At 53.1% G+C, this 140,566-nt stretch overlaps 2 protein-coding genes and 1 non-coding gene across 3 annotated transcripts in view; all 3 read left to right on the top strand.

The window, feature by feature from the left end:
- The window catches only part of LOC104660547 (hemicentin-2), a gene marked incomplete at its 5' end in the record, with an annotated part of 104,775 nt that extends 61,641 nt beyond the window's left edge, over window positions 1–43,134 (top strand). Inside the window, 24 exon segments of the mRNA XM_030920133.1 lie at window positions 620–776; window positions 1,667–1,788; window positions 3,563–3,727; window positions 7,042–7,149; window positions 7,435–7,569; window positions 7,975–8,109; window positions 9,087–9,277; window positions 10,167–10,380; window positions 11,709–11,843; window positions 12,877–13,067; window positions 14,692–14,773; window positions 28,144–28,413; window positions 31,637–31,786; window positions 33,823–33,960; window positions 34,057–34,178; window positions 34,757–34,994; window positions 36,370–36,432; window positions 36,552–36,674; window positions 37,407–37,541; window positions 38,609–38,737; window positions 39,317–39,637; window positions 40,389–40,508; window positions 41,444–41,570; window positions 42,353–43,134. Coding sequence (XP_030775993.1) covers window positions 620–776; window positions 1,667–1,788; window positions 3,563–3,727; window positions 7,042–7,149; window positions 7,435–7,569; window positions 7,975–8,109; window positions 9,087–9,277; window positions 10,167–10,380; window positions 11,709–11,843; window positions 12,877–13,067; window positions 14,692–14,773; window positions 28,144–28,413; window positions 31,637–31,786; window positions 33,823–33,960; window positions 34,057–34,178; window positions 34,757–34,994; window positions 36,370–36,432; window positions 36,552–36,674; window positions 37,407–37,541; window positions 38,609–38,737; window positions 39,317–39,637; window positions 40,389–40,508; window positions 41,444–41,570; window positions 42,353–42,698 — 3,917 coding nt within the window.
- Window positions 43,135–53,287: 10,153 nt separating this feature from the next.
- ASS1 (argininosuccinate synthase 1) lies at window positions 53,288–110,522 on the top strand. The gene is made up of 16 exons (XM_010360945.2): window positions 53,288–53,577; window positions 58,774–58,835; window positions 60,704–60,813; window positions 62,760–62,828; window positions 67,422–67,610; window positions 73,078–73,134; window positions 75,697–75,771; window positions 79,788–79,858; window positions 80,452–80,482; window positions 86,017–86,107; window positions 88,852–88,936; window positions 89,514–89,578; window positions 98,776–98,907; window positions 104,177–104,333; window positions 108,799–108,864; window positions 110,221–110,522. The coding sequence occupies exons 1-16, from the start codon at window positions 53,525–53,527 to the stop codon at window positions 110,264–110,266; spliced, it is 1,359 nt and encodes a 452-aa protein (XP_010359247.2). The 5' UTR covers window positions 53,288–53,524; the 3' UTR covers window positions 110,267–110,522.
- LOC115894109 lies at window positions 58,364–58,463 on the top strand. Its single transcript, XR_004054152.1, has one exon. It is a non-coding gene; the product is annotated as a small nucleolar RNA U13 (small nucleolar RNA).
- Window positions 110,523–140,566: the final 30,044 nt, after the last annotated feature.

Below are 140,566 nucleotides of genomic sequence, written 5' to 3'. Positions count from 1 at the left end.
GGAGTTTGAGACCAACCTGGGCAACATAGTGAGACCCCATCTCTACAAAAAAAAAAAAATGTTTAAATTAGCCAAGCATGATGGCACATGCCTGTAGTCCCACCTACCTGGGAGGCTGAGGTGGGAGGATCACTTGAGCCCAGGAGTTTCAGGCTGTAGTGAGCCATGATCACGCCACTGCACTCCAGCCTGGGCAATAGAGTGAGACTCTGTCAACCAAAAAAAAAAAAAAAAAAAAAGGTAAAACATGTGAAAGGATAAAATTCAAAATCACTAGACTCAGATGTCCCAATCTCCTCCCCCTCCAACGGATCAGCTTGTGTGAGGCTGCTCTGGTGGGCCCTGGCCTCAGGTGGGGGGTTAAGGGAGTGGAGGCCAGGAGGCCTCAGTCAAGGAAAGGCAGCAAGGGGGTGCCAGGCTCAGGGATGTGGAAAGCCCAAAACACCCAGTTTTGGGAGCCTGTTGAAAGTGCTGTCTCGGGACTTTCTCCTGCCCTCTGTGCTGTCTCAGGGATGGGTGGAAGACAGTAGGCAGTGGCTTTGCCCCTGGGCACAGCCTCAGAGAGCCCCCAGCCCCTGTGCCCCCTGCACCTGTCTCCTGACCACTGCGCTCTCCCCAGAGCCTCCAGCCATCGCCCCCAGCCCCTCCAACCTGACCCTGACCGCCCACACCCCAGCCTTGCTGCCCTGCGAGGCCAGCGGCTCCCCTAAGCCCCTGGTGGTCTGGTGGAAGGACGGACAGAAGCTGGACTTCCGCCTGCAACAGGGCGCCTACCGGTAACGAGCTGGACCTTGCGGTGACTTCCTGAGACGCACGGGGTGGGGAGGCACTCTTGTCTCACGGGGGCATGGGGCAGGGATGGGGCAGGGTGTGCTCAGGTCTCACCGGAGTCAGGACCAGAACTTGTGTCTCAACTTTGGGGATCAGAGAGTCTTCACACTGAGATAGGGGTGAGGGCACTGGGGACATACAGCTAAGCAGAGACATCTGGGCTTTATTTATATCCACCAGAGTCACTCTTTGTCTAAAAGCAAAACATGAACTGGGCGTGGTAGCTCACACCTGTAATCCCAGCACTTTGGGAGGCTGAGGTGGGAGGATTACTTGAGGCCAGGAGTTCAAGACCAGACTGGGCAACATAGTGAGACCCCATCTCTACAAAAAAATTTTAAAAATTAGCAGAGTATGGTGGTGGGTGTCTGAGGCTGAGATGAGAGGATCCCCTGAGCCTGAGAGGTTGAGGCTGCAGTGAGCTGTGATTGTGCCAGTGCACTCCAGCCTGGACAACAGAACGAGACTCTGTCTCAAAAAAAAAAAAAAAAATGTCAATTTTTAAAAATTGGAAAACCAATGTAACAAACCTAGACTTAGTGAAAATGAAATCAGTAACTAAGACTCTGAGCTGCTTTAAAGTTGTGGTTCTTACAGAAGTTATCGTAGATGGTTATTGTAACAAATGGGCAGGGTTACAGAGAAACAGGGATGAAAATGAAGATCACTCACAAATCCGCCAGCTAGACCTTTGGGGTAGAAACTTCTAGAAGACGTTTCTAGAGTCAGGGCTGGAGGTCAGGTACAGGAAATGGGCATGAGACCCCCACAACCAGAAAGGCACGGCTGGTCTGTCAGCCCAGCAGCCACTTGGCCATCCGTCTGTCCGCCCCAGGCTCCTGCCCTCCAACGCCCTGCTCCTTGCGGCCCCTGGCCCCCAGGACTCAGCCCAGTTTGAGTGCGTGGTGAGCAATGAGGTGGGCGAGGCCCGCAGGCTCTACCAGGTGACCGTCCATGGTGAGTCGGCGGAGGTGGAGGGGGACACCTGGGGTGGGGGCAGTGCCTTTCCGCCCTTGGGTGCTTTCCCTGCCTGCAGGGAATTGTGTGGCTTTTTCTTGCACTGCACTGGACACCTCCTCCAGGAAGGCCTCTCAGATCCTGCTGGGTCACTGCTGACATAACCCCAGCTCCAGCACAATTCCTGGCACACAGGAACTTACAGGAGAGGCCCCTCCCAAATCTACAGTGTTCTAAATTCAAATCTGACCTTGTCATCACCCCCATTAAAAATCCCTCCCTCCGGCCGGGCGCGGTGACTCAAGCCTGTAATCCCAGCACTTTGGGAGGCCGAGACGGGTGGATCACGAGGTCAGGAGATCGAGACCATCCTGGCTAACACGGTGAAACCCCGTCTCTACTAAAAAATATAAAAATGGGCCTGGCACAGTGGCTCAAGCCTGTAATCCCAGCACTTTGGGAGGCTGAGACGGACGGATCACGAGGTCAGGAGATCGAGACCATCCTGGCTAACACGGTGAAACCCTGTCTCTACTAAAAAATACAAAAAAAAAAAAAAAAAAAAACTAGCTGGGCGAGGTGGCGGGTGCCTGTAGTCCCAGCTACTCGGGAGGCTGAGGCAGGAGAATGGTGTAAACCCGGGAGGTGGAGCTTGCTGTGAGCTGAGATCCGGCCACTGTACTCCAGCCCAGGCGACAGAGCAAGACTCCGTCTCAAAAAAAAAAAAAAAAAAAAAAAAAAATATATATATATATATATATAAAAACAAGAATGGCGTAAACCCAGGAGGCGGAGCTTGCAGTGAGCTGAGATCCGGCCACTGTACTCCAGCCTGGGCAACTCCAGAGCGAGACTGTGTCTCAGAAAAAAAAAAAATCTCTCCCTCCACAGCTGCCTGCTGCCCTCAGGACAGAATGCAAGAATTCAGCCGGGCACACCATGTCCTGTGTGGTCTGGCCCTGCCAAGCCCCCAGATTCAGTTCACGCCAGACCCGCCTCATTCCAGGGTCTAATCGAGCTGCTCAGTTTTTTGTTCCTTGCCTCAAGGGCTTTGTACACGCTGTTCCCTTTTCCAGGAACACTCTTCCCCTTACTCAGCAAACACCTGCTTTCCCTTCAGATTGCAGGTTAAATGACACTGCCCCTGGAGGTCTCCTCTGGCCTCCCCTAGTTCAAGTGGGAAACCCACGAGTAAACCCCTGTGAAGTTACTAGGCCAGGGTCTCTATAGAAAGCTGTATCCCACTGGGTGCAGTGGCACGTGCCTATAGTCCCAGCTACTCAGGAGGCTGAGGCGGGAGGATCGCTTGAGCCCAGGGAGTCCTGGACTGTAGTGCACTATGCTGATTGGGTGTTCACACTAAGTTCAGCATCAATATGGTGACCTCCCGGGAGCGGGGGACCACCAGGTTGCCTAAGGAAAGGTGAACCTGCCCAGGTTGGAAACAGAGCAGGTCAAGACAGGTTGATCAGCAGTAGGATCACACTTGGGATTAGCCACGGCATTCCAGCCCGGGCAACATATTGAGACCCCATCTCTGAATCTCTGAAAAAACACACTTTTTTTTTTTTTTTTTTTTTTAAAGAAAAAACTATAGCCCCATGCCCAGAAGGATTTGCTGAGTGGACAAATGTGACTTCTCCCTCTGTTGCCCCACCTCACTCCTTGGCCCTTTTCCACTAACGTCACCTTGTGTACTGGCTTTACCCCCGGCCCCATGCTGTGACTTCCCCATGCACGCTGGCAGGGCCTCAAGCCTTGTCTTGGGTTTCAGTGCCTCCCACCATTGCCGATGACCAGACAGACTTCACCGTGACCATGATGGCACCCGTGGTCCTCACATGTCACAGCACGGGCGTACCAGCTCCAACCGTGTCCTGGAGCAAGGCAGGTGCCCAGCTAGGAGCTCGGGGGAGCGGCTATCGTGTGTCACCATCGGGTAAGTAAGGGTAATCCACAGACAGAAGCAGCTGAGGGGAGGCTGGGAGAGCAGGCAGAGGGGGTGAAAGAAGGTCACATGGTGGAACAGGATGGAACAATCTGGCCTGGCTCTGCCTCTCCTGGCTGTGTGACCTGGGAGGACCCTCTCGCCCTTTCTGAGCTCCATATTCTCCTCCATGCTCTGTAGTGTTGAGACCCATCAGTGGTTCCCCAAGACCCTCTGGCATACAAGTGCTATTTCATGGCAAAATAAGAAAAATAGGGCCGGGCGCGGTGGCTCAAGCCTGTAATCCCAGCACTTTGGGAGGCCGAGACGGGCGGATCACGAGGTCAGGAGATCGAGACCATCCTGGCTAACACAGTGAAACCCCATCTCTACTAAAAATATAAAAAAAATTAGCCGGGCGCAGTGGCGGGCGCCTGTAGTCCCAGCTACACGGGAGGCTGAGGCAGGAGAATGGCGGGAACCCGGGAGGCGGAGCTTGCAGTGAGCTGAGATCAGGCCACTGCACTCCAGCCTGGGCGACAGAGCGAGACTCCGTCTCAAAAGAAAAAAAAAAAGAAAAAGAAAAATAACAGCTCCCTGGGAGTTTTTGTTAACCTAGTTTAATCCCATCAGAAAGATCCTCCTTTATTATGAAATTATCTTTTGGTGTTGAAACTTCCTTTTCTTGATGATATTAAGATAATAGTACATGGTGATTTTTTTTTTTTTTTTTTTTTTTTTTTTTTTTTTTTTTTTTGAGACGGAGTCTTGCTCTGTAGCCCGGGCTGGAGTGCAGTGGCCGGATCTCAGCTCACTGCAAGCTCCGCCTCCCGGGTTTACGCCATTCTCCTGCCTCAGCCTCCCGAGTAGCTGAGACTACAGGCGCCCGCCACCTCGCCCGGCTAGCTTTTTGTATTTTTCAGTAGAGACGGGGTTTCACCGTGTTAGCCAGGATGGTCTCAAACTCCTGACCTCGTGATCCGCCCGTCTCGGCCTCCCAAAGTGCTGGGATTACAGGCTTGAGCCACCGCGCCCGGCCTTTGGTGATTTTTTTTAAGATGGAGTCTTGCTCTGTCTCCCAGTCTGGAGTGCAATGGCGCTATCTCCGCTCACTGCTGCCTCCACCTCCCAGGTTCAAGGGATTCTCCTGGCTCAGCTCCCCAGGTAGCTGAGATTACAGGAACCTGCCATCATGCCTGGCTGATTTTTGTATTTTTGCAGAGATGGGGTTTCACTATGTTGGCCAGGCTGGTCTTGAACTCCTGACCTCAGGTGATCTGCCCTTCTCAGCCTCCCCAAGTGCTGGAATTACAGGTGTGAGCCACCATGCCTGGCCTAACATGATGATTTTTTTTTTTTTTTTTGAGATGGAGTCTTGCTCTATTGCCCAGGCTGGAGTGCAGTGGCGTGATCTCGGCTCACTGCAAGCTCTGCCTCCCGGATTCACACCATTCTCCTGCCTCAGCCTCACGAGTAGCTTGGACTACAGGTGCCCGCCACCACACCCGGCTAATTTTTTATATTTTTATTAGAGATGGGGTTTCACCATGTTAGCCAGGATGGTCTTGATCTCCTGACCTCGTGTTCTGCGTGCATTGGCCTCCCAAAGTGCTGGGATTACAGGCGTGAGCCACTGCGCCTGGCTTGACATGGTGATTTTTTAAATGTCTTTGCTTGTCAAAATAAAACATTGGAAGCTTTTTTTTTTTTTTTTTTTTTTTTTTTTTTTTGAGACGGAGTCTCGCTCTGTCGCCCAGGCTGGAGTGCAGTGGCCGGATCTCAGTTCACTGCAAGCTCCGCTCCTGGGTTCACGCCGTTCTCCTGCCTCAACCTCCCGAGTAGCTGGGACTACAGACGCCTGCCACCTCACCTGGCTAGTTTTTTGTATTTTTTTTTTTTTTTGAGACGGAGTCTCGCTCTGTCGCCCGGGCTGGAGTGCAGTGGCCGGATCTCAGTTCACTGCAAGCTCCGCTCCCGGGTTCACGCCGTTCTCCTGCCTCAACCTCCCGAGTAGCTGGGACTACAGGCGCCCGCCACCTCGCCCAGCTAATTATTATTATTATTTTTTTTTTTTGTATTTTCTTTTTAGTAGAGACAGGGTTTCACTGTGTTCGCCAGGATGGTCTCGATCTCCTGACCTCGTGATCCGCCCGTCTCGGCCTCCCAAAGTGCTGGGATTACAGGCTTGAGCCACCGCGCCCGGCCAAATGTTGGAAGCTTTATGGAGAGTCTCCAAATTTATTTGTTAGTTGGTTAGCGAAATCCTAAAGTCTAGGAACCACTGGCCAGACCTGTGATTTTCAAACTCTTCTGAAGCAATAGAACTTCCTTCCAGGCCGGGCACAGGGACTCGCGCCTGTAATTCCAGCACTTTGGGAGGCTCAGGCAGGAGGACTGTTTGTAGCCAGGAGTTTGAGACCAGCCTGGGCAACACAGCAAGACCCCATCTCTACAAACACATTTTAAAAAATTAGCCGGGTGTGGTGGTGCGTGCCTGTGGTCCTAGCTGCTTGGGAGGCTGAGGTGGGAGGATTGCTTGAGCGTAGGAGTTCAAGGATGCAGTGAGCTATGATTGCACCAGTGTACTGCAGCCTGGGCAACAGAGTGAGACCCTATCTCAAAACAAAATACAAAACAAAAACTTCTTTCCAATAAGTATAAGTGGTAACAACAAAGTTCAACAGGTAAAACAAACCACAGTTCTGGTTCCAGCTGGGGCTGGGGCAGGCTGCGGGTGGGCCAGAGTGCTGTGGGCCTTGCTCCCTTCCCCCACCCAGCAGGCCCCCAGGGTTTCACGGAGCACAATTTACAACCCTCGTCACTTGACTGCCCAGGTGCAGCCTGCGGTCTGGGAAGGTTAAAATGGTGTTCACTGAGTAACCAAGGCTAAGGTTGGGAGGATAAAGGGAGGAGAGGAGGCAGTAATCCTGGGAGACTTCCTAGAGGAGGTGAGTTTTTAGCAGAGCAAGGTGAGGATAGCAGGGTATGGAATTGTGAGCAGGGGATTACAGGCAGGGGAGTGGCAGATCCTGGAACTTCACAGCCAAAAGGGTCTAGAGACCATCTTGTCTGATTATTCATTGTGCACACGGGGAAACTGAGGTCCAGAGAGTGGAAGGAACTCACCCGTGTCTCTGCTTTGAGCAGGGCACAGAGGCAAACCTAGACGCCAGTTTCCCGTGTAGTCACATCCCCAAGACTGTTTTTAAATGGGCAAAGGAGGCAGGTTGAGTGACCAGAGACAGAATGGGATTGTGTAGGAGCCCTGCCACCTCCATCCCTGGGGACCTCTGTCCTGACTCCCTCACCCTGATTCCGACCCGCAGGCGCCCTGGAGATCGGGCAGGCCCTCCCCATCCATGCGGGCCGCTACACCTGCTCAGCCCGCAACTCTGCCGGCGTCGCCCACAAGCACGTCTTCCTCACCGTGCAAGGTAAGAGTCTATGGTCCAGACCCCAGAGTTCCTAGGGCCAGGGGAGCAGGTGGAGAGCCAGAGGCAGGTGGGGCTCAGGATGGAGGTGAGGTCTCAGAGGCCCAGACATGTCTCTCATGGGATTCTTTGGGAGGAAAAGAATCAGCCATGGTGTCTTTGTTGCTGTGGCCGATGTTTCTAGAACCCCTGTCTTCCTTAGAGGCCTCTCTCTCTGATGCTCTGAGGCCCCCAGGTTGGAGGAGCTGTGGACATTCTCAGGGCCCTCTGCACCCCTGTCCTTTGTAGCCTCCCCGGTGGTGAAGCCGCTGCCCAGCGTGGTTCAGGCAGTGGCAGAGGAGGAGGTGCTGCTGCCCTGCGAGGCCTCAGGCATCCCCCGGCCAACCATCACCTGGCAGAAGGAAGGGCTCAACGTCCCTGCGGGTGAGGACCCCTGGCAGCCAGCCTGGGAAGGGAAGAGAAGAGTGTGGGCCTGGGGGGTTCCTGTTTCCTGCCCTGGGAGACCCCGCAGACCTGCTGAGAGGTCCTGGAAAGCCCCTGGCCTGCCCAGACACGCCCCCACCCTTGCTCTGGCCTCCCCCTCCCCAACCCTTCTCCTGTCACCATGGCCTGAGATGCCATCCGAGCACTCGGTGGCTGAGTTGGGAGGTCGGGAGCAGGCAACTGGGTTGGGCTCCGGGTCAGGCTTCTTGGCTCCTTCTGTCCCTTGGTCACTCTGTGACCCCAGCAAGTCATTTGCTGCCTGTGAGACAGAATAGCCCAATCTACCCACCTCGGGGGTCCTCCACCCCAGCTCCCTGGCCCCCGATTTTCGTCTTCCTCATTCAGGAGTGAGTACCCAGGTCCTACCAGGCGGACAGCTGCGGATTGCCCATGCCAGCCCAGAGGATGCTGGAAACTATCTCTGCATCGCCAAGAACAGTGCAGGCAGCGCCATGGGGAAGACACGGCTGGTGGTGCAAGGTGGGTGTGAGAACGGGGCCGAGGTGGGCCCTGGCAACTGAGGGGCTTTGAGGCTCCTGCAGGCTTCTCCCTTCCCCACCTGGCAGGGCACACTGCTTATAGTTCTAGAAGAAATTAAGGGGAACATCTCTCATTGTGCACCTGAGTTCTGGATTCAGACATAAACTCCCATCCCCTCTGCCTTCTCTCTGGCCCTATGGAACATGAGTCCAGCATCCCTCATTCATTCCTGTTTCCAGTAGCTGTAGCCTCTCTGGCCCTGCTCTGGCACACACGCAATTGCATGTGCCCTTCCCTTAGTTTGATTAATCATTGGCTTCAAAGATAAGGTGGCATCACTGGCCAAAAATCTGCAAAGTCTGCTGGGAATATTCAGTATGGGCTGGTCGTGTCTTGGCCCCAGTGGCCTGCTTTGTGGTATCTCAGTGGCTGTTCCCGCCCGCAGCTGTGTAGGGCTAGAGTCGGACTCTGGCTGTGAACTCAGAGGGGCTCCTACTCCAGGCTTTCTCCACACCTCCTTGTCCAGCGTGCTCCTCTCCCCTCAGATCTGGAGCATCGCTGGTCACCAGACAGGCCAGACACCAAGCCAGTGACCCTCACTCTGCCCAGCATAGCTCCTCTGCAGGGATGCTCTGTGATGGCTACCATGCTTTTGTCCCCAGAGGTGGCCTAGTACAAGGAGTTTGTGCCCAAGGCCTCTGTCCTGTGGCTTTAGTCATCTGTGTGTGTGCATGTGTGTGTGCACGTGTGTGTGTACATGTGTGCACAGGTGCAATGGAATCACCGTCACAGCTACACCAAATTCAGGGAGTCCCCACATCATCCTGAGCATGGGCAATGGCCTATGACTAGGGAGTTGGACGGGGCAGCTGATGGCCAGGGAGGGCTGAAGGGCTGGGCCAAAGGCCAGGGGCCCTGGGATGGGGTCAGCCGCCTCCCCCAGCCCCAGTTCCGAGTGGGCCTCCCTCTGCCCACAGTCCCACCAGTGATCGAGAATGGCCTCCCAGACCTGTCTACCACCGAAGGCTCCCATGCATTCTTGCCTTGCAAGGCCAGGGGCAGTCCTGAGCCCAACATCACCTGGGACAAAGATGGCCAGCCTGTGTCAGGTGCCGAGGGGAAGTTCACCATCCAGCCTTCTGGGGAGTTGCTGGTGAAGAACTTGGAGGTGAGGCACGCCCCGAGGGGCACAGCAGGGAATAATGGCTGAGACCCCTGTTTGTCATGCTCTGCGCCGAGCACAGTGCAGCCTTTAACCCTGGGAGCCTGGGGAAGTCAGTGTTACCATGCCGGGTACAGACGGCCAGAACTAAGGCTCGAAGTGTACCTAGTTGTCCACCATTGCCAAGAGGCAGAACCCAAATTTGAACTAGACCTCAGCAGCCAGCTCCTGGGGAAGGGAGGGAACTCAGACTGGGGCTCAGGGAATTCGGACTGCCCAAAGTCTACCCAGTTGTTCTCAACCATGCATTGGCATTAACCATCCTCTGGGTTTTGGGGAGTGTTGAGCCGGGAGTATGGGTGGGACTCCCGACCCCGACCCCCTTCCCCTCAGCACTCATCAGATTCTGCAATTTTGTGATGCGACCTTCTCCAGAAGGGTTCAGTGGACACACGTAAACGGGTCGGGGCATTGGACCCAGCTACCTGGGGAGCCTGGTGGAGCAGTGGCGAGCGCACCAGCCCTGCTTGAATGCACCACAAAACTCCGCCTCTTGGAGCCCCTGCTGGGCCCTCTATCAGGGCACCAAAAGCAAGGCCTGCAGTGCAGGTCAAGTTCTGAGCACAGGGCAGCACACCGTAGGTGTTTGGTAAACAGTAGCTGTTGCGATCATGCAGTCAGCGCTGGGGTTATGAAGCAGCAGAGCGTGTGAACGCTACAGGGCAGGGCAAGGGTGCGGTGGTGATGCTGACCTGTTTGCTAGCTGTGTGACCTTGGGCAAGTCACTTCCCCTCTCTGGGCTGGATGCTTCATGAGAACCTTCAAGGGTTAGGGGCATCCTGACTTATGCCAAGGTGGGGGAAGTTCTCTGGCCAACCCCTTTCTTTGCCCACAGGGCCGGGATGCAGGCACCTATACCTGTACCGCTGAGAATGCTGTGGGCCAGGCCCGCCGCCGCGTGCACCTCACCATCCTGGCACTGCCTGTGTTCACCACCCTGCCTGGGGACCGCAGCCTGCGCCTTGGGGACAGGCTGTGGCTTCGCTGTGCAGCCCGGGGCAGCCCCACCCCTCGCATTGGCTGGACTGTCAACGACCGGCCAGTCACAGGTCTGGGTCTGCTGGGCGTGGGTGGGACAGAGAACCAGGACCCCGGGAGGTCAAAAAGGGAGGGCAGGTGGGGAGACCCAACCTAATGGAGAGGAAGAGGTTGTCAGCCAGCCCTGTTGGTTCTGGGTCTTTCAATGTGGCCCTATGTAGGCGGACAGGGCAAACCCAGCTGTGGCCATATGTGACAAGCTGTGGCCATATGTGACAAGCCATATATCAGAGCTGGCAAGAGGCCGCCTGAGAAGACTCAACCTAGACACCTCAGGGCCAGGAGGGGGAGGCCTGTGTTCTAGCCCAGAGCTACTGCTCCCATTGTGGGACCCTCAGCAATCCACTCCACTGCAAAATGATGCTTTCCTATATTAGGATATGACATCACACATTCCTAACTCTGAGTCCCCAGGTGTGGAATACCCGTGCACACCTGTGGTGAAGGCTTTGCTGGGCCCCACCACTTCCTGGGGAGGGACCTTGGGCAAGTATAATAGTTCGGCCTCTCTGAGCTCCGCTCTCCATCTGTCAAATGGACATAACCAGGGGTCCTGAGGACAGAATGACAGTGGAGGGGCCGTGCTCAGCACAGGCCTGGCCCGGAGTAGATGCCTAATTGATGGTGATGCTTGTCCATATTCCTCTCCTAGAGGCAATGGCCAACCCCAAAGGAAAAGTCCATTATTAGAATCCTTCTCTTGGCTGGGTGCGGTGGCTCACGCCTGTAATCCCAGCATTTTGGGGGGCCAAGGCGGGTGGATCACCTGAGGTCAGGAGTTCAAGACCAGCCTGGCCAACATGGTGAAACCCCATCTCTACTAAAAATACAACATTAGCTGGGCATGGTGGCGCATGCCTGTAATGCCAGCTACTCAGGAGGCTGAGGCAGGAGAATTGGTTGAACCTGGGAGGTGGAGGTTGCAGTGAGCTGAGATCGTGCCATTGCACTCCAGCCTGGGCAACAAGAGCGAAACTGTCTCAAAAAAAAAAAAAAAAAAAAAAAGGAATCAAAGGAATCCTTTTCTCTAGAAATCATAGCAGTGTTTCAGTAAGTGCCCTGTGCTAAGAGGCCCCCAAAGACCTGCCCTTGACCGTTTATCAAACACACAGTGTGTGCTGGAAAATGGTAGAAGATGGGTTCATTAACTGCAGCCTCCAATGTGGCCTGTGCCTCCCAGGAACGGGTCTGACTTGATTAGCCTTCACCCAGGACTCCCATCTGTTTCTGCATTTTTATTAAGTTCCTGCAGGTACCCACGCACCAGGGAAGTGTTTAGGGCAGGAGTCCCCTGCACCTGACTCAGAGTCCCCCTCGGGCTTCTCTTTCTCCACCACAGAAGGGGTGTCTGAGCAGGATGGAGGCAGCACGCTGCAGCGGGCCTCTGTCTCCAGAGAAGACAGCGGGACTTATGTCTGCTGGGCGGAGAACAGAGTGGGCCGCACACAGGCGGTCAGCTTCGTCCATGTGAAGGGTAGGGTGCATTCCTCAGGTGGCTTCTCTCTCAAGACCTCCAGTCTACTGGGACCCAATCTATTGGTTTCCTGAGAACCTGGCCTCCTGTCCTCTGAACTAGTGGCTCCCCACCCCGACTGCATGTTAGAATCCCTGGGGGGACTTGAAATTCTAAAGCCCAGGTTCTACCTCCAACTCTGTAAACCAGCCTCTCTGGGGTGAGGCCTATTCATCAGTATTTTTGACACTCCCAAGACGACCCTGGCTGCAGGTAGAATTGGAATCTGACCAATTGCCCTATAGCACTACCTGCAGCTGGATGGTGCCAGGGTAGGAGAGCATGGGGGCCAGGGCATCCTGGCAGAAAAATGCCAGAAGCTTGCCAGCCAGCCGGTTGTCCTCTATGACCTACTCATCTACCAAGAGTAGCACAGGAGCCCTCGGTGATGCCATGACTTAGTTTGCACAACTTCGGGAAGGGTGGGGCCGGATGGAGGGAATCAGCAGCCCCAGGCACCAAAAGAGAACTGCAGCTTTTGGTAGATCCAACCTCAGGAGACCAGGAAGGATATAAGCCAGTCCAGAGCCTCCAAGAGTGTTTTGAGATTAGCATGAATCTCATAGTGTTGCTTTGTACAACAGAGGTGTCTAGGGTTCTTGTTTTTTTATAGTTATTGATTTCCAAAGTACCTGGCAGGTACTCCGCTGCTAGTGTCATCCATCTGTGAGAGAGAGTGTATGACACGCGTAGCACTGCGTCCCTGCCTGTGCCCGTCTCAGGCATCACTAATCAATCACAGCACTGTTCTCATTCAGCTTCAAATGCTTCTCAGCACAGTTCCTGGAAACCACTGCCAGTCTTTGTGACTTGACCCATGACATGGCCACTGTTTGCTGTCCCTGATGCACTGACTACACACAACCATGCTGGGCTAGGAGGAGCCTCTGGAGGCCCCTAGAGGCAGGAGTTGGGCAGACCTTTGGGGTTTATAGGAGGTTGAGCCTGTAGGGAGCCTCTTTTCTGACAGCTTGCTCCATGTCACCCCATGCAGAGGCTCCTGTCCTACAAGGGGAGGCTTTCTCCTACCTGGTAGAACCTGTAGGAGGCAGCATTCAGCTAGACTGTGTGGCGCGTGGAGACCCAGTGCCGGCTATCCGCTGGATCAAAGATGGCCTTCTACTGCGGGGCAGCCGCCTCCGGCACCAGCTGCAGAATGGCTCACTGACCATCCGCAGGACTGAGGCAAGTCGGGGCCTGGCACCTTGGGTGGGACCACCAAGGACAACTCTATGCTTTTTCTGATTGCTCAAGAGGGTTCTTCATGTTGCCCCCCCTGCTTCTGCAGTCTACAAACCACCTCCCTGCCCATTCCCCAGACATCCTCCCACTACCACCAATATTGACCTCCGGCCACTGGGCTTTTCTGTTCCTTGGTCATCCAACCATTCAATGGAGCAAATTCGTTCTACCTCATAGGATTGTAATTAGAAGTCAGTGAGATGTCTCCTACGCATTATTTAAGAGTGATCTGTGGGTAATGCTCCCAAAATGTTGTTATTAACAATCTCAGGGGGCAGGGTAGGCAGGTAATCATGCTCCCTGTTTACAGACGAAGGCACTGAAGTTCAGAGAGGCCCACAACCAATAAGTGCAGGAGGCAGGGCCCCCACCCCCAGGTCTCCTGCCTCAGGCTTCGTGCTGTTTCCAAAGCCTTGGGCCCTGGGGCAGCCCCTTAACTTCCATTTTGTGCCTCAAGTTCTGGTGATTGTGCAGAAATCCCCAAGTCAGTCCTGACTCAAGTTCATCTTAGGGGCCTTGATCTCACCCATTTGGGAGCCTTTCTCTGGGCAGTAATAATAATAGAACTAGTAATAAGAGTAGCGGTAAGAGCAGTGGTAATAATGACTCCTGTTGCCCAAGTACTAACTGTGGGCCAGGCACGGGGCCTCGCACTTAGCAAGCATTGTTCCATTTAATGCTTATAAGATCCTAGCAGTTATCATTCCTATTTTACAGAAGGGGAAACTGAGGCTCCAGAAGCATGAAAATGTGCTAAGTAATGGGTTCAGGGCAGTAAGCAGTGGGGTTGGGACTCAGTCCCACATTGGTCTGACCTCCAAACCTACACTCTTAACTTTGTGCCATGCAGTCCCCCCGAGTCCTTTGGGTGTGGCCCACTAGATACCATCTTCTGGGAGTGGATGGTGGCCTCAGACTGCCCCAGCGCCATCTCACGGTGGTGCTGCCACTCAGAAGTGATGTGAGCCAGCGTGCCACCTGAGTTCCATCACATATCCGTGGGCCACCTGTTAGGGAAACACTGCAAACCGTCTCCCTTCTGGAAGACTCACTTTGCACACTGGCACAATAAATGCCCCGAAAGGTCCTGCCATCCTGTTTATACAACAGCGGTGTCTAATGTTCTTGTTTTCCTATAGTTATTGATTTCCAAAGTACCATAACATGTCATCTAACTCAGTGTCTCCCAAACTTACTTCACCATGGAACCCTTTTTTCCAAGGAGTCTCAAATAATGTGCCATGGGACAGTAAGATTTCAACTTACACAGTTTGGAAGAGGTGGATCTACACCATGCTTTTCCCGCAAGTTGTTCCACCTAGGGCAACAAGGACCTTAGTCACAGCCCCCCATTTTCGGGTGTGAAAAGGGGCTGGATTCTCTTTGCATGTCTGCTGACAAGTGGTCACAGAGGTCCTTCTGATGCTCCGTGGGGGATCAGGTGTCGCTGGCTGGTTCACAGCCTAAGCCCCTTGCTGGCTGGCTGGCCTCAGTCCCCTACCCAACTGTCTGAGCTGCTCGTCTTCTTCTCTGAGCACCGTGTCCCCTCTCCTGTGCCCACTTGCAGAGGGACGATGCGGGACAGTACCAGTGCCTGGCAGAGAACGAGATGGGCATGGCGAAGAAAGTGGTGATCCTCGTCCTGCAGAGTGAGTCTCGGCCTCAGCAGAGTGGGGACGTGGGGAGTGTGCTTGGGGACAGCGGTGGTGTGAGTCGCCTAGAGGGCAGACAGGCAGGGCCAAGACTTGGAATTCTTTCATTAATGCTTATTTGGAACACACATTGAATCCTATCAAATGTTTCCCAAATGTAGGGTGAGTGAGACTCAGGACTGAGCTAAAGAAAACCTGGCAACGTGGGCCCAGGGGGAGCTGGGCATTTAAAACTCAGACCAGCCGTCCAGATCACCGCAATGGCTCTCGCAGGTGCCAAGCAGCTCGTAGTTTACCAGGCGCTGTTTGAGCCTCAGAATAACACTGTGAAGTTGTCTCAATAGGGATTCTGTAGAAAATGTTTTGTTGAAGATGAATACCTGTGGAGAAGAGCGAGGATCCGAAGTGCAGAGCTCAGTGAATTTTTACAATGTGAACCCACCCAGTTAACCAGCAGCCAGATCAAAGAAATAGGACAACGCCAGCTCCCATCCTCCAGCATGCCCACCTTTGTTCACTGCCCCCTGCCCAATAATTACTGTCCTGGATTCTGCCTCTTTAAAAAAAAAAAAAGAAAGAAAGAAACTTTATTGAGTTATAATTTGCATACCATAAAATTCACCCATTCGTTCAATGCAATATTATTTAACTTTAAAAAGGAGGGAAATTCTAGGGCTGGGCTCGGTGACTCACATCTGTAATCCCAGCACTTTGGGAGGCTGAGGCAGGTGGATCACCTGGAGTCTGGAATTCGAGAACAGCCTTTCCAACATACTGAAACTCTGTCTCTACTAAAAATACAAAAATTAGCTGGACGTGGTGGCGCGCCTGTACTCTCAGTTATTCAGGAAGCTGAGGCAGGAGAATCACTTGAACCCAGGAGGCAGAGGTTGCAGTGAGCCAAGATCGTTCCACCATACTCCAGCCTGGGTGACAGGCAATACTCAGTCTCAAAAAAAAAAAAAAAAAAAAAGGAACAAAAGGAATGAAATTCTGACACAGGCTACAACATAGATGAACCTTGAGGTCGTTATGCGAAGTGGAAAAAGCCAATCACAAAAAAAGAAACACTATATGATTCTGTTTCTATGAGGGGCCTAGAGTGGTCAAAAGCATAAAGACCCAAAGTAGTATGGAGCTTGCCAGGGGCTGCGGGGAGGGGAGAAGGGGGGGTTAGTGTTTAATGAGTCCGGAGTTTCCGTTTAGCCAGAGGAAAAAGTTCTGGAGGTTGTACAACAATGTCAAATACTCAACACTACTGAACTGTACCTTACAAGTGGTTCAATGATAAATTTTATGTAATGTATTTTTTACCACAGTTATTGTTACTAATATTTTTTGAGACAGGGTCTGGCTCTGTTGCTCAGGCCAGAGTGCAATGGCACCATCTCTGCTCACTGCAACCTCCGCCTCCCGGGTTCAAGCAATTCTCCTGTCTCAGCCTCCTGAGTATCTGGGATTATAGATGCCCGCCACCACGCCTGGCTAATTTTTGTATTTTTAGTAGAAACGGGGTTTCACCATGTTGGCCAGGCTGGTCTTGAACTTCTGACCCCAGGTGATCCACCTGCCTTGGCCTCCGAACGTGCTGGGATTACAGGAGTGAGCCACTGCACCCAGTGCTTGTGCGCATTCTTAAATGGAGTTGTTTATCTTACTAGTGATTTTCTACAGTTCTTTACATACCATGTGATATAGCCCTTTATCAGATACATGATTTGCAAATATTTCTCCCAGTCTGTGGCTTGTCTTTGCATTTGCTTAATGGTGACTTTGAAGAGCAAAAGTGTTAAAATTTGGTGAAGTCCAAATTCATCCATTTCATATTTTTTGAATCAAGTATTTGGTGTTATACCTTTTAAAAATCTTTGCCTAACCTAAGGTCATCTTTTTCTTTTCTTTTCCTTTCCTTTCCCATCTTTTTCCTTTCCTTTCCTTTCCTTTTTCCTTCCTTCCTTCCTTTCTCTCGCTCTTTCTCTCTTTCTTTCTTTCTTTCTTTCTTTCTTTCTTTCTTTCTTTCTTTCTTTCTTTCTTTCTTTCTTTCTTTCTCTTTCTCTCTTTCTCTCTCTCTCTTTTTCTCTTTCTTTCTTTCTTTCTTTCGTTTTTTTCTTTTCTTTTTTTTTCTTTTTAATGTTTTTGAGACAGAGTCTCACTCTGGTACCCAGGCTGGAGTGCAGTGGCAAGATCTCAGCTCACTGCAACTTCCACCCCCAAGGTTTAAGCATTCCTTGTGCCTCAACCTCCCAAGTAGCTGAGATTACAGGCACACACCACCACACCTGGCTAATTTTTGTAATTTTAGTAGAGACGAGGTTTCATCATGTTGCCCAGGCTGGTATCAAACTCCTGGCCTCAAGCAATCCACCTGCCTCAGCCTCCTAAAGTGCTGGGATTACAGGCATGAGCCACCATGCCCACACATTTTCTTATAGAATTTTTGTAGTTTTAGTTCTCACATTTAGGTCTGTGATCCATTTTGAGTTAATTTTTGTGTGGGGTAAGGGTCTAACTTCCTTTTTTGCACATGGAGAGCTAATTGTTCTAGTACCATTTATGTTGATCTTTAGTTCCTTTCAGTGATGTTTTGTGGCTTTCAGTGTACTGCTGTTGTATTTTTGTTAAATTGATTTTAAGTCTTTTTATTATTGTTGATGCTATTTTGGGTGGAATTGTTTTCTTTGATTTTTGGATTTGTAATTGATAATATGTAGAGATACAGTTGAATCTAATATCATATCATCTATGAATAGGGACAGTTTGACTTCTTTCTATCAAATCTGTGTACCTTGAAGATTTTTGCTTTGCCTTATTGCCTTGGTTGAACCCTCTGGTACACAGTTGAAGCGGCGAGAGCAGCCATCCTTGCCTGGTTCCCTGGTTCCCTGGTTTAGGTGGAAAGCAGTCGGTCTTTCACCATGGGGTGTGATGTTAGCTGTGAGATTTTGTGGACGTCCTTTCTCAGGCTGAGGAAGTTCCCCTTTTGCACCTAGTGTGTTGAGAGTTTTGGTCATGCGTGGAATAGGTTTGTGGTTCCAGACAAGATGGTGTAGATGCACTTCTCCCTATTTGTCTTGCTAAGGACAGCTGAGCACCTTGGACTTTATCTAGAAGCAAACAGAAAGAGCCTCTGAAAAGTAGAGAAAAGAAGGAGGATAGACTCCCGATCTTGGGACCTGAGGAGCAATGTGGTGTTGAATGCCCGGGTGTTTCTTTTTGTCCCTTATATCCTGGGCTGTGTACTTGAGAAGCCAGCAACCTGGAACCACCAGTGGGCTCAGACACATGCATGTGTGCACATACACACACACACACACACACACACACACGCCTCAACAAGAGCCTGTCCTCACTCACAAAGGACTGGGAAAGGGACAACTTACTAATACTTGTAAATAACAACCCCTGGCCAGGAGTGTTGGCTCATGTCTGTAATCTCAGCATCTTGGGAGGCCAAGGCAGGCAGATTGCTTGAGCTCAGGAGTTCGAGACCAGCCTGGGTCATATAGTGAAACCCCATCTCTACCAAAAATACGAAAAAGAAAAAAAAAAAAAAAAAAAAGCTAATCATGGTGGTACACACCCATAGTCCCAGCTACTTGGGAGGCTGAGGGAGGAGGATCGCTTGAACCTGGGAGACAGAGGTTGCAGTGAGTTGAGATCGCACCACTGCATTCCAGCCTGGGGTAGCAGACACTGTCTCAAAATAATAATAATAATAATAATAATAATAATAATAATAATAATCCTCTAGCCAAACACCATGAAAAACACCCCAGCCCCATCATCAAATCAAGTGGGAGCCTGCACTTCCGCTCTCACCCCCTGTGCCGAGGCACTGCTCTCCCCCTGTGGAGCAGGATGGTGTCAGGTGACACCTAATGAAGAGACAGAATTGTCACCTATTGAGTGGGACGCTCCTCCCCCATCAGGCCAGGTGGGCAGCCAGGGTAGTGCCAGCAGTGGCCCAGTGTAGGCATGCCTCCACCCATGCCCAGCAGTAATGAGGCATCCCTCCCCGTTCCGGGATGTCCGTGGAGGCCTCATAGGGAACCTGGAATTCCACTCTGACCTGGCAGAAGTGAGTGGCACCACTTTTTCTTGACAGTGTTCCAGCTCTTCCAAAAACCGAAGATTTAAATAAGAACCCGAGTCTTACAATACTGAAACTCACTTACATACCAGGAACAAGGAAACTCTCAACTTGAAGGAGAACAGGCAATCAACAGATGCCAACTGAGATAGTACAGATGTTAAGTAATCTGATAAGGACTTTTTTTTTGAGACAGTGTCTGCCTCTGTTGCCCTGGCTGGAGTGCAGTGACGTGATCACGGCTCATTGCAGCCTTGACCTCTCAGGCTCAGGTGATTATCCCACCTCAGCCTCCCAAGTAGCCACCACGCCCAACTAATTTTTGTATTATTAGTAAAGCTGGGGTTCCGCCATGTTGGCCAGGCTAGTCTTGAACTCCTGACCTCAGGAGATCCACCTGCCTCAGCCTCCCAAAATGCTGGGATTACAAGCATGAGCCACAGCATCTGGCGTTTGTGTTCATTTTTAAATGGAGTTGTTTATCTTACTGGGCGAGTTCCAGGAGTTCTTTATATAGCATGGATATAAGCCCTTTATCAGATACATGATTTACAAATATTTCTCCCAGTCTGTGGGTTATCTTTGCATTTTCTTAATGCTGCCTTTGAAGAGCAAAAGTGTTAAAATTCGATGGAGTCCAAATTTATCCATTTTGTATTTTTCGAGTCGTGCATTTGGTGTTACATCTTTTAAGAATCTTTGCCGGCCAGGCGTGGTGACTCACGCTTGTAATCTAAGTACGCTGGGAGGCAGAGGCGGGCAGATCACGAGGTCAAGAGATCGAGACCATCCTGGCCAACATGGTGAAACTCCGTCTCTACTACAAATACAAAAATTAGCTGGGCATGGTGGCAGGCGCCTGTAGTCCCAGCTACTCGGGAGGCTGAGGCAGGAGAATCACTTGAACCTGGCAGGCAGAGGTTGCAGTGAGCCAAGATCACGCTATTGCACTCCAGCCTGGCGACAGAGGGAGACTCTGTCTCAAAAAAAAAAAAATCTTTGCTTAACCTACAGTCACATTTTTTGTTTGCTTCCTTCCTCTTTTTTTTTTTTTTTTTTTTTTTTTGAGACGGAGTCTTGCTGTGTCGCCCAGGCTAGAGTGCAGTGGCACGATCTCGGCTCACTGCAACCTCCACCTCCTGGGTTCAAGCGATCCTCGTGCCTCAGCCTCCCAAGTAGCTGGGAACACAGGTACCTGCCACCATGCCCAGCTAACTTTTGTAATTTTAGTGGAGATGAGGTTTCATCATGTTGCCCAGGATGGTCTTGAACTCCTGGCCTCAAGCAATCCACCCGCCTCAGCCTCCTAAATTTCTGGGATTACAGGCATGAGCCACCATGCCCCACATTTTCTTATTTAATTTTTTTTTTCTTTGAGAGGGAGTCTCGTTCTGTCTCCCAGCCTGGAGTGCAGTGGTGTGATCTCAACTCACTGCGGCCTCGGCCTCTGCCTCTCGGGTTTCAGTGATTCTCCTGCCTCAGCCTCCTGGGTAGCTGGGATTACAGGCACAGACCATCGCGCCCAGCTAATTTTTGAATTTTTAGTAGAGACGGGGTTTCATCATGTTGCCCAGGCTGGTGTCAAATGCCTGGCTCAAGCAATCCACCTGCCTCAGCCTCCTAATGTGCTGGGATTACAGGCATGAGCCACTGCACCCCACATTTTCTTTTCCTTTTCTTTTCTTTTCTTTTCTTTTTTTTTTTTTTTTTTTTTTTTGAGACAGAGTTTTGCTCTTTTTGCCCAGCTGGAGTGCAATGGCACGATCTCAGCTCACTGCAACATCCGCCTGGGTTCAAGCAATTCTCTTGCCTCAGCTTCCCAAGTAGCTGGGATCACAGGTGCCCGTGGTCACATCGGGCTAATTTTTGTATACTTAGTAGAGTTGGGGCTTCACCACATTGGCCAGTCTGGTCTCGAAGTGCTGACCTCAGATGATCCACTCACCTTGGCCTCCTAAAGTGCTGGGATTACAGGCATGAGCCACCATGCCCACACATTTTCTTATATAATTTTTGTAGTTTTAGTTCTCACATTTAGGTCTATGATCCATTTTGAGTTAATTTTTGTGTGGGGTAAGGGTCTAACTTCCTTTTTTGCATATGGAGAGCCAATTGTTCTAGTACCATTTATGTTGATTTTTAGTTCCTTTCAGTGATGTTTTGTGGCTTTCAGTGTACTGCTGTTGTATTTTTGTTAAATTGATTTTAAGTCTTTTTATTATTGTTGATGCTATTTTGGGTGGAATTGTTTTCTTTGATTTTTGGATTTGTAATTGATAATATGTAGAGATACAGTTGAATCTAATATCATATCATCTATGAATAGGGACAGTTTGACTTCTTTCTTTCAAATCTGTGTACCTTGAAGATTTTTGCTTTGCCTTATTGCCTTGGTTGAACCCTCTGGTACACAGTTGAAGCGGCGAGAGCAGCCATCCTTGCCTGGTTCCCTGGTTTAGGTGGAAAGCAGTCGGTCTTTCACCATGGGGTGTGATGTTAGCTGTGAGTTTTTGTGGATGCCCTTTCTCAGGCTGAGGAAGTTCCCCTTTTGTACCTAGTGTGTTGAGAGTTTGGGTCATGCGTGGAATAGGTTTGTGGTTCCAGACAAGATGGTGTAGATGCACTTCTCCCTATTTGTCTTGCTAAGGACAGCTGAGCACCTTGGACTTTATCTAGAAGCAAACAGAAAGAGCCTCTGAAAAATAGAGAAAAGGAGGAGGATAGACTACTGATCTTGGGACCTGAGGAGCAATGTGGTGTTGAATGCCCAGGTGTTGCTCTTTGTCCCTTATATCCTGGAACCACCAGTGGGCTCAGACATACAGACACACACACACACGCACGCACGCACGCGCACGGGCATGTGTGCACCTCAATAAGAGCCTGTCCTCACTTGCAAGGGACTAAGATAGGGACAGCATAGTAAGAAAGAAAACTTGTAAATAACAACCCCCAACCGGGTATGGTGGCTCATGTCTGTAGTCCCAGCACTTTGGGAGGCTGAGGTAGCCAGATCGCTTGAGCTCAGGAATTTGAGATCAGCCTGGGGAATGCAGTGAAACCCCATCTCTACCAAAAATACAAAAAAAAAAAAAAAAAAAAAAAAAATAGATGGGCATGGTGGCGCATGCCTGTAGTCCCAACTACTTGGGAGGCAAACACCATGAAAAACACCCCAGCCCCATCATCAAACTAACTGGGAGCCCACATTTCCACCCTCATCCCCTGTACTGAGGCACTGTTCTCCCCACACTGGAGCGGGATGCTGTCAGGTGACACCTAATGAAGAGGCGGAATTGTCACCACTGTCATCTGAGTGGGAAGCTCCTCCCCTATCAGGCCAGGTATGCAGCCAGGGTAGTGCCACCAGAGGCCCAGAGTGGGCATGCCTCCACCCATGCCCAGCAGTAATGAGGCACCCCTCCCTGTTCCGGGATGTCCATGGAGGCCTCGTTGGGAACCTGGGCTTCCGCTCTGACCTGGCAGAAGTGAGTGGTGCCGCTTTTTCTTGGCAGTGTTCCAGATCTACCAAAAATGGAACATTTAAATAGAAATCTGAGTCTTATAATAATGAAACTCACTTACATGCCAGGAGCAAGGAAAATCTCAATTTACATACCAGGAGCAAGGAAAATCTCAATTTACATACCAGGAACAAGGAAAATCTCAATTTACATACCAGGAACAAGGAAAATCTCAATTTACATACCAGGAACAAGGAAAATCTCAATTTACATACCAGGAACAAGGAAAATCTCAACGAAAGCAGACAACAGACATCAACTGAGGTAGTAGGGATATTTGGTAATCTGATAAGGACTATTTTTTTTCTTTTTTTTTGAGACGGAGTCTTGCTCTGTCGCCCAGGCTGGAGTGCAGTGGCCGGATCTCAGCTCACTGCAACCTCCACCTCCCGGGTTCACGTCTTTCTCCTGCCTCAGCCTCCCGAGTAGCTGGGACCACAGGCGCCCACCACCTCGCCCGGCTAATTTTTTGTATTTTTAGTAGAGACAGGGTTTCACCGTGTTAGCCAGGATGGTCTCGATCTCCTGACCTCGTGATCCACCCGTCTCGGCCTCCCAAAGTGCTGGGATTACAGGCTTGAGCCACCGCACCCGGCCCATTTTTTTTTTTTTTTAGACAAGGTCTGACTCTGTTGCCCAGGCTGGAGTGCAGTGACATGATCATGGCTCACTGCAGCCTTGGCTCAGGTGGTCATCCCACCTCAGCCTCCCAAGTAACTGGGACTGCAGGCACGTGCCACCACACCTGGCTAATTTTTATTTTTATGTATTTATTTTTTTGTAGAGACGGGGTCTCCTTATGTTGCCTAAACCAGTGTCAAACTCCTGGGCTCAAATGATCCACCTGCCTCAGCCTCCCAAAGTGGTGGGATTACAGGCATGAGCCACTGCGCCTGACCAAGACTGAACTGTCACCACTGTCACCCACTGAGTGGGAAGCCCCTCGCCTACACAGGCCGAGTGGGGAGCAATAAGCAGTACCCCTCTCCCTTCCAACCAGGGTGGTGCCAGCAGAGCCCCACTTGAAGCGCGAACTCCCTCCAATACCCAGCAATAATGAGGCACCCTCCCCGTTCCCGGGTGTCCATGGAGGCCACGTAGGGAACCCAGACTTCCACTTCCACTCTCATCTGGCAGAAGTGAGTGGCACCTCCTTTCCCTGGCAGTGTTCCAGGTCTGCTAAGATGGAAGATTTAAATAAGAACCCAAATCTTATCATACTGAAACTCACTTATCATACCGAGAACAAGGAAAAATCTCAACTTGAATGAGAACCGACACGCAACAGACACCAACTGAGATAGCACAGATGTTTGAGTCATCTGATAAGGATTTCTTTTTAATTTTTTGACGGGGTCTTGCTCTGTCACCCAGACTGGAGTGCAGTGGCACAATCACAGCTCACTGCAGCCTTGACCTCCCGGGCTCAAGCAATCCTCCCACTTCTCAGCCTCCCAAGTAGCTGGGACTGCAGGTGCACACCACCATGCCCGGCTACTTTATTTATTTTTTGTAGAGATGAGGTCTTTCTATGTTGCCCAGGCTAGCTGACAGGGATGGTTCTGTGAGCAGTTGTCAACATGCTTGAAACAATTTAAAAAAAAAAGGAAATCTCAGCAAAACATGGCTGTGGAGTAATTTGAAGTTCAGGCAGTTTTCAAGTCGGCCTCGGTTTGACTGTCCTTTGTACCCCTCAAATCTCCCTTGCACAGGTGCATATTTCCCACGTTGGCCAGGGATTGTGGGGAGCCGATCCAGCCTGTCCATGGCTCCTTCATTTCCAGGTTCTCCCCATTAAGTTGCTGGCTGGGCCCCTGTTCTTCTCAGCCGGGGCCACGCCACAGGCCAGCACAGCAGCCGTTTCTCTTTTGGTTCCTACCAGTTTTGCCCCTTTTCCTGATGATATTTCTCAGGGCATGCTTTCATCCTCTACTGCACATCAAGACAGCCCTCAGGGGTGGCAAAAGCTGCTGTTTTTTTGTTTTGTTTTGTTTTGTTTTGTTTTGAGACGGAGTGTCGCTCTGTCACCCAGGCTGGAGTCCAGTGGCGCAATCTCAGCTCGCTGCAAGCTCCACCTCCCAGGTTCACGCCATTCTCCTGCCTCAGCCTCCGGAGTAGCTGGGACTACAGGCGCCCGCCACCACACCTGGCTAATTTTTGTATTTTTAAGAGAGACGGGGTTTCACCGTGGTCTCGATCTCCTGACCTCGTGATCCGCCCACCTTGGCCTCCCAAAGTGCTGGGATTACAGGCGTGAGCCACCGCGCCCAGCCCCAAAGCTGCTGTTTTTGACAGTCATTCCTAATAAAATCACTGTGGTGGTCACAGTGGGATAAGGAAGGGCAGAGCCCTAGGCAGGAGGACCAAAGGTTTCGCTGTTCTTATCCAAAGTTCTAGAGGCTTTTTTTTTATTATTATTTTTTGAGACAGAGTCTCACTCTGTCACCCAGGCTGGAGTGCAGTGGCGCGATCTCAGCTCACTGCAACCTCCACCTCCCAGGTTCAAGAGATTCTCCTGCCTCAGCCTCCCGAATAGCTGGGATTACAGGCACCCACCACCTCGTCACAGCTAATTTTTGTAATTTTAGTTGAGATAGAGTTTCACCATGTTGGCCCAGCTGGTCTCGAACTCCTGACCACAGGCCATCCACCCACCTCAGCCTCCCAAAGGGCTGGAATTACAGGCGTGAGCCACTGTGCCCAGCCATAGAGGCTTTTTATGGATAAATGCTTCTCAAGACCTGGCACGACGGCTCACAGCTGTAATCCCAGCACTTTGGGAGGCCAAAGTGGGAGGATCGCTTGAGTTCAGGAATTTGAGACCAGCCTGGGCAACACAGTGAAATCCCATCTCTACAAAAAATAAATAAATTAGCCAGGTGTGGTGGCACACACCTGTAGTCCTAGCTACTCAGCAGGCTAAGGTGGGAGGATGGCTTGAGCCGGGAGGTCAAGGCTGCAGTGAGCTGAGATCGCATTCCAGCCTGGGCGGCAGAGCGAGACTCCGTCTCAAAAAAAACAAAAAATGTAAATGCTTCTCAATTTGTTGTGTGTCTTTGGTTGATTTTGGGAGCCCTGAAACTGTTATTTGGGACACACCTGGCTAATATTTGTATTTTTAGTAGAGACGGGGTTTCACCATGTTGAACCTAGGAATTTGAGAAGAGTCTGGCAAACATGGTGAAACCCTATTTCCACTAAAAAAAATACAAAAATTAGCCAGGTGTGGTGGTCTGTGCCTGTAATCCTAGCTACTTGAGAGGCTGATGCAGGAGAATTGCTTGAACCTGGGAAGTTGGTCTCGAACTCCTGACTTAAGGTGATCCACCCACCTTAGCCTCCCAAAGTGTTGGGCTTACAGGCATGAGTCACCGTGCCTGGCCTCGACCTTCATTTAAATGGACTCACCCCACACGTGCTTTTGCATAGACTCTTCTTTTGCACATCATTATTTGTGGCATTCGTCCATACTGTTCACATGGAATTCGTTTATCGGTTCTCATTGCTGTATGTTTTTCTGCTACATGGATGTACTACAGTTTATTCATGTATTCCACTGTAGGTTAGTTTCCAGTGATGGGCAGTTTAGAACAGGGCTGCTGTGACCTTCTTACGCACGCCCTCCGGTGAACGCACACACACACTCTTGTTGGGGTGTTTGTCCAGGAGCAGAAGCGCGAGGTCTCGTGGTACACATGTGTTCCGCTTTAGGACACGTGGGCTGTGTAGTATCTGACGAATGGCTCCCAAAGATATGTCTAGGTCCTAGTCCCCAGGGCCTGCGAATGTTTCCTTACCTGGAAAAGGAATCTTTGCAAATGTAATTAAGTTAAGGATCTTAAAGTAGGCAGATTATCTCGGTGGCCCCTAAATGCTATCACAAGTGTTTTATTTTGGGGTGTGGTTTTTTTTTTGGTTTTTTTTTTTTTTTTGAGATGGAATCTCGCTCTGTTGCTCAGGCTGGAGTGCAGTGGCGCAGTCTCGGCTACTGTAACCTCTGCCTCCCAGGTTCAAGCAATTCTCCTGCATCAGCCTCTCAAGTAGCTAGGATTACCAGCACAGACCACCACATCTGGCTAATTATTGTATTTTTTTTTTTAGTAGAAATAGGGTTTCACCATGTTTGCCAGACTCTTCTCAAATTCCTAGGTTCAAGCAGTCCACCCACCTCAGCCTCCCAAAGTGCTGGGGTTACAGGCATGAGCCACCATACCCGGCTACAAGTATTCTTATAAAAGAGAGCCCGGGCCGGACGTGGTGGCTCACGACTATAATCCTAACACTTTAGGAGGCCGAGGAGGGTGGATCACCTGAGGCTGGGAGTTTGAGACCAGTGTGATCAATATGGTAAAAGCCCGTCTCTACCAAAAGTACAAAAATTGACCGGGCGTGGTGGCACACGCCTGTAATCCCAGCTACTTGGGAGGCGGAGGCAGGAGAATCGCTTGAAGCCAGGAGGCAGAGGTTGTAATGAGCTGAGATCGTACCACTGCACTCCAGCCTGGGTGACAGAGTGAGACTCTGTCTCAAAAAAAAAAAAAAAAGAGAGAGAGAGAGCTGGGGTGGTGTGGCAGGGGAGAGAGAGAGAGGAGAAGGTAAAGTGGAGATGGAGGCAGAGGATGGATTGTTGCAGCCTCAGGCTAAGGAATGCTGGTGGGCGGAAGCTGGAAGAGGTGAGGAATGGGCTGTCCCCCAGAACCTCTGGAGGGAGCAGGGCACCTGAACTTGGGCCCAGTGAGGCTGATGTGGGTCTCCTGGCCTCCACAGTTTCTCCCGTGTTTCTGCAACTTGCTGCAGCATCCGCAGGAAGTGAACACGCAGGCACACAGCAGCCCACCTTGGCTGAACTACGTTGCATTTCCACCGCAGTGTGTGCGAGTTCTGCTTGTTCTGCAGCCTCACCAGCACTGGGCCTTTCCCATCCTTTCCATGTTAGCCTTCCAGGAGGGTCTGTAATAGTAAGTGGACAGGAAGCATCATCCCCATATTTCAGATGGGAACACTGAGGTTCAGGGAGTGACTTGGTGAGAGTCACCCACAGTAGGTGACAGAGCCCTAAAGGCAGTTCTGACAGATGGCCCTGACTTCATTGGAAGCAGCCTAACTGTCCTGTAGGAGAGGCTTGGTTTAGCCAATCCCAGTAGAGCCGGGCAATAGAAGACTATCTAGCCACTAATAACAGATATATAACTGCGTGGAAAGGTAGTTACGATCTATTGGGAAGGAAAAATAAAAGCAGATGGTCAGGCATGGTGGCTTATGCCTGTAACCCCAGCACTTTGGGAGACTGAGGCGGGTGGATCACCTGAGGTCAGGAGTTCGAGACCAACCTGGCCAACATGATGAAACCATGTCTCTACTAAAAATACAAAAATCAGTGAGGCGTGGTGGCAGGTGCCTGTAATCCCAGCTACTCAGGAGGCTGAGATGGGAGGATCACTTGAACCCAGGAGGTGGAGGTTGCAATGAGCCAAGATCGCGCCATTGCACTCCAGCCTGGGGTACAGAGCAAGACTCTGTCTCAAAAAATAAAATAAAAATAAAAGCAGATATGGCCATATGATCATATTTTCGTAAAGCAACAGTGTCTAGAGGGAAATATTCAGGAAAGATACTGGGTGGAAGAATCCTATGTAGTTCTTATTTTCTTCTTTCTGCCTCTCTGGATTTCCCAGTGTGTCTAAATGAACATATTCCATTTGAATATGCAAAAATAATTAAATGTTCCTAAAAGCCACCTGGGCCTCCCACAGGTGCTCCGGTGTTCCAGGTGGAGCCCCAGGACATGACAGTGAGATCCGGGGATGACGTGGCTCTGCGATGCCAGGCCACTGGAGAGCCCATACCCACCATTGAATGGTTGCGGGCGGGTCAACCCTTGCGGGCCAGCCGACGACTCCGGACCCTGCCTGATGGGAGCCTGTGGCTGGAGAATGTGGAGACTGGGGATGCAGGCTCCTACGACTGCGTCGCTCACAATCTCCTGGGCTCTGCCACAGCCCGGGCGTTCCTGGTCGTGAGAGGTACGGGGCAGCCCTGTCTGGACCTCTGTGGACAGAGGCAGGATCTCTTGCCTATGGGGATTGTGTGGTGCTTATGGGGGACCTGTCCCCTGCCTTGCCAGCTCCCCACCTCTTCCCTTTGCTTTGTCACAAGCCCAGAATGAACCCCTACCCTGCCCGTTTACAGTTGTGGAAACTGAGTCTTGGAGGTGCTAAGTGTTTGCCGCTCATCTTGGACAGGGAACACTGGCCTGGCTGTTCTCTCTTAACTGGCACAAATGCATGTCCTCTGTCTGGACACTGCACAGCCCCTGGAAGCAGGCAGAGGAAGCCAAGGGCATCCACGGTGCCCTCAGGGGCTGCTGCAAAAAGTCTGTGGGTCAGTGCGTGTCCCAGGTGTCACACATTGCCTGGCCATGGCAGGTGGTTGGAAAAGTGATGGCTTCCTGTTGGGATGGACCCCTGCCATCTCAGATTCCTCAATCAGCTCCCTTCTCCCTTGGGTCAGACCAACTTTAAAATTAAGAAAAGATCTATCCTGAGAAACCATAGTAAATGGATTCAGCCCTGCATAAAGGCAAGTCATAAGATATTATTTCTGTGGCCTGTGCCTCTGGAGGGAACACTCCATATGTGTGGCGATGTGTCCCCCTCCCTGTACCTGGCAGACATCACTAATCTATCACCACAAGGGAACACTCCCTGTGTGTGGCAATGTATCTCCCTCCCTGTCCCTGGCAGACATCACTAATCTATCACCACATGCGCTGGCAGAATTTTTCTCCAATGAGCCCTCCCAGGCAGCAACGCCTCTCAGCTAATTGGAATTGGGACTTGACACTTGACCCCCTGGAAATCCATGCGAAACCCACTGCCAACCAAATGTGGGACCCTTTCTGGCCCCTGCTCTCATCTCCCATAGGCCGGGACAGGGTACCAACCTATGCAGCTCTGAAAGTTCAGCAGTTCTCTGACCCCCTCAGCCGCAAATGCGGTCTCGGAGTTAGCCTTGGGTCTAAGCAGACGCCCCTCTGTTTCAGGGCTTTGTCCCACTTCTTACCCCCTCCTGTTGGCAGGCCCCAGTCCAAACCACGGAGCTATGTACGTGCCCTTTGTATTTGTTCTCTAGGGCTACGGTAAAAAAAAAAAAAACACCACAAGCTGGAGGCTTAAGGCACACTGATTGTCTCACAGTTTTGGAGGCTGGAAATCCAGGATCACACTGTCAGCAGCCCTGGTTCCTGCTGAGCACTTTGGGGAGGAAATGGTCCGACCCTCTCTTCCAGGGTCTTGCTGGTGGTCCTCGGCATTCTGTGGCTTGTCGAAACATCACCCCCACCTCTGCCTTCATCTTCCCCCTGTGTGTCTACGCTTCCCTATTTATAAGGACACAGTCATGTTGGATTAGGCCTGCCCTAATGACCTCATTCTAACTTGGCTTACTCTATAAAGACCCTGTCTTCAAATAAGGTCACATTTTCAGGTTCTGGGGGTTAGGACTTCAACGTATGAATTTTGGGTGGGGTGGTACCATTCGATCCATAATCCAGCCTCCTTATTTTTTTAATAGAAACAAGTATTCTTCTTTTATATATGTTACTTATAGAAAGGCCAGATACTGTAGAAATCTATGAAGAAGAAGGTCATTCTCTCCCATAATTCAATGACCCAAAGTAGCGTGAGCAATTATTTGGGGAGATACATGCTTCCACACTGTTTTCTCTGGATATAAGAGATACACTTCTCTTTTTACAAATGTCAAATTTACAACTTCTATAACCTGCCATTTTTACTTCCTCTATCTTGGAAGACATCCCATTATGATACACATCGGTCCATAGGTTGTTTATTGGCTTCATGTCATTCCATGGGAACGTTTTTATCTTCATTCCTGTCGGCTTTGTCAAATGAGCAACGTAGTTTATTTTTCTACTTTCCATTCCCCAAAACCACACCATGCTGTGCATCTTTGTGTGTGGCCCTGAATATTTCTATGGGGCATTGAATTTCCTTAAGGGGCATTGGTGGGTGAGGGGAGTTCAGGCTTTGGGAGTCTCTAACTGTAAACATGTTTTCCCTCCTGACTACTTTTCCTCCTTGCCCCTCAGCCTGGCAGGTCCTAATCCTGGCCTTGTAGGGAGACAAGAGGCTGCTACGTCACTCCATGTCTGAGAGAGTTGGCGGTGGCTTGCCGTGCCTGGGTTCCATTTCCTGTCCCCTTCCAAAGCTGCCCGGGTCACGCTCCAGCCTTCTTGTCTGCAGCTCCTGATTCCTTCCTCACCCCCCTATTAAAAGGCCAGGGATAGGTTCACGGCCCATCTCCTGTCCCTCCCATAGGCCCCAGAGCATCGGATACTGATGAGAAACATCCCAGATGAACTTCAAATCTCATCAAACCCCAGCTATGGGCTGCAGGAAATGACCCTGCTTCCTAGAACCCCAAATTAACCAGCCCCTTGATTCATCCACTTAGGATCCTAGCACTTGAGTGTTTTATGTTATTTTTTGACAGATCATGGGCAATTTGTTGTTAATTTCCCCTGAGAGCTGGTGAGTGGAGAGGCAGGCTAACTTCTGTCTCTCGTCCCCTAGAATGCCATCTGCCTAAACAAGACAGCTGGCCCATTAGTCAGAGGAAGCACCCCCTGGTGCCTGCACCATCCGTTTGATTAGTGCGAAGGAGCATCTGCTCACAGACGGCCTGGCGGACGGCCGCTAGGAAGCCAGCCCACCCAGCCAGGCCAGCTGCAGGGCAGCCGGAGCCAGCAGCACTGATGGAATGGGGCTGTTCAGGTGATAGCACCCGGGTCTGGCTTGGTGCCCTGGCTCCTTCAGTGTGCCAGCCGCGCCATCGTGGGCTCCTGGCGTTCCACACACCCACAGGTCTTCTGTGAGTTTGTGGCCCCACCTCCTCATTTTACAGGTGAGCCAACTCAGGTGTGGCTTGGGGGCCTGACGTGGCCAGGTTTCAAGGAATGGTAGAGCCAGAATTAGAAGCCAGCTCCATGCGCCTCCCCCCACACCCCAGCCCAGGGTTCCTCCTAACAGCCCCCCTTCCCTTTTAGAACCAAGATCCCCTGGCCGTTGAGTCCATGACCCCCTAGCTGTGTGTCCTTGGACAAGTGGAGGTGAACTCTCCAAGCCTCCATTTACTCCTTCATGAAATAGGAATGACAGCCTGCTTGTGCTGTGGGCCTCGGGGGTGGATAGTGAGTGGCACTGTCATTCTTTCCCTTCCTTACAGGGGAACCCCAGGGGAGCTGGGGCGGCATGATTGGGGTGATCAATGGCCGGAAATTTGGTGTGGCCACACTCAACACCAGCGTGATGCAGGAGGTGCACTCCGGGGTCAGCAACATCCGCAGCAGCATCCACCATGTCCCAGCAAACGTGGGTGAGTGGGAGGCAGAGCATCACCTGCGTCTGGGCCATTGTCCCAGCCCAGCAAGGATCCTCCAGAACATGCTGGACCTAGGAGGGGGCAGAGCCTGTATCCTGAGACTTGCTCAGGGCCTGATGACCAGAGCATGTCTGACCACCTCTCAAAGCTGGGTGCAAGCCAAAGTGGACTCAGGTACAGGCAACTTCCCGTCCCCCTCACAGCCCCCTCAAAACAAAGTAACTGCATTTACAGTTAGACCAAGAGTGTGTGACATGGTCAGTGCTCTGTGGGTGTGGGTGCTCAGACTGTGGTTTCCCAAGCCACCGATGGCTCCCTGAGGCTTTTCCCCATTTAAGTTAAGGCCCGGGCTGATGGAGGTGGAGGGATCTCCAGTCATGAGTGAGGGGTGCGGGCTGGAGGTGACGGGAAGCAGGAAACGTGGAGAATTGAATTGCCCAGAAAACCTAGAGGACTAAGAAGCGTCACCTGCACTCAGAGCTCTCATGCACGATGTCTGAGCGATGAATGCTCTGAGAGACTTGCAGAGCTTGTGACAGTGGATGTCACTGTCTCTCCCTTCCCAAGGAATCCCTGGCCCCTCGTGGGGGTCCAGGAGGGGCAGTGCTCATGGGGTCTTCACTAAAAGCAGCTCTTCTGAAGCTGCCCTTGACCATGGTCCTGCATAAGCAGTGTGGGGTCAGGGGATTTTGCTGGGGAAGTCACTCTGAGCTGGCTGTCAACAGACAGCAGGTGAAGTGAGACACTGCCCAGACATGGCTGCTTATTCCAGCTGCAGGAGTGCGAGGCCTGGAGAAGCACCTGGCCCCAAGCCTGCGGGCCAGGCTCTGTTGCATGAAACAGGTGCACAGAGAGGCTGAAAGGTGGTGCCCATGCACAGGGGCCTGGCCGGCTCATGTGCACCTTGCAAAGCTGGCACCGTCCCTGACTCCAAGCAAGTAGGGAGTGGATGTGTTCCCCTTGCCCAGCCCATGGCCCCGCCTGGCCCTACGTGGAGGGCAGGGCATCACATGAAGAAGATCTGAGAATCCACGTCCAGGGCCATTTTTTGGTTCTTTTTTCAAATGATTTGGAACAAGCCTGGGCTTGTCCAGAAGGGATCTGCAAGTTAGAATAGTTGGTTGACTTCAACTCAGCAAATATGTAATGACGGTCCGTGGAGTCCCTGGCTCCGTGGTGACCCAGGGGCCCTCAACTGGTATTTGTTGAACTGAGTTAAATATCAGCAAGGTACATGCATTTATTTCTTCTTTTTTTTTCTTTTTGAGACTGCTCCTCGCTTTGTTGCCCAGGCTGGAGTGCAGTGGTACAATCACAGCTCAACCTCCCAGGCTCAAGCGATCCTCCTACCTCAGCCTCCCCAGCAGCTGGGACTATAGGCATATGCCACCACACCTGGCTAATGTTCTTAATATTTTTATTTTTTTAGAGGCAGAGTCTCACTATGTTGCTAAGCATTTCCTTGTATACATTTATTAATTTCTTTTTTTTTTTTTTTTTTTCTTTGAGACGGAGTCTCACTCTGTCGCCCAGGCTGGAGTGCAGTGGCCGGGTTCTCAGCTCACTGCAAGCTCCGCCTCCCGGGTTTATGCCATTCTCCTGCCTCAGCCTCCGAGTAGCTGGGACTACAGGCGCCCGCCACCTCGCCCGGCTAGTTTTTTTTTTTTTTTTTGTATTTTTTAGTAGAGACGGGGTTTCACCGTGTTAGCCAGGATGGTCTCGATCTCCTGACCTCGTGATCCGCCCGTCTCGGCCTCCCAAAGTGCTGGGATTACAGGCTTGAGCCACCGCGCCTGGCCATATACATTTATTAATTTCACAGTTACTCCAGGAAATAGATTATTTGCCTCCACCAGGTCCCGGATTCTGGTTCAATAATTGGCATGGCAGTCACAAGGCTGAGTATGGGTGGCAAAGGAAGGGGCTGAGCTCTCCTGGGGGGAATGGGGAGCCATGACAGGACCTTGAGTGGGAGAGTGGCTGCCCTGAGGATCAGCTCTAACCTGGCCTCCACGCCCTGCCCCACCTAGGACCTCTGATGCGGGTGCTTCTGGTCACCATCACCCCCATCTACTGGGCCCTGGCCAGGGAGAGTGGTGCAGCCCTGAATGGCCACTCCCTGACCGGTGGCAGGTTCCGGCAGGAGTCACACGTGGAGTTTGCTACAGGTAAGCAGGGCCTCCCCCTAGGTGGGCCAGGTAGGACTGAAGCCTGCGCCCAGGACCTCCTGCAGTGACTCTGGGCTGGGTGGGGATGGATTGCAGGGGAGCTGCTCACAATGACCCAGGTGGCCCGGGGCCTGGATCCCAATGGCCTCCTGCTCCTCGATGTGGTGGTCAATGGCGTTGTCCCCGAGAGCCTGGCTGACGCAGATCTTCAAGTGCAGGTCAGAGGTCAAGCCCTGGGGTGTGCAGACAGGGTAGGTGAGAGAGACAGAGGCGCCCGGCTCTCAACCACCCCTGAGCAGCCAGGCCTATTGTCCCTCCTGACACCGCTGCAGGGCTAGGTCACAGTCTGGCCTTGGACTTAGGGTAGGATGAGCCGTTGTTACAGGCTCAAGTTCGAGTCCTTGAGGGGATGCTCTGAGCCCTGCGACTCCAAATCAGACTATTCTTGTTCAAAAGCAAGAGTCCTGAAGAGAGGTGAGCTGCCCAGAGCAGCCCAGCTGGTTAGAAGTGGCTCTGGGAGGCTCACCCCATCTCCTCCCAGGGCGCACCCCATCTCCTCCCATGGCTCACCCCGTCTCCTCCCATGGCTCACCCCGTCTCCTCCCAAGGCTCACCCCATCTCCTCCCATGGCTCACCCCGTCTCCTCCCAAGTCTCCCCAAGCCCCTGAGTTGAGGTGAAGGTCTCAGGCTGCTTGGGAGTTGAAATCTCAGCATTTTCCTCTTCCCCTTCCAACCCTGACCCCTTTCTCCCTCTCCCCCACCCTTCCTCCTCCTCCCCTCCTCTTCATCTTGCAGGACTTTGAGGAGCACTATGTGCAAACAGGGCCTGGCCAGCTGTTTGTAGGCTCCACACAGCACTTCTTCCAGGGCAGCCTCCCCTCATTCCTGCGCTGCAACCACAGCATCCAGTACAACGCAGCCCGGGGCCCCCAGCCCCAGCTGGTGCAACACCTGCGGGCCTCAGCTATCAGCTCGGCCTTTGACCCAGAGGCCGAGGCTCTGCGCTTCCAGCTCACTACAGCCCTGCAGGCGGGTGAGGCCCCCCTGCTTTGTCCAACCCCCACTGCCCCAGCTAAAACCTGCCAGGGGCCCAAATGCACATGGCTGGAATCCACCCCTGCCCCTAGCATCCACTGACCATGGGCCAGAGACTTCAGACTGAGATGGCCCACCTGGCCTGCTCACCTGGCCTGCCCCCACTCCCATCCATCCACCCACCCTCCTCACAGGGACACAGTTCTCTAAGCCACCCCTGCTCCAGCCTCTGGATCCTTTCCCCAGGCCCCAAGGTGAAGGTCCAGCCACCCCAGGCTGATGTTCAGGAATTGAGTCACCCCACCCTCTTCTCCCAAGGGCACCTGCACCAAGGCCCCACACAGGGAGCCAGGAACCACGGTTGGAACCCCTGGAGACCCACAGAAACATGCTTTCTATTCTTATCCAGTGAATGCTAAAGATACACACGTTCACATTACTTGAGGTTCCAAAGTGTTTTGAACATTGAATGAGAGATAGTGATAAGAGCACCGCTTTGAGGTCAGGCAGACCCCAGTTCAAATCCCAAGTGCCCCACTTTCTGGCTGTGGGACCTTAGGGGCAATGTCCTGGTCCTCTCCGAGCTTCAGTGTTCCCATCTGCACAGCAGGCATGACATCTTCTGCCTTGCAGGCTGTCGCCGTACAGATGTTGTCTCTAAAATCCTAGCCTGGCACCGCCTCATCAAGGGTAGCTGTCCCTACAATTATTTGGACCAAGCTTGTCCAGCCCGTGGCCCACAGGCCACATGACACCCGGAACAGCTTTGAATGTGCCCCAACACAAATTCGTAAACTTTCTTAAAACATTATGAGATTTTTTGCAATTTTTTTTAGCTCATCAGCTATCCCCAGTGCTGGTGTATTTTCTGTGCGGCCCAAGACAATCCTTCTTCCAGCATGGCCCACAGAAGCCGAAAGATAGGACATCCCTGATTTAGACTGTCTTGTGTCCTTCCCGCCTCCAGAACCCAGCTCACCCCTCCCCTGCCTTTGTTTTTGCTGCCCGTGCGACGCTATCCTCTGCCCCTCTGCACGCTCTCTGTGCATTGCTGCTGTGGTCTCAGGAGAGCCGTTCTGCGCGTGTTGACCTCCTGTGTTTGATTTTAATGGTTTTCCTGGGGCTGCCTGACTCACTGCCCAGCCCCACTGGGAGCCCCTCAGGACACATTTCCTTGACTGGGTGTGCCCTGCAGTCATCACCTCCAACAGGCCTGGGCAGGAAATGGGCTCGCTGACTCTCTGGCACTGATTTGGCTCTGCCTGGCTAAGCTGGCGGGGGGCGGGGTGGAGCTGCGAGCCTGGGCTACGGCCAGGGTAGCCCTGGGAGAGGACACCCTCATGTCCTTAGAGTCTATCCTCTTTGCCTTGCAGAGGAGAACGAGGTCGGCTGCCCCGAGGGCTTTGAGCTGGACTCCCAGGGAGCATTTTGTGTGGGTGAGAGCCCCCCACCCTGGCATGGACGTGGGAGGCCTCTCAGCCTGCGATGGATGGCTTCTCCCAGCCAGCTGGCAGGAGGCTGGGAGCAGAGACCACCAGATCCTTTCCTGCCCCAGACAGGGACGAATGCTCAGGAGGGCCCAGCCCCTGCTCCCACGCCTGCCTTAACGCACCCGGCCGCTTCTCCTGCGCCTGCCCCGCTGGCTTCGCCCTGGCCTGGGATGACAGGAACTGCAGAGGTGAGGGAGCCCCTGGGAGGAGAGGTGCTCCTCAGACCTGACCCAGGTGTGTGGAAGGGTCCCCAGGGCCAGGACCCTGGCTGGGGACACAGACCTGCAGGGATGGCCCATTCTTGAGGGCATTTGATGTCAGCCTGGAGGTCCCAATGCCATGTCCCCACCAGGCTCCTTCCTGCTATGGGAGCTGCAGACAAGTGAGGCCCAGGTTTCAGGGGGTGATGGGCAGCCCAAGAGACTAGGGGCGGTTATCACATGCTCACGGCCTTCTGAACCTGAACAGGCCTCGGAAGCTTTCCCAACACTCAGCATCATTTCCATTTGACTGAGACTGGCAAGTGAGTTGTACCCTTCAGCAATGTTGCTGGATGACAAATCTGACCTTGGGTGACAGTGCTGATGCTGACCCCCAATCTGTATCTCTGCACTCCCACCAGGAGGGCCTGGTGCCGGCAAGTCTCCACTGGGCTCCAAGCCGGGTGCCCAAGGGGACGTTGTCTGCAGCTTTGCATTAGAAGCTGCAGGCCCAAGCTCTCGGGTCCCTTGGAGTGGGTCCTGTGTTTTGGGGTAGGGAGCAGGACAATGGAAAGAGCTAGCAGAAGGGGTGGGGACCTTCCTGCCAGTGGCTCCTGGGCCTGCAGACGAAGCCTGTGTGGATAGGCTGGGCCAGGGTCAGGTGGCGAGGCAGGCCTGGGGATCGTGTTCACACAGCCGTCTGCCCTGATCTGCCCCCAGATGTGGACGAGTGTGTGGCGAATGCTCGCCTCTGCCGAGAGGGACAGCGCTGTGTGAACCTGCTCGGGTCCTACCGCTGCCTTCCCGACTGTGGGCCTGGCTTCCGGGTGGCTGCTGATGGAGCCAGCTGTGAAGGTGATGGGGACACAGTGTGTGGCCTGTCCATACTCCTGGAAACCCAGAGGTTGCCAGGGATCAGCTGATAAGGGGCTGTGTGTCACTGGGCTCTGGGCTTCCAGGAAGACTGGGACTCTTGGCAGAAGGAGCACAGCAAGGCTGGGGATGAAGCCTGAGCCGGGCGCTGGAGGTCTGAGCCCTCCCCTGGCTCCTGGCAGCTGGCACCTTCTTTGACAGGGGTGTTTTCTTTCTGGACCTCAATGTCTTGTCTGCTTGATAAAGAGGCAGCCGGGTCAGGGATGGCAAACACACTCTCCCTCTGCTGCCGTCCGTTCTGTTCCCCCGCATGAGTCCAGGCCCAGCTAGAGACCACCTCTGAATCCTTCTTGAGCCAGCAGCCCCTGCAGCCACCATGGAGCAGGTGCAGTCAGCCTTCGAGACAAAACCTAGGTGCCACCCCTGGACAGGTGACCTCAATGGTCCTTCCTGTTCTAGCTCTATGGCTGCAGGACCGTGGGTCCACCCGGCTCCTCTGAGAGACTGTCTGGTGGGGAGGGAAGCATGGTGGAGCCTGACTCAAGAGGAGCAGTCGTCGCACCTCTGTGGCCCCCAGGGCCCTTAGACTGCCCGACAACTCACCGGGCTCTCCTGCCTGCCGCCCTTCCTGCCGCCTTTCCTCCTTTCTCACCACTTTCTTAGCTCTTCCCACATGCCAGGCTCCCCTCCTCACCACGACCCCATGAAGAGGTCACATCTCTACCCGCTTTATGGATGAGGAAACTGAGACTCAGAGCGGGAGAGTTCCTTACCCAAGGGCTAGAATATGGCAGAGCTCAGCGGAACCCAGGACTCTGCCCGCAAAGCCCACCCTTTCACCCCCTTCCTTTCTTTGGGACCTGGAACCCCGTTGACCTCCAACCTGGTATAACTGGGGGAGGTGCTGCAAGGGCTGCCATGCAGCCTGATAGCACTGAAACTGGATAAGGGGACAGGGAGGAGGCCCAGATATGGAGGAGTTTGGTCTGTCCCTTGGGGAAGGGGCTCTGGGCTAGACCTCGCCCCCTGACCATGGCCCTGCCTCCCAGATGTGGACGAATGCCTGGAGGGGTTGGATGACTGTCACCACAACCAGCTCTGCGAGAACACCCCAGGCGGTCACCGCTGCAGCTGCCCCAGGGGCTACCGGATGCAGGGCCCCAGCCTGCCCTGCCTAGGTACGGGGAGACCCACCCTCTGGCCGGCACCCCCAGCTCAGGGGCTGAGGGTGTCTAAGGCGCCAGTGCTGGTGAGTTCTGAGAATAACCAAACGGCACCGACACATTGCCTCACTGTGTGCCTGCCTGTGCACCAAAACCTCAGCCTGACCCTTAGGAGTTATCTTCCGGGGAATTTCAGGAGGGGAAGGACTGTTCTCCAAAACCTCAGCCTGATCCTATGGGGTTATCTTCCAGGGAATTTCAGGAGGGGGAGGACTGTGGAAGCAAAAGGGTGTATCTCAGAGAGGCTTAGGAGAGGGAATGGATCTAACTGGGGCACTGAAGGGCTGAGGGGGAGCTGGAATCTGGGATGATGCTGACAGCTGGGGAGGCTGCGCCTCTGGGAGCTGTAGGTGGAATCAGATTGGAGGCTGGGGCTGGTCCAGGAGAGGGAGATGCAGTGTGGCCCGCATACAGCATGGGAGTGGTGGGATTCTAGGGAGTGCCAGCAAAAGAGAAGGCAGGGCCAGGCAATGGCTGCAGGCTGCAGGGAACCCTGGGTCACCTGTGCACACGCCTGACCCCGCCCCTCTACAGATGTCAATGAGTGCTTGCAGCTGCCCAAGGTCTGCGCCTACCAGTGCCACAACCTCCAGGGCAGCTACCGCTGCCTGTGCCCCCCAGGCCAGACCCTCCTTCGCGACGGCAAGGCCTGTACCTCACTGGAGCGGAATGGACAAAATGTGACCGCTGTCAGCCACCGAGGCCCTCTAGTGCCCTGGCTGCGGCCCCGGGCCTCAATCCCTGGTGGCTCCTACCATGCCTGGGTCTCTCTCCGGCCGGGTCCCGTGGCCCTGAGCAGTGTGGGCCGGGCCTGGTGCCCTCCTGGTTTCATCAGGCAGAACGGAGTCTGCACAGGTAAGGCCAGGCCCTGACCATCCACGGGACACTGCCATTATGGGCTCTTGGGCCCCTAGGGTGGGTGTGCAGGTGGCACCCACCAAGTCCAGAAACCCAGACCTTCCAGGCAAGTGGGGTGGGTAGTGTGGGATGGTGGCTTCTGTGATGCAGGGTGTCTCACAGCCTTGGCTGTGCTACTGGGCAGGGGACTTCCAAGATGGGGGTGGACTATTTTTTAAACCATTTGACTTCAGGACACTTTGCCCAGAAGAAGAGCATCCTAGGCAAGTGGTCCTGGGAACCCTCTTTGAGAAACACTCCTGTTAGCACTCAGAGGGAAAGCAGGGAGATTTTCAGAGGTGAAGGAAAATGTTCCAGGTAGACATGAGAATGTGACAAGGGACTGCTGAGAAGAGAGGGCAGGGTGGGGGATGGCCCCTGGACCCTGCAGAGAGGGACAAAGAGGAGGGGACCTGCCCCAGGGCTGACGCCTCGGCATTCCTGCCTGGATGGAGGGGTCTGTGGGGCGGTGCTGCCTGCTCCCTCTATGCCTTGGCGAGCTTGGGGTAGGTAAGGTGGGGATCCTCCCTCTCACCAAGCCCAGGGACTCCCCCTGCCCCTGAACCCGGGCTGGGAGGGGCAGGACAGGGAGAAGGAGCAGGGCAGCTCCAGAGCCCAGTGGGCAGGTGTGTGGCCTTGTCAGTGTCTGTGGTTCAGCGTGTCTCTCTGCCCCCGTCCCCCACCTGCCCCACCCCGATGCCCGGGTCAGACCTCGACGAGTGCCGGGTGAGGAACTTGTGTCAGCACGCCTGCCGCAACACCGAGGGCAGCTACCAGTGCCTGTGCCCCGCCGGCTACCGTCTGCTCCCCAGCGGGAAGAACTGCCAGGGTGAGCCGGGCTCAGGCTGCCGCCCAGACACACCATGGGGGGCAGGCAGCATGGGATGGGACATGTGGCATCTCACCTACTCCATTCACTCCAGCCCCTTCATAACTATCCCATGAGGGTGGGGCGGGGAGGCAGGCTCAGAGGGGTTCCGTGAACACCCCCAGCTCTCACAGCCATGCCAGGGCCCCTGCTCCGGACAGAAGCTCTGAGATTACGCCGGCAGGCTCTGAAAGCAGCCCTGCAAGGCCAATCCCAACTCTGCTGTGTGTCCCTAGGGAACTCACTTCACCTCTCTGAGCCTCCATTCTCCTGGTTAAATGGGGCTAGCACAGTCCCCCTCAAATAGCTGGGATGAGAGCTGTGGATGTTGAGCACAGAGCCGCACAGCTGCTACTGCTGGTAGAGTCAGGGTCTCTAACTCCCAAACCAGGCACAGTTTCCCTGGTGTGCACAAATGGGGCTGGGGCCAGTCATGCTGCTTCCTCCAAAAGAACAGGAACCATGCCTGCCCTGCCTGTCTCCGTCCCTCACGCTGCCATGGAGGTCACCGAACATCCTCTGAGAAGGGTGGGGGTTCCACTGAGGCAGACAGGATCAGGTGCTCTGCCCATGGGCAGTGGGCACTCTGGGTCTTCGGGCAAAGCAGCCACCCAGGGAAAGCCCTATCTCTCCCAGGCCCTCCTACCCAGCACTTGCTCAGGAAGCCCCCATGGTGCCCACCTACACACCCTGGAAAGCCCCGGCCCCCGGGGAGATGAGAAGGTGCTGGGGGCCTCCAGGCTGGGTGGTCATGGGTCAGACTGACTGGGGACAAAAGGAGAAAGGCTGCTTACCTCACTGGTCCCCCAAAGGTACGTCTCCCCACACACTCCCCCCTTCTCCTTTGCTCCATCTTTTCATCTCACTCCCCCACTTCACCAACCTCCCCCATCCAGACATCAACGAGTGCGAGGAGGAGGGCATCGAGTGTGGACCCGGCCAGATGTGCTTCAACACCCGCGGCAGCTACCAGTGTGTGGACACACCCTGTCCTGCCACCTACCGGCAGGGCCCCAGCCCTGGGTAAGGGCTGAGTTGGCAGGGCCTTGTGCCCTCAGGAAAAGCACATTTTTCAGTCACTCCAGGTTCAGGCTGGCCCTGTCACTGTCACTCCCCACACAAGTGATACAGGCAGGAGTGCAGGGAGCCCTGGGGACAGGGAGAGGCCAGAGTGGGAGAGAACGGGGACACAGGAGCACACACACCAAACCCCAGACACAGGAATACCATGCAGACTCACAACCCCAGGACAAAACTCAGACACGCCAGCACCAAACCCATCTCCTCCACGCCACACACAGTGGCCACGGACACTTATCACCACGCACGGAGACATAGGGACCTTAGGGGTGACAGCACTGCCCTGGAAAGGTTTCTTGCGGCGGGTGACCTGCCCCGGGCCTTACAACTAGAAACCTAGGCTGGGGTTGGAAGCGGATGCACCGGGCAAGGCTAAGCTCAGTCTCCACCTCTAATCCCACCCTGGCAGGGCAAATCCAGACTGGGTGACTCGGCCCAGGAACACATCAGTTCCCCTGTGTCTGCTGGGCTTCCCTGGGGCACGGACCTGGAAAGTCCGCTGGAGGGACCCTGAAAGGGCACGCCTCCGGGCCTCAGTTTGTTGATCTCTAAAACGGGCTAGCGGGGATGCCCGCAGAGAAGGCGTGTGGGGCTCTGCCAGAGAAGGACGGGCAGCGCGTGGGCGGAACTGCAAGGGCTGGCAGGGAGGTCTGATTACGCAGCCGGGCCACGCTCCGACCCACCCCCAGTCCGCCTGTCAGTGTGTCTGTCTGTGCCGCCCGCAGGACGTGCTTCCGGCGCTGCTCGCAGGACTGCGACACCGGCGGCCCCTCCACGCTGCAGTACCGGCTGCTGCCGCTGCCCCTGGGCGTTCGCGCCCACCACGACGTGGCCCGCCTGGCTGCCTTCTCCGAGGCCGGCGTCCCAGCCAACCGCACCGAGCTCAGCGTGCTGGAGCCGGACCCGCGCAGCCCCTTCGCGCTGCGCCCGCTGCGCGCGGGCCTGGGCGCGGTCTACACCCGTCGCGCGCTCACCCGCTCTGGCCTCTACCGGCTCACCGTGCGCGCCGCGGCTCCACGCCACCAAAGCGTCTTCGTCCTGCTCATCGCCGTGTCCCCCTACCCCTACTAAACGGGAGAGGGCTTTGGCGGCTGCCCCGGCGTGACCCCCGAGGAAGGGGGCGAGGAGGAGCTTGGTCCACGCCACCTGCTGTGGCAAGCGGAGCGTCATCATCTCTCGCCCCGTGCGTCAGCGAGACCTTGGGTCAACACGACCCTGCGCGCAGCCTTGACCCCCCCCCCCCCCCCCCCCCGACAGCGAGGACCTGAGCTCACAGAGGGAGGCGTCCGGGGCGGTCCTTGGGTGGCCAGGCCCGCAGGCAGGGCCCGGGGAAGCCTCCAGGTCTGATCCGCCCCTCAGTGGGAGCGGGACAGGGACACAGGGCACCTGGACGCCTGGGGGAGGAGGCAGACTCCGCGTTGGGGGTGGCAGCAGCTGTCGCCCGGCCACACCTGGCAGTGTCATTCTGAACCCTGTTGCAATATAAAAAGATTGCTTTTTTAACCAACATGGTTTCTTTGTCTGAGTATTTTGCTTTGTAGGGAAGGGTTTTGACTGGGAAGGAGACCATGCCTTCTGGTCTGATCCAGGAGCACTGCAGTTTGAGTCCACCAGCCTCCTCTCCTTAGGAGTAGGGTTGCCTCAGGCACCTCCTGGCCTCAGTTTCCTAATCCATAAAATATTGCAATAGGGCCCTCCCTTCCCCCACAGGGCTGTGGGGGCAATTAAATGAGGAGTAAATGTGTTGCATAGAGAGCAACAGCCGGTGGCAAAAAAAATCTTACTTTTTAGAGGCAGGATCTTGTCCCATCGCCCAAGCTGGAGTTGCAAATGACATGATGGTGACTCCCTGCAGCCTCGATCTGCTGGCCTCGCCATCCTCCTGCCTCAGCCTCCAGAGCAGCTGAAGCTACAGGCACATAATACCGTGCCTGGCCTTTATATTAATTATTCATGTTTTGCATATAGGTAAGGCCTACAACATGGCGCTTTGATATGCATAATGAAATGGTTACTATAGTCAAACCAATTAACATAGCCATTAGGGATTTTGGGTGGGCTTGAAAAAAATAAAATTAAAACATACCCATCATCTCGTATATACTTATTTTTGTGGCAAGAACACCTAAAATCTACTCCCTTAGGAAAATCCCAATGTGATATGATCATTATTTTGAGATAGGATCTCGCTCTGTCACCCAGGCTGGAGTGCAGTGGTGTGATCTCTGCTCACCTCAATCTCTGCCTCCTGGGCTCAAGCAATCCTCCCACCTCAACCTCCTGAGTAGCTGGGACCACAGACATGTACCACCACACCTGGCTCATTTTTTTTTTTTTTTTTTTTTTTGAGATAGAGTTTCGCTCTTGTTGCCCAGACTGGAGTGCAATGGTGAGATCTCGGCTCATCGCAACCTCCGCCTCCTGGGTTCAAGTGATTCTTCTGCCTCGGCCTCCTGAATAGTTGGGATTACACCTGCCACCACGCTCAGCTAATTTTGTATTTTCAGTTGAGACGGAGTTTCTCCATGTTGGTCAGGCTAGTCTCAAACTCCTGACCTCAGGTGATTCGCCCGCCTCGACCTCCCAAAGTGCTGGGATTACAGGCATGAGCCACCATGGCCTGCCTTATTTTTAAAATGTTTTGTAGAGATGAGGTTTCATTATGTTGTTCAGTCTGGTCTGGAACTCCTGGGCTCAAAGTATCATCGCACCTCAGCCTCCCAAAGTGCTGGGATTACAGGCGTGTGCCACTGCACCCGGCTTACTCCAGCCTATTTTTATCAGCTAACTCTTGTTGTTTTCCAGTCATAGACTCCTACAGCGGGCTTTATGGCTTAGCTATTATCTTGTATCCTTTGCAGCTCGCCCCTGGGTTTCACTTGAGTCCTGTTCCAAGCTATCTTTTTCCTGATAGCATCTCCCCCTCTGGGGGACAGATTATTGAAGGCAAGGGCCATTTCTAGGTCCTGGCTTTAATAATTCATCTAATTCATCCACAGGAAGGGCCTTTGTTAGATGAATGGATGGGCGGAAGTTTACTGCAACAATCCCTAAGTAGTCTTTTTTTTTTTTTTTTGAGATGGAGTTTCGCTGTTGTTGTCCAGGCTGGAGTGCAATGGCGTGGTCTCAGCTCACTGCAACCTCTGCCTCCTGGGTTCAAGTGATTCTCCTGCCTCAGCCTCCCGAGTGGCTGGTATTACAGGCATGCGCCACCACACACGGCTAATTTTGTATTTTTAGTAGAAACAGGATTTCTCGGGCCGGGTGCGGTGGCTCATACCTGTAATCCCAGCACTTTGGGAGGCCGAGGCGGGCAGATCATGAGGTCAGGATATGGAGACCATCCTGGCTAACACGGTGAAACCCTGTCTCTACTAAAAAAATATTTTAAAAATTAGCTGGGCATGGTGGCGGGCACCCATAGTCCCAGCTACTCTGGAGGTTAAGGCAGGAGAATGGCGTGAACCTGGGAGGTGGAGTTTGCAGTGAGCCGAGATTGCACCACTGCACTCCAACCTGGGCGACAGAGCGAGACTCCGTCTCAAAAAAAAAAAAAAAAAAAAGAGAAACGGGGTTTCTCCATGTTGGTCAGGCTGGTCTCAGACTCCTGACCTCAGGTGATTTGCCTGCCTTGGCCTCCCAAAGTGCTGGGATTACATGCATGAGCCACCGCGCCTGGCCTAATTTTTGTATTTTCAGTAGAGATGGGGTTTCACCATGTTGGCCAGGCTGATCTCAAACTCCTGACCTCAAGAGATTCACTCGCCTTGGCCTCCCAAAGTGCTGGAATTACAGATGTGAGCCACTGTGCCCGGACCCTGGGGTAGTTTTAAAAGGCAGTCAGGGCAGGCCTCAATGAGCAGGTGGCACCTGAGAAGAGACCTGAAGAAGGCGAAGGAGAAGGTTACATGGCCATCGCAATAGAGGGGAAGGGTGTTCCAGAAGAGGGGACAGCAGGTGTCAGGGCCCTCAGGCAGGAGGGTCCAGCCAGGAGGTTGGGGAGGCTGGAGATGAATGAGGTGGGAGAAAGGGAAGAGAGAAAGGTCAAGGGGGTGGGGTGGATCCTGTGGGGTCTCTGGGCCACCATAGAGACTTTGGCTTTGATGAGTGAGCTAGGGAGAGACAAGAGTAAATGTATAGCTAGGTGTGGTGGTGCACGCCTGTAGTCCCAGCTACCTGGGAAGCTGAGGAGGGAAGATCCTTGAGCCCAGGAGTTTGGGGCTACAGTGAGCTATGATCTGGCCACTGCACTCCAGCCGGGGTGAGAGAGCAAGACCCCATCTCTTACGAAAATGGGTTTTTCAAAAGTCAATGCATATCTGCGTGTTGGCCTATCTCCAGTTGTGCTGGGTCTTGGGAGGAGTGCAGGTGAAACGGAGTTTGGCAGAAGCCCACGCTCCTGCTCCTCCTCCTCCTGTTCCTGCCTTCTCCCTGGGCTGGTTGCAGCCCCCTGCCTGGGTGGCCTCTTTGTTGCCAGCTGCCCCGACACAGCCTCTGAGAGAGAGGTTGTCTTTTGCATATGGTTCTGAAGAAAAGAGTTCCTCTCTCCCTGCTCCTCTTATTCAGCGTGACATGGTCAGCTCCCCCTAAGTGTCCCCTCTCTCTCATCCAGGCAATGAGGAAAGTCGTCTGAGTTATTTCCTTCTAGAGATGAATGACAATCAGGCTGTCTAAGCCGAGCTGTTCTGGGTACACAGAGAAGAAATCGCTGTGTCCCTTTTACAGATGGAGAAAGGCAGGTACAGGGAGGGAACATGATCCAGTCACTTGCCTGAGGTGTGACTGGTTAATAGTCAAACTGGGGGCAGTGGCCGGGCCCGGTGGCTCAAGCCTGTAATCCCAGCACTTTGGGAGGCCGAGACGGGCGAATCACGAGGTCAGGAGTTCGAGACCATCCTGGCTAATACGGTGAAACCCCGTCTCTACTAAAAAATACAAAAAGCTAGCCGGGCGAGGTGGCGGGCGCCTGTAGTCCCAGCTACTCGGGAGGCTGAGGCAGGAGAATGGCGGAAACCCAGGAGGCGGAGCTTGCAGTGAGCTGAGATCCGGCCACTGCACTCCAGCCTGGGCGACAGAGCGAGACTCCGTCTCGGGCGCGGTGGCTCAAGCCTGTAATCCCAGCACTTTGGGAGGCCGAGACGGGCGGATCACGAGGTCAGGAGATCGAGACCCTCCTGGCTAACACGGTGAAACCCCGTCTCTACTAAAAATACAAAAAACTAGCCGGGCGAGGTGGCGGGCGCCTGTAGTCCCAGCTACTCGGAGGCTGAGGCGGGAGAATGGCGGGAACCCGGGAGGCGGAGCTTGCAGTGAGCCGAGATCGCGCCACTGCACTCCAGCCTGGGCGACACAGCGAAACTCCGTCTCAAAAAAAAAAAAAAAAAAAAAAAAAAAAAAAGTCAAACTGGGACTCTTGATTCCCAGCTAACAGCCCCAATAAAACCTTCTCCAGGGCACTTCTTTTTGCTGGTTTCCTTTAAACCAGTCTGCAAAGTTTTTCTGTTAGGACCAGATAGTAGTTACTTTCTGCTTTGCGGGACATTCAAGTTCTGTCAAAATGACTTACCTTTGCCATTGCAGCGCAACAGCAGCCCCGGAGAACCCATGAGCAGATGGGCATGGCTGTGTTCCAATAAAACTTTATTTGTGGACACTTACCTTTCAAATTTATTATCATTTTCATGTGCCATGAAATCTTCTTCTTCTTTTGATGTTTCTCAACCATTTACAAATGTAAAAGCCATTCTTGTTTGCATGCAGGCTTTACAAAACCAAGTTCAGACCAGAGTTTGCTGATCTCTGGTTTAAACCACAGAAATCACTGATGGTGGAAGTCCAGGCTGGGTGGAGAGATTAGAGGAGGCAGGAAGAAGTGGGGGAGAGGCTTCCTAGGCCCTCCTGTATCCTATTCGTCCAAGGTACACCTGCGAGGGCCTTCCTTGGGCCGAACGCCCCTCTTTGTGCAACTCCAGGGGTCAATGGGTCAGAATTGGAGCGCTGCTCTTTGCTAGGCGGTTAATTTTTTATGGAGCTGGGGACTTTGTGGAGGCAATGCAGAGGTGGAGACCCACAGAGGGGAGGTGCCACTCCTCTCTCACCCCTGCTGTCTCCTGCAGGCCACTCCCAGTCTCACCCAGGCTTTCCGTGTTTGTAAAACTACTACTTGTTAAGTCTCTGTCCAGTGTCTCATAGACTCGAGTTGTGTGTGTGTGTGTGTGTGTGTGTGTGTGTGTGTGTGTTTGAGACAGAGTCTCACTCTGTCGCCCAGGCTGGAGTGCTGTTGCACTTCTTCCCCGCCCCCCGAAAGGATGGTTACTGAGCAGAGGAGGCCCCTCCCAAGCAAGCTGCAGCCAGAGCCAGAGAGTATTTTCCATCCAAGAAGGGTGTTTGCCACGTCTCTTTTTCTAACTGCTAGCTGTCATTGGCCAAGATTCTGTCCAAGCTGCCCAGCCCCCTGGCGCCACCTGACCTCCGCAAGTCTGTTTGCACCATCAGGGGTGGAAAACAGGCCTGCAGGTCACTCATTGACCTCCCTGAGGTGGATTTTCCATGAACCCAACAACTGGACTCTGCGTTCCTGTGGGCGGGGAATGGCAACCTAGGGTCTGGCCTGGAGGACACTCTCTTTTCCCAGGGCCAATGCCCAGACTTGGGCAACGGCAAAGTGGCTTCTGGTGCCAACCACGAGGAGGTTGCAGGGTAAGATCCTTGAAGTCTCTACACACCCAGGCCCCTTCATGCCCAGCAGGCATAGAACCCTTGGGTGGCTGAGGCGAGAGAGGGAGGCAGCAGGAAGCCCACTCCAGGGCTCTGTGCACAGGCTAGATCTATGCCTTTAGGTGGCTGGGGGCATTTGACGAGAACATGTCCATTAAGCTTGCTCTGTAGACATTCAGACAAGTGGCCACAAAAGTTAGAGCTGAGGCCAGGCATGGTGACTCACGCCTGTAATCTCAGCACTTTGGGAGGCCGAGGTGGGCGGATCACCTGAAGTTAGGAGTTCGAGACCAGCCTGGCCAACATGGTAAAACCCCGTCTGTACTAAAAATACAAAAATTAGCCAGATGCAGTGGTGGGTGCTTGTAATCCCAGCTATTCTGGAGGCTGAGGTAGAAGAATTGCTTGAACCTGGGAGGCAGAGATTGCAGTGAGCTGAGATTGTGCAACTGCACTCCAGCCTGGGTGATAGAGCGAGACTTATCTCAAAAAAAGAAAAAAAAAAGGTCAGCGCTGACTCTTAGAAAAGCCCCCTGGCTGCAATGTGGAGCATGCAGCAGAGGGGATGGTGAGCACAGGCAGGCGGATAGGTGAGTTGTCTCCTGCAGAGGTGCATGTGAGAAGTCCTAGTCATCCAGGCTAAGGCAACAGCTGTGAGGAGTGAAAGCAGGAACCAGAGCACTCACATTCTTCCATTTTCTTGCTGGAGCCCTCAGCCCTCTGCTCTGTACCAGTATGAGAGCTTACAACAAGCAACTGATCTGGTAGCGGAAGAAAAGGATAAGAGAGGCATCACTAAGGAGCAGTGTGTGGAAAGACCACATGGCAAAAAGGGCTTGACACGTTGAAACAACCACAGCCAGGCCGGTAGCAGCAGTATAGTGGGTAAGGGCAGAAGAGGAAGTACAGGCATTGAGATTTGATCCTAAGAGTCATGGGGACCATCAAAACCTTGTTTCAGAAACCATTTTATTCATTAATATTGCAGTATATAGCTCTAAAACTTTACAAATGTTTCAATAAAAATGTAACTACAAGCTGGGTGCAGTGGATCATGCCTGTAATCCCAGCACTTTGGAAGGTCGAGGTAGGCAGATTGTTTGAGGCCACGAGTTCAATAACAGCCTGGGCGACATGATGAAACCCATTTCCACTAAAAATACAAAAATTAGCCAGGAGTGGCACCTGCCTGTAGTCCCAGATACTAAAGAGGCTGAGGTGGGAGGATCACTTGAGCCCAGGAGGTGGAGGCTGCAGTGAGCCAAGATCGTGCCACTGCATTCCAGCCTGGGAGACAAAGGAGACCTGGTCTCAAAAAAGAAAAGTAACTACAATATCATTATTATTACACCTAAAAAATCAATAGTAATTCTGTCTTGCTGTTATTGAATATCAGTGTTCAAACTTCCAATTGCTTATAAAAATATTTCTTTTGCACTAAAAAGAAATCAGGATCTAAATGAGATCTAAATGTTATGATTTATTTTATTTTATTTTATTTTTGAGACAGAACTCATTTTGTGCCCAGGTTGGAGTGTGCAGTGGTGCAATCTTGGCTCACTACAATCTCTGTCTTGGTTCATTGCAACCTCTGCTCCCCAGGTTCAAGCAATTCTTGTGCCTCAGCCACCTGAGTAGGTGGGATTACAGGTATATGCCATGACACCTGGTACATTTTTTGTATTTTGAGTAGAGACAGGGTTTCATTATGTTGCTCAGGCTGGTCTCAAAGTCCTGGCCTCAGCGATCTGCCCATTTCAACCTCCCAAAGTGGTGGGATTACATCCATGAGCCACCATCCAGCCTTGATTTTATCTTTTATAACTCTTTTAACCCAAAGATTCCCCTTCTGTTTCTTTTTTTTCTTAAAAATCAATTTAATTGAGGTATAATTTTTTCCAGGAATGCAAGGTTGGTTCAACACCTGACAGCCAATCAATGTAACTCACCACATTTATAAAATAAAGGAGAAAATCATATGATCATTTCAATAGGTGTGGAAATAGCATTTGACAAAATTTAGTACCTATTTTTCTAAAAATCTTTCAATAAATTAGGGAGCAAAGTGAACTTCTTCTGACAAAAAAAAAAAAAAAAAAAAAATCGATGAAAAGCCTACAGCTAACATCCTACTTAATGGTGAAAGACTGAACGAATGCCTGGGGCTTCTGCAGCTCCCAGAGCTGCATGTACTCCCAAAATATGTATAACTAAGATATATCAGTGAAAAATGCAAAAAAAAAAAAAAAAAAAAGAAATTGAGGACTTTTATACCACCTATCAAAGATGTCTCAACCTACCAGGTCTTCCTCTCCACTGAATGGAAGACTTAGGCCTTTGCCTGGGCACAGGCCTCCACCTGGCCAGTCGTCCAAAGTATTCAATAAAATATTCATCTCAGAGCTGGGCCCTGAAGTACCCATAGCTGTGACCCCAAGAAACTCTATCTCTTAAAACAGACAAACAAACAAACAAAAACCTCTCTGGCTGTTGGGGAGGAAATGTTGGAGGGGCAACTAGGGGACGCAGGGGAACCAGCAAAGAGACTTAAGTAAGAAATTATAAGGGTCTGAGTAAGAGAAGATGGTGGCCCTGTGTGGAGGAAGTGGAGGTGGAGAGAAAGGGCAGACTTGATATATTTAGAAGATATGAATGTTGTTGGGCATGGTGGCTCATATCTGTAATCCCAGCACTTCGGGAGGCTGCAGTGGGTCGATCACCTGAGGTCAGGAGTTCAAGACCAGCCTGGCCAACATGGTGAAACCCGTCTCTACTTAAAATACAAAAATTAGCCTGGTGTGGTGGCGGGCCTGTAGTCCCAGCTATTCAGGAGGCTGAGGCAGGAGAATCGCTTGAACCTGGGAGGCAGAGGTTGCAGTGATGGTGCCACTGTACTCCAGCCTGGGTGACAGAGCAAGACTCCAAATTAAAAAAAAAAAAAAAAAAGAAGAATGTCTGAGTGCCTCAGATCCCAGTGCCTTTGTTTCTCCACCTGCTCAGGCCTAGGTGCTGCTTTGTTTTTAGGAATGCCACCAAGAACACTTACCTAGAAAGTGCAAAGACTCCTGGAGGACCCCTGACCTGGGTATGGGCAGGGGGTAGGATGAAAGACAAGGCCATGGTGCCCCAGCCTCAGGTGGGGGAATCCCTTTGGGCCACGCCGCACCTTGGCCCCCAGCTCTGCTCTGCAGGGTGAGGGCCAGGGCAGGATTGAAGGTCCACCTGGCCGATGGAGGGGTCCAGGTAGAATGCAGCTCATTCAGAAGCTGGCCAGTCCTCCCTCACCTTGGTCTCTGCCTCTGGGCAACCACTCACCCCGCTGTTGGTGGCAGGAGGGCGGTGGGGGGACGGGGGTTGCTGCTGGCAGTTTGGGCCCCTGTTTTCTTCTCAGGAGAGCTGTGACCTCACTGCCCCTCATGTCACTGGTGCCTGTACATTAGGAAGGGTCTGTCCCCTAGGCTGGAACAATTTCTGAGGCAGGGAGTAAAGGTCCCAGCAGCCTGTGACCCTGGGACTGTGACTTCAGTTCAGCTCACACTGGAGCTAGAGCAGAGGGTTTGGGCCAGAGCTTCAGACACTGGATTCTGGCTCCACTCTGCCACTCACATGCTGTGTGGACTTGGGAAAGATACACCGTCTCTCTGTGTGGCAGGTTACCATGGGAATAAGAGTCACAGGTACTTCACACAGGGTAATCGTGAAGATGAAAACAGAATACTTGCTCTCTCCAGAGTGGCCCTCCCAATGAGAAAACAGGCGCTGTGGGGAGTGACCGCCCCAAGGCCACACAGCTGCTGCAAGGATGTCATTTTGTGGACATTCCTCACTTGCCTCCTGCTAGTGTGGAAGGCCCAGAGACGCCATGAGGCCCCCAGCTGGTCCTGTGAGAGGGCCGAGGGTTGCCAGTTGTGATTCCGCCTCCTAGCTGGAAGGGGCCTCAAGCCATCTATGTACACCCAGCCCCACGTGGCTCACCCGGGGCCCCTTTGCCATCAAGGGCCACATCCCAGGTTTAGCTTAAGAGAGAATAGAGCTGTGGCTTTGTTTGTGAATTGGTTTGATCCTTTTCTCCTTCTCGAAGGACTCGCAGCTATTTTTGCTGGCCATGGGCTTGAGGCGGTGGTGGGGGCCGGCTGGCAGAGGGGCTGAGAGTGGATGGTGGTTAAAAGGAGTGCTGACTCCAGGGTAGCAGCTGGGCAAGGCTTGGGGCTCCCACCTCCCCCAGGTGCAGAGCCGGCTGAGGACCAGGAGTCCTCCCCTCTGGGGTCAGGGCTCACTATGGAACAACTGCGTTGGATGGGGTCCCGGGACCTGCTGTTTTACTGGGGCTGTGGTTGCCGTGATCAGGGCTTTGGAGCCAGGAGACCAAACTGGGAAACTCCTGATGTAGAGAAGTTTTTGAAGGCGGGCCTGGGGTCACAACTCCCAGCTGCTTTTTACAAGCAAGAGACTTCACCTCTCTGAACCTCAACCTTCCCTCCTGTCCAGTGGGTTCGCAGCCAGACAGTCTTTTACTCACTGCTTACTGGGTGCCCTCTGGAGTCTGGGCAGGTGCCAGACTCTGAGAAGACAGCCAGCAACCAGCCCTGGCCTGAGGGATGAAAGCCGGGCCTTCCAGCGCTGGCTCACCTTAGGGTTTCTCATCCTTACTCGGCTCCCGGGGGCTACGGTGGGGAGAGGGGCTCTGGGAGCTGCAGAAGGCCCGGGCTGCCGGCACCCGCCCGATAGAAGTGAGCACGAAGCTCTCTGCGCCAGTGGAACTTTTATCCCCGCTTCCACCTCGAAGGGTTTGAACGCTTCCCCAGGGCCAAGAGGCAAGTCTCTCGAAGGACGGCTGCGGCCACCCCCCGCCCCTGAGTTACATGAGTCGCAGCCACTGCCGCCCTCCTTGGCGCCGCCAGCCCGCGGGCCAGGGCCAGGAGCCGCGAGCCGCCTGCACCCCCGCCGGCGCGCCCCTGGGAGGGTAAGCCGGCGCCGGGCCAGGGCGGGGACCTGGTGGGAGGCGGGTGGAGGTGGGGACGAGGCCGGGGGAGGCGGACCCCGCCCATCTGCAGGTGGCCGTAAACCCTGAGCGGCTCCAGGCGGGGGCCGGGCCCGGGGGCGGGGTCTGTGGCGCGCGTTCCCCCCACGTGTCCCCGGTCGCCGGCCCTGCCCCCCGGGCCCTGTGCTTATAACCTGGTATGAGCACCCCTGCCGGCCCTGCTCTGCCGTCTGCCACCGCTGCCCGAGCACGGTAAGGAGCCCTCGGCCCCTCTCGCTGCCCACTCCCTAGCCTAGGGCGCCCCCTTCCCGGGCGCAGCCAAGGAGGCGGAGGAGACGCGCGTCCCGGGGCCCGCGGAGGCAGAGGGCGGACCCCCGATCGCCACTCGCCGGGGACTGGGACCCAGGCAGGAGGGAAGAGGCTCCCGATGCTCAGATGCCTGGCGTCGGATCCCAGGTTCCTGGAGGCTGGGGGACGCGGGGGGACGTGAGTCCCCGGGTCCGAGGAGCGGGTCTGGTTATTTGTTCCCTGGGCAGCCGGGTTCCTTCAGGACTCCTTCGCGGATCCGGCTTCCTCTGTGTCGTGAAGCCCCCACATGGAGAACTGGGGAGTCCGGAGCGTGTGGGGGGCTCCCGATTCTCTCTCCCTCTCTCCGACTCGCCGTCTGTCTCCACCTCTATTTCTCTGCGCAACACCAGGATTCCAGCCCCTCTGGGGCTTGGACGTATCGCTTTCCCCGCAGCCTCAGTTTACCCTGGACAGATGGGCATGGTGGCCCTGGCTCCCTTCCCTGCAGGGGGCGGCACCCGGTGGGCTCTCCCCGGTGGGGCTGGCAGTCTCGCGGCCTTGCGGCGGGTTTCCTGCTGGCCTGGACTGGGCTCTGTGGGAGGGGCGGTACCAGGAATATCCTCTATCCGGGCTGCTGTTGCCTTTGGCCCCTCGGCGACTGCGCCCTCCAGGGAGGCAGGGTCATTGTGAAAGAGAGGAAACTCCTCTCCCAGTCCGCCAGGGCTGTTCCTGAGGAGGGCTGGCCTGGCCTCAGTATTCTCTGAGAAGTGGAGAGTCCACTCCCAAGCAGCCGGGTCAGGCTGCAGGTCTCACGGCAGGAACAGACCTGTTCTCTCCCCAGGGGCAGATCAAGAGCTAGGGGACCTGGGCTTTGATCCTCCGGCTCCCAGCAAGCACACACCCGGTGATGGGGAGAGCTGGTGAGGCCTTGGCTCAGCCTCCAGATTCCCAAGCTTCCCTTTCATTTTCTTTTCTTTCTAAAAATTTATCAGAGATGTGGACTCATCATGTCGCCCAGGCTGGCCTCGAGCTCCAGGGCTCAAGCGATCCTCCTCCCTCTGGCCTCCTAAATTGCTGGGATTACAGGCTTGAGCCACCCAAGGCGCCTGGCCCCCAAACTTCAGTCTGTTAGAGCTGGCTGGGGCTGAGGGCTCAGGAAACATAGGCAGATAGTGTGAGGCTGCTAAGGGTTCTGTATAGACTGTTGGGCGCTGGGCCTGGGTCCAATTGCACAATAACTGTGCCTGGGGTTAGGTTCTGATGAGAAGGAGGGAGAAGCAGCCACACAGACTGGGAAGCTTGGCTAGGAGCAGGAACTGGAGGAGTCTCCTTTCCAAACTCCCTCTCCCTCCCAGACCCCTTTGGCCCAGGGCCTGGGGTGGGGAGCTGTCCTGGAGGGGCCATCTGTGCACCATGCTGAGGAGTAATTCTGGTTCTGCTCTGTGTGGGTGGATCAAGTGAATGAATAGTGACTCCTGCCTGCTGAGCGCCTGGGCAAGGGCAGGCACATGGTAAGAGGGAAGGGGAGGTCCCACTCTCAGCAGTCTCCTTGCTTGGGAAGCAGGCCCAGGGCCCCAGGAGCTTTGGGGTGGAGCCAGGTCCAGAACTGCCTGCTGCACATGCACTTCCCCCTCCCAACCCGGGCCCATCTCATCTTTGGCCTGTGGGTGCTGGAAGGCCAGCCAGGTCAACCAGATGCCTCATTTGAGCACTGAGTACACAGCCCCTGAAGTCAGTGGTTTGCCTGTGGGCACCGGGCACCCATGTAGAAAGAGGTAACTTCGCTGGAATTCAGAGTCTAAGGCTCTGTTTTCTGATGTAGCTTTGGGCAAAGTTGATCTTCCAGGGCGTGGCTCCCTCCCCAGAACTGGGGGAGACCAGGCACCCACAGGCACTTTGATATGAGTTGAGTGAATGAAGAATGTGCCCTTCCTCCGTCACCAAAGACAAACCGAGCTCAGCTGAGTTAGAATGTCAGAGAGGGGTTGCAGGGGAACCTTCCACGGGGCAGTAGGCCTGAGCTGTAGCACACAGGCTCTCCGGACGAATAGTGGGCAGGTTGACCATGAGGCACTGGGGGACTGGTTTTCTGGAAGGTGTGTAGAGCAAAGGGGAGAAGATCCGGGTCTCCTAGGAGCCAGGGAGAGAAGGGCCGAGTGCAGGGAAGAGCAAGTGGCCTGTAGTCAGGCTGGGTTTGAAGCCACTAGCCTGTGACTTCGGCGAGCCGCTTAGCCTCTGCCTTTACCTCTGTAAATAGGTGGCAATGGTAGTCTCCACCTTAAGATGACGCACCTGTGACTCTGAACATAGTAGCTGCTCTTGTTGTCATTCCAGCTCTGACGTTTTCAAGCAGCACGAGTTTTCCTTAGTGTCAAGCGGGCGCCCAGGCTGGCCTGCTTGCTGGAAGCTGAACAGATGGCTGTGGCTGGGGCCACAGAGAACGCCATCCCAATGAAAGCCAGGTAGCTCTGGTACCTTGATGCAAGGCCACCTTCCCTCCTCCCAGGTGTCTCTTCTGGTGAAGGAGGGCTGGAGGGCAGTGGGCATTTGCCAAGGAGCTGGAAAAACCTGCTGTGGCCCTTTCTGGGGGATGTGGTGGGGGTGGAGCCGGGACTAAGGGAGGCTGAACTCAGCCAGGATCTGCCTGCCAGGCGCAGCTCCCAGGAAGAAAGCTCAATGTCCGGGAGGGTCAGAACCCAGAGGGCTGTTAGGTTGTACAGATGGGGAAATTGAGGCTTAGCAAGCCAGGAACTTGGCTGAGGTCAGCCATGACAGTGGTGCACAGAGCTTAGTGGACACATGCTTGGTGCCCAGCTCTGGGCTCCTTCCCCCAGCATCTCACCAAATCCTTACAGTCGCCCTGTGGGGAGCAGGCTGTTCGAACCCCCATTTTGCAGCTGAGCAGTTATGCTAGAGAGCTGGAGCCACTCAAACCCATGTCTGGTGGACTTGACCTGTGTGCTATGCCTGGAGTGAGCACTCACTGGATTGCAGCTGCCATTCCTTCTCTCCCTGTCACTTCCTCCCTGACATCAAGCTTCATTTAGTTTTTGCCTTGGGCTGCAAATGCAGCTTAGGGACCTGCTGAGGCTGAGGGAGGAGGGTGCCCCATCCGCTGCTGGGAGGGCAGGAGCAACGCTGCTGTCTGATTACATCATTTTCCCAAGCCCATCTGCCCAGCTCATTTCTCTGCATGCATACACAGGCCCCAACACCCACACACATGTGCATGCACACAGGCACACATGTGCAAGCCCAAACACATTACAAACATGCATGCAAGCACACACATTGTGTACTCTCAGGTACACACCCCTGGGTGAGTACACACACACACACACACACACACACAGTCTCAGGTACACACGCCAAGTCCATGCATTGCTTCACAATACCAAGCCCCAGAGCCTGAGGGCCTCGCTAGAGCCCATACCTGCCCAGATACAGCCTGGCAGGCAGGAGGGGCTCACTGGTTTCATTTTGTTTATTTAAGACAGAGTTTCACTCTGTCACCCAGGCTGGAGTGTGGTGGCACGATCTTGGCTCACTGCAACCTTTACCTCCCGGGTTCAAGTGATTCTTATACCTCAGCCTCCCGAGTAGCTGGGACTATAGGTGCCCGCCACCACACTCAGCTAATTTTTGTATTTTTAGTAGAAATGGGGTTTTGCCATGTTGGCCAGGCTGGTCTGGAACTCCTGACCTCAAGTGATCCACCCACCTCGGCCGTCCAAAGTGCTTGGATTACAGGCGTGAGCCACCGTGCTCGGCCATGAGAGCGTGTATAGGACTCCGCAGCTTCGGGGCACCCCAGCCCTCTTTTTGCAGTGAGGAGCTGACCTCCAGAGAGTGGAACTAGCAGCATTGTTCTAAGTGCCTGCCACAGGCATCTGGGAGATGGTCCCTGTTTCCATGGAGCTCGTAGTGGGGGAGAGGGCAGTTAGATTACAGCATGATGGCCGGATGTGGTGGCCCATGCCTGGAATCCCAGCACTTTGAGAGGCTGAGGCAGGCAGATCGTTTGAGTCCAGGAGTTCAAGACTAGCCTGGGCAAGGTGGTGAAACCCGATCTCTACAAAAAATACAAAAATGAGGCAGGTGTGGTGGCATGTGCCTGTAGTCCCAGCTACTTGCGGCTAGTGGCACTGATCTGGGGTGGAAGGATCCCTTGAGCCCAGGAGGTCGAGGCTGTGGTGAGCTGAGATTGCATCACTGCCCTCCAGTCTAGATGACAGAATGAGACCCTGTCTGAGAAAAAAAAAAAAAAAAAAAGGAAGGAGGATAGAGCTCTGATAGGCAGGAGGCATGGCGGGTCACTGAGGCGATGCAGGTGTTTCTGCAGAGCTGCCCCCCCCCCCCGTGCCTACCCTCTTGGCTCCAGGTGCCTCTGGGAGGGGGCAGGAGGAGGGGTGACTCTCAGAACTGGGTGAATCTTGGGCCAGCATCATCAGATCACACTTGCCCAGGACTTCTCTTCCTTGAGTCTGCCCGAGAGGGGTGGTGGTCTCGTACCTGCGAGCAGTGGGTTAAGGAGCTGAGCCGACATGAGTTTGAGTCCTGACTCAAACAAGACGCAGGGCAAAGTTCCTTAGCCCAAGCCTCAGTTGTCCTGCCTCTAAAATGAAAAGAACCCCAAATGGAAGGAGTCGGCCTAAGACGGACATGTCCATTCCCTTGATTGTGGAGTTGGTGTCACAGGCGCATCCGCAGGCCGAAACTTGCTAAATTGGACACCAAAAACTATGCGATTATTTTTGTAGCTCATGAGTGTGCTGATTGGGTATTCTCGTGTGTTTGCGAGGTGCCACCCTCAAACTTTGTTATGGTGTTGGCTCATTACCCATCTGATATTAAAAAAAATGCAATTTATGATCTGTCAAGTAGACCTCAAGAGAGCTGTTTTAAAACATACAACAGAATTTCCCCCAACCCAACCACACCACCCACGCCATCACACACAAACAGGGTTAAGCTTGCACGCATTTCCTGAATGCCTTCTGGGGCAGGGGGCAGGGGGCAGGACAGGTGGCTCTGGGGCTCCTGGGCTTCCCCCGCTCAGTGAGGCTGCTCACAGGAGATTGGGTGGCTGGAAGGTAAGGTTTACGGCCTCTGGGATGGCCCGGGCTGCTTGCAGGCAGCTGAGTAGCTTTGCTTTTGCAGAGTGGTTCACTGCACGGTGAAGACAGATTCCAGACACCAGGAACTCACGCCTTCAATCCCAGGTACTGCCCACCTTAAGCCCTCCCTGCCTCCCTTTCTCCCTCCTTCCCTCCATCCTGCGTGGCCAATTGCCTGGCTGCAGTTGCCATGGATACCACCTGCTGGCTCCAGGGTCAGGGCCTGCTGAGTCACCGGCAACTCGGGGACAGGGGGTTGGATGCCCAGTAGGGACATTGTGGGCACCGACCAGAACCACCTCCTCTCCCCCAGCTGTGTGGCCCGTGAGGTGTTTCCCCTTCTAAGTCCAAAGGGCAGCACAGGCGTGTGAGCCCCGGCTGACTGGCGGGTGGCACCGCGCAACATGACGGGACTGAATACTCATGTGACGGGGCTCCAAAGTCCACCTGGCTACACGGCTGCGCATTGCGGCACAGGCCGGGAGGCTTGGGAGAGCCACTTCCTCTCCCTGAGCTTCCAGGCACACGGACAGTGCTCAGGATAGCGATGCCTGCATCACTGCAATGGTGATGGCCGGGTGAGCCTTCGGGGCTCCACTTCCCCAGTAGTGTCTAATAAAGACCCCGAGTGACTCTGACCTTGTGACGTTGGTCAGACTCAGCTGGAAACATTCCCATGCACAGCAAACATGCCCTGTACATTCAGGAAACGTGGGATGCTAGGGCCAGGTGTCCACAGAGGCTGGAACCAGGGAGCCTGGGCCCACATCTGCCCCTGCTGCTTGTTGATCGGATGACCTAGGGCACGTGACCTCGTCTCTCTAACCCTGGTTTCCTATTCAGCACATTGGACACAGTAAAGGCACCCAAGCCCAGGACCACAGGAGGCATGTGGGGGAGGCAGAGTGAGCCCAAGGGCAGCCCAGGATTCAGGGAGAGCCCTCGGGGAAGAAGCATGGCTGCAAAGACCAGGAGACAGGAGGCCGTGGTGCCTTCAGGACGCTTCATTGTGGCAGAGGGTGGGGCAGGATGGGAGACCGCAGGCACTCAGGGCCTGGCTGCAGAGGGCCCCATCTGTCCCCCTCCCGGGAAGGGCCGCTGGTTGCAGAGGTTTTAGGCCTCTGCCTATCTATCGCCTTCCCTCCCTGGGCCTCAGTTTCTCTACCTGCACACTGGGGGAGTTGGTCTCTGAGTCGCTCCAAACTGGGCATTGGCAGAGTTGAATTCAGAGGTGCTCACATTTGGAGAGACACCATGTCTAAAATTCCAACCAGTGAAGGTTCCATGGGGTTCCAGGTAGGAGAGGGACTGGGGCTGGGCACCTGCCCCACAGCATCCTGCTCCACCTGCAGGTGGGTGGCAGCACTGCACACTGGGGAAGCACGGATTCGTGTGCCCTCTGTGACCCTGAGCCTACCACTGACCTCTCTGAGCCCTGCTGTCTGCCTCCCCAGTAGGGATGACGACTCCTACTTCATGGGGTTGTACTGGGGGCTCAGGGGCACAGGGAGATCCAGCTGAGGCTCCCAGGGCCCTGCCAGTGCTTGGCAAGGAGCAGTTCTGATGGGGGATGTGTCAGCTGCCAGAGGCTCAGAGCCAAGGCCCCTCCCACATCTCCTGCCTGCGTGCATTCTTCACATCCTGGCCTTGGGCCAAACTGCTCAGCTTCAGCCGCCTTACCTCCCTGCTGGGGGATCAGGTCCAAGAGATGCCTCTCCCTGGCCAGCCTAGGAAGGCAGTCAGCATTCCCAGGCCCCAGCGTGGTCCGTGGGGGTGTGTGCAGACTGTGCAAGGTCAGGGTCCCCAGGGGTGGCAGGCGCTGAAGGTGAACATCCTGTTCCCGACCTCCAGTGGCAGCTTGCCGGGGAGACAAGGCTGTCCAGGGCCAAGGCTGGGGTGGGGCCATCTGCAGGGGCTGGCGGGGGGCACTGGCTGTCTCAGGGTCACTCAGGTTCTTCCTCGACTCCCACCAGACACTATGTCCAGCAAAGGCTCCGTGGTTCTGGCCTACAGTGGCGGCCTGGACACCTCGTGCATCCTCGTGTGGCTGAAGGAAAAAGGCTATGACGTCATTGCCTATCTGGTGAGGGAGCGACCTGGGTGTCTGTCTTCCTGCGTGTCCCGCAGCCTGTTCTGTCTGCCCCCTGCCAGCCTCTGTCCGGGTTGTCAGCCTGTCTGCTCACCGTCACTCATTCAAGCCTGGCCTCTTCTCTCTAAGCCTGTCTTGAACTGGAACTAGGAAAATAGCTTCTCGTTGTACTGCCTCACTTTCTCTATATGCAAATCGGCCATCCTCGAGATGCCTTCCAGAGCCAGGTGATGGGGGCACGGGGAGGGCACAGCAGTGACCTTGGCAGTGCTGTTGGTCAGCCTGCTTGCAGAGAGACGGTGGGCTGGGACCTGCTGCCAGCCCTGGGAAGGCACACCGTCTTCCCATCTCCAGAGGACGCTGTCAGCCTGCAGTAATTCCGCAAAGATTGTGGAAACCCGAGCTGGAAGGACACTGGGGGTCCCCTGGTTCTGGGATGGGAAATAGGTCACGGGTAATGGCTTATGTGTGATGTCACTTCCCTATCCAGGGCCCAAAGGAGTCATCCCTCTCAAACCAGCTCCTGTCCGACTGAACCTGGCCACAGCTCTGAGTCCTTATCTGTGTGACTGTGCCATTCAGGACTGTTGGGTGTAAATTTTAGAAACTCAACTCAAACCAACTTATGCGAAAAGGAAAGGGAAAAGACAATTCTTGGCTCACATAATGGAGAAGTCCAGGGGTAGGATGGCTTCAGGCAGGGCTGGATCCAGGTGCTTCTAAGATCCGTCTCCAACTCTACTTGGCTTCATTCTTGGCCTCTCCACAGGGCAGGCAAGGTTCATGGTCACCCTCATAGCCCACCTTTCCCAAAAAGGAGGGCTTACTCCCAGTAGGGCCCATGGGAACCCACTGTGCATTAGTCACTACGACTGCATCATGGGGTGCGAGGTTTGGGCCATGAGCCTGCTCCTACAATGGGCAGGATTTGTTTCTCTCCATCCCTGTGGAACGTGGTCCACCCAGGAAAGAAGGTTCTGTTTCCAGAGGAAGTGAGGCTGGGTTTCTGGACAGACAAAACTTAGCTCTTGCCAAAAGTGACTTGTTTGCTGGCATATCGGCGTGTCTAACCGCACCCAATGCCCTTGTCATTCAGGTTGGGGAAAGTGAGGCCCAGGGGAAGAAATACTTAGCTCACAGTCACCTGGTGGGTGAGAGCACAGCTTTGAGGGGCTGCAAAGAGCCCAGGGTGTATCCATCTCACTGTAGGCAGCACAGCGGGGCAATCCGAGCAGGAGCTGGCCGTATAGAGCCCTGGGCTACCACCTGGGGGGTTTAAAAGCGGAATGTGATTCAGAGAAGCACCTGCAGCTGGGCTTTGGCAACATTCCAGTGTCTGGTGAGCAGAATAAAGGGCGCGAGGGCTGAGGCCAGGATCTGGGCAGCAGGCCGGAGTCCAGGCAGCAGGAAGCATGGCAGTGTCTAGACAGGGGCCGTCAGACCCCGAGGTCAGGGCACCAGCCGCAGGGACAGAGCTGGAAGTTCCTGAGCACAGGCTTCTCTGCCTCCCGCCTCTTCAGCTGCCTTAGGATGGCCCAGTCTTGACTGGGGAGGAGAGCTGGAGGCTAGGAAGGCCCTGACAAGCTAATCTTTGCATTGGCCGAGAAAGAGTTTTCTGGAAAAGACAGATAAGTTTCAGGAGAACCCTAGACCTTCCAGCAATGACTGCAGCCTGTGTGGCCGGGGCCAGGCTCAGCCAGTGCTCCAACCCACGGAAGCCGCCGGCCAGCACCACGTTGCAATCCAGCTCCCTATCTCACCTCCTGGAAGAATCTCACCTCTCCAAGCCTTGGACTTTGTCCTTTTTCCTTCTTACTGTGACTTGGCCATGGAATGGAAGCTGTCTGTGTAGCAGGGGATGGGGGGCTGCTGTATGTGGACGGTGCGAACCCAGGGCTCCCCACAGGCGCTGATAGGACCTCTCTGCTTCTGCTCCTCAGGCCAACATTGGCCAGAAGGAAGACTTCGAGGAAGCCAGGAAGAAGGCACTGAAGCTTGGGGCCAAAAAGGTACCAGGTGGGAGGCGGGGGTTTGGGCTGGGAGTGGGGCAGTGATGTGGAGGGACAGTGGTGGATGCTTCTGTTCCAGGGATCCCATCCCTTCCAATGTGTCTTCTTGCTTCTAAGAGTATGAGATCTGCTCTCAGGTGTGTGAATACTCTTGTTTTTCTGCCTCCCCCAGGCCCTCTTCCACCCACTCACCTTCCCATGCAGGTGGAGTGTCTCTTCCCCACCCACCTACCTTCCCTTCTCTTTTATCTCTCTGTCCATCTATGCACCCACTCACCCTCTTTTATCTCTGTTTATCCACTCATCCACATATCCATCCATCATTCATCCCTCCATTAGCTATCCATCCATCATCCATCCATCCATCCATCATCCATCTACCCATTCATCATCCGTTCATTCATCCATTATTCATCATACATCGTTCATCCATCCATTACCCATCCATCCATCTACCCAGTCATCCATCATCCATCCATCACCCGTCCATCCATTCACCCATCATCCATCCATCCATCTGTCCATCCATCCATCCATCCATTCATCCATCATCCATCATCCACCCATCCATCCATCCATCCATCCATCATCCATCCATTCATCCATCATCCATCCATTCATCATCATCCATCCCTATCATCATCCATCCATCCATCCATCATTCCCAATCATCACCATCCATCATCATCCCATCTCATCCATCCATTCACCCATCATCCATCCATCTATCCATCCATCTCCATCCATTCATCCATAGTCCATCCATCCATTCACACATCATCCATCCACCCATCCATCCATCCATCATCCATCTATCCTCCATCAATGCCTCCATTCATCATCCACCCATCAGCCATCCATCCATCAGCAATCCATCCATCATCCATCCATTCATCCATCATCCATCCATTCATCCATCATCCATCCATCCACCCATCCATTCACCCATCATCCATTCATCCATCATCCATCTATCCATCATCCATTTATTCATCCATCATCCATCCATCCACCATTCATCATCCTTCCATGCATCATCCATCCATCCATCCATCATCCATCCATCCATCCACATATCCATCCGTCATTAATCCCTCCACTTTTTTTTTTTTTTTTTTTTTTTTTTTTTTTTTTTTTTTTTTTTTTTTGAGACGGAGTCTCGCTCTGTCGCCCAGGCTGGAGTGTAGTGGCCAGATCTCAGCTCACTGCAAGCTCCGCCTCCTGGGTTCACGTAGTTCTCCTGCCTCAGCCTCCCGAGTAGCTGGGACTACAGGCGCCCGCCACCTCGCCTGGCTAGTTTTTTGTATTTTTTAGTAGAGACGGGGTTTCACCATGTTCGCCAGGATGGTCTGGATCTCCTGACCTCGTGATCCACCCGTCTCAGCCTCCCAAAGTAGTGGGATTACAGGCTTGAGCCACCGCGCCCAGCCCAATCCCTCCATTTTCTATCCATCTATTCATCCAGACAGGTAGCCATTCGTCTATCCATCCCCCATCCACCATCCCTCCATCCTTCATCCATCCACCATTTTTCCATCCATCCATTCATCCATCCATCCAACTGTCGTCCATCATCCATCCATCTGTCCATCATCCCCCTACATATCCTTCCCTCTTTTATCTCTCTGTCTACCCATTCTTCCATTCATTCAACAGAATCAGAAAACTCATTGAGTCTGGTGCATTGATTGTGAATCCAGGCATGTGGCAGGCAGACCCCTGTCCCATACGGGGCATATATGGTGAACAGGGTCATCAGGACCCCTGCTCACATGTGCTCACTCCGCATGGAGAAGCCCTTGCCCCTTGTGCCCCTTCATTTGGGGGAGTGAGCAGGGGACATAACAGGGATGATGTGCAAGACCACCAGCCCACCTGCCGGGTCAGAACTGATCCCCTCTGTGGGGTGCTTCTGCAGGGTTGCCAGGGTAATTAGCATGTTAAAATGGACATGTTAAAATTAGCATGTTAAAATGAGGGAGTGGATGCCCCAGTTCCAAGTCACCTACTGGCCACAGGACTGGAACTAGAATGTCCCTCCTTGGTTCTGTGTCTCCCAAGTGCTGGAGAGAAGAGGGGTTGTCCGAGCAGTAGCCCAGGAAGGGGAGAAAGAGCTCTGAGTGTTGAAGATTGGAGGAGAGGGGTTGTCTGAGCAGTAGCCCAGGATGGGGAGAAAGAGCCCTGAGTGTTGAAGATTCAAGTGCACTTTCAGCAGCGCAGAAGCAGGGCTTTGTGCACAGCTTCGGCTTTTGTCCTTTACTCTAAATGAGCAGTTCTCAAACCTTTGGGTCTTGGGAACCCTCTACACTCTAATTTACATGGAGTTTTTCCATATTTATTTTATTGCATATAACATTAGGATGGGCCAGGAGCAGTGGCTCATGCCTGTAATCCCAGCACTTTGAGAGGCCGAGGCGGGTGGATCACCTTAGGTCAGGAGTTCAAGCCCAGCCTAGCCAACATGGTGAAACCCCGTCTCTACTAAAAATACAAAAGTTAGCTGGGCGTGATGGTGGGTGCCGTAATCCCAGCTACTTGGGAGGCTGAGGCAGGAGAATCACTTGAACCTGGGAGGCAGAGGTTGCAGTGAGCCGAGATCACACCATTGCACTCCAGCCTGGGCAACAACAGCGAAACTCCGTCTCAAAGAAAAAAAAAAAACCAACCAACCAACCAAACAAACAAAACACACTTATCCTAATGTTTTTTATATATCCTTAGTCCCAATTGCTTTCTTTTCTTTGCCTTTTATTTCATTTTTTTAAAAGGATTTTTTCAAAATAGTTATAGACACAGGAAGTTACAAAAGCAGTACTAAGAATTTCTCGGCTCTTAAAAATTATTGAAGGGCTTGGCTGGGTGCAGTGGCTCACGCTTGTAATCCTAGCACTTTGGGAGGCTGAAGTGGGCAGATCTCTTGAGGTCAGGAGCTCGAGATCAGCCTGGCCAACCAGCCTGGTTTCTTTAGTAGGGAAACCCCACATGCCTGTAGTCCCAGCCACTTGGGAGGCTGAGGCAGGAGGAACCTGGAAGGCAGAGGTTGCAATGAGCCAAGATTGCACCTCTGCACTCCAGTCTGGATGACAGAGTGAGAGTCCATTTCAAAAAAAAAAAAAAATTATTGAAGGCCTTAGAGAACTTTTGTGGATAATATCTGTTGATATTTATCATATTAGAAATAAAAGCTGAAATTTTTTAAATAAACAGTACATGTTAACATAAGTAACATTATGCTTATGAAAAATGACTATTTTCTCAAACAAAAAATTTTAGTAAGAATCTTATTGGCTTCCATTTTTGCAAATCTCTTTAATGTCTGGCTTAACAGAAAACAGATGGACTCTTGTAGTGGTTTTCTGCATTAACCTGTTTTTTGTTGGCTTGTTTCTTTTTCTCTTTTAGCCTCCCAGGGCCTCCTTGCTATGTGATCCCTTGTTTTATTGAAGTCTATGAAGAAAACTGGGCAACATAGTGAGACCCCATCTCCACAAAAAATAAAATATTTAGCCGGGCATGGTAGCACATGCCTGTAGTCCCAGGCTGAGGTGGGAGGATTGCTTGAACCCAGGAGGTTGAGGCTGCAGTGAGCTAGGATCACATCACTGCACTCCAGTCTGGGTGACAGAGAAAGACCCTGTCTCAAAAAAAAAAAAAAAAAAAAAAAAAAATTTCACTCAGCATCTACCTGAAAAGTCACTGGGAACGCCTGGGGGTCTACATTTCAAGAACTATTCCTCTAGATTGGGGTTTCTCAGTCTTGGCACTGTTTCCATGTGGCTGGCCGTCCTGTGCACGGGAGGATTTTAGCAGCATCCCTAGCCTTTACCCACTAGCTGCCAGAATTACCCCCAACCCTGACCTGGCAGTTGTGGCAACCAAAAATATATCCAGATATTTCCAGATGCCTCCCCTACTCCCACTTCCCATAGGGACAAAACCTTCTCTGGTTGGGAACTACTGCTGTGAGATCTTAGGTGACAACTAAGTCTCATCTTGTTGGGGCGGATTTAGAAGCCACATCCAGTTTCACAGAATAGTGCATCAGGATTGATGAGCAGGCTGGCCGCGGTGGCTCACGCCTGTAATCCCAGCACTTTGAGAGGCTGAGGCAGGTGGATCACCTGAGGTCAGGAGTTTGAGAGCAACCTGGCCAACATGGTGAAACCCCATCTCTACCAAAAATACAAAAATTAGCAGGGCATAGTGGCACATGCCTGTAATTCCAGCTACTCAGGAGGCTGAGGCAGGGGAGTCGCTTGAACCTGGGAGACAGAGGTTGCAGTGAGCCGAGACTGAGCCACTGCACACTCCAACCTGGGCAACAGAGTGAGACTTCAACTCGAAAAAAAAAAAAAAAAAAAAAAAAAAACAAGCTATTGATTAGCAATGTCTGCCATGAGTGCAGGAGGGACAGTAACAGTACAGTGTGCTGGGGTTGATGAGTGATGTCTACTGCAGATGCAGAAGGAGAAGTACCAGGCACAGCCTGGGTGGCCCCTTGTAGTTCTCAGCTAGCTGAGGCCCCTGGGGCTCTGGATGCCAGCTGGCCCCTGTCCTTGCTGACTTCTTCCTTCCGGGCTTCTCTTCCTGTAGGTGTTCATTGAGGATGTCAGCAGGGAGTTTGTGGAGGAGTTCATCTGGCCGGCCATCCAGTCCAGTGCACTGTATGAGGACCGCTACCTCCTGGGCACCTCTCTCGCCAGGCCTTGCATCGCCCGCAAACAAGTGGAAATCGCCCAGCGGGAGGGGGCCAAGTATGTGTCCCATGGCGCCACGGGAAAGGTGAGGCACCTGGGAAGGGCCGGGCAGAGGGAGATGCGGAGGGGTGTGGGAAGGAGATGAGCACCTCTCGAGCGGTTTCCTGGTGTGCCTCAGGGGCAGACTTGGTGCAAGGCGGCTGCATGGCTTTGTTTAGACCCCAGTGAGACGGGTAACCGCTCGCCCCTGTGATCCGTGCACTGTGGCACCTGAATGCCCATTCTGAGTCCTCACCTCCACCCTTTGCTGTGGGAGTAATGTCATCCCACTTGGCAGACTTGCTGCTGAGGTCTGGGGACATTGTCCAAGGTTGCACTGACCAAGGTCACTGCGTGAGTCCCCCAGAGGACACACAGGAAAGTGTTGAAAAGCCCGAGTTGGCAGAGTGGAGTTCAAAGGCAAGCTCTGCTGCCGGCTCGCCGCGTGTCCTCAGCCAGGGCCCTTCCCCACTTCCTGAACCTCAGTTTCTTTATTTGCAAGATGGGGGTCACGCCTTGTCTTAGTTTCCCAGGGCTGGGGTAACAAAATGTCTCAAATTGGTGGCTTAGAGCACAGAACTGTTCTGCCTCAGGGTTCTGGAGCCCTGAGGTCCATAGTGAGGGCGTGGGCAGGGCCACGCAGCCTCTGAGGGCGCCAGGAAGCCTCCAGCTCAGGCCTCTCTCCAACTTCCGGTGGCCTCTGGTGTCCCTTAGCGTGTGGCTGCGTCACTCCCGTCCTCCGTCTTCCCAAGCTGTCTTCTTCCTGTCTTCGCATCTTCTTTCCTCTGCTTGTCTGTTTACCTGCCCCTTGCTACAGGAACCCCAGTCTTGGATTAGGGCCCTGCAATGACCTCTGGAGTACAGTGGCTTGATCTCGGCTCACTGTAACCTCTGCCTCCCAGACTGAAGCAATTCCCCTGCCTCAGCCTCCTGAGTAGCTGGGATTACAGGCGTGTACCCCACCACACCCGGCTAATATTTGTATTTTTAGTAGAGACAGGGTTTCCCCATGTTGGGCAGGCTGGTCTTGAACTCCTGACCTCAAATGATCCTCCAGCCTTGGCCTCCCAAAGCACTGGGATTACAGGCGTGAGCCACCATGCCCAGCCTTAACTTGGTTATTTCTGTCAAGACCAAACGAAGCCACCTTCGGAGGGACTGGGGTTAGGACTTGAACCCATCATTTTGTGGAAACACAAATCAACCCATCCCATACCCCTTCCCTCCGGGCCGTGTGTCCCAGTGCAGACTGCAGGGCCCCCATGGGTTGCAAGACAGGAAACCCCCTGCCTGCTGCCCTTCAGAAGGCGATCCTTGAGAAACCAGATTCCTGACAATGTTGGCAACTGTCAGCCAATGTTTTTATAAAGACTCAAGTCATGAGCTGTTACAGTCAGTGGACAGCATGCCAAGAGCCTGGTACAGGAATTGACTGCTTACCAACCCCACAGTCAGAAGGCTCAGAAACTCCCCAGTGACGGGGAGCTCACCCTGACCCGGGCTGGTCAGGGTGCTGATGGTGGGAACAGGTCCTGGCTCACTGTGGTGCAGGGACACACACACAGCTAAGATGATGATGGAGGAGACACGGTTGATTTGAGGGTGGCCTTGGAGACAGCCACCCACCAGGATGGCACCTGTCATGTCTTTGAAAGTCCAAGTGTTCATTTCTTCACTGGAGCACTAGTTCAGCAAGCTTGCACTAGGTGTCTGCTGGGATTGGGCTCTTGCTGGCGCTGGCACAGTGCTGAACTCATTGGGCTCATTGCCTACCCTCAGAGAGCCCATTTCCCGGCAAAAGAAGAGAAAACGGATGTGTGATGAGGAATGGGGACAGGGCCAGGGGTCTGTGCCAGGGAGCTGCAGGGGCAGCAGGCAGGGGCTAAGGATGAGTCTAGAGGAGTGAATAATGGTATGGAAGAGTGTGAGAGGCAGAGGGAACAGCCTGTGCAAAGGCTTAGAGCCAAGAGGCCCTGAAGGACAGTCTGTCTGGGGCTGTGGAGCAGGAGCTGTTGCCGTGGGGGAGGCAATAGGGCCAGGACTGGGCCGAGGCCATGCCGGGAGGTTTGGCTTCATCCTGAGGGCAACTGATGAGGGGGCGGAAGGAGGTCTCCGGGGGCGGAAGGAGGTCTCTGGTTGGATGGAGGTGGCCAGTGATTCTCCCAGCGAGATGTTGGGGAAGAGACAGGGAAGAGCTTCTCACACAGACTGTGGCCTTGGTTTTCACTGTCACTCCAGCTGTGGGTGATGGGATGGTAGGAAACCAGGCAAGGAGGGTTGGGAGGGCCTGGGCTGTTGGGCAGGGAGGTGTGTGTGCTGCCATTCATGCAAAGCTGGTGCCAGAGAAGGAATGCACAGGAGGGAGAACCCAGAGGATCAGGACTGGGCTACAGAGCGAGACTCTGTCTCAAAAAAAAAAAAAAAAAGTTCCCGACCCACCTGCCTTAATGGAATGAGCTGGATCGTGAGCTCCCCGTCCCAGGAGGCATACAAGCCGAGGGCAGGGGATCAGAATTCTAGGAGGGGTCCTGCCCTCAGGTCTTTCCAGCGGTACCATTAAGGTTCAGTAGGGCGGCACTCATGGCTTGTGGAGTGCATGGGTGGGTGGGTGAGTGTGGGTGGGTTGGCTCTGGCTCGGGTAGCTCCCAAGTCCACGCGGAGACCCTCAGCCCAGACCAGCCGACATTTAGCCGGGAACAGCCTCCCGCAACCGTGTGCACCCCTCCTCCCTATGGCCACCAGAGGGCGCCAGAGGCTTGGGTTTGAGGCCTTGGGCGCCAACCAAGGCGGGAGGAGGTGGCGGCACCACCGGAGTCCTGTTTCCCACCCCGGTCCTGCAGGGCGTAGTTCTGAGAAGAAAGCCCCCCGAAGTAGTGCTGTGGCCACTCGGGACTTGGGGGCGTCCTTGCATTCACACTCAGAGGACCCAAGAGGGACGGACTCCAGGGATGCCCGGAGCAGGTGCTACCTGGCACAGCCACCTCTTTCCTGGGGTTGACAGGCAAGGCCTACTTCTGTGCCTCAGTGTCCCTTTATGACAGTACCCAGGAAACCCCCAACAGCCTCTGGAGACAATTTCCAAGAACTAGGGTGTGAGTGGGGAACCAGGAAGGCTGGGAGCTGGGGGATCCAAGGCCTTGGAGGTGCTGGTCCAGCCTTCAGGCGTTTACCCACTGAGTATCCACCCAGCACCACCATCCCGTGAGTATCCACCCAGCACTGCCCCGGGTACCATCACAGGGTGTACCATCATGGGACGGGCCAGGCGCAGGCCCTCGGGTCTTTGGGCTCAGGGAAGGTGACAGTGAAATGTCGGGGGGAGCACACATTGGCCTGGGATGTGAGGGGAAGGGCATCAGGGCATCCTGTTTGCAGGAACTGCCAGAGCCCAGCCCTGGAGGCAGAGGCGGAGGCAGCCTCCCCCGCAACACCCCGTCCAGACGGCACCTGGTACAGAAATTGAGCCCCACTCTCCCCTCCCATACCCTGCTGCCAGCCCCACCCCTGCCCACCCAGAGAGCTGCACCAAAGCTGGGGTGGCCCTTGCAGGGCTCCTCTCTCCCCCTAGTTTTGGAAGAGGGGCCTGGAAATACGATTCTGAGGCTGACTGGAGAACAAGAGTTTTGTAAATGGCACCATCTGTATGGCTGCCCCAGGGCAGATGGGAGACCCCAGGCCCCCCATCCCCGTGGGCCCGTGCTTACACGCATGTTTACACACGTGTGCACTAATATCAGCATGCAGACACTCGTATGTGAGACCCTACATCCCCCTTCTCCCGGGAAAGCTGCCGGGAGCTGCCCTGGTGCTGGGGTCTTGGGGTTCAGAAGGGGAAGGACTGGACTGGCCTCCTTGGCTCTTGCCTGAGACCAGGGCAGAGTTTGAACCAAGGAAGTGTTTGTTTGGCCTCTTTGAGAGTCTCTGGCTCCTGAACAGATGGGTGTCCCCATGGCAGCATCTGGATGGGCAGACAGCAGCTCGGCCGTGCCTGGCTGGTGAGGCACAAGCCGTCTTTGTGTTGGGGAAACATGAAGCCGTTGGGGGGGAAATAGCTGGGCCATGCAACATGGGACCGTGCCTTACCATCTAAAACGAGGCTGTCTTTTAGTTGCTCCAGGAACAGGGCCGGCCGGGGGTCCACAGGCAAATGTGGCCACCCCCACCTCAGTGTCCCCATCTGTAAGATGGGACTAACAGAACCTGCCTCCTGGGGCTGCTCGAAGGATTCAGTGAGTTAATTACACATGGAGCTTAGCCCCGCTGCCTGAGTGTGAACTATTAGGATGAGCATGTTTGCTGTGTGGCCCTGGGCAAGTGGCTGCACCTCTCTGAGCTTCACTTTCCTCATCCATGAAACAGGGCTAAAAATCTCCCTGGCCCTGGGCCTCTCTGAGTGACAGCACACAGTGGGTGCTCACTAAAGGGCCCGCTTGGAGGCTGAGTGAGGCCAGCCCGAGGCCTGTGCCACGCACACAGCTCCCAGTTCTGCAGAGGCTGAACCCTGGATTCTGTGCCACCTGACGAGAGTCTGGAAAATAGCATGTAATTCCCACCGCTGCCTGGCTGCGCCCATGCAGTTTTCACAGTAGGCGAAAGGTCCCTCTGTCATTTCCACAGCGCTTAAGTCTTCCTCCGGGCCGCTGAGCCCATGGGGAAGCAGGAGACGTGGGCAGCCATTTTCTCTCTGGGAATAGAGCTGGGCTGGCGGCTCCTGCGCCGACCCCGGCCTCCTCCTCCTCAGCATCAGTGTGGACGGCAGTCCCAGCTGTGTCGGGGGTAGCGTTCAGGGCTCAGTGGGGGTGTTGGGGTGTCTCCATTTGCCCACAGAAGATGCAGGCGAGGCAGCCTGCCCGAGGGAGTGGCCATGGTGCTGGGGACCTGGGCTTGGCTCCCGGGCCTACCCTGGCTGTGTGTCCTTGAACTGGTTCCTTTCCCTTTCTGGGCCTCAGTTTCCCTCTCTGTGCAGAGAAGAGCTGTGGAGCAAAAGGCCTTCAGTGGTCGCCTCGTTCCACCTCCTCCCTGAAACCAGCCATTGAAGAGATGGGGAAACTGAGGCTCAGAGAGGTGACAGGGTTCCCAAATGTATGGGTATGGGGGAGTCCGAGCACCCTGATGCCCCAGTCCTGAAGTGAGCTTGATTTGGGCAGGGCAGGGTCAGCAACGTGGGAGCCTTGAGGAAGAGACTGTAGTGTGAGCTCTGGGGCTGCGGGAACAGGGCCTGGCTCCCCAGGTCTTGACAGTGGCTGGGCCTCCAGCCCCAAGGGGTCAGACGTGCCCTGCACCTACCCACGTGACATGTGTGCCCTCTCCTGTACTCTGCCATGTCCCCAGATGTGCACATCTCCCTCCTGCCACATGCCCACACATACGTGACCTACACTACATGACCCCACATGTGTACGTGCTCTGCCCAGCTCTGTCTCTGCCATGGACTGTCCTTGTCCTCACTTCCTCCCCTAGACCCCAGAACCCCCATCCTGTGGCTCCTGACAGCCCTCTGTTCTGCATTGCAGGGGAATGATCAGGTCCGGTTTGAGCTCACCTGCTACTCACTGGCCCCCCAGATAAAGGTATGATGTGGCTCCTCCCCTTAGCGCCAGCGCTGGCAGCTGCAGCCCCTGGTGGGGAGGAGGGCGCAGGGTTCTGGGAGATTCCAGGAAGATCACAGGATCTTCTCCGTGGCAGGGGAGCCCATCAGGTGGACAGCCTGCTGGTGAGGCTCCCTTCACTGCGGCCAGCTCCAGGGCACACACTTTCTCCCCCGCCATTCATTCTTCCTGGAGGTGCTGTCCAGGTGCCAGGGCATGGGATAGAGAGTCCCTGCCACTCTTCAGCCACGTCCCTGGCATTCCCCAGGTGCAGGCAGATGGCTCTGGCACTCCAGGTGCGGGTAGGGATGGCTCTGGCAACCCAGGTGTGGGCAGGGATGGCTCTGGCATCCCCAGGCGCAGGCAGTGATAGCTCTGAGATGTGGTTGCTGGTGTCTGGGATGCTCAGAGCCCTTCGAGCCCCAGTCAGAGTCCCCAGCTATGCCTGGCTCCTCCCCAGGACGCCTGCACCTGGTCCCCAGCATCTCTGAGCCTTTCCTAGGGTGGGAATCACCAGGATCTCAGGGCATCAACCACCCTGGCCTGTGGCATGTCACCCAGGCAGGAGGGCACCTGTGGGTATTGCCCAGCCTGCTACTACCACCCCCACCCCTCCAGCTTGACCTTGGACCTGGCCTGTGTCTGTGCATGAATGAATGGACACGTTCATTCCTTCACTCAGCTCCAGGAGTGCCATGTGCAGGGCCCGGGGCAGGGCTGAGCAGTGAGAATTTGATGCATACTACCACTGCAAGCTGCCCAATTTTTCTAGTAGCCATATATATAAAAATATATGAGAGAGAGGTGTGTGTGTGTATATATATATATATATATATATATATATATATATATATATACATTTTTTTTTTTTTTTTTTTTTTTTTTTTTTCCCTGGAGACTCACTCTGTCACCCAGGCTGGAGGGCAGCAGCGCAATCTCACTGCAACCTCTGCCTCCCAAGTTCAAGCGATTCTGCCTGACTCAGCTCCTGAGTAGCTGGGACTATAGGCACGCGCCACCACACCTGGGGTTTCTCCATGTTGGCCAGGCTGGTCTCGAACTCCTGACCTCGTGATCCGCCCGCCTTGGCCTCCAAAAGTGCTGGGATTACAGGTGTGAGGCACTGTGCCCAGCTCTAGTAGCCATATTAAAAAATAGAAAAACCAAACAAGGGACATGATTTTAATAACATATTTTACCAAAACCCATATATCCAAAATGTTATCATTCCTCGTGTCATCAATGGAAAAAAAATTTATTAATGAGATGTTTACCATCTTTTTTGTGTGTGTGTTGAGTCTTCAAGACCCAGAATGTGCTGCGTGCGGGCGTATCTCACGAGTTGGTTGGATTTCAGGTGTTCTGAATGGCCACCCGTGGATTGTGGCCACCTGTGAACAGCACAGGCCGAGAATGAGCTATTTTGAGGCCACTTTGGGCTAAAGCTCCGGACGAGTTGCCCCTCCTAAGCCCCCAAGGGGTTCGCAGGAGTTTCCACTTTGTTCTTTCTAAGAGGAATCTCTTTCCCCGTGCCTTTAACCAGCTGGTAGCTGCCTGGGCTGCGTGGCCTGGAGGTGAGCCGTAATGAGCTCTAATGATCTGTTTTGACCCCAGACACCAGGCAGCTGAGTGGCCGGGACAGTAGCTGCTTATTGACTTGCTGTCGGCGAGGCCGCAGGACGGGACCCTCCCTCCGTTCCCACAGCAGCTTGGGGGGCCAGGATGTCCAGTTTCGAGGTCTTTGTCTGCAGAAGCCAAGCCCAGGCACTGAGATGGGATTGGGGCAGGGGCCAAGCTGCTCCAGGAGCTGGGAGTAGGGCTGTGGTCTTCCCATGGCTGCTCGGAGGGGCTGAGGAGGTGGCGGGCCCCTTCCATCGCCCTGCATCACCATCAGCTCCACGGCCCAGCAACCAAATGGTGTCTGCATCCATACACACATGCCCCCGAGTCCTGCTCAGAGGCAGGGGCCTGGTGAGCTCCAGGGCTGAGTGGGGGGCTCTTTTTACCAGCTCAGGCTGAGGGGCTCAGGTGGAATGAGATTGGTCCCTCAGCCAGTCTGAGTCTTCCTGTACTTCTTTCCCTTCCACACCCAGAGAAGTGGGCGGGGGGCAGCCTATGCCTCTCCAGGCCCCCGAACACACGTGGGGCCAGGCCAGCAGCGGTAGCTCTGTGGACTCTCCCTGGGTCATGGCAGTGGCCCTGTGGCTGAAGGTGCTGGCAAGGACCATGAACCCCGTCTAGTTCAAACTCAGGTCTCGGTTGGGGAGACTGAGCCCCAGGGAACAGGGACCCCCTTCTCCCCTCAACACACCACCATTCTGCCATGGAATGCGGGCTCCGTCCAGCCGGCCCCGGTGCAGGAGTCTGTGCCCTTCTCCTCCTTCATGGGGCTCCCTGCTCACCCTCCACCACGGTATCCTCTCTGGGGACGTGCCAGAGACCCCCCCATGGGCCCCTCGCAGGAGAGGTCAGCTCTGCAGCCTGCAGGCCAGAGGAATCCCACAGCTCGGCCCTCCCAGCTCTGACCCCTTGTCCTATGTCCAGGTCATTGCCCCCTGGAGGATGCCCGAATTCTACAACCGGTTCAAGGGCCGCAGTGACCTGATGGAATACGCAAAGGTATGGCCGAGTCTCCCCACCACCCCCAACCTTTCCCTACAGCCCCCTCCCCGGGCACGTCCCTGCTGGGGGCTGTCTGAGCCAGTGGCCTAGGCCGGGACTGACCCCATGTGATGGGGGACTGAACTTCCACCCCGGCTGCCTACACACGTGGCCTCTGTCCCTGGGGCCGACCCCACAGAGGTGTGGTCATCTGCCAGGCCCGTTGCCGGGGCGGAGCCTCTCTGAGGCCATTTCCCAGTCCCCCGAGTCAGAGGACACAGGGCTCACTCTCCTGCTCCCTGGGAGGCGAAGACCAGAGCTCTGCTTGCCACCTCCGCAGTGTGTCCCCCTTGGTGTGTCTCTTGGGGGGATGGTTGGGGGATGTGATCGGGAGCTGTTCTCCCAATTCCCTGGATACTAATGGCTCCTAGCTCTTTCCCAGGAACAGGTAGGCACTCCAAGGGACAGGTCACAGACAATACCTTTTTACGGCACCAGCCCTTTTTGAAGTACAAGTTGCAATAAAACATATTAGAAGTTTTGCATCAAGAATCTTAGCCTCTCCCCAGGGCACCTTTCTTTTTAGCGACTCGATGGCAGCCCTTGACAAACAGCCTCAATCAATCAGGCCGGGGAAAAGCAACTCAGTGCACACACCAGAAAATTGCTCAGGTTTTTAAATAGCAGTCGCCAAGGCTGGCTGTGAGCTCTGGCTGCAGCCAAGGTGCCGCGTGGTAGGGGACGCGGCAGGGACGCAGACCTGCCCCCGCCGCCAGCATCCCATTAAGACCTGGAGTGCTGGGAGGGAAGACCTTCTCCACCATCTGTTGTTTTATTATTAAGAGGGGAGTTTACAAGAGCAAAGCCCATATGTTGCCAAACAAATTGTCAAATAGCAGACCTATTAAGGGAGCTGGGTTGGCGAGGTTTCTCCCGCTTGTCTCCTTGATGATGTAGAATATGAAGCATGTTTCATCTTTAAGAATAATGAATTGGAGCCCCCACCCAGCTCTACCCTCATGCCTCGAGTCCTGGAGAGACAGGGGCAGGGCTGACCCCTACGTTGCCCTTTCTTTCCGTTATGTCCCCAGACAAAAGCGGCTTCTGGTTTTTCTAGCATAGATGAGTCTCAGGAGCACTGCTGTCCTTCCTTCTCAGGTTTTGGGGAGAAGCTGCTGAGCTCAGCTTCCATCCCAGATAACCTTTTGAGCAGGAAAAGTTTGCCAGGGAAAGATGAGCATGGCCCGCTCGGCCACCTACCCTCTCCTGGAGACGGGTTTCATCAGAAGTGACTGTGGGGAATCTGAGCACCTTCTAGAAGGAGGCAGAGGCAGTGTTTCTGCACCCAGGAAATGTCAGAATGACTGAGCAGCGATGAGGCCTCCTCCAAAATTCTGAGCCAGGCAGGATCTGAGCTGGATGACACAAAAATCAATGGGGCTTTGAAAATCGCCGCTTTCAAGACCCTTCGGTAGCCAAGGCCAAATTGTGCCAGAGGACTCATAGAAAACATGCATTTGCTTCACTGGCCATCCTCTCCCCACCCATCATCCAACGGAAAAACACTCAGAACCACCCTATCCTTGTCATTATCACCATAATCTTTTTAAAAAATTTTAGAGACACTGTCACTCTGTCACCCAGATTGGAGTGCAGTGGCACAATCCTACCTCACTGTAGCCTCAACCTCCTGGGCTCATCTGACCCTCCGACCTCAGCCTCCTGAGTAGCTGGAACTACAAACGTGCAATAGTACATCTGGCTCATTTTTGGTATTTATTTATTTATTTATTTATTTATTTATTAATTACAGACAGGGTCTCACCATGTTGTCCAGGCTGGTCTTGAACTCCTGGACTCAAGTAATCCACCCTCCTTGGCCTCCCAAAGTATTGGGATTGCAGGTGTGAGCCAACGCACCCAGCTTTGGCTAATTTGTAAATTTTTTTTGTAGAGACAGGGTCTTGCTATGCTGCCCAGCCTGGCTATAATTATTATTATTTTTAAAGCCAGACCACAAGGTGGGAGCTAGAAACAGGATGGTCTCACGTTGTCTACATGTTGGAGATGGTTTTTTTTCTCTCCTCAATTACAATGAGAGTATGAGGGGGGACACCTTGGGACAGAGAGAGGCTGGAAAACACAGATCTCTTTGGTCTTGGGAGAGCCGTTGTCATTGGCGCCTGTTCCTTTCCTCCCCACCCTTTCGCCTCTCCTTGCACCTGGAGGGAGGTCCTCTGAGAAGGGAGGCAGGGGTGTTTCCACACCACCCCCCAAAAACAGAGGCTCCATGGAGCCTGGCCAGCTGCTTTTCTTAGCACCCAGCAGCTGAGCTGAGTGAGGAGCGAGGACGGAGCCCAGCAAGCCACCAGGACATCTCCGCTGGTGAGTCCAGCCTTGCCTTGCACTAGGTCCAGGTGCCCATGCCTGGCCAAGGGCACAGGGCGAGTGTGTGAGCTAAAGAGTCCTCAAATTCTAGAGTCGATCATGGGCTGTGTTTTGTTTTGTTAAATTTCAGTTTTCATGTGTAATATGGTAACTATTGAGGAGATGACCTACACAAGCTAAGGCTCTTAGGGGCCCTCAGTGATTTTTTTTCTTTTTCTTCTTCTTTTTTTTTTTTTCTTTTTTGAAATAGAGTCTCACTCTGTCGCCCAAGCTGGAGTGCACTGGCACTATCTCAGCTCACTGCAACCTCCGCCTCCCAAGTTCAAGTGATTCTCCTGCCTCAGTCTCCAAAGTAGCGGGGACTACAGGCGCCTGCCACCATGCCAGGCTAATTTTTGTATCTTTAGTAGAGATAGGGTTTCACCATATTGGCCAGGCTGGTCTTGAACTCCTGACCTCAAGTGAGCCACCGCACCTGGCCTTGTAGGCTGTTTTAAAGTGAGTCTCCTGGCTTTCTAGAAAACCCCAAACCCAGAGCATTTAGCCTGATTTTAATGTTAAGGTGGTGATGGGGAAACAGCTGCTCCTTGGAGGAGGCCTCTAGAATCTCACCATCTTGGGAATGAGCCTGAGTGGGGTGGACGCCATCAGGAGAGAGATGGGGGGTGACCCGGTGGGGGCTGCCTATGGTTCCCACGGGGACCCACTGGGGCCGAGGGGCTGAAGGGGGTCAGAGGCAGAGCATCCAGTCTCGCTGGCTTCGAGGGGCTGGGTGGAGCTCCTTCACTGCCCCCTGTGCCCAGTAAGCCGTGGGGACCAGGAGAGCAGTGCCAGGTGTCCGAGTGCAGGAGGAGGCTGGAGTGCACGCGCTGGATTCCCAGTCGGGTATCATCAAGGGACCAAGGGCAGTGCGGGTCACCAGGGCAACCAGCCTCATCTTCCTCCTCCTCTTAAGGCTGAGTCAGGTGGGCCTTCCATGCATGACCTGCAGCCCTCCTAGCCTGGGCATCCTGGGTGGAGGTGGGTGTCCTCCTGTAACAACAGACTGGGCCATTTAGGAAGCAAAATAGAGCCAGAGCTGGGAGACGGGATCTGCTGGGTGTTCCCCATCTAGGGTCTGCAGAGTGATGTGTGCAGCTGTTGTGCCAGGCCCAAGGAGAGGTGCCCCTGGGAGGTGCGGGCCATGAGCTAAAAGCTCTCCCTGCATCCCACCTGTCATTGGGTCCACAGGAAGCACCGCATGGGATCTGGTGCCAGGTGCTCTGGTCCACAGTGTGAGTGGGTTCACGCAAGCCCCAGCTCATAGAGTGATAGCGGGGCTGGTTGGCTGGTGCTGGGAGACCTGGGCATGGCACCTGCGCGCTTGCTCTAGTGCTTCAGGTGTCCTTGAAGTGTAGACTCCAAGTCTTCTGGAAGGAACCTCCAAGGTCAGCATCGCAGACACACGGTCCTGCAGTTTCTCTGGGGCATGTCCAGCAATAGGGTCCCCCCAGGGAGGTGACCGTGACCAACACTAGGAGGTAACTGGGGTCTTGTCTGAATGGGGGCCAGAGTTTGGGGCTCTCTGAAAAAGCAGGGCCCCTGGGACAGACCTCACACCTCCTTCCAGCTGCCTTACCTCCGCCTGTGCTGTCTCTTTCCTGCAGCAACACGGGATTCCCATCCCAGTCACCCCTAAGAGCCCATGGAGCATGGACGAGAACCTCATGCACATCAGGTAAATGACCGCCCTCCACCCATCCTTGGTCCTCCTGGGCTCATTCCAAAGGATGGCCATGTGCTGCCCCAGGACGTGCTGGTGACCCCCACACCAGTGGTCCCTGCCCTCGGGGAGCTGAGAGGCTCAGGCAGGACAGAGGTCAAAGCGCCCAGCTCATGCGCTGCCCTCATTGCAGTTCTGCTGAGTGTTGTTGGGGAGATAGATCCTGGGGACACGGCCTCATCAGGAGTATCAAGGAGGGCTTCTTAGAGGAGGTGGTATTGAAGGTTAAAACCTCAAGGATGGAGAACAGGCCCAGATGGGGCACAGGGGAAGTGTGAAGGCAGAGGCAGAGGCCCCCTCACCAATGTGCAGAGCCCCGGGGCAGTCCCCAGAAGACTCAGGGAAAGGCCCCAGCTCTTTCTTACAACCTGCAGCTCCACGGGTGACTGTGGTGGGCCCAGAATGTTTCAGGCAGGTTGGCAGCAGATGCTCTGGCAGAGAGTAAAAGGCAGACCGGGCTCATGGGCACAATGGGGGGTATGTGTTGGGGGATGGGGGCATGCCATGTCCCTCCCCAGCTGACCCTGTCTTTCCTCTCCCCTCTACAGCTACGAGGCTGGAATCCTGGAGAACCCCAAGGTAATCCCCCCAACCCCGTCTCCTCCCAGCCGGCCACCTTTGGTGGTAGCTGCTCCATGCCGATGCTGTCTGATGTATTTGTAGCCTAATTTGAAATTTCACGGGGGCCAGCCATGGGGCTGGGGCCAAGCCCTGCCTGTGTTCCCCGACCCCCCGACCGGCCCCCCTCTGCCCGCCTTCTCCTCGCTGCATTTGAAGACCTCCCCCCGCCCTTCCTCTTCTAATTGCCGCTGGGATGAACAAGGGAAGGAAATATCTCAGGGCAGCATAGAGAGAGTGTGTGATTGTGAGACAATAAAGAAGTAATTAGGCAGATGAGACACTTGGGGGTGGGCCCAGCCTGTGCCCACCAGCTCCCAGGCTGTGCTGCTGGAGTTTTGGTTGTGGGGGGCGGGGGGAGGCATGGCTGAGAGCCCCAGGCCCCATTTGTCTGGATCCGTGTTGCACACCCGCCACCACCGGCCACCCTGATCCCGTCCCAAGCCTCCCGGGCGGGCCAGGCTGGGCCCTCAGCTCTGTTTGAAGTTTCGGGTTTCTCTCCCGGGGGGGTAGGGCGCTTCTTTGTGTCTCCCCCTGCCCACTGAGGGAGGTGGGGGAGGCAGGGCCAAATCTATCATGGGAAGAGAAAAATCTCTTTGTCCCTGAGGGAATGTGTCTTAGTTCTCGAGCCCAGCCCCACACCCCGGGGAGGCTGGTTTGGGGTGGGAAAAGTGTGCTTTTTGAGGGGGTGCAGCTGGGCCTGGGGGAACCAAGAAGGCCAGCTGAATGGGAGGGTGCCCAGGGAGGTTTGGTGAAATTGGGGAGCGCCAGAGCCCCACCCAGGATCCCCCAGGGCCTGGGCATCTGTCACTCTCACGCCCGCATGCCGCCCCCTGGTCGGTGTTGGCTATAATATCACATGGCAGCCACCATGTCTGGGGTGCGGGCCGGGGGTGGCATCGCCCTGGCTCAGTTCCTAGGACACCGGCTGGGAGCAGCCTCACTTTATGGGTAAGGAAACTGAGGCCTGGAGCCGTGACACGCCCCAGGGTGCCAGCTGCTTGGGGCGAGGGAACGGGCCCTGGGGCTGGTGCCCTCCAGCTATTGGCTCCCCTACTGCCCATGGCCCCCTTCCTGTCCAAACCTGTCACTCAGGAGAGCCACCACCCTTGCCCGCTGGGGGCTGATGGCCCCTGTGTGTGGCTGCTGCCTGCTGGTCACAGGTTTTTCTAGTTCATGCTCTGCTGACCCCACAACACTCAGGCCAGCCACCCTAATTACCCAGTCAGTCAGCTCCAAGGGGGGCAGGGAGGCCGAGCCTGCGGAGTGGCTTCCAGGCAGGGCATCCTGTCAGGCCCGTGGGCCCCAAGCATGCCGGGCAGCCACTCCTGGCCGTTCTCCAAGCAGCCTATGGCCTCTGCAAGCAGCTTATGGGGCAGAGAGGAGGCCCCCCAGAATAGAGGACCTCAGGATTGAGAGAGAGAGCAAGGCCAGAAGGAAATCACCCCTCGGACCGCGCAGGAGGGCCCCTGGGCCTGAAATAGGTTACTGAGCTACTGTGGGCAGGTCCTGCGCCCTCCCAGGCCTCCTGTCTCATGAGGGTGTGGGTGGAGAAGTCTGTGCTAAAGAGAATCTGGATTAAGGAGCCTCACCCACACTTGGGTCCCAGAGACAGGAAACCTGAATCTAAATCCCAACTTTTCTTATTGCTGTGCAACCTCGGGCAAGTTGCCCAACCTCTCTGAGCCTCCAGTACCCCTTGCCCAAAGTGGGAAAACACAGCACCTCCCTCCTGGGGCATCTAAAGCGCTTGGCCTGGCACAGGGCAAGCCCTCAGTCATGGAGCTGGGGATCCCATGCTCCCTCCTCACGGGAAGAAGGGTCCAAGGTCTTCTCAGGGACCCCTCTCAAGAAAGGCTGGGCTGGGCTGCGCTGGGTGTGAGTCAAGGGGAAACGCAATTCCTGTTGAGAGGCTTGGGGCACCCAGGCACCCAGAGGCCAGCTGCTCTGGAAGGGAGTTTGCGCCAGCCATGCAGACTCCCCAGGGCCTTTGTGCTGGGGACAGGGCTCAACGTCAGGATGCACCCTTGCATCCCTAGACCTGGCAGCCCTGTCCCCCTCGGGATGAGCTCAGGGGGACAGAGCTTGGGGAACCCGTGCCCCTCCCCCTCTCCAAAAAAAGCCAGGAGACCTGCGGAAGGGAGGGCTTGAAGGCAGATGGCTGAGCCATTTTCTGCCTCCGTGAGGGCTGATTGAAGGGCAATGAGGCAGCTAATGCGAAGAAAGATAGAAATTTACTTGCTTTAACTTCATACGGTCCACAGTGAAAGAGTTCATTCAGTCGCCGGCCCGCCATAGCTGATGGATGAATAAACCATTTGCGGCATCGATCATGCCTCTACATCATGGTTTAGTTCATGGGCCATTTGCTTCCAATTTCTCCTTCTCGGGGCCTGTTTCATGCTTTCTTTCGCCCTCTCCCCCCAACCCCCGACCCCGACTCTCTCTCTCTCTCCTTTTCTTCACTCTCTTCCCTCCCCTGCCCCCCCACAGATGACATTGGAAGTGAGCCCTCCCACTGGGAGGGATAAATAGATGGCATTGATACTCGGCAACAAACTATTTGTCATTTGAACTGGGCTTTTAGGAAGGAGAGTAAAAAGAAGGCAGGCGCTCGAGCCACCACGGAATGCAAAGCAAATGTCATTTTATTTCTATTTAGTTATTTTATTTAATCGGCGCTGTCAGGTGCCCGCCCGACAGCTGCCTCTGACTTCCGCTGCAGTCTGCAGAGACTTGTCCTCCAGTCTTCCCATCCCCTCTCCTTCCAAATGCACGCACTGTCAGCCTCCACTTCAGTCTGGGGCTCCCTTAGGAAGTGTGGCGGGAGAGGAAGTGACAAGCAACGCATTGAAAACAGTTGCAGTCCAGCCCAGTGCAGGTGGAGGTGGGAGACAGCTGGGCTTGGATGGGAGTGGGGCTCTCGTACCGGCACTCTGGTTGGAGGCTTGGGGGAGTCCCAGGCAGCTGGAGATGGGACTGTGGAGTTGTGTGGTCACCCCAAGATCCAGTCCAGTTCGCTTTACCTTTTTGCTGAGGATGAGCCTTGGGGCCCATCTGTGCCCAGGGAATGCTGCAGTTGGCAGGGCCCAGTGGGCCAGCCCTGATGCCTGCCTGTGGCTGTGATGCTGGCTGGCTCTGGCCACAGGCCTCACCCTGCTTCTCAGCCCAGGTTACTACAGCAGCTGGGAACCAGCATAAGGTGGCGGAAAGAGTCCCTATGTTTAGCTTCCAAAGCATGGTTTGAAGAAGCCGCTTCTCAGCCTTGGCTTTCCCTGTGGTCCATAGAGGCATCAGGCTGGGGGTCCTTCGGGGCCCCTCCTACCGCCTGGAGTCTGCCTTTAGGGAAAGTTCTGGGTTCTTGTTCCTGCCCCACAAATGGGCACTGACGTGGGGATACAGCTGGTCCTGAGTCACATTGTCCCTTGGAGGTGGGGGTGGAGGATCCACCACGGTCCTTGTCTGAACTTAGAAGGATCAATTGTCCTGGTTTGCCCAAGACTAAGAGGTTTCTGGGGACAAAGGACGTTCAGTGCTAAAACCAGGAGAAACCAGGGCACTTGGTCACTCGAACCTAGAGTCACAGGCGAATGACCACGGGTGAGCTTCCAGGGTACTTACGTAGCCCCATCCCATGCAGAAGGAGGCTGGGCTGAGCAAGTACCCCCATGAGTGAATTCCAGCTACAGAGCACACTCCAGTTTGTACCAGGCCTTCCCTGACATTTTCTTGTGTGTTTTCATTTCCAGTTATATATGTATCTATATTTATATATATATATACACTTAAATTATATATATTATATATATTTTTATTTATATATAAATATATTTATATATTTTTAATATATTTATTTTAATATATATTACATAAAATATATTTTATTAAATATAAATATATATACATAAAATATAAATACATATAAATAAAATAACAATATATTTTATTAAAAAATATTTTTAATACATATATTACAATTTCAGTATATATACACACACACACTTAAATTGTAAGACGGCCAAGGGCAGGTATCATTTTTCCCCATTTTACAGATGAGGAAACTGAGGCTGGAGGAAGTAAAGCCTCCCCAAGGCCTCACAGCCTGAGATCTTGATCCTGGCATGGGGGTATTGCCCATCACTGTAAAATCCAACGTGTATTTGGTGAAGACCTCACGGGGCTCCTGTCCTGAGTGCCAGGGAATAAGTCCCACGTGGTCTGTGCCTGCACAGATCTCACAGTTGCAGCTCCAGTCCCTCCCGCTCAGCCTCGATTTCTTCATCTGTAGATGGGGTAAGAGCGCTTGACCTTCTTACCAAATGGAGCTGCTGAGAATTCAGACTGCAGATGGGGAGTGATACGTGAATGTGTGCAAGGTGTTTGTTTTGTTTTGTTTGCGGGAGGGGACGGAGTCTCACTCTGTCACCCAGGCTGGGTGCAGTGGTGCAATCTCGGCTCACTGCAACCTCCGCCTCCTGGGTTCAAGCAATTCTGCCTCAGCCTCCCGAATAGCTGGGACTACAGGCACATGCCGCCACACCCGGATAATTTCTTTTGTATTTTAGTAGAGATGGGGTTTCAACGTGTTGCCCAGGCTAGTGTTGAACTCCTGAGCTCAGCCAATCCACCCGCCTCGGTGTCCCAAAGCACTAGGATTACAGGCGTGAGCCACCACGCCTGGCCGTCTGCAAAGTTTTAAAGCAAAAATGAGACAGCAGTTCCTAGATGTCAGCAGGTGAACAAGAACCCTGGGCACAGGATGCCCACAGGAGGGACCTGAGCAGTCAGGCCCAAGAGGCCCCAGTCCCCACAGTGGCAAGTGTCCAAGCCACAGCCTGGGGGAGCTGGGGCCCCCGAAGGTGGGAGGGAATTTCGAGAGTTCCAGGCAACACGCAGCCCCTCCACCACTGCATCAGATGAGAGGCCCATTTTCCAACACGCCCAGGAAAAAATATACATAAAGGTTGATGTGTTTTCAAATGGGTTTTTGCTTTGCTCTTCTCTTTTCTCCCTGTGAGTATTAACCTTGGGGACCCCGGGGACGGCTCGGCTTGCCAGAGCACCTGCTGGGGTCACACGCAGTCATTAGCTTTGCGGTCAGTGCAGAATAAACCCCAATTCCCAAGCCGGCGAGAGTGTGCGTACCGCTCCCGGGAAGCCCTCGGAACGCCGCCTCGCTCCTCCAAAGTCACACTTTTTCCTGCCTGACTTGTTCCTCTCCTGCTATTCTACCTCCAGCTGTGGGGGCGTCAAAGAAAAAGATGAGATCAAGTTGAGGGGAAAAATTGTCTGATTTCTCAAGCCCTTTGTTTCCCAGGCCCCTGGCAAGCGGGACTGATGCTAGGCTGAAGGCTGGAGACCAGGGGATCTGCTGGACCCCACCAGCTGGTGGGGAAGTGGATGGAGGAGAGGGGTGCAGATCCCTGCGGGAGGTGGACTGTAGGGTGTCCGGGGACTGGCATGTCATCCTCCCACCTCTTTCTGTCTTTTGTCAGAACCAAGCGCCTCCAGGTCTCTACACGAAGACCCAGGACCCGGCCAAAGCCCCCAACACCCCTGACATTCTCGAGATCGAGTTCAAAAAAGGTATGTTTTTTGAACGTCCCACCTGTTGGGACTCGAAAGGGGTCGAAAGGGGTTGACTCTTGGGGCCCTGGCTCCTTTCCCCTCCCTGCCTGGGAACCTAGGGCCTCTTTACCCCCATTCTGCATCCCTGGAAGCCGGAGTTCAGGCAGGGGCTTCAAGGGTGCCGCACAGCCCACCTCCCTGGACAGTACGGGAGGAACATGATGCCCTCGGCCACCCATCACTTGGGTTCATGGGCACCAGGTCTGGAATGAGAGCGCTGTAGTCCCTGAACAGCCACTCAACTTTCCTGGGCCTCAGTTTCCTCACCTGAGGATGAAAGAGTGCCTGCTGTTTTCCCGGGATAGAATGAGGCCTGCAAGGGAGCGTCCAGCCCCAGGCCCTGATCCCAGAAGGTCCTCAGTAAACAGTGAGTGTTGGTGAGCTGGCCTCAGGGACCCCTGGGACCCCACGTGGAAAGCCTTCGCCAGTCCTCACTGAGCCGCTCTGGGCCTCACCCTTCCGACCCCACGTTCAAAGCTGTGGTCACTCTTGCTCCCCCCGGCAGTGGAGCCTGTCCCGTTCACTGCCTCCTCCTCACTGCTGTCAACAAGAAGCGTTTGCTGGCCTGGCCCGAGTGCCTGGGTGCCTGAGCTTGGGAGAGGGCATCTCTTGGCCTGGAGGAAGGACAAGGAAGCAAGGCATACGTGCTGGGCTCAGAGGGAGGGCTCAGAAGGCCTGAAGGGGTACCTTTTCAGGAGGCTAGAGAGATCAGGGAGGCTTCCTGGAGGAGGTGGTGCTGGGCACAAGGGCACCCCAGGACCAGGCGGGGGCTGGCCCATTTGTCCACAAAGTGGCTGCCCACACTGGAGCTGGGATGAGAGGGAGACAGGCTCATGGAGAGGCCTGGCCCGGCTCTGACGCTCAGCCCTTACCCTGAGTACCACAGAGAGGAGGATTGGGTGGGGAAGGCTCAGGCCGGTGGGGAAGCAGAGCTGCAGACCCCACTCTCCTCCCTCTTGCTGGTGTGACCTTGACAGCCAGCTTCACCTTGCTGGACCTTGGGTGCACTCATCTAAAAACAGGCCACAGGCGTGATGCTCACAGATGCCCAGCATGGTGTGTGGAATGGGGTGTCGGAGGCTGAGTGCTTTAATAATCTGCCTCTTCTGGGCCTTTCCCAAGAGCCTGGCCAAGTCAGCGAGTGTCTTCCTTGCTCCCCTCCATCTGTCCCAACCCACTGGGGGTCAAAGAGGCCCCCAAAGGCAGCCGGGCCCCCAGGCCTGTTTGCAGGCACACAGCCTCCCTTGAGGATCATCTCTGAGGAGATGGTGGGAGTGGCCCCAGCAGCACCTCCTGGCTCCCTGCACGGGGCCCCCAGGAGCCCGGAGACCCGTGAGGGTGGGAGGCAGGCGGCAGGCTGCAGAGGGTCCCGGGCACCAGGCTCCGGCAGCCCTGCCCAAGGACCAGGGCAGCTTCGCGGGCTGAGCTGGAGAAGAAACGTGACCTATTGTCATGGTTTGGGGGCTGTCTGGAAGAAGAAAAAAAGACGGGAGGAACCCTCCCCTGGCCAGTGCCCATTCACTCTCTAGTTAATTTATTTGAAGTTTTAATCTAATTACTAACTATTTTAAAGGCTAAGAGGCTTTCTCCGGCAGCAGCACCAACAATGTCACCTCTTCTCCCGGGCAGGCCCCATCTAAGGCCCCAGCGAAGACCAATAATAGGACCGGGGAGGGACAGAAAGGGAGAGGGAGAGGCGGGGGGTGGCGAGAGGGGCTTAAGGTTCATTATTGGGCAGACTTACATTTAATAGCAATTTACAACCAAGTTATAAAACCCCTGGAAATGGGGGTTAAGAATGGCGAGGCTGACAGCGCCTTGAGCGAAGCCCCTCCAAGCGGCGCCTGGCTAATAAAGCCTCGAAAGCCGCTATTGAGGCCTGATTGGCACCCGATGGCTCGCTCCATGGTAATGAGCCGGGCAGATGGGTGGGGGATTAGCCGCCAACTTTGAACAGCTTTTCTTTGTCACTGTTTCAGCTCTCTTGTTAGCCCCAATACATTTATTGCTCATTTCACACCGCTCGAGAAAGTGCCCCTTGCTATTCAAAGTCAACCCCGAACCCACCCACTGCCCCCCCACCCCTTCCCTCCTGCCCTCCTGCCACCCCAGACCCAGCTCCTCGGATTCAGGAACGCTGCCGACACCTCGCCTGCTGGAGCGGGCACCGTGTCACCCCCATCAATCAGATGGCTGCGTGTGGGTCTGGGGTACAGGGTCGGGGCGCGGGGTCCGCCTGACAGACGTGGCAGGGGGCTGTGTGTGTGTGTGTGTGTGTGTGTGTGTGTGTGAGCGAGTGTGTGTGTGCTTGAGCCCAGCCACACCTCGGCCAGGCGGCCCCCGGGTGACTGGTGGGACAGAAGGTGCTCCTGGCGTAAGACAATGGTGGAGCGTGAAATTCAATTAGTTCAGGGCCTGGTTCCAATTTCACAGCCCCTAAATGCAAAAGGGGGCAAAGAGAATGGGAGGGTGGGGGAGAGCGTTTTTATTACATTTTCCCTTTCATTCTGGGGGGCTTTCTCGCCCCTTCTCTCCCTGCAGCAGGCCTCAACCTGCACAGGGCTTTTGAAGGAGTCATTTGGAGTCCATATCTGTCACATCCATTTAAGGCGTTGCGGGAGGAGGGAGAGGGTGGGGTGGTGGGTGTAGGCTCCTCTGCTGAGCCAGGCCCAGAGGCCCACTGCCTTCTCTTCCCACCCTAGGGGTCCCCGTGAAGGTGACCAACGTTAAGGATGGCACCACCCACCAGACCTCCTTGGAGCTCTTCATGTACCTGAACGAAGTCGCGTGAGTGTCTGCAGCCCTGTCTGGCCTCCTGGACACCGCTGTCTTGGGCGAGCACGGACCTGGACCGTTGCAGCTGGTTGTGGCTGAGGCTCAGGGGTGCAGAGGACAGGCTGTGTCCCTTCCCCATAGCCACAGAGTTTCCCGGACTAGGGGGACCCATTTGGCAGGAGAGGCTCCGTGGTCCTTAGCCTTGGAAGATAACCCCAGGGGGTCTTCTGCCTCCAAGGGATCATTAAGCTGGGGCTCCCAGGCCCTTGGCTGGATGGGAGGCCAGGATAGAAGGAAAGGGAGCGGTACTTAGCTCTGGTGCTAGGCAGGGCCCCAGGACACAGGTAACAGAAGGAACAATTTGAACTCACACCTGGGCAATCCCTTTTCTCTCTGGGCCTCAGTTTCCCCACCTGTCCAGTGGGCACTTGGACTAGGTGACCGGGCTCAGATGTCTTCTGAGTCTTAGATCCTGAAATGCTGCCTAACCTGTGGCCTAAGCTGCACCCACCCTGGGGCAGCCCACCTGGGTGGGTGACTCTGAGCCTTGCGGTAGTGCCTGAATCTAATGGACCGGTTCTTCCCACAGGGGCAAGCACGGTGTGGGCCGTATTGACATCGTGGAGAACCGCTTCATTGGAATGAAGTCCCGAGGTGAGTCTGCTCAGCCCTGCTCAGAGCCCGCCTCAGGGCCCAGCAAACTCAGAGAGCCCTGAGACCTGTCCCATTTGGACGCTACTACCCTTATGCTACGTGGGCGACCTTGGGCGCGTCCTTTCACCACAGCCTCCTGCCAAGTGGGGCTCATAGGCCCTTTGCCACTGACTTTCAGGGTGTTAGGAGAAGGGCTGTCCAAGGGCTGAGAGAGGCCCAAGAGGGCCTGGGGAGTCCCCGAGGAGCAGGCAGGCCAGGGCCAGGCCTGGAGGTCAGGCTGTCTTGTGTCTGGGGACGGGCAGGCCAGGTTCGGAGGCAGACCGTGCAGGCCCGATTTCGTGGTCATTAAGTCCGCATGGAGGCCGTCGGCCAGGCAGGGCAAACATCCTGCCAGAGGTGGGCGCTGTGGCTGCACAGGCGCTGGGAGCCGGCCAGAGCCTAAGGTCCTGTCCCAGCATCAGGCCCGGCTCATGGGGCCCTTTTCCCAGGGATGGTTGGGGCTGTGCCGTAGTTGGGGTTGAGCCTCGGTGTGGCATGCCTGCCAGCCTCGGCTGGCCTCTAGCCTGCCTAGCCCCGTATCCGCCTCTGGCTGGGCCCAGGAGCAGGGCAGTTGGTCCCCAGGCAGGTGCCTCTGTCTTCTCTTAGTAGCCAAAGCCCGTGATTCCCTTTGTCGGTCACTCACCATTTCATCTTGACCACATCCTCCTCTCCAGGACTCAGTTTCCCCAGTTCATACACCAAGGGGATCTCAGGTCCCTGAGGGTCTGCCAGTGTGTGATAAAGCCATGCTGTGTTCTTTCTGGGGCGTCCTAAGAGGGAGAGGACAAGGTTTCAGTAGTTGGATCCCCTGAATTGGGCACCTGAATTTTTAATACTGGTGGTGGGGTCAGGGGTCCCCACTTTGGTAAGTGTTCAGATCTCTTTGCTTAGGGTCGATTTGAAAAGATAGCGGCCGGGCGCGGTGGCTCAAGCCTGTAATCCCAGCACTTTGGGAGGCCGAGACGGGTGGATCACGAGGTCAGGAGATCCAGACCATCCTGGCGAACACGGTGAAACCCCGTCTCTACTAAAACATACAAAAAACTAGCCGGGCGAGGTGGTGGACGCCTGTAGTCCCAGCTACCCGGGAGGCTGAGGCAGGAGAATGGCGGGAACCCGGGAGGCGGAGCTTGCAGTGAGCTGAGATCCGGCCACTGCACTCCAGCCTGGGCGACAGAGCAAGACTCCATCTCAAAAAAAAAAAAAAAAAAAAAAGATACCAAGCCAAATAAAACCTGACCACGGTATAGTCACGGCCCCATGTCCCTCAGGCTATTTTTACTAAGATTCTAAAATCCAAAGACAGCTGATCACCTCATGTGGGACAGAAGAAAAGGGTGGTGGTGCAGAGGGCAGGAGGCCTGTTTCTGGTCCCAGGTTTGCCCTGCCTTGCCCAACGACCTTGGACTTGTCATCTATCGCTAGGCCTCAGTTTCCCCAAGTGTAATCTGGTAAGCGTCGGGAGTTGCATCGCTCTGGTTCTGACCTGTTTGCATTTACCTCAAAAGACATGGTAGCACGGAAAGGGGAGGCGAGTTTGCCTCTTTCTTGTGGTTTAGCTCCTTGCTTGCTGTTATTCAGGAGAAACAACCTAATTGAAGCTCTGGAAAGACCTTGAGAACAATGTTACTAATTAGCTGCTCCTTTTTATCCTGGCTTACCTTTGTCTCTTACCTATATTAACATGTGATTAGATGCCCCTTTGTCGCAGCCTGCCCTTGGGAGCCAGCGCAGTGTGCACCCTCCAGGGAGAGCTGGGAGGGACCTTGGGGAGCCACAGACCAGCACCCCATTTACAGATGGGGAAGCCAGGGCTGGGGAGGGGTGGGATAGAGGCCTTGCTTCAAGTACCAGGCACTTTAGTGGCAGGACCAGGACTGCCATCTGGGCCCAGAGTGGCATGGAGTAGAGGGCTAAGAGCTTCGACTGGAGTTGGACAGATCTGGGTTCAAACTCACGTATGGGGGCAGGAACTGGTACACTGGAAGTGCTCCATAAATAGCCATCAGTCCCCAGGGCATGTGGAATGGGGACAGAAGTAGCCCCCACACTCTGGGAGCTGTCAGTGTGGCGGGGGATGGGGAGGGTTCCAGTACTGCACCTGTTATTATGCCCTTGCCATGCCTGTGGCAGGCATCACCAGTCGATGCTGGCACTATTCTGTTAACTCCAGAGGTGTCTCAGGGCTGCTTGCAGGCACTACCAAATGATCAGGATTGGCACACGTGATGAAAATGCATTGCCTTCCCTATTGAAAAGATAAGGACTGGCCTGAAGTCACTGTGAAATGGCATCCTGCTGGGTGGGGCAAGTCAAGCTGACTTGAGCAAAAGTGAACCGAAGGAGGTGGTTAGTGATGAAGACCTGGACTGCACTATTCTGAATGTGGAATGGTAGCTGAGAGCATTCCAGAGAGGCTGGACCTTTTTCCCAGAATGGGGACCTCGTCCCCATAGAAGGTCAGAGCCATGAGATCAACAGTCTGTTCCAACCCCCATGGCTCCTTACCACCACCTGGGGAAAGGTTCCTGGAGCCCAGCCTTCACTCTGCCCTGGTACTTTGTGTGTACTGTTGGAGGCTGTCCCCAAATCACAGAATTTAGTCAGCATTGTACAGGAAAGACAATTGGGATTCTGACAGCAAGAACTTGCTGTGTGATCTTAGACAAGTCTCTCCCTCTGCAACTCCAATTGTCAGGGGGCCAGATGAGGAGGTCGTATCATCTCCCTCTGAACGTCCTCACTCGCCTATTTTATTGCTTTGGGTTGGGGAGAGAAGAGAAAGTTGCTAGGTAATTTTAGGGTGGTATCTTGTTTTTATTTCTCTACTCCAAATATTTCATGTGAGAAGGGAAGAGGAGAGACGGTAAATTAGGGCGCTGTGGATTCTCCCATAACAAGGTTTTTATTAAGTGTACAGTAATGAGAGAAGCTGTTAATCGTCAATTATATTGAGGGCAGAGCAGAAAGATGCTATTGTCTGTATCTCGGTGTACAAGGGGAAAATGTCATTTGTATTGATTTTACAAAGCTCGTAATTGAAATTCGTTAAGGGCTGATTTTTTTCTCTGGGTGGGCGGGGGGTGAGAGCGGGTAGGAAGTTGGGCAGGTCCTGTGCCCTGGGTCTGGGGTGGCCTAGTCAGTGGCACTCAGGGTCAGGGACAGGGGGCTGGGGAAGCTTCGGCTGGAGGCTGGAGTAGCCTTCTCTGTATTGTGGCTGTTCACATGTCATTATCACATTATCTTTTTAACTCTGGAGGGGGGCTAATTAAGTGAAGTAAATGAAATCAGTGGGGAGGAGAAGGGGGGCAAGGCAGGCCGGAGGGAAGCCGAGGGAGGCCAGGAAGGAGCCAGCGCACGTCCTTGTGCTCAGCTTCTTTCTCTCTCTCTTCTGTGGCCTCAGACTTTTCCAGCTGCTCTCCCGCCTCTGCTCTCCTCCCAGCCCTGCCTGCCTCACCTCTGCCTGCCGCCGCCTCGCTCCTCCTCCTTGCCTTCCTTTCCTCCTCCCTCTCTCCCTTTCCTCCTCCCTCTCTCCCTTTCCTCCTCCCTCTCTCCCTTTCCTCCTCCCTCTCTCCCTTTCCTCTTCCTTCCCCTCTTCCCTCCCTTGCCCTTCCCTCTTTGCCCATTCTCCTCCCCTTCCCCACTCTCTCCTCCTGTCTCCCTTCCTCCTTCCTCCTCCACTTTCTGGCCCAGAAGGAACAAGGGCTGCCACCCACTTGCCCAACCTGCCCCCACCCACCATCTGGAACATTCCAGATGGAGAATGGAGGGAGACCTGTGAAGCAAAGAGGTTTTCAGTCCCAGAGGCCGACACAGCATGGGGCCCGCCAGGCACCAGGAACATAGAGGATGGCTAGAGTCCTACCCTGACTGACCTGCCTCCCATCACCATGGCAACTGCCTCTCACCTTGGCCCTGGTACCTAAGAGGTACCCCCATGCCCCACCTTTTCCAAATCACTTCTTCTGCTTTCCCAAAGGACCACAGTCTTTAGTCCAGGTGCCCTCACCCCCAGCCTGGGCCCCAGCTGAGCTGGCAGATCCCATTCAATTCTGCAAAATTGCTCATTCCAGGCTAACCTGGTAGCCTCAGGGACAGACGAGAAGAATTTCAGCCACAGCAGCTGTTTGGTTCCCACCTCTTTCTGCTTGGTCCACTCTCCCCCCCACCACCCCTGGCCACCCCTAGCTCCTTGCCCTTCTCCCCACTCCCCGCCGCACCCTTCTTGGCAGTAATTATGGTGTGATTGAAGCTGCTCCAGAGAGAACTGCTGACACCTCTGTCTTTTTCCTGTAAACACGGGGAGATGAAAATAGACACTTGGAGCTGCTGTGCGTGTCACTCCAAAGATGTCTGTTGTCTCTTCCACGGCAACACAGAGGCTCAGCTGTCATTTCCTCCTTCTCTCTGCACAGTGGTTTGTATGCCGACTGTCAAAAGCCCCAAATCTATAGTCTTTTAGCATCAGGTTTCTGTCACTTTTTTTTTTAAGTCTTTTTTTTTCCAGAAGAAACACACACAAATCATCTGTACCCCCTACCCCTGCAGAGAGGAGAGGGAAGAGCTTTAAAATGCACGCGCACACACACATACGCGCGCGCGTGTGACAGCAGCAACCTAAAAACAAGCTTTTTGATCAGTCACAGTTAACTTTAACACCTTCTAAGAAAAGGAGCAGGAATATTAATTGTGCTGGTGTGTTTTGTGTCTGCAGCCTTTCCCCTTGCCCAGGAGCCCTCCGGAGGCTGCCTGGGAGGGTGGCAGCCAGGAAGCCAGTGCTGGGGGCTCAGGAAGAGGAGGGTTCTGCCTTCCCTCTGCCCACCAGACACTCTCTGCTCCCAGTGGCACTGGCCTCATTTTCCTGGGGACACCTGTGATGGGCCAGTAGCTGGAGCAAGTCAGAGCTCTTCCTCGAGCCCTGAACCTCACCTGCATCCTCCCCTCTCTGGACTGATGGGAGGTGATGCTTCGGCCTAGAGTGTTCTCGAGACAAGACTGTCAGTAAACAGGGCACACCTGGAGGACACTCTGAACACTTACCTTTGAGGTAGGTCCCAAAGGAAGTTGGAATGTCAGAGCAGCAGGAACTTGCAGCCTTCCTGTTTTCCAGCCTTCTTGTTGCCTGGGTCTAAGAGAGGGGGCTGAGACCGGCCAAAGTCACATAGCAAAGCCAAGCTGGGCACTTTCTGTAAAGACATGGTTGCAGGACTCCTGGTGCCCAGCTCCAGCCCTGCAAATATAGTTTGGACTGCCCTGCAGTTGGCCCAGCTGAGGACAGAAAAGCAGCGAGGCAGGCCTGGGTGTCTAGGAGTTGAAAACGAGGAGGGCTCCTGCTACTGGCCTGCCCAGGATGGCGCTATTACGACTCTGTGGCCAGTGTCAGGATGGGCTTTGCAAGTTTCTAGAATATTCCCAAATGTACCCAAACTCATCATTAGAAGGCCTGTTTCCAACCCAATATATATCGAGTTCGAGTATGTACCAGGATGGGAGGACCAGCAGGACTTTGTCAGTGTCGTGCTCTTGGTGGCTCTTGGGAAATTGCTTTATTTCTGGTAATAAGGTTTCTAGGCTAATTGAAAACTTGCTCCTCCAACATTACCGTTGGATCTGCCATTTTGGAGACAGAGATTTCCCAAGGTTCTGCACGTACTGATCTTTCTAAACACACTGCTCAGCCATTCCCCTTTCTGGTGGCTTGGCGCCGTCGTGTGTGCTTGGGGTCGCCATGTTTTGTGTTGTGTTTCTTTCAGGCAGGGTCTTGCCTGTCACCGAGGCTGTAGTGCAGTGGTGCAATCATGACTCACGGTAGCCTCGACCTCCTGGGCTCAAGCAATCCTCCCACAAAGCACACACCACCACACCCAGCTTATTTACCATTTTTTTGTAGAGACGGGTCTCCCTACATTGCCCAGGCTGGCCTTCAACTCCTGGGCCGAAATGATCCTCCCACCTCGGCCTCCCAAGTAGCTGGGACCACAGGCACATGCCACCACACCCAGCTCATTTTTTAATTTTCTGGTAGAAATGGGGTCTCACGATGTTGCCCAGGCTGGTCTTGAACTCAGCTCAAGCAGTCCTCCTGCCTTGGCCTCCCAAAGTTCTGAGATTACAGGTATGAGCCCCCGCACACCTGGCCTGTGCTGAGTTCTATGTCCCTGTTCTCCAGGCTGTCTATAATGACTTTTCTCAGTCACTCCTCTGTTTCTGCCGCCATCAGCCTTTTTACCCCTTCCTGGTTTGTGGCTCTGAGCTGCTCTGCAGAAAATGATGACGGACCCATTTGAACTGTGTTTACAAGAGTCACGGTGAGGCCTGAGGAACTCCCGAGGGATGTGAGGGCTTGGGCCTCTGCATAAACTTGGAGAGAGGCCATTTCCTGCTCAGCCGTCACAACTAAATTCAGACGGTGGAGACTGCCGAAGGCTACAGCCCTCACCAATAAAGCAGGATGGGCTCTTTTGTGGCACGCGATACTGCGATACTCCTATTTGCACCTGGTTGCTGTGAGGGGCTTTCACAAGCATGTCACCTGACACCAGTATATCAGGGGTTTACAGATGAGAGAACCAAGCGCCTGGAGAGGTTCCCTTCTGCCCAGGAACACAGAGCCATGGTGAGCACTCAAGCTTTTCCTCCACAGCAACAGCCCGGACTTGGGCTTTCTCTCATGCTCTGGTTAGCAGTTGGTCCCTTTGCCAAAGGCCCTTCGAGGCCACCTGGAGCCGAATGGGAGACCCCCGTGCTGGGCCCATTCCCCCTCCAGTTGGCTGGGTAGTATTAGGCAAGCCACTCCCTCCCCAGGCCTCAGGTTCTCATTTGTAAAACTGATGTGTGGGACTAGATTTAAGGTGAGTCCAGAGTTTACAGAGGGGCCTCCGTTCCTCCCAGCACAGCCTCTGCCATCTCTTCTATATGCTGGGCTCCTGCCACAGGCTGTTGGAATACTAGGTTGGCAGTTAACAGTCGGGGGAACACGGTACCCGACTGATCCTAATGCAAGCTCTGACATTTCCGTGATTCTAAGACTTAAAGATCAAAGATTGGAGGAGTTCTCCGAGGAGGAAACTTCTGGTTAATGCACGAGGGCTCAGCAGATTCAGCTTCCCCAGATCCCTGGTGGGCTTCAGAGTCAAAACCAATATCCTTCATGGTTTTTATATTTTTTTATGTTTTTTTTTTTAATTTTAAACTTGTAAAATACACGTAACATAAAATGAATCATTTTAAAATGCGTTAAGTGTGCCGCTCAGCGGCATTTGGTCCGTTCCCAGGGCTGTGCCACCATGTTAGGTCCGTTCCCAGGGTCTGTGCCACTCAATGGCATTAGGTCCGTTCCCAGGGGTGTGTCGCCGTGACCACCATCCACCTCCAGAACATTTTCGTTTTGCAAAGCTGAGACTCTGGCCCCATGAAACACTCCCCATTTTCCCTCCCCCGGCCCCTGGCAGACACCATTTCTGTCTGTATGATTTTGACGACTCGAGGGGCCTCCCATGAGTGGCACATACAGTGTTTGTTTTTCTGCCTGGCCTTTGCACTTAGAGTCATGGCCTTATGTTGATGCTGTGGCATGTGTCAGGATTTCCTTCCTTTTTTTTTTTTTTAGAAAGGAGTCTTGCTTTGTCACCCAGGCTAGAGTGCAGTGGTGTGAAATCAGCTCACTGCAACCTCTACCTCCCGGGTTCCAGTGATCCTCCTGCCTCAGCCTCCCAAGTAGCTGGAGCTACAAGCATGCAGCACGCAGCACCACGCCCGGCTGAAGTTTTTTGTATGTTTAGTAGAGACAGGGTTTCACCGTGTTGGCCAGGCTGGTCTTGAATTCCTGACCTCAGGTGATCCGCCTGCCTGCCTCGGCCTCCCAAAGCGCTGGGATTATTACAGGCAAAAGCCACTGCGCCCGGCCTCCTTCCTTCTTAAGGCTGAATAATATTCCACCCTGCATTTTGCTTCTGCACTCATCCCTTGATGGACACCTAGGTTGCTTCCGCCTCTTGGCTATTATGATTAATGCTGCTATGAACATGAATTGGGTCTTTTTCAAGCAGCCACTGTAGAAAGATGTTAGTAAATTCCCAGGATAATTGAGAACCTGCCCCTTTAGTGATGTAACGTGTGGTGGAAGAAAGGAAGTTCTCGGGGTAGAATTCCTGGAGATGGGGGAGCTATGGCCCCTGCTCTACCCAGACAGCAGCTGCAGGGCAGGCTTGCCCAAGGCCAGGTCTCTGAAGTTGATGAGAGAGGTTGCACTCAGGGGGCAAGAGGGAGCCTGGGCTGTGTGGTATGGGCGGTCCTGCCTCTTGGTGCCTCACTGTCCTCCAGTGCAGTAGGGCCTCACCCCAGACCCAGCTCAGCCCAGGGCCAGGCACTCCTGTGTCACTCAGAGATCATCTGTTCCAAGCAGGTTGTTTTCCAAATGGAGGGACTGGGCCTGAGGTTGCAAGAGGGGACTTGAGCCATCCCCTCTCCCCTGACCTTCCAGGGTTGGGCCTCCATGGCCACTTGACTTACAGGGCAGCAGACAGCACTGGTGAGGGACTCGGGGAGCCTACATTTAGTTCCCAGCTCCACCTAGAGCAAGTCCCCTCTCCTCCTGGGCTCAGTTTCCCCATCTGTACAGTGGGGTCAGCCTAGGTGACTGCCCAAGCCCTCTGCCACCCAGTGGTCTCTGGGAAGACCTGGCCACAGGGGCCCCACAGGCTGAAGGTGGCATGTGTGTACACATGTGTACATGTATGTGCACAGCCGTCCCCCTCCCCTGGCTCCCTGGTGGAAGGGAGGAAGGGATATTTGGGGCTCTGGGCTCTATCGTAGTCGCTTTAATTACAGGCTTTCAACCTCGGGCCGGTGGGCACGCATGGGGAGGGAGGGGTTGCTGCTCCGAAACCCTGTCATTTTCTAGCGTCGGAGGGCCCCTTCAAAGGGGGCATCTAGACATTTTCTCCGCAAGCCGCAGAGTGGACTGTCGTGGCCCCAGCATGAACATAATGACAGATGCATTTTGCAGCAAGCTGGGAGTGAATGGGTCCGACTGGCTTGTCTCCTGTCAGACGAGTCATTATTATTATTTTTTTTTTTTTTTGTCATTTGCTGACAGTTTGGGTTTCATGCGTTTCTCTCTTTTTTCTCCTTTTCCCCCTGCCTGGAAAAATGGCTAGGTATCTACGAGACCCCAGCAGGCACCATCCTTTACCACGCTCATTTAGACATCGAGGCCTTCACCATGGACCGAGAAGTGCGCAAAATCAAACAAGGCCTGGGCTTGAAATTTGCTGAGCTGGTGTATACTGGTGCGTAAGACTCTATGACTGTCCCCTCTAACCGCCCCACAAGGGATCCCAAATCACCGTCAGGCCCTCAGGCCTGGCCCTCCCCTCTATATCAGCACCTTCCTCCCCTGCCACCCTCGTGTGAGACCCCAAAAGGTGCAGGCCAAAGGGGGTTGAGGGAGATTGCAGGACAGGAGGGAGCAAGGGGATGCTGGAACCTGCCTTGACATGGGGTGCGTCCAGGGAGATGCACCGGCCTCCCAAGGTGTCCAGCAGCCTCCACCGCCTACAGTTTGCATGACTCCAGCACGTGCTAGGCACTGGGCACTGGGGTGCACGTCACCCCACATGGTCCTCACAACTTTCCCAGAAGGTCTGCGGCTCCCTGTACACACGAGGGAACGGAGGCTCAGAAGGAAAGCATAAAACCAGAAGTGGCCTAGCTGGGTTTGACCCCCAAGTCAGGCTGTCTCCAGGCAGAGCCTGGACCTATTCCATGAACTTGAGGGAGAGGCTCTGTGGACCAGGAACTCAGCCCCAGACCCCAGTACTGCAGGAGCCAGATCTTGACCATGAAACCACCGGGGTGCCCACAGGGCCTGAGCCTTGCCACACACCCAGCCAATGTGTGGAAGGACCAGTGGGTGACATGAGCACCTGAGGTGGGCGTATCCCTATTTTGCAGGTGAGGAGCCCGGATTTCCATGCCTTGCCTGGATTCCAGCCTTGGAATCCTGACTCCAAAATCCAACCCTCATATGGTATAACAAGGGTCCCCAAACTACAGTCCCTGGGTCAAATCCAGCCTGTCACCTGTTTTTGTTCAGCCCGTGAGCTAAGAATAGTTTTTACGTTCTTATTTTATCTATTTATTTGAGGCAGACTTTCACTCTTGTTGCCTGGGCTGGGGTGCAATGGTGCAATCTTGGCCCACTGCAACCTCCGCCTCCCTGGTTCAAGTGATTCTCCTGCCTAAGCCTGCTGAGTAACTGGGATTACAGGCATGCGCCACCATGCCTGCCTAGTTTTTGTATTTTTAGTAGAATTGGGGTTTCACCATATTGGCCAGGCTGGAGATCCACCCGCCTTGGCCTCCCAAAGTGCTAGGATTACAGGCATGGGCCACTGCATCTGGCCAGTTTTTGCATTTTTAAATGATTGGGAGGAAAAAAAAAATGCTATTTCATGACAAATTATATAAAATTCAAGTGTTGCTGGCCACGGGGGCTCATGCCGAGCAAGGTGGCTATTTGTTTCTGCATTGTCTGTGGCTCCCCTGGAGTGGCAAGGGTAGGTTGAGCCATTTTGAGAGAGACCGTAGGACCCGAAGAGCCTAAAATATTGACTCTCTGGCCCTCCCCTCCCCCACTCCATAACATACACATACCCCTGATTTGGGCATAGCTGTGCGAGGACAGGCTGCTGCCTGAGGCCGACCCTCACATCTTTGGGGGCCCGGATGTCAGGGGACCCGTGCAAAGTTAGTATTAGTTAATCTAAGAGCTACCTGGGCTAAGCTCTCCTCCCCTCCACTCCCAGATTTTGTTTCCTTTTAAGCCTCCTAATCACTGTAACTCATCTCAGGATTTCAAGAGGGCTCGGTGGTTATTGGCTGGCGTTATTTCTCCCTGCCATTGTTCCTGGCAGCTTTGAAGCCGAGTTCTGCCCCCCTTCCCAGGTACAGACAGGTGCTTAAATACCATTGTCTCCTGTGGGCTTTCCAGCCTGGTGGGATTGCAACCCTGAAAGAAGGATTTTAGTTACAAAGTGAAAGAGTCATTAAGATGTGGCAGAGGAGAGAGCACCTGGCTGGGCTGCTCCAGGGCCTCCACAGAGGCTGATCCCACCGTAGCCGTGGCTGCTACTTATCCTGCTGTCCCGCTGCCAGGCTCTGAGCTGGGCACCTGATGGGGTATTATCTAATATTAGCTGTGCAGAGGTGAGGAAATGGGGGCCCCCAGGTGAAGACACTTGCCCAGGCTCTCCTGGCTGGTGATGGGCAGCTTTGAGCTGGGGACAGGCCAGCTGTAGCAGCCAAGTTCCCAGTTATTCCAAAAGATTCCAGGACGCTCATGATCAAGGGGCACAGACAGGGGAACCCTGGGTGTAGGGCACAGTTTGGCTCCTGGCTGCGGTCACGATGCCTCTACACTGGACTGGCTGGGTTGAGTCCCTGCTCTGCCAGCCAGCGACAAGCCCTCTACATCCCAAACTGAGGTACAATGATTAGGAGACTTAAAAGGAAACCAAACCTCAGAGTGGAGGTGAGGGACAGTAGGGGCTGCTTCTTGGTGGTTATCACTAATATTAACTTTGCCCTGGTCCGCTGACATCCAGGGCTCCACAAACATCAAGGTCAGCAGGCTGACCCCCACAGCTCAGAGGGGCTGTTTGATGCGATTTTCCCCGTGAGGGATACAGAAATGGTACAGACCAGGGCTTTGCTTGATCATGGAACTTAACCTCCCTAGGCCTCAGTTTTCCCATCCGAAGAGTGGGAATAACAGTTCTACCTGTCTGGTGGTGAGGACTAAAAGCATGAGTATCTGTGAAGCCCCTGGAACAAGGTCTGGCAGACGAGTGGTTATTCCAGTGCGTGAAATAACTGCGAGCGCCTGGCGTGGTTTCCCAATGTGGAGGCAGGGCACTTGGAGTCTTGCCTCTGGCTGGGTTAATGGTCTTGAGCAGGTCTGTCGCTTCCCTGAGCCTCAGTTTCCCCTCCTGTCAAATAAAGGGCACCAGGCTGAGGGCACGTCAGGGTCTCTTCCCAGTCCCGTCTAGCTCCTGGGTGGAAAGCCCACCATTCTGCTGTAATGCTTGGCTCCCTCAGAGCCCCTGTGGTCTTGGCACAGATAGGGAGACTGAGGCACGGGGAAGCCCTGTTGCCCCAGCCTCACTCCTAGAGGCCCTGGGTTCTGTGACCACTGCCACCCTGCATCTGTGTGTCTGTCTGTGGCTGGCTGGCTCCCTCTCCTCTCCCACCATTCCCAAATTTCCTGGTCTGGCTGTGTGGGCTTCAGGCAGACTACCTCCAGGAATGGCATCCAGGGTTAGCCTGGCAGGACCCCAGCTTCAAGACCCTGGCAGGGCCCAGTGGAGCTGTCTCATCTAGGGGGTATAGCTCACCTCTTCTTCCCTCGCCTCCATTTCTTCAGCAATACAATGGGTATAAGGTGCAAGGCACACAGAATTGCTCCAGTTAGAAAGGGTCGCATGTGTTTGGTTGGGCCTAGCAGCATGGGGGAGGGGTCCCTCTCCAGCTCAGCCCTATGCCCCACCCACAGTGTATCTGCAGGTCTAGGGGGTGCAGGGTCTCCCCCAGTGCAGCTTAAGCCAGGCTCGCTGTCCCCCAACCCAGGCTGGGTTTGCTGGGAAAAGAAATCTGAGCAGAAGACCCCCGTGGGGCAGAGGTAGAAAATTCTGAGATAAAGCCCAGGCCAGTTGCTCCCACGGAGATCTCTGTCCTATCTCTGGCTCCATCTCCTGCCTGTCTTCCAGCCTGGAAACTTAATGGGCTAATTATCCCCGCTCTGTCAGAAAGATGGCCAAGCCCAGGACACCAGGGCATGGGGGCTGGGAGAACATCAGTGGCCCCCTCCACAAGGGTCTCAGGGTGTGTTGGAAAAAGCCCTGGGCCAGAGTTAGGAGTGCTTCATTCAGACCTGGGCTCTTCCACAGTCTTGCTGTGTGGCCTTGCACAGGCTGTTTCCCTCTCTGGGCCTCTCTCCCTGTGTACAGTGAGGGCTGGCACACAGCGTGGTGTTCAAACTGCAAATGCAAAACGCTTTGCACTCTGCATTCTCTCACTGAATCCACACCACCTCTGGTTAGTAATGTTTTCTCACTGTGCAAATGAGGAAACTGAGGCACAGGGAGGTGACATCACTTTGTCCAGGTGTGGCTGGGATGTGGACTCAAAAGAATGGGACACTGGAGAGCAAGGGCTCAACCTCTACTCTCCCTGCTTGGCCCTCCCCCGCCTCTGCAAGCCCCAGGACCACCATCCCAGAGGCCTGTCCCCTTTCCCACGGAGGCCCTCAGCAGGTGCCCCCAGGGGCCTGGGCCTCCCACAATAGCTGCAGCCCCTGGGCTGACCCAGCCCTTTATCAGGGCAAGAGATCACCCGCCATCTGGCCCCGCAGCTGCCCAGGTGGGCTCACCTTCCCGGCTCCGTTTCAGGAAACCCTAGCCTTGCTCTGTCCCTCCCCCAAGCCATGGCCTGCCTGCCTGCCGCCCCTTGGTTCCAGCCTCCATCAGAAGAGGCTAGAGAGAGGCCCGGGGCAGACTGGGGTCTGAGCGCTACCCTTCCCTGGCCTTTAGCGCTCTGGGGGAGAGGGGAGGGAGCATGTTTCTCAGGCACCTCCTGCCCCCACCTACACACCAAGGGATGTTCTGGCCATAGAGAAAGCTCCAAGTTTATCATAGGAAGCAGAGTTGTTACAACTTGGGCCAACAGAAGTCAAATGGAGGCTCCCCACTTCCAGCCTGTGTGATCCTGGAGAAGTTTCTTAACTTCCCTGAGCCTCCCTTCCTCACCCAGAAAGGTGAAAGGCTAAGAGTTTCTCTCAGAGGGCTGTCTGAGGATTCAGGGAGCTAGCCCAGATGAAAGCCTGAGCACAGCGCTGCTGCTTATCTATGCAGAAATATTCTGTCTGCCCAGGAAAACAGTAGCAGGTGCAGAAAACAGCCCACTGATTCCAAGGGGCCCGCCCACCCCGACGGGTGGGCTCCAACCAGGACTCCAGTTCACGGTAGCCCCTAAGGCCGGTGCGGCTCAGTGCTAGGGACTGCACACAAAATATTACTGACATCCCCACTCAACAGATGGGGAAACAGAGGCACAGAGAGGGGAAGGTTATGCATGGCCATGGTCTGAACCACCACCCAGCTGCCTGCACTAGACACCCACATCACCAAGCCCCAGGCAGCACGTGCCTCTCAGTACTGTCTGAGGTCTTCTGCTTCCCCCGGAAGATTAGAGTGTCCGTTGGGCCAGGGATGGGGGGCCCTTTACCACTGTGTCCCCAGGTGCTGGCTTGTGGCACTTCCTGAATGCCTACGGCATGAAGCATGGGTCACTTCCCTCCTCCTGACCCACAGGCCCTTTGCAAGGTTAGAGACCAAGGCTATGAAAGCATGGTCCTCAACTCAGCCGCTGGCAAGCGCACATTGTACCAGACTCATGGGAGGCAGTCATGGTCTGCATGGCGGGGTAAAGCATGCGGCACCCTTCCTGTGCCCTTGCGATGCAGGAGGCCTCCCTAGTGATATCCCGTTTTCCTCCCCGCAGGTTTCTGGCACAGCCCTGAGTGTGAATTTGTCCGTCATTGCATTGCCAAGTCCCAGGAGCGAGTGGAAGGGAAAGTGCAGGTGTCCGTCCTCAAGGGCCAGGTGTACATCCTTGGCCGGGAGTCCCCACTGTCTCTCTACAACGAGGAGCTGGTGAGGTAGGTGCCCCACACCTCATCCTGACCCCGACTTGGGCACAGAGCCTGTCTTTTGACTGGATCCTCAAGACATCTGTGCCTGAGCACATGTCAGGCACCATGCAGAGGATAGAGCAATGGTCACAGAGGATAGAGACACCACTATGCTTCCGTGGAACTTACAGGCTAGCTGGGAGAAAGGCATGGATCAAACCATCACCAGAATGTAGAATTAGACAAGGTGGCAGCGGGCTATGTGGAATGCAGGATAGTCTGGCTGGGTATAATAACTGGGATTGGCTAGGAGGGGTGGTGCATGCTTGTAATTTCAGCTGAAATTAGGAGCTTTAGGGGGCCAAGGTGGGAGGATTGCTTGAGCCCAGGAGTTCAAGACCAGCCTGGGCAACATAGAAAGACCTTGTCTCAAAAAAAAAAAAAAAAAAAAAAAAAATATATATATATATATAAAATAATTGGGGTTGTAGAGAAGCTCCTTTGCTATTCAAACAATAGCAGAAAGAGTTAACAGGTGAATAGCAGGGAGGGGTGGGAGGGCAAAAGAGGCCGGGGGAGGGAGCCAAAGCTAGATCTTAAAGGGAAAGGCAAGATCAGATCTGTGCATTTAGAGGGTCCTCCTGGCTGCTCTGGAGAACGGATTTGAGTAGGTGGGAGGTGGGAGGGCACCTGTGGAAATGTGATAGCTTGGACCAGGCTGATGACTCCCAGACTAGATAGCAGCAGGTGAAGGTGACACATATCTAGGAGGAGGGATTGAAACGACTTGGATGTGGAGGGAGATGGAGGATCCAGAATCACTCTAGCGTCTGGGGTCGTGAGCAGCTGGGTGCAGTCCCTGGGTTGAGGAAATGCTCTTGAGGAAGGATCATGCATTTGGATTTAGGTGTCATGAGCATGAGTTTCTTTTGAGATAGCTGGGAAAACTACCTAGAAGGCCGTCGGACACTTGGGTCTAGAGTTGAGGAGAACCTAGGCTGAAGACCCTGGAGCATCATAGGCATTTTGATGTTCTCTGAAGCCCTGGGCCAAGAGAGACTGCCTAGGGGAAAGTGTGGAGTGAGACAAGAAGGGAACTAGCTGGGCAAGATGGCGTACACCTGTAATCCCAACTCTTTGGGAGGCCGAGGCAGGAGGATCGCTTGAGGCCAGGAGTTCAAGACCAACCTGGGCAACATAGTGAGACCTCATCTCTACTAAAAATAAAAAAATTAGCTAAGTGTGGTGGCATGTGCTTGTGGTCCCAACTACTTGGGAGGCTGAAGTGGGAGTGTCTCTTAAGCCTGAGAGATCAAGGGTGCAGTGAACCAAGACCATGCCACGGTACTCCAGTCTGGGCAACAGAGCAAAACCCTGTCTCAAAAAATAAATACATAAAATATTAGCCAGGTATGGTGGCATGCACCTGTAGTCCTAGCTACTCAGGAGGCTGAGGCAGGAGGATCACTTGAGCCCAAGACTTGGAGGCTGCAGCGAGCCAGGATCGCACCACTGCACTCCAGCCTTAGTAACAAAGCTAGTCACTGTCTCTTAAAAAAAAAAAAAAAAAGTTAACACAAGTGGAACCATGAGGAGACTTCTCATTGATGGACCAGGCAGAAGGTGGCCAAGGAGGAGCCCCTGGTTAGGCAGGAGGGCCCTGGTGAGCCAGGGCCAAGGTGGCAGCTAACGACTGGCCACTCCAGTGTCCACCCCGTGGATGAGAGTGACCTGCACCAAGGGACGAGGTGTCACCTCCAGAGGTTACCGGGCCAAACTAGAGATGGAGCAGGCCCCTGTGGGACAGACAGCCCCCACTGGACAAGGGTCCCCCAAGGCTCAGCTTAGCTCAGGCCGAGGCCAGCCCCTCCCTACTGGAGGCTGGTTGAGAATTAAAGTACAAGCCTTGCTTGCCAGTCAATATTATTTTTTTCTTTCCCTTCTCCTTGCCATGTTGAGTTTCTCCCCCCTTCAATCTTTCTAAACACGTTATAAGCCATAAATACAACTGAATCAGTTTAGATCAGTCGGGGTAAATGTCAAATTATCTTCTCTCTTTCTCTCTCTGGCTCTTTCTTCCCTCCCCCTCCAAATCAACAGCCTCTAATAATCTGTCCAACCCTTCATTAAGCCTTACAGTCTCACTCAGGGAGATTAAATGAATAAAGTAAAAAGGGAAAGGGGAAAAAAAGAGAGAAAAGCAGGAGCATTTATTCTCACTGTGTCTCCGACCATTTCCCTTTTCTTTTTGATTTCTACATCGCTGACTTGAAAGCCCTTGAGTGACAGCGTCACAGGGCCCAGCGAGGAAGCCGCGAGTGGCAGCAGAGCTGGAAATGCCGCGGCACAGTCGGTAGAAAGTAACGTAATTATAGAGCAGGTCAGAGCCACTCGAATGAGCAAAAATAAAAGCACAGAGGTTTTCTGTAGACCGTCAGGGGAGGTAAAAAAAAAAAAAAAAAAAAAAATACTCATTGTAAACTCTTTTTCCACCTCCCCTCTCACTTCAAACCACAATTTTAAAAAGAGGTTTTTTTAGTTTCTGAGAAACCCCTCTTGGAACTCCCAGCAGCCTCATGGGACGCTTGTCCCTGGATGTGGGCCCTCTTTGCAGGGGCTGCCAGGGCAGTTGGGAAGGTCCCACCTTGGGGAACGGGATGGGGAGAGTTTGTTGTGACTTGTGAGAGAGATGGAGGTGAAGGGACAGATGGTCACGGAGGTGGGGGGACTCTGTGTTGTGCATTCTCCCTGCTCTGAGTACAGGGGCCAGTGGGGCTGAGGCTTGGTTTCCAAAACAAGGTCTGTTAAAGGGATCTGAAGAGGTTGGTGGTCTAGTTTGGTCCGACCCTTCCTAAGCACTGACTCTGCACAGAAAGGGGTGGCCAGCAAGTCTGGCATCTCCTCCTCTTCCAGGCAATGCAAGCTCCTAGTGGCTTCAGTGCCTGAGCCCTGGAGGGGCCGTGGAGGTACAGAGGAGGGAGGAAGGGAGATCAAGGAGGTGCAGGAGTACGGGAGTGACTTTGCAGAGAGTTCCATGCGCCCACCGGCTTCAAGGCCTGGTGAAGGTCAGGGCCCGGGTCCTGAACAAGTCACTGGGGCCAGGCAGATGCAGAGACCTCATTTGTTCTTGTAAAAAGTCCACAGTCTACAAAGAACCAGTCAGAGGTCCAGCCTCAGGGTCTCAAAGCAGCAGATCCTCCTGCCTCCCAACACCAAACCCCCCCCACCCCCACCAATCTCACCTCTCTAGAGAGGGCCCCTGAGGGGACAGGCCACCTCCTTGTCACTGGGAACCTTGAATCAGCTTTGTCCCAGGGCTGGAATTCTGCAGAGGAGGGGCTGATTCAGAGCAGGACGTGACAAGGGACCCCATCCTCTCAGAGGCTTGTAGAGTAGGAGGTATCTGAGTCCACGTGCCCTAAGTGCGTAGCACAACCATAATTAACAAAGGCAATGGGTGACTGATTGCCCCTCCCTGTGGATACCACTCTTGCTCTTCCTTCCTTGGCACCTGACCCAGCACCTGGCAGGCAGCAAAGGCTTAATAAATGCCTGAACAAATGAATGAGTGAATGAATAGTGTTAGGACTACTGGGTGCTCACCGTGTGCCAGGCACCAGCTACATTATTTCATGTGGAATCAAAAGTGACGTTGAGAGCTAACCACGCATTTGACAAGTGCGAGGCCGAGGCTCCGAGTGCAGGAATACTGACTGGCCTGGGCTCTCTGGTGGTGTGTGGCGGAGCCAGGACGCAAACCCCAGTCGGCCGGCTGGAGTGACTGCCATGGTGAGGAAGGTTGGGAGGAGCAGCTAAGGGTGGAGAGCCCCAAAGCAGAAGGCTGGTGAGTCTGGGAGATGGAAACTACAGAGGTAAAATCTGCTCTGCTGAGTATAGCAGCAATCAACCCAGCATCTTCCACGACACACTGGCGGTGGGTACCCAGGTTTCAGGATGGATTAGGTGAAGTCTAACTGGTTGGACAAATGAGGGGAAAGGTGACTTCGTGGACCAATCTTGCTGTGAATGCTGGAGGCCTCCCTGCAGCTTGCAAAATGCCTTTGTGCTGTTGCAAGTCACATCCTAAGGCCTTCTGAGCCTTCAGGTCAGTGGATGCCATCCACACAGTCCCGAAGGCACAGCTGGCTTGGACGTGTGCTCCATTTACAGACAGAGTGCTCTGGCTGGTAGGATTTCATAGGGCTAGTTCTGGGGCGGCTGCTCCTAGCCTCCTGCCACATTGTATAGCAGGGAAGAGGCTACTGTGTCCTCCACTAGGGCTCTCCAACCTTTGGGTTGGTGCCTGGCCCAGAATAGGGTTCCCAGAGTTGTACAGAAATTAAATGGAGAGCCGACGTGCAGGGAGGGTTTGGACCCACGCAGGGGAAGTGCCCTGGTATCTGGGAGGTGGGCTGCCTCTGGCCCCAGCAGTCCTCCCTTCAAGCAGAGGCCAGGGCCAGGCTGAGCTGACAAGCTTCTACTCTCCTTGCAGCATGAACGTGCAGGGTGATTATGAGCCAATTGATGCCACCGGGTTCATCAACATCAATTCCCTCAGGTGAGCAGCTCAGGGCCCTGACGGGCCTTCAAAGCCCCCAGGTGTAAAGGATAGGCTTTGATGGGACCTTTCTGCTGCCCTGCCCTAGACAAACCTCACTTTCCTGTCCATCTGCCCATAGCATCCTCAGAGGCATGCTTTGATAGCCAACAGTAACAGAGAGTCCTAGGCATTGGGGTCCTAGGTTCCTGTGTCCCACCCGGTGCCTCTGATACCTGCCCTCCCCTCCCGCTAAGCCACCGGGACTCCACTATGCGCTCCTTTGCAGAGCAGGTTAAACAAGGAAATAGCGTAGAGGTGGAGAGAAGCCTTTGTTTTCTGTCACCATACCTGAGCTGTAGGTCTAGCTGGAAGCCATCCTAGCCACGTGGATCCCCATGGCCCAGGAGGGTGGTGCACATCATCTGAAGTCACTCAGACCCTTGATCCTCTGGGAGTCACCAGTAAGGGTGTCAGCTGTACGTGCCGCACAGATGCAGTGAAGGTTCAATATGAGCCTGTGGAAATCAAGCATGCCGCCTGGGCTCAGACCCTGGCATGCGGGAAGAGCCAGGGGGCAGTGCCAGCAGCAAGCACTCTCAGCCCAGGGCTGATGTGCTCAAGGGCAAACAGGGTCGTTTGTCACCAGCAGCTAACATAGACTAAGCTGCTCTGGGGCACTCTCCTAGGATGTCTCATTTAATTCTTACGCAAAATTTGCAACTCCCCGGAAACAGGCTGAGTGGTTAAGTAACTTTCCAAGGGTCACACAGCTAGGAGGTGGTGGAGCTGAGTCCAGAGGGCCTGTCCTGCTGTGGGTTCTCCATCACCAGCTCCCTTCTCATGGGGATTGGAATCTAGAAGAAGATGCAAGTCTGTCTCCTCTTGCTAACAACATGCCCTGGGCACAGAGCCACCATTTTCTCCCAGAGCCAGTTTCTTGTCCCTGGAGGCAGCTCATGCCTGGAGAGATGTTGAATCCCGCCCATCTGCCCAGGGTCCTCTCCCTTCCCCTCAGTCACCTCCACCTCCCCTGCCTCCTGCGCCCTCTGTTTGTATTTTATGACTCTATAAACCCTTTTAAATGGCCCAGAACACACAGGGCTTACATAATGGCCTCTTCATTTCTCCCATTGCCAGTTAAACGCTTTGTCTTCAACAATGACAAACAATGTTTTCCCCCTAAGATAAATTAATTACATTATCCTGATTGGAGGGCAGGAGGGGCCAGGGCAGGAGAGGGAATAGAAAAAAAGACAACTTCACACACATCTTAACAGCTGCCCCCGCCACCCCAGTTCTGCCTGAATTAATTGAACCCAGTGTGTGTTGTTATTGTTAATTTACATTTTTCTTTGTTTTGAATCTGGTTTACAGGCTGAAGGAATATCATCGTCTCCAGAGCAAGGTCACTGCCAAATAGACCCCTGTACAATGAGGAGCTGGGGCCTCCTCAATTTGCAGATCCCCCAAGTACAGGCGCTAATTGTTGTGATAATTTGTAATTGTGACTTGCTCTCCCTGGCTGGCAGCGTAGTGGGGCTGCCAGGCCCCAGCTTTGTTCCCTGGTCCCCCTGAAGCCTGCAGACGTTGTGTTGTCACCGAAGGGAAGGGTGGGGGGCAGCTGCGGTGGGGAGCTATAAAATGACAATTAAAAGATACACTAGTCTTTTGTTTCTTTATTTCTACAGAGTGTGTGTGTGTGTAGTTAATCATGCTTTTCTTAGCCCAACCTTTGTGTTTTCGGACCTAAGTGCTGCCGAAGGCCACCATTTGCCAGACAGACAGCCTGTTAATCTGGGAGTCAACCCCTCTCCAGCAAAAACTAGGAATCCAGAAGTGCCGCCTGGGTCAGATCCTAGCCAGCAGTCTGGGAATCGGTCACCAACTGTGGTCCTGTTGCAAATGTCAGGAAACCGAAGAAAATTTAGGGGATGCCCTTTGGGGGCATCAACCCACAGCCCTTTCTCTGGGGATCACCTTTACTCACAGCCCACAGGGAGCTTCTACACAGGGCGGCCATGAGTGACCCCAGGACACTTACTACAGCTGTGTGGCCTAGAGCAGCCTAACTCATGAAGGAGGACGGAGAGGCCTGAGCAGAGAGGAGAAAAGAGCAGGCCCGGAATCTGGCAGCACTTCCCACTGTCCACAAAGCAGGCCCCAAAGCAGCCATGTTTGCAGTGTGGCCCCCTCCCCCCTTGGTCATATCTGATTGGACCGTGGATGGACACCTGACTAGAGCTGGCCAATCAGAAACCCCAGGAATTGGGCCTCAGCACATGGCCGGAAGTGAGGACATGTAACGCAGGCACTCACCATGGAATGCTGTGGACCTGGGGCGCAGAGCAGGTGTAGAAGGAAACGAGAGGGAAGGGATGGGAAGAGAGGGTATATATTGGGGTCCGTATTCCTATCCTGGTGCTTCATGAAAGCTGGTGGCATCTCTTGGCCTGGTTTCCCTGACACCTGATATCGTAATGAATTCAGGACTCCAGCTGAGTGAGGGAGTTTCTGCTCCTTGCAACCAAAAGTATCTTCACTGGGAAGACCTGAGTGCTGCTTGCTCTGTGCTTTGCTCTGGTTCTGAACTCAGAACCTGACCTCAGGGATTGCCTCACCACTCCACTGCCACTGTCCTGTGTTACTTTCCTCTGATTATTAATGTCCGTGGTAATAATAAGTGACTCAATATTAGCTTTGTGCCAAACACTTCGCTATACACTCTATTCACATTAGCTCGTTGAATCTTCAAAATCACACTTGGAGGTGAACACTTTCATCTCCATTATGTAGAGGTAGCAACGAAGCTGCAGATAAATTGACTTGCCAAAAGCCACTCAGCTAGCAAGTGACAGAACCAAGAACCAAACCCCGGCCCGACTGAGCCCCCAAATCTTGTGCGTTTGTCTTTTTATTGTTGTTGTCGAGATGGAGTATCGCTCTGTTACCCAGGCTGAAGCAGTCTCAGCTCACTGCAACTTCCGCCTCCCAGGTTCAAGCGATTCGCCTGCCTCAGCCGTCTGAGTAGCTGGGATTACAGACGCCCACCACCACGTCTGGCTAATTTTTGTGTTTTTAGTAGAGATAGGGTTTCACCATGTCCATCAGGCTGGTCTCGAACTGCTGACGTAAGGTGATTCACCCACCTCCCGCCTCCCAGAGTGCTGGGATTACAGGCCTGAGCCACCGCCCCCAGCCATTATGTCTTTTACCATAGTGATAGACTGCATCTTTAAGAAAAGAAATAACGGCCAGGCTCAAGCCTATAATCCCAGCACTTTGGGAGGCCAAGACGGGTGGATCACGAGGTCAGGAGATCGAGACCATCTTGGCTAACAGGGTGAAACCCCGTCTCTACTAAAAAAAAAAAAATACAAAAAACTAGCCGGGCGTGCTGGCGGGCGCCTGTAGTCCCAGCTACTCCGGAGGCTGAGGCAGGAGAATGGGGTAAACCCGGGAGGTGGAGCTTGCAGTGAGCTGAGATCCGGCCACTGCACTCCAGCCCGGGTGACAGAGCAAGACTCCGTCTCAAAAAAAAAAAAAAAAAAAAGAAAAAAAAAGAAAAGAAATAACTAGCCAGGCGCAGTGACTCGCCTGTAATCCCAACACTTTGGGAGGCTGAGGCAGGTGGATCACGAGGTCACGAGTTCGAGATCAGCCCGTTTGAGACCAGCCTGGTCTCAGCCTCCCAGAGTGCTGGGATTACAGGCATGAGCCACCACGCCCGACCACATTTGGTATATTATCAGTCATATTTCGTCTGTCTTTTCTTGTTTTTTTGCTAAGCATCCTATAATGCACATGTATTTTTTCCTATGCTTACAATATTTTTGCAGTTATTCAGGCTAAAGTATAAATGCTTTATATTTTATAGTTATAAATGTATAGCTTAAAGTATAAATTGTATATATTTATGCTTTAATAGATATACTTTGCCCCCTATTTTTAAAATTTTAACATATCGTAAATGCTTTCCTATAACATTAAAAACTCAATCCTTAAGCCTGGGCACAGTGGTTCATGCCTCTAATCCCAGCACTTTGGGAGGCTGAGGTGGGTGAATCGCTTGAGTGCAGGAGTTTAAGACCAGCCTGACCAACATAGCGAGACCCCATCTCCATAAAATAAATTTTAAAACTCCTTAAACATTTTCAGCAATTACATAATATTTTGTTACATTGATACTCCCTAACTTAACCTTTCCCTATTTATATATTTAGTTCTTTCCATATTCTAAATTATTTTTCTGCCTTTTGTTGAACTTATTTTTTATGTTTTAAATAAATAGAGATGGAGTCTCACTATGTTGTCCAGGCTGGTCTCAAACTCCTGGGCTCAAGTGATTCTACCGCCTCAGCCTCCCAAAGTGCTGGGATTATAGGTGTGAGCCACAATGCCCAGCCCTTTTGTTGAATTTAATGGAATGTTTTTAATAGTTGGTTATTAGCTATACTTATTAGTTACTGCTTTTTTAGTAGCCTCTCTGAGAGTTATTTTATATATCTTTAACTTACCACAGTCTACCTTCAATTAATAGTATGACACCTCAAGTGTAACTTAAGAACTTGGTAACAGTACAACCCTAGAACATTTCACTTTATGCTGTTGTTGTCATAGATATGCTACAAAATCGCATAATACATTGCTATTATTTTTGCTTTAGACAGTCAAATATCACTTTTAAAAGATTAAAAATAAAAATTAAAAATTAAAAAATGAAGATTTTAAAAGATGAAAAATAATGGCGGGCCATGCCTATAATCTTAGCACTTTGGGAGGCCAAGGTAGGAGGATTGCTTATGCCCAGGGATTAAAGGCCAACCTGGGCAACATAGAGAGACCCCCATCTTTACAAAAAAATTTAAAATTAGCCAAGTGTGGTAGCACATGCCTGTGGTTCCAGCTTCTCAGGAGACTGAGGTGGGAGAATTGCATGAGCCTGGGAAGTAGAGACTGCAGTAAGGAGTGATCACAGCACTGTACCCTAGCCTGGGCAACATCTCAAGACTCTGTCTCAAAAAATAAAAATAAACAGCTGAGATTGCACCACTGCACTCCAGTCTGGGTGACAGAATGAGACTCTGCCTCAAAAAATCATAATAATTAAAAAAAAGATTTAAAATAAGAAAAGAGTGTATCTTATATTTATCCATATATTTTTTCTGATGCCCTTCATTCCATTGAATAGATCAAAGTTTCTATATATATCATTTTCCTTCTGTTGAAGAACTTTCAAAGATATTTCTTCTAGTGCAGTGATTAATTCTTTCAGTATTATTTATTTATTTATTTATTTATTTGAAACAGAGTCTCACTCTGTCACCCAGGCTGGAGTGCAGTGGTGTGATCTCCGCTCACCCCAACTTCTGCCTCTCGGGTTCAAGCAATTCCCCTGCCTCTGCTTCCCAAGTAGCTGGGATTACAGGTGCCCTGCCACCATGCTGGCTAATTTTTGTATTTTTTAGTAGAGACTGAGTTTCTCCACTTGGCCAGGCTGGTGTCAAACTCCTGACCTCAAACGATCCACCCACCTCAGCCTCCCAAAGTGCTGGGATTATAGGCATGAGCCACTGCACCCGGCCCAGCTTTTATTTCTTTGAAAAAATTTTATTAACATTTACAAGTAGATCCTTGCTCCATTTTGAGTTCATTACTGTGTAGGTCATGATTCAGGATCAAAATTTATTTTTGAAAATACTGATATTTTGCTGTTCCAGCACCATTTCTTAAAAAGTCTTTCTCCTATTATATTACCTTAGCATCTTTGTCAAAAATCGATTAGGCCAGTCATGGTGGCTCACGCCTGTAATCCTAGCACTTTCGGAGGTCAACGTAGGCGGATCACTTGAGGTCAAGAGTTGGAGACCAGCCTGGCCAACATGGTGAAACCCCATCTCTATTGAAAATATAAAAATTAGCTGGCCGTGGTGGTGCAAGCCTGTAATGCTAGCTGCTTGGGAGGCTGAGGCATGAGAATCGCTTGAACCCGGAAGGCAGAGGTTGCAGTGAGCCAAGATCACATCACTGCACTCCATCCTGGGCAACAGAGCAAGAATCTGTCTCAAAAAAAAAAAAAAAAAAAATCAATTGATGGATACAGGTCTACTTCTGGACTCTCAATTCTGCTTCATTAATGTTATGTGTCTAGCCTTATGCCAAAAACTCTCTGACTGGCTTATTATAGCTTATAGTAAATCTTAAACCTCATTCTTTTAAGATTGTTTTGGCTATTCTGGGTCCTTTACTTTTCCATATACTTTTTTTTTTTTTTTTTTGAGACAGAGTCTCGATCTGTCACCCAGGCTGGAGTGCAGCAGTGGTGCATCTTGCCTCACTGCAGCCTCCGCCTTTCGGGTTCAATCAGTTCTCCAGCCTCAGCCTCCTGAGTAGCTGGGATTACAGGCATGCACCACCACATCCAGCTAATTTTTGTATTTTTAGTAGGGTTTCACCACGTTGGCCAGGCTGCTCTTGAACTCCTGACCTCAAGTAATCCGCTCACCTCAGCCTCCCAAAGTGCTGGGATTACAGGTGTGAGCCACCTGCCCAGCCCACATACCTTTTTTTTTTTTTTTTTGTCGCCTAGACTGGAGTGCAATGGCATGATCTCGGCTCACTGCAACCTCCGCCTTCCAGGTCAAGCGATTCTCTTGCCTCAGCCTCCTGAGTAGCTGGGATTACAGATGCCCCCCACCTCCCCCACCTAATTTTTGTACTTTTAGTAGAGATGGGGTTTTGCCATGTTGGGCAGGCTAGTCTCGAACTCCTGACCTCAGCCTCCACCACTTCCCAAAGTGCTGGGATTATAGGCGGGAGACACTGCGCCTGGCCCATATAAATTTTTTAAACAAATTATTCATTTCTTCAAAAAGTCTGCTACGATTTCATTGGAATTGCATTAAAACAACAGATTCATTTGAAGAAAATTGTCATCTGAGTTAGTCCATTACCATTGCTATAAAGGATTGTCTGAGACTATTTATAAAGAAAAGAAGTTTATTTTGGTTTGTGCAGGCTCTACAGGAAGCATAGTGCTAGGATCTACTCCTGGTGAGACCTCAGGAGGCTTCCAATCATGACTCCTGGAAGCTTCCAATTACTGTAGAAGGTGAAGGGGGATACAGAAGGTTGTATCACATGGCAAGAGAGGGAGCAAGAGAAGAGGGACAGGTTCCAAGCTCCTTTTTAAACAACCAGATCCCAGGCACAGTGGCTCACACCTGTAATCCCAGCACTTTGGGAGGCCAAGGTGCTTGAGGTGAGGAGTTAGAGACCAGCCTGGCAACATGGCGAAGCTAAAAATACAAAAATCAGCCGGGTACGGTGGCACACAACTGTAATTCCAGCTACTCAGCAGGCTGAGGCATGAAAATCGCTTGAACCTGGGAGGCAGAGGTTGCAGTGAGTTGAGATCATACCACTGCACTCCAGCCTGGGCAAAAGAGCAAGATTCTGTCTCAAAAAAATAAATAAACAACCAGATCTTTTGTGAACTTATTACTGTGGTTAATTTTTTTGCATATGTATATATTTCTCTCTCAAAATTAGAAGTTGAATTTTGTCAAATGTTTCTCAACATCCTTTGAGATGTTTTCTCCTGTATTCTGTTAATACAATGAATTACATTAATTGATTTTTGAATGTTAAACCAATTTTATATTCACAGGAAAAATACCATTTGGTATTGCTGGATTTAATTTGCTGAAATTTTGCTAGAGATTTTTTGTGTCTATATTCACATGGGATGTGGATCTGTAGTTCTCTTGTGGTTCTTTGGTTTTTGTGTCAGGGAGAGAGTGGCCCCCCCAAAAAATACATTCAGAAGTGTCTCTCCACCTCTTCTGTTTTCTAAAACAGCTTTTGTGTAGGATTGGTAATATTCTTTCATAAATGTTTCATAGAATTCACCAGTGGAAAGCCAGGCATGGTGGCTCATGTCTGTAATCCCAGCACTTTGGAAGGCTGAGGTGGGAGGATTGCTTGAGCCCAGGAGTTCAAGACAATCCTGGGCAACATAGCAAGACCCCCATCTCTGCAAGGAAACAAAAAGAAAAAAGAATTCACCAGTGAAACCATCTGAGCCTGGAATTTTGTATGTGTGTGAGGCTTTTATTCTTTTATTTTTATTTTTTATTTTTTTCTTGAGATGGAGTCTTGGTCTTGTCTCCCAGTCTGGAGTGCAATGGCATGATCTTGGATCACGGCAACCTCTGCCTCCCAGGTTCAAGTGATTCTCCTGCCTCAACCTCCCAAGTAGCTGGGATTACAGGCACCTGCCACCATGCCCAGCTAATTTTTTGTATTTTTAGTAGAAACAGGGTTTCACCATGTTGGCCGAGCTGGTCTTAAACTCCTGACCTCAGGTGATCCACCCACCTCCGCCTCCCAAAGTGCTGGGATTACAGGCATGAGCCACTGTTCCCAGCCTGAGGCTTTTAAAAAATAAATTTGGCCAGGTGCAGTGGCTCACGCCTGTAATTCCAGCACTTTGGGAGGCCAACGCAGGCAGATCACTTGAGTCCAGGTGCTCAAGACCAGCCTGGCCAACATGGCAAAACCCCATCTCTACTAAAAATACAAAAAGCCAGGTGTGGTGTTGCATGCCTGCAATCTCAGCTACTCGGGAGGCTGAGGTTGCAGTGAGTTGAGATTCTGCTAGTCCACACCAGCCTGGGTGACAGAGTGAGACTCTGTCTGGGACGGGACGGGACGGGATGGAATATTCCGTTTCTTTGATTTATGTAACGCTATTTAAGTTGTCTATTTCCTCTTGGATCAACTTTGGTAATTTGTTTCTTTTGAGGGATTTAACCATTTCATCTTGGTTTTCAATTTTATTAGCAGAAAGTATTTTTTATAGTTTTCCTGACCTCAAGTGATCCACCTGTCTAGGCCTCCCAAAGTGCTGGGATTGCAGGCATGAGCCACCACACCTGGCCCCTGCTAGGTTTTGTGCTTAATGATTCTTATATTCAGTGAAGTGTGTCTACTCTGACTGGGGGAAACTCAAAACGATTCTCAGTCCTGTATGAGATTCTCAGTAATTTTTTTTTTTTCCCTCAAAAGTTGCTCTTGGCCGGGCACGGTGGCTTATGCCTGTAATCCCAGCACTTTGGGAGGCCGAAGCAGCAGATCATGAGGTCAGGAGTTCGAGACCAGGCTGGCCAACATGATGAGACCCCCATCTCCATTGAAAAATACAAAAATTAGCCAGGTGTGGTGGTGCATGCCTATAATCCCAGCTTCTTGGGAGGCTGAAGCAGAAGTATTGCTTGAACCTGGGAGGCAGAGGTTGCAGTGAGCCGAAATCAGGCCACTTTATTCCAGCCTGGGCAACAGAGTAAGACTCCGTCTTGGGGGGGAAAAAAAAGTTGCTCTTGTTTGGTTTCATGGGGTTTTACTCTATACATGAGGAGATTGGCATCCACCAGAGACTCAAATGGACACTTAACAGATTGCTGGAGGTCTTTCTCCTGTAGTGCCTTCCTTGCTGGTTGTCAGTCCCACAGATTTCAGCTGTGTTGGCTTCCCCAAACCCCATCTGTCTTCTCAGCTTTGCATGATCACTGGACTCTGTGTCTCCTCCCCATTTGGCAGTTTTAGAATTACCTGCAAGCAGAAATCTAGGTGATGACAGTGCTTGCCTTGTTAGTTTCCCTTGTCTCAGGAATCACAGCCCTGTGCTACCTGTTGTTGAGTGTCTGGAAATAGTTGTTCCTTGTGTTTTGTACAATTCTCTGTTGTTTACAGTGGGAGTATAATTCTGGACCATCTCAGTCTTTTGTGGACAGAAATGAAAGTTAATTTTTTTTTTTTTTTTCTGAGACGGAGTCTTGCTCTGTGACTCAGGCTAGAGTGCACTGTGATCTCAGCTCACTGAAACCTCAAAATCTAGGGCTCAAGTCATCCCCCCCACCTCAGCCTCATAAGTAGCCGGGACTACAGGCACCCACCATTACACCCAGCTAATTTTTGTATTCTTCATAGAGACATGAAAAATGGCTCACTGCAACCTCCACCTCCCAGGTTCAAGCAATTCTTGTGCCTCAGCCACCTGAGTAGCTGGGATTACAAGTGCACACCACCATGCCCAGCTAATTTTTGTATTTTTAGCAGAGACAGGTTTTGCCATATTGCCCAGATGGTCTCAAACTCCTGGCCTCAAGTGATCCACCTGCCATGTTGCCCAGGCTGGTCTTATACTCCTGTGCTCAAGCGATCCCCCCCATCTTGGCCTCTCGAAGTGCTGGGATTACAGGCATGAGCCACTGCACCTGGCCTGATGTTTTTCAATATAACAATAATATAATCTAAATGCCTATAGGCCAGCCTGGCCTGAGAGCACACTTAATATCTTGCTGACATGAATAGTGTAGTTTCTCATCCTAACTAACATTCTACCCCTCATTGGCTCTCATCTCACTCAACATAAAACCCAAAGTCCTTACTACAGCCAGCACCAACTACCAGACATGAAAGTGAGACCACATGGGCACTTCCCTCCGCAGACAAGCCTGACAGCCGCTGCCTGAACAATCCCACATGAGACTAGCAATAGAATACCCTAGGCTGCTCACCTACAAGCTCATGAGAAAAAATAAATAAGGTTTTATTTTTATTATTTTTTTATTTCAATATTTTTTGGGGTACAGGGTTATTGCTTACATGGATAAGTTCTTTAGTGGTGATTTATGAGATTTTAGTGTACCATTACCCGAACCGTGTACATTGCATCCAATGTAGGCACTAAGTTTTATGGTTATGATGCAGCAACAGATAATTGATGCATTTATTATGGCCTACCAACCCTTTCATGATCTGGCTCCCACCTGCTTTCCTTCCTCCCCTCCCTCCTGCTCCCTGTCATTCTGCTACAGCCCACTGTCTTCAAACAATCCAAGCTCCGCCTGGAACATCTTCCCCCAAATAGCCACAAGACTCACTCATTACAGCCCCACTGTGGCACTGACTGTACCTTTATCCTGCCTCCCTCTTCTCCACAGCACATACCACCACCAAACATATGCATTGGTTTGCTTTGTGTATCTAGTAATTTTTTATTGAATGCTGGACATTGTTGAGTATCTCTCCCAGTAGATAGGAAGTTTCATGGGGGCAGAGACTATGTCTGCCTTATTTGCAGCTGTGTACCAGATGCTAAAACCATGCCTGATCCATAATAGGTGTTCAATTAGTATTTGTTGAATGAGTTGAATACTCATCCTCAAGTGGGCTCAGAACCCCACTTGAGGAGCATCAGGAATACATACTTCCTCCCTTGCTCCAGGAGCCCATAAAATGGTGCCTAAGCATTCAGAAGCTATTCCAATCCAGTCCTCATGCCACAGCCCAGGACCTGCCCTCATTCACCTCCTTGTCCCTCCTATCACTCTTCTCCAGTCACTGCCTACACTCTTGACATGCAGTTGCCCCTGCTGTCAACACAATTGAGCCCAGCTCCACTGAGAAGTGGGTAGGCAACCACCACCTTAGGGAAGCTATGGTAGGTTTGCTTGGACACGGAGATGTTAGAACTCTTAGCTCTTCAGATATGCAGCCTCTCTCCACCTGGGCGTGCCAGTGTGGCCAAATTATCTTGATTAGCTATAGTTTCAACAAACAGCCTCCAGCTGTCACCAGAACCACCTTGTCCTCCAGCTCTTATATCCTATTGCGGGGATTAGCTTATTGGGACTGACTCTGCCTTCTCTCAGAGTAAATTCTGTCTTTGGTAGACCCTCAATCCTCCTACCCCCTGCTATAAGGCTTCCACGGAGTTGCCCCCAGACTGCCACTGAAGACTGGGTATGTCTGAATCCAGGTCACTCCCAACATTGAAAATATTTTCTAGGAACGTCCTTAGTCCTCAAGTCATTCTAGAAATACAAATCAATACTAGGATGTAAATACGATTGTTGGTATCTAACAACCATTGTTTAGTTGTTGTTTATGATGCAGGAACTTATCCATGTAAGCAATAACCCTGTACCCCAAAAACTATTGAAATAAAAATAATAATTAAAATAAAATCTTATTCTTTCTCAGAGTGTCCAAATAGAACAATATTGAAAATTAAAGACTCCGAAAAATAGTTAAATTTTTTGTTTTGTTTTGTGAAACAGAATCTCACTCTGTTGCCCAGGCTGGAGTGCAGTGGCATTACCTTGGCTCACTGCAACCTCCACCTCCCGGTTTCAAGCAATTCTTATACCTCAGCCACCTGAGTAGCTGGGATAACAAGCGCACACCACCATGCCCAGCTAATTTTTGTATTTTTAGCAAAGACGGGTTTTGCCATATTGCCCAGGATAGTCTCAAACTCCTGGCCTCAAGTGATCCACCCACCTTGGCCTCCCGAAGTGCTAGGATTACAGGCATGAGCCACCATGCGTGGCCCAAAAAAAAATGTTTATTTCTGATTCCAACATCTTCACCAAAATATTTTGGTTAATATTCATTTGCATTTCCTGCCAGTCATTCTTTCATATGCACATTTGTTTACAGGCATGTCACGTAGTCTGTTTACGCTGTGTACCTGTGCATTTGGTTTTTTGTTTTTTGGGGGTTTTGAGACGAGTCTCACTCTGTCACCCAGGCTGAAGTGCAGCAGCATGATCTCGGCTTACTGCAACCTCTGCCTCCCGGGGTTCAAGCGATTCTCCCGCCTCAGCCTCCCGAGTAGCTGGGATTACAGGCACGCACCACCACGCCTGGCTAATTTTTGTTTAGTAGAGACGGGGTTTCACCGTGTTGGTCAGGCTGGTCTCAAACTGCTGACCTCATGATCCACCTGCCTAGGCCTCCCAAAGTGCTGGGATTACAGGCGTGAGCCACCATGCCTGGCCTCTGCACATTTGTTTCATTTAACATAATAGCAGAATTAATTTTCCACGTTGTTGATAGGCTCCAGAACCAACTTGAATTGTACACTTAAAATTGGCCTATTTTGTATGATGTGTAAGTCACACATCGATAAAGCTTTTAAAAGCCAGGCTCAGTGGCTCACCTCTGCAGTCCCAGTGCTTTGCGAGGTAGAGGTGGCAGGATCGCTTGAGGCCAGGAGTTTGAGACCAGCCTGGGCAACATAGTACAAACCCATCTCTGCCAAAAAAAAAAAAGAAGAAGGAGGCCAGGTATGGTGACTCACACCTGTAATCCCAGCAGTTTGGGAGGCCAAGGCAGGCAGATCACTTGAGGTCGGGAGTTCAAGACCAACCTAGCCAACATGGTGAAACCCTGTCTCTGCTAAAAATTACAAAAATTAGCCGGGCATGCACCTGTAATCCCAGCTACTTGGGAGGCTGAAGCAAAAGAATCACTCGAACCAGGGAGGCAGATGTTGCAGTGAGCTGAGGTCATGCCACCATACTCCAGCCTGGGCAACAGAGCAAGACTCAAAAAAAAAAAAAAGAAAGAAAGAAAGAAAGAAAAATTACCTGGGTGTGGTGATGCACAACTGTAGTCCCTACTGAGGAGGCTGAAATGGGAGGTTTGCTTCAGCCCAGGAGATTAAGGCTATGGTGATCACACCACTGCACTCCAGCCTTAGTGACAGAGAAAGACTCCCTCTCAAATAAATAAATAAATCTGTTAAAAATAAATACATGCATATTTTTGAGACAGGGTCTCACTCTATCACCCAGGCCGGAGTCCAGTGGTACCATCACAGCTCACTGAAGCCTCATGCTCCTGGGCTTAAGTGATCCATCTCAGCCTCCTGAGTAGCAGGGACTACAGGTGTGTGTCAACACACCCAGCTAACTTTTTTTTTTTTTTTTTTTTTTTTTTTTTTTTTTTAAGAGATGGGTTTTTCACTGTTGCCCAGGCTGGTCTCAAGCAATCCCCCCACCTTGGCCTCCCAAAGTCCTGGGATTACAGGGGTGAGCCACCACACCCAGCCAAAAACGTAAATAAATAATTTTTTAATATAAGCGGGAGAAAGATGGCTAATGTTAAAGAAAGGCATTGAGAAGAGCTTGGGCTAGCACAGTGCTGGGCTGGACCAGAAGGGGGAGGAGAGGAGGCATCTGGTCAGAGTGGAGCCGAGGATCCTCCAAGGCAACTATGGGCAAGGCAGCTGGGATGAGGGGAGGGGCAGGATGCTGGACAGGCAGTTTGGCCTTTAAGGAAGGTGACGTGGGGTGCAGAGTGAAAGAGGAGAGCCCCAGCTCAAGGACCAGGCTTAGGTTACACAGATTAAATCCCGGTTCCTTCCTCTTTCACAGTGAGAACTTGGGCCAGAACTTTACCTCCTTGAACCTCAGTTTCTCCATCTGTAGGATGGGATTGTAATGGCCCTTCCTTCCAGGGCTATTGGAGGATCCAGGAGGCCCACAGTGGACCATCAGGAACAGGAGCCCGGTCTCAGTCGCTATTCCACGGGGACATTCCACAGCATCAAGGAAGCTAGTCAAGGCACATAAAAACTGCCTGACTGGCTGGGCGTGGTGGCTCACACCTGTAATCCCAGTACTTTGGAAGGCCGAGGTGGGCAGATCACCTGAGGTCAGGAGTTCGAGACCACCCTGGCCAACATGGTGAAACCCTGTCTCTACTAAAAATACAAAAATTATCTGGGCGTGGTGGCGGGCGCCTATAATCCCAACTACTTGGGAGGCTGAGGCAAGAGAATCACTTGAACTCGGGAGGTAGAGGTTGCAGTGAGCCAAGATCATGCCACTGCACTCCAGCCTGGGCAACAGAGCGAGAATCCGTCTCTAAATAAATAAATAAATACTGCCTGATCTTGCCAGGCTTACACCTGTAATCCCAGTACTTTGGGAGTCCAAGGCCAGTGGATCACTTGAGCCCAGGAGTTCAAAACCAGCCTGGCCAACATAGTGAAACTCCATCTCTTCCAAAAATATAAAAATTAGCCAGCCGTGGTGGCACACACCTGTGGTCCCAGCTACTCAGGAGGCTGAGGCAGGAGGATCATTTGAGCCTGGGAGGTCCAGGCTGCAGTGAGCCATGATTGTGCCACTGCACTTCAGCCTAGGCAACAGAGTGAAACCCTGTCTCAAAAAATAAAAATCCTGGCCAGGCACAGTGGCTCATACCTGTAACCCCAGCATTTAGGGAGGCTGAGGTGGGTAGATCACCTGAGGTCAGGAGTTCGAGACAAGCCGGACCAACATGGTGAAATCCCATCTCTAAAATTTGTAAAGTTTGTAAAAATACAAAAATTAGCCAGGCGAGGTGGCACATGCCTGTAATCCCAGCTACTTGGGAGGCTAAGGCAGGAGAATTCCTTGAACCTAGGAGGCGGAGGTTGTAGTGAGCCGGGATCATGCTGCTTCACTCTAGCCTTGCAACAAAAGCGAGACTCCTTCTCAAAATAAATAAATGAATAGGCCAAGCATGGTGGCTCACACCTGTAATCCCAGCACTTTGGGAGGCCGAGGTGGGCAGATCACGAGGTCAGGAGTTCAAGACCAGCCTAGCCAACATGGTGAAACCCCGTCTCTACTAAAACTACAAAAATTATCTGGGCGTGGTGGCGCATGTGTGTAATCCCAGCTACTCAGGAGGATGAGGCAGGAGAATTGCTTGAACCCACAAGTCAGGGATTGCAGTGAGCCGAGATCCCGCCACTACGCTCTAGCCTGGGTGACAGAGCAAGACTCTCAGAAAATTAAATTAAAATTAGAAAAAGAAAAATTAAAAACCTGCCTTGTCGTGTGCATGGGGTTGACAGCTCAGAAGGCGCCCTCTCCTCCTTACTTATGCCGTTGGAGCCTCACACCCATCACGAAGAGGAAAGGAGGTAGAATGAGCAACCCGTTTCTCAGGTGAGGCAGCACAGGCCTGCATCCGAATCGTGGTGCTGTCACTTCCTAACCCCTGACTCGGAGTGACTTCCTTAGCATCTGACTAGCCTCCATGTCCTCGGCTATAAAACCAGTATAACATTAGGGCTCACCTTACTTGTGAATGTCAAGGGGAATACATGCTATGCATGGTTTTGTGCTAGAACCAGTATTCAGTAAGGTCTCAGTAAATACCCAGGGTTGGGGAGGGGAGGGGAAGGGAGGAGGGAGCAGTTCCCGATAGCCGGAGTCCAGGTGAATTCAGACGCTGCTGGTACCCACCCTCTCCCCTCTGCCCCCGAAGTTCACCAGCGGCTGCAGTAGAAAGTTTGCAGCAGGCTGACAGCATCCTCCCTCTAGCCCCTCTTGTACTTACCATGTTTGCTATTTCCTGTATTTTATGATGCTTTCACATCCTGGGGCCTTGCTAATCCTGGAGAGACTGCTCCTCCCGGGGCTGGCTAATCCCTAGAGCTAGCAAACAATGTGCCTGCAAACCTGCCTTTCATGTACAAACCAATCCAGAGCCTGTGTACCCAAGCATCTCCTTCCGCTAACTCTTACACCTCAAGTCAGTATTTCTCCTGCCCTAAATCAATCCAGGGCCATTTCCCAGACAACTAGAGGCCACCCCTACAGCCCAGAGCCTGCCAGAATTCTCAAACTAGCCATCCCAAACTTGCTGAAATGCACCTACCTCCCTTACCCCCCCCACAAACACACACAAACTTGGATCAGTCCCCACCTGCTCATGGAGAACTCCCTATCCAACTCCAGCAGCTATCAATACTCCCAGAAAATCCAATTTCCTACCCAAGTGGAAGAATGAGGAGCTACTAACTCTGAAAGCTGAAAAAATGGCTTACATTTGTCCCCGTTTATTCTCCTTAAGAAATACATTTATAGGCCGGGTGAGGTAGCTCACCCGTAATCCCAGCACTTTGGGAGGCCTAGGCAGGAGGATTGATTGAGACTGGCCTGGGAGACATGGCGAAACCCCATCTCTACAGAAAACACACACACACTAGCCTGGTGTGGTGGTGCATGCCTGTGGTCTCAACTACTCAGGAGGCTGAGGCAGGAGGATAACTTAAGCCTAGGAGGTCGAGGCTGCAGTGAACCCAGAATTGTGCCACTGCACCTCAGCCTGGGTGAAAGAGAGACCTTGTCTCAAAAAAAAGAGAAATGCATTTATAATAACATTTTACTTTTTGTGTTTAATAATCCTTTATCTAAATTTGCCTGATTAGGGAGTGGCAGATGACCTAGGAGCTGCCAGCAGGCAGGGGTGCCTGGGAAGGAGGCCTAAAGCACAGGAGGACAAAGGGGGTGTTAAGGTCCTGTTGCCTCCTGGCCCCAAAGCTTCACTGTCCTCCCGAGTGCCAAGTGCTGGCATCAGGCCTTCCCCAGTCTGAGACAGCCTCCTTTCCACTCCCCACAACCCAGCCAGGCGTCTCCTCCTGCAGCTCATTACAGACTCAGCCAGACGCAGCTTACCTTCCATCTTCACCCTTTTGCTGCCACCCCCTGAAACATCCCCTGCCCATCTCCGATCTTGAAAGCAAAGAGCATGGGGAACATAGGCTCAGAGCCCAGGACTCAGCCTGCTCCGACCCTCAGGACGCCAGCCCAAACCAGCCCACCTGGTGCGGCTGCTATCAGCTCCACCTGGATCCAGAAGCTCCTGGCTGCATGGAGGAGGCCAGAGGGCCTTGGCTGCCTGAAGCCAGGAGCCACGGGCTGCCAGCCGGGTGCTGAGCTGATCTGCACGCCTCTCAGGCTGGGGAAAGGGCTCGTCTGGGGTCAGTGCAATCGATATCTCATCTGCAGCTCTCCTAGCGGAAGTGATGGCTATTGGAACATGGTAATGGGTGTTGTCTAGTGGAAGAGACTAATCTTCCCAGCTGTGGAGGGCTCTGCAGGTGGCCCACGCACCAGCAGGCTCCACTCAGCGACTCACTGCTGTCACTGCCACCGCTGATGGGGCTATCGAGGCAGGTTTTTTCTTTTTTTTAAGCCCACATCCAGTGACGTATCAAATCAAGGCATATTTAAAGCCACAGCAGCCTTGTGTCACACTGGTGTCCACCCCGGTCTTCCTGGCACCAAGCCTCAGAGCTGATCCTGACCCATTCCTTCCGAGCACAGGTGGGGATACTAAGGTCAGTGATTTGCCCAAGCCCATGGAATCAACTGGAAGACGGCCAGGATGAAACTCTAGTCTCCAGACTCCCCAACCAGCATCACACAGAACACTGACTATGACCAACCCATGGCCAGGGGCCTAACTTGACCCTTAGGTATGCCAGGCTTTCTATTGGCCGGCTCAATGCTTCTTGAAAAAAACTAGAATGCAAATGCCATCGATATATTGGCTACAGTCCTCACCACTCCCTAATGTCTCACACTCAGCCAGCTTCACTCACTCTGTCATCTATCTGATCTTGGATCAGTAAAACTGAGGTCTCCACATAATGGGGTGAGGAGAAAGGGAATCAGCCCCCTCCCCTGGAGAGTGGGACTCCAGATCTGGTCTCCTTGTCCTGGCTCACAGGCCACAGAGCCTGGCAGGCTGTGTGCCCTGCTACCCACCGCTGTGGATGATGCTCATTGCACATTTCGGTAAATATTAACTGAGCAGCTGCTATATGCCAGGCCCCAGGACTCATCAGCTCAGCTAGCCAAAGCCCTTTATTTTTTATTTCATTTTGAGACAGGTTGTCACTCTGTCACTCAGGCTGGAGCACAGTGGCACGATCATAGCTCACTACAGCTTCGAACTCCCAGATTCAAATGATCCTCCTGCCTCAGCCTCCCAAGTAGCTGGGACTACAGGTGTACACCACCATGCCTGGCTAGAAGCCCTTTATTTCAACGGCTTCATGTGCTGCTCCTTTATGGAGCCCTCCCAGATGTTAGCAGTAAGCACTACCCTCTCGTGGTGGAATTCCAAACACCTGTTACCCCGAGCAGCTTGATGTCACGGGAAGTGACTGAACTGACTCTGCCATGAGCTTGCAGGGTTTCTTAGGCCAGAACCTTGGGCAGGGCTCTGAACATTTCTGGGCCTAGCTCTCTCCAAATGTAAAACAAAAGACTTGAACTCCATGACCCCTTAAGAAGGTAGGTTCCCATAGGCCGGGCGCGGTGGCACAAGCCTGTAATCCCAGCACTTTGGGAGGCCGGGTGGATCACGAGGTCAGGAGATCGAGACCATCCTGGCTAACATGGTGAAACCCCGTCTCTACTAAAAAAAATACAAAAAACTAGCCGGGCGTGATGGCGGGCGCCTGTAGTCCCAGCTACTCGGGAGGCTGAGGCAGGAGAATGGCGTAAACCCGGGAGGCGGAGCTTGCAGTGAGCTGAGATCCGGCCACTGCACTCCAGCCTGGGCGACAGAGCGAGACTCCGTCTCATAGAATTTGTGCAATTTTGAAAGCCCCTCCAGTATTCCCCTCTGTGAGGTTTCCGGGGGCGGGGAGGGGTGGGACCCTGCTGGTAAGACCCCATGGGAGGGTTGGGAGGAGGCAGGCCATAGAATTTGAGACAAGTGCTTTCAGCCCACCTCTCAGAGTTCTGGATCGGCTTGGGCCGCTCAGAGTTCTGGATTGGGTTGGGCATGCCGATAAAAAAGGACTCTGGGCTGGTTTACTTTGACTTTTGAAATGGCGGAGTGGTGTGCACTAGAAGTGGGTGTTTCTTGATAAATGGGCAGATTCCTAAATCTGGAACCTCTCTGAGTCCAGGGCCTAGAAATCCACCTGTTTCACAAGCTGCCTGAGTGATTCTGATGCTCGCTGCAATTTGAAGAACACAGGCCTGGGGAGATGGAGGCCCATGGCATTCACAGAAGCTCATGCCTGATGACCAGGCTCCAGGGTGGTTCCTAGGACCTGGGCGGGTTGAGTATCTGCATGTTTAGCCAGGACCAACTGTGCAGTTGCTGCCCACTCGGGCCTCCCCCACCCATAAGCCCACGTTCACCAGCCTCCCCGGAAAAGACGATCACAGTTGCCACAGTCTCTGAGGGGTCCCTGCAGAGCCACAGGTATTCTGGGGAGCCAAGTGGTCACAAGCCGCAGTTAGAACACAGGCAGAACTGGAGCATGCCAATGGCTCCATCTCTGAGTCTCAGTTTCCTCATCTGTAAAGTGTGCCCAATAATAGTACTTATCTTCAGGGTTGTCCTGAAGATTACATTATGCACATAAAGATCTTAAAACAGGGCAGACACGGGGTAACTGTTCCACAAATGAGAACTTTTGTCCTATTGCTACTGATTATCACCATTCTGCCCTGACCCCATTGTATTAGTCTGTTTTCACACTGTTCTAAAGAAGTACCTGAGACTGGGTAATTTATAAAGAAAAGAGATTTAATTGACTCACAGTTCTGCATGGCGAGGGAGGCCTCAGGAAACTTACAATCATGGCAGAAGGCGAAGAGGAAGCAAAGCACGTCTTATGTGGTGGCAGGGGAGAGAGAGAGAAGTGGGTATTCCCACACGTTTTCAAACCATTAGATCTCGTGAGAACTCACTTACTATCACAAGAACAGCTGGGAGAAACCACTCCATAATCCAATCACCTCCCACTAGGTCCCTCTCTCGACACATGGGGATTACAACTCGAGATGAGATTTGGGTGGGGACTCAGAGCCAAACCAAATCACTCATGCACTGGCTTCCTCCTCCAGCCCTTCCCCCACACCCTGACCCTGGAGTGATGGCAGGCATGATGTGATGTTACTAACCACGACACAACCCCCACCCCCACAGGGCTTGCAGGGAGGCAGCCAGCCACTCAGTTAAGATGGTAATGAAGCAGCTGTGAAACAGGAGGCCTTTCCATCTGGGATCCCAGCTGACCTGACTTCTGCCTGAGGTTGGGGAATCTGCTGTGTGGATGCTGCCCTCCCGGCCCAGCTGTTTATTCCTGGTGTGATGATGGCTCAGGCTCACTGCAACCTCAGCCTCCTGGGCTCAAGTTATCCTCCCACCTCAGCCTCCCCAGTAGCTGGGACTACATGTGTGCACCACCACGCCTGACTGCTTTGTTTTATTTTTGGTAGAGATGAAGTTTTACTATGTTGCCCAGGTCTCAAACTCCTGAGTCAAGTGATCCTCCTCCCGCCTCATCCTCTCAAAGGCCTGCGATTAGAGGCGTGAGCCACCGCACCCAGATGCAATCATTTATGTCTGTGTTAACCTGCTCGCAGGCCCGGCTCCCGCCTCATTCGCCTCCGTGGAGGCAGCCCCCACCCTTGAGCACCAATGGTAGGGTGGAGTGGGGGTGTGTGTGTGGCGAGATGGAAGTAGGAGTACAATGCAATGCCCCCTTCCCCTTCCTCTGGATGGGAGTGGTGGAGGGCAACACTCTACAGCTGTGGGTGAGACGATGCGGCCCTAGAAAAGCTCTGGGATGAAGTACGCAAGGGCTACAGTCCTGGCTGCTCCTCCCACTCACTATGTGACTTGGGAAGGGGCTTGACTCCACCCTGGAGGGACAGGGACACCTGATTCATTCAGAAATTGTTGATTACACTTGCCCTTTTTGTTCAGCACTGTTCAAGGTGCTGGGGATATGGAGATGAAGGAAACAAACCAGCTCCCGGGTGTGCTGAGGGAGGGAACATCTGGAGAGGGAAGTCAGGGGGGCCTCCCAGGAGGGACAGCGAGAGCAGACATGTGAAAAGTACAGGGAAGGGCATTCCAGGAAGAAGGAACAGCATGTGCAAAGGCCAGAGGATCAAGGAACCAAAGAGAGTTGGCTCAGGAGAGAGAAGAAGAAGGGGCTGGAGAGGTGGGCAGGGCTGATTCTAAGAGAACTGGGAAGCTGTGGGTGCCTGAAGTGATTGAGAAAAGCCAGGTCAAGTGGCAGCCAGGGAACTCCAGGACCCAGGAGTCCTGCTGTCAGAGATCCCAGGCCCCTCGGCCCCACCCTCCCTAACCTCATGGACCTGGGGGGCTCAGTGAGGTTCATGGCCCCGCTCCTGGGAGCAGCTGACCCTGTGCACCCTGGTGAGCCCCTGAGGGGAAGCCACTCACCAGGGACTGGGGTCCCCACTCCTTCCGAGCCCTCTCAACAAGGCGGCTTTGTCTGGCAGCCCCAAGGACCCCCACGCTCCTCCCCAGGCCCCCTACAGCGGCCTGTGCAGAGTTCTGAAAGGAGGCTTTATCTGCATCCCAGGCCAGATTGCTGGGAAGTGAGTGGCCCGGGCTGGCACATGGGGCCAGGCAGCAGCCGCAGCCCTGACTCCTGAGGCTGCAGACACAGAGAGAGCCCAGGACAAAAGGATGCCCTGGGGAATCAGCCCTGCCCCAGAGAAAGACAAGAGGACTACACAGGCTCCCCTGCACCCCCTCCTCTCCCTGGCAATCTGGTCACTCTATCACAGTGGTCAGTGACATGGCCCTTTGTGCAGCCCCTGCCCCAGGGGAGAAGGAGGCAGGTAAGGCAGGGCTGCTTGTAATTTGACCTCGGCCCTTTGTGCAGCCCCTGCCCCAGGGGAGAAGGAGGCAGGTAAAGCAGGGCTGCCTGTGATCGGGCCTCCTGAGGCCTGCTTCCAGATCCCTTTCTCTGGTCCTGGGAAGCTTTGGGAGGGTGGGAACGGTTTGTCAAGCACGGCACCTTTCCAAATGAAAAGGAGCTACAGGAAAGATTGATGCCCTAAGCCACCACTGGGCCAACTGGAGAGAATGAAAAGCAGAAAGAAGAAAGGCCAGAAAGGTTGATATTTCTGAGCCACCTCTTCCTGGGTGCGCAGAATGTGGTGCCTCTCAGCCGGGTTTCTGCCACCCTGCTTAGCCCTGGTTAATGTGGATAATGGCAACAATGATGTATTCCAAGTGCCTCTGTGGAGATTAACTCTACCATCCACAATGACCCTTGGTGGCAAGAAGCAGCAACCCCATTTTACAGGGACAGGTACAGAGGCCCAGAGGGACTAAACCACCTGCCCAAAGCCATGCGAGAGGCCCAGCCAGGATTCAAACCCAGGATCGTCTGATGCCAGAGCCCAGGCCTTGAACATTGTGCCTCGCAGTTTGGCTGGGTCCCCCCATCTGCCAACGCTGTGTCCAGAAGCCCCACATCAGCTCTGTCCTGGCTGCGGACATCCTGGATGTAAGAGGTGGGGGGAACCCCAGCCATCACCTCTACAAAAAATTTAAAAATTAGGCCGGGTGCGGTGGCTCATACCTGTAATCCCAGCATTTTGGGAGGCTGAGGCAGGCAGATCACTTGAGGTCAGGAGTCCAAAACTAGACCAGCCAACATGGCGAAACCCCATCTCTACGAAAAGTACAAAAAAAGAAAAAAAAAGGCAGACATGGTGGCGTGCACCTGTAGTCTCAGCTACTTAGGAGGCTGAGGCAGAAGGATCACTAGAACCAGGGAGGTGGAAATTGTGGGGAGCTGAGATTGTGCCATTGCACTCCAGCCTGGGCAACAGAGCAAGACTCCATTAAAAAAAAAAATTAAAAATTAGCCAGGCGTGGTGGCACACACCTGTAGTACCAGGTACTCAGGAGGCTTAGGTGGGAGGATTGCTTAAGCCCAGGAGGTCGAGGCTGCAGTGAGCTGTGTTCTCACTACTGTACTGCAGCCTGGGTGACAGAACGAGACTCTCTCAAAAAATAAAAAGGTAGTTTATTAACATGACTGAACTGTATACTGAAAGATGGTTAAGATGGTAAATTTTATGTTATGCATATTTAGCCACAATTTAAATTTTTAAATGTTCAAACTTAAAGAAAAAAGTGAGTCTAGCCAGTATTCGAGAAGCACTAAACCAAGTGACACCAGCCCAAGTCTCTCTGATGCAGTGAGAATTTGTGGGATGGAATGGAAGAAAATGAAAAGGAGGATACATTTAGGCCAGGCACGGTGGCTCATACCTGTAATTCCAGTAATTTGGGAAGCTGAGGTGGGTAGATCACCTGAGGTCAGGCATTCGAGACCAGCCTGGCCAACATGATGAAACCCCTTCTCTACTAAAAATATAAAATATTAGCTGGGCGTTGTGGCGGGTGCCTGTAATCCCAGCTACTCAGGAAGCTGAGATAGGAGAATCACTTGAACCCGGGAGGCAGAGGTTGCAGTGAGCTGAGATCATGCCATTGCACTCCAGCCTGGGCAACAAGAGCGAAACTCCGTCTCAAAAAAAAAAAAAAAAAAAAAAAAAAAGAGGATACATTTATCACAGCGGGTGCAATGTTCAGCCCAAATCATCTTTTGGGCCACCAGTCATGCCTGTTGCATTTGGGAAATGCCAATCATTGCACAAATGGGGAGACTGAGGCCCACAGAGAAGGGCACACCCTGATGCAGGGCCAGTCACAGTCACGCCCAGGCTGGAACCTGGGGCTGCCAGCCTCTGGTTGTGCCTCACCCCAGGGGGCCACACCGGGCCCAGCAAGGAGTTAATGCCGCTGGGAGGACAGCAAGGCGCCCCCTGGATCTTGCCTCCCAACCCCAGGAAAGAGGGTAAAGGCAAAAGAAGAAATGGCTGGTTGTCTCCCATACTGTGTACCCTCAGCCCATCTGGGTTGGGCACCAGGGACTGGGCAGGTGTGCAGGCTTTACTTCCTGCAGACCCCAGGAGGGCTGTGGCATCGGGAGGGAGACTGAGGCTGCCTGGCCGAGGGGGAGTGGGATGGTGACAGCAGCTGCGTTGACGGCTCAGCCCCAGGCACTGCGCCTGAGCTCATCTCAGTCAAACTTCTAACACTCCTAGAGACACAGGCTGGGAAACTGGAGCTCAGAGAAAAATCACTTGCAAGTCAGGGGCAGAGATGGGATTTGAACCCAGGTCTGTGACTCCAGGACCTGCAGGGAAGTGCCTAGGAAAATGGTGGGGGCCCGCAAGGAATCATCACAACCAAACCAGCTCCCCTTCTGGCCCCGCACTGAAGCCATGTGAGCTTTCTGGAACACAGTTACATCTTATTCCTCCCTCCCTTGCCTGAGCCGAAGCCCTCCTGGGGCTCTTTAAAGTGTGATGCTGGTCCCTGGCCACCTCTGGAGCCCTGTCCCCACCTGTCTGGACTCCTTTTGGATTTTGTTCCCCAGCTAGACTGACCCATTTGCAGCCCCTCAAAAGCTCTGCCACCTGCAAACCAGGCCACCTGGGCCCAGGTTGAGCCCAGTCTTCCCCACCATCAAAGTCTACACCTGCAAGGACAGAATATGGAACGTGTACAGTGCACACTGTAAACTGCGGTGCCCCCGCTACATGATGACAAGGGACAGCAGATCAAACCCAACTTGGCTGCGACTTGTGAACGCTAAGAATCCAGCCGCTCAGACCGTGGTCTCTCACTTCCCTGGCATGCCCTTCACTGCTTCCTCCCACCCCGTCCTCACTGTCCCCACGGTCCCCAGGGGAGGCCAGTCCACCCTCAGATTTACTAGGGCATGTTAAGACACAGTTTGAAGCCATCTCCGAGGTCATGGGGTCATGGCAGTTTCCCATCGATCTATTTGTCCCTCCCTTGGCTGGAGCCCTTTGCCCCCACTGGCCCCCAGAGCCATATCAAACTTCAGCAGTTTCTCCCAAGGCCCAAGGAGCCGAAACACAGGGCAGGGCCTTAAAACACAGCCAGCGGGCGATTTACCAGCTGGGCTGCCCAACCCCTGACCTCCGGAGGAGATGTAATGCATCTCCCTGGTTTAGCCGGATCAATGGTGCTGTGAAAAACAGCTCCATGTGGGCCAGTTGGGGCAGGAGGGAGACACCCCTGCCACCAGAAATCTCACCCGGACAGCTGCGGAGCCAGCCTCTGCGCACACCCATGGCCCCAGGACCTCGCTGGGCGCGCCCACGGTTTCACTGAAATGTCTCAGGCAGGAGCTGGGATTACTGAGTTCAGCCCCTAGAATTCGGGTGGGGAAACTGAGGCTGGGGGGCTTCTCAAGGTCACAGAGCAAGTTCAAGGAAGTCTCCAGTTTCCCCAGGGGGAACTCCCCCTGCTCAGCTTCTCCCTTCTCCTGTGGGTAAAGGTGGCAGTGGCCAGTCTGGGGGGGCAGTCGTGTCTTTGGGGGTATCATAGGTCCCTGCAAGGCCAAGCTTGGCTGTCCCACAGCCTCTGGGCAGGACCAGTGAACCCAGTGTGCCTCTAAGACTGTGTGGGGCAGAAACTCCACCTTCAACACAGCGTCCTGCCTAAATCACAACATCCCAACAAGGTTAGAGGCCAGAGGCACCAAGCCGCCCCGTGCTGGGACCCCCTTGCTCCCTAGAAAGCACAGTAGCCCATATTTAGGGAGGAAAGTTAACAAGAAAAGGAGAGCGCTGCGTCCAAATTCTCCTCGGTCCTCCTGTGACCCCCCACCCCTAGCCTGAGCCAGCAGAAGAGCAGGCGGCTCTACAGCCTCTCGCCTTCAAGCAGGGGCCATAGACCCACAGAGGTCCCTGGGAGCTCACTAGAAAGACAGAATCTGGGCCCCTTTCCTCCAGACCTACTGACCACAGCCTGCATTTTAACAGCTGATCCATGTGATCGCCAAGATTGAGAGTGCTGGTATTAGAACCTCCCGGAGTGAAATGAGAAGGGGTGAGTGTGCGTGTGTGTGTGTGTGTGTGTACACTTTAAAATCTTTACCCTAAAGAAAGGACTTGAGATGAAGAGGGAAGGTGGGAAGGGAGGGAGGAAAAAGGAAGGTAGAATGGAAGGGAGGAAAGAAAAGATAGCCTGCAGATGTCCAAAAAGTATTTGAAGTAACTTCATTCACCTCCCATTCCTTCACTGCACATTTATTGAGCATCAAGGACATGCTAAGCACTGAACTGAGGGCCGCGAGCAAAATGGGTGTGACCTCAGCCCCATGCACCCCGCCACCCCACAGCTTACGGTGACCTCAGCACCATGCACCCCGCCACCCCACGGCTTATGGTGACCTCGGCCCCATGCACCCTGCCACCCCACGGCTTATGGTGACCTCAGCCCCATGCACCCTGCCACCCCACAGCTTACGGTGACCTCAGCCCCACGCACCCCACCACCACACAGCTTACAGTCTCAAGCTATGCTGTCCGGAGTAGTAGTCCCACCACATGTGAGTACATGAAATGTGGCCAGTCCCCACTGAGATGTGCTGTGAGTGTTAAATACACACTGGATTTCAAAGACAGTGCAAACAGGCCAGGCGCAGTGGCTCATGCCTGTAATCCCAACACTTTGGGGGGGGCCAAGGCAGGAGGATTTTCTAAGCTGAGAAGTTTCAGACCAGCCTGAGCGACATGGCAAAACTCCGCCTCTACAAAAATACAAAAATTAGCCCGGCCTGTACTCCCAGATACTTGGGAGGCTGAGGTGAGAGGATCACGTGACCCCAGGAGGTCGAGGCTGCAGTGAGCTATGATCACGCTGCCACTGCACTCCAGCCTGGGTAAGAGAGCGAGACCTTGTCTCAAAAACAGTGCAAGCAAAAGAATGTAAAATATCTCAGTTTTAAAAATATTCATTACACGCCGACATGATCATACTATGAATATATTGCATTAAACAAATTCACGTATTTTATTTTTTTTAATGTGGCTACTAGAAAACTTTAAATCATGAGGCTCACATTTCTGTTGTACAACACTGCTCTAGAGGATTACACAGAAAACAAACTAATAAGCAAACAAAAAGTTACAAGCAAACAAAAATATAAGAAGATTACACGTGATGAAAAGCCCTGGGAAGGAAACCAGCAGGATGAGATGCAGGACTGGAGGTGAGGAACAAGGGCTCTTCAAATAAAGACATATGAACCAGCATAATGGCTCACCTGTAATCCCAACACTTTGGGAGGCTGAGGCGGGAGGATCACTTGAGCCTAGAAGTTTGAGACTAGCCTGGGCAACATGGCAAGACCCCGTCTCTACAAAAACTTTAAAAATTATCCAGGTGTGGCCAGGCATGGTGGCTCACGCCTGTAATCCCAGCACTTTGGGAGCCCGAGGCAGGCGGATCACGAGGTCAGGAGATCGAGACCATCCTGGCTAACACCATGAAACCCTGTCTCTACTAAAAATACAAAAAATTATCCAGGTGTGGTGGCAGGTGCCTGTAGTTCCAGCTACTCGGGAGGCTGAAGTGGGAGGATCACTTTAGCCTGGGTATAAGTTACATACCGCACACATCTGAACTGTACCCCAGAAGTATTCCAAGCTGCTCCCGGTCACTATGGCTGCAGTGGTGCATTAGCTACCGATTGCTTCAAACAACACACATTGATCATCTCACAGTGGCTGTGGCTCAGGAGTCTGGGCAAAGTTGAATGGGTCTTGTCTTCAGGGTCCCACCAGGCTGCAGTCAAGGTGTCAGCTGGGCTGCATCTTCTTTCAGAGCTCAGGTCTTCTTCCAACGTCTTGCATTAGTCGGCAGAATTCAGTTCCTTGTACCAGTAGAACCAAGCTCCCGGTTTTCTGGTTGGCTGTCAGCCAGTGGCCCCCCGGTGCCACGTGGCCATCTCTAAGTCAGTTCACACCATAGCAGCTTGCTTCTGCAAGTCTCTCTTCAGCTTTTTTTGTTTGCTTCCTTTTTTTGAGATGGGGTCTCACTCTGTCACCCAGGCTGGAGTGCAGTGGTGTGATCTCAGCTCACTGCAACCTTAGCCTCCAGGGCTCAAGGGATCCTCCCACCTCAGCCCCCCATGTAGCTGGGATTACAGGCATGCACCAACACGCCAGACTAATTTTTGTATTTTGGTAGAGATGGAGTTTCGCCATGTTGTCCAGGCTGGTCTCAAACTCCTGGACTCAAGTGATTCACCCACCGCGGCCTCCCAAAGTGCTGGGATTACAGGCATGAGCCACTGGGCCCAGACTTAAGGTTTTACCTAATTAAATCCAGCCTAACCCTTTCAATGAACTCAAAATGAACTGCCTTGAGATCTAAATTACACCTGCAAAACTCCTTCAGCTTTATCATCTCAGCCAAAAGCACATCCCTAGTCCCACCCACAGTCAAAAGGAGGGGTTACGAAGAGTGTAAATACCAAAGGTTAAAAATTAGTGGGAGTCAGCCAGGGATGGTGGCTCATGCCTGTAGTCCTAGCTACTTGGAAGGCTGAGGCAGGAGGATCTCTTGAGCCGAGGAGTGCAAGATCAGCCTGGGCAACATAGCAAGACCCCATTCCTTTAAAAAAAATTATGGGGGTCACTTTAGGGTCTGTCTGCCACAAATGGTAATGACAATTCTAACCTCTTCAACCCCAATTAAAAAGTAATCATTTACTAAAAAACTTATGAATTAATCAGTTAATTGTGTCAGACTCCTTTTTTCTGTTTTCCTTTTTTTTTTTTTTTTTTTTTTTTGAGATGGAGTTTTGCTCTGTCACCTAGGCTGTAGTGCAATGGTGTGGTCTTAGCTCACTGCAACCTCTGCCTCCCAGGTTCAAGCGACTCTTCTGCCTCAACCTCCTGAGTCGCTGGGATTACAGGCACAGCCACCACGCCTAGCTAATTTTTGTATTTTTGGTAAAGATGGGGTTTCACCATGTTGACCAGGCTGGTCTCAAACTCCTGACCTCAAATGACCCGCCCACCTAGGCCTCCCAAAGTGCTGGGATTATAGGCGTGAGCCGCTGCGCCCGGACTGAATCATATTTCATTATGGGAATGCACCACAATTCATTTCACAACTTCTGTTGACAGATATTTGGGTTGCTCCCAGTTTCTGGCTATTGAAATAGAGCTGCTAGCACATGGGATAATGGACCAGATTTTAGACAATCCAAAGACATTAATGAAAAAACTGATGAAACGAAACCAAGTCTGGAGTTCAATTAGTAATACTGCCCCCATGTTAATTTCTTCGTTTTGACAAATGGGCCATGGTTATAGAAGATGTTAACTATAGAAGAAAGTGAATGATGAGTATACAGGAGCTCTCAGCACTATCCTTGCAACTTTTCTATAAAGCTAAAATTATATTGGAGTCAGGGGTGGTGGCTCACATCTGTAATCCCAGCACTTTAGGAGCCAAGGTTGGAGGATCACTTGAGGCCAGGAGTTCAAGGCCAGCTTGGTCAACAGAGTGAGACCCTGTCCATACAGAATAAATAATAATAAAATAAAGTAATTCCAGAATAAAAATTTTTATAAAAATAAGTAAATAAAGCTAATAGCAAACATCTGCTACAAGCCGTGGTGAAGTAGTGGGTATACCACTAGCCCTTGACGGAATCTGCGAGGCTACTGTGTTCAGTGCCAGACCACAGATTCAGACTGTGCAAGGCCACAGTCCCTAGGGGAAAGGAAACCCTTGAGGTGAGTCCCACAATCACCAGATCTCTGCCTGGGGCCAATTTCCCAGCCACAGACCAGAGAGCAAGGATCCAAGCTGCAGTCATCCTGCTGAGCTGGGAGGCAGAGATCAGGACACGGAGCTACTGAAGCCGTCGGGTCTGCAGGGCTAGAGAAAAGGATGATGCCCCGGCTGGGTTTCTTTGGGTTTTTTTGTTTATTTGTTTGTTTTTGAGACAGAGTTTCACTCTTGTTGCCCAGGCTGGAGTGCAATGGCGCAATCTCGGCTCACCGCAACCTCCGCCTCCAGCGTACAAGCAATTCTCCTGCCTCAGCCTCCCGAGTAGCTGAGATTACAGGCATGTGCCAGCACAAAGACCCACTTTGATCCCTTGGTGTGGTTTCTGAGCTACTTCAGCCCTGCCCTTCCCACCCTGGACCCGTGCACCTGCTGTCAGCTGCGCAGGGCTCCTAGCAGCCCTCATTTGGCAGTGATGACGCACAGCCCAGTCAAAGTGGGCACCCAAGAGATGGAGGCCCAGGGGGCGCTGGCCCCTCATTAACCAGTAAGAGCAGAACTTATCGGCCACTTGGGAGGCTGTGGACTCCGAGGCTGGTGTTGCAGGAGAAGACATTGTGCCGCCCCCCTGAGTCTTGGGTAAGGGACAGGTGCATTGGGGATGGGCATGGAGGGTGAGCCCACCTGTCCCAGGAGATGTTGAAAGCATTCTCCACTCCTTTCCCGAGGGGAGCCAGGAAGGAGGCACGCAACTTTCCCAGGTGCCCCCCCTCACCCAGTGGTCTGCCCCTGTCTGCTGCACAAGGTTTGTCTCTGCCTCTTGCTCCTTCTTCCCGTTGTGTATGTCCCTCCTGTCCTCCAGCCCCTGAGCAGGTGCTGCGGGGATGGACAGCGGGGAAGAGCCAGCACTGGGGCTGGGGCGGGGGGTAGATGAGGGCTACAAGAAGTTCAATGAAAGACTTGCCTTTGGTTAAAACAAAACTTTTTTTTAAAGAGCGTCTTTCTCCCCTGTTGACTGGATTCTCAGCCCAGGCCGCTGGACGTGTTCTGGGCAAGGATGGCGCTTTGGGACCGCCAATGTTTGTAACTACAACTTGCAGAACAGGGACCTCTCTTGGTCTCACACTCCAGCACACTCCGCTAATTTTGTATTTTTTAATAGAGATGGGGTTTCTCCATGCTGGTCAGGCTGGTCTCGAACTCCTGAACTCAGGTTATCCACCCGCCTCGCCCTCCTGAAGTTCTGGGATTACAGACGTGAGCCACCGCACCCAGCTCTTTTTGAGACAGAGTCTTGCTCTGTTACCCAGGCTGGAGCACAGTGGCACAATACCGGCTCACTGCAACCTCCGCCTCCCAGGTTCAAGCGATTCTCCTGCCTCAGCCTTCCAAGTAGCTGGGACTACAGGTATGCACCAAGCCTGGCTAATTTTTGTATTTTTAGTAGAGATAGGGTTTCGTTATGCTGGCCAGGCTGGTCTCAAATGCCTGAGCTCAGGCAATCCACCCACCTTGGCCTACCAAAGTGCTAGGATTACAGGCATGAGCCAGCATGCCCGGCCTCAGGCTGGGTTTCTAAGCACGTCTTTGAGTATGGCCTGGGGGGCACACACTCAGAACGAGACAACTTGAACCTTTCCAGAGAGCAGCTGCTGTG

This window comes from Rhinopithecus roxellana, chromosome 16 (assembly GCF_007565055.1).
Source record: "Rhinopithecus roxellana isolate Shanxi Qingling chromosome 16, ASM756505v1, whole genome shotgun sequence".
NCBI classification, from domain to species: domain Eukaryota; kingdom Metazoa; phylum Chordata; class Mammalia; order Primates; family Cercopithecidae; genus Rhinopithecus; species Rhinopithecus roxellana.
The sequence above is the reverse complement of the archived record's forward strand: the minus strand, read 5'-3'. Positions and strand labels throughout refer to the sequence as shown.

What these genes read in the sequence shown, in the direction of transcription:
- ASS1 (XM_010360945.2), top strand. Translation starts at nt 53,525, where the DNA reads ATGAGCACCCCTGCCGGCCCTGCTCTGCCGTCTGCCACCGCTGCCCGA. An exon ending in ACCTGATGGAATACGCAAAG is followed by an intron (nt 75,772 to 79,787) that starts GTATGGCCGAGT and finishes TCTTTCCTGCAG; the next exon opens with CAACACGGGATTCCCATCCC. An exon ending in CATTGGAATGAAGTCCCGAG is followed by an intron (nt 89,579 to 98,775) that starts GTGAGTCTGCTC and finishes AAAAATGGCTAG; the next exon opens with GTATCTACGAGACCCCAGCA.